Source organism: Salmo trutta, chromosome 38 (assembly GCF_901001165.1).
Source record: "Salmo trutta chromosome 38, fSalTru1.1, whole genome shotgun sequence".
Taxonomy (NCBI): domain Eukaryota; kingdom Metazoa; phylum Chordata; class Actinopteri; order Salmoniformes; family Salmonidae; genus Salmo; species Salmo trutta.
Genome location: NC_042994.1, coordinates 26,499,731 through 26,641,375, shown reverse-complemented (window position 1 = coordinate 26,641,375; position 141,645 = coordinate 26,499,731). Strand labels below are relative to the sequence as shown.

Sequence of the window (141,645 nt, the reverse complement as noted above, 5' to 3'; positions counted from 1 at the left end):
GTTCGATTCCAGGCTGTATCACAGTGGTCTAAGGCACTGCATCAGTGCTAGAGGTGTCAGTACAGACACCCTGGTTCGATTCCAGGCTGTATCACAGCAGTCTAAGGCACTGCATCTCAGTGCTAGAGGCGTCACTACAGACACCCTGGTTCGATTCCAGGCTGTATCACAGCGGTCTAAGGCACTGCATCTCAGTGCTAGAGGCTTCACTACAGTCCCTGGTTCCATTCCAGGCTGTATCACAGTGGTCTAAGTCACTGCATCTCAGTGCTAGAGGCGTCACTACAGACCATGGTTCGATTCCAGTCTGTATCACAACCGGCCGTGATTGGGAATCCCTTAGGGCTGCACACAAATGGCCCAGCGTCGTCCGGGTTTGGTCGGTGTAGGCAGTTGTTGTAAATAAGAATTTGTTCTTCACTGACTTGCCTAGTTAAATAAAGGTTAAATATAAAAAATGATGGTTCAAGTGATTCTTCTTTTCCTCAAAAGGTGAAGACAACAACATGGAAATCTCTGCTGTCGCCCTCTAGTGAGTCTAGAAATGCGTTGACCGGTGTGTTACAGCGTCATTACCAAAAGGTTGTTGGTCTGTTGCTCCAAAAATTCAACTCCAACCAAGCACATGCACTTAGATCTTGGCACGTGAAGCTTGTAGCTTTAGTGACTACCCCGGCTCATACCTGGCTGGAAACATGGGACCCGCTTCGCAAAACACACGTGACCGTCCTCCCTCAAGCGTCTTTACCGGTCGCACCACTCAAAAAGCAATTGCGGCGCAAACATGGACACTTAAGGCTGTGATACATACTCTCTGTAAAGAAATTAGCATTTTCCAACTCTGGCTTTGTGTGTGTGTGTGTGTGTGTGTGTGTGTGTGTGTGTGTGTGTGTGTCATTCCTCGAGCACTACAGATAATCAAGTGCTATCTGTTATTTTCTGCATTGGTGGCTCACTGATTATTTGTATCTTACAGAGTGACTTTAAGGCAATAGTATGTTCACATCTAACAGTGTGACTTTAAAGGGGAAATTTGCTACATCCAACTTCAAACTTTTAAATGAATGATATATTACCCTTTGACTCGTTATGCCTAATGAGCTTAGTTCAGCTGTCGTACCCCATCAGAACCCAACATATAAGCCTGTTTAATGCCAGCTTTTTACCAAAACAGAGGTGGGGTACGCCTTGTTATTGTTTGAACTGCAGATTGCCCCTGTAAAGTAATAGTATGCTCTCATCTAGATAAAAACTCTGGAGGTGAAAAATAACAAAAAACAGAGGATGTTTTAACGCATTACCTTTTATAAAAGGGTTTATTAATAACAGGGTTTATTATAACAGGATTTATTTATAACAGGGTTTACTATAACAAGGTTTATTATAACATGGTTTATTATAACAGGGTTTACTATAACAGGGTTTACTATAACAGGGTTTATTATAACAGGGTTTATTATAACAGGGTTTACTATAACAGGGTTTATTATAACAGGGTTTATTATAACAGGGTTTACTATAACAGGGTTTATTATAACAGGGTTTATCATAATGTACATATTCATATTCAGCTTCTACATCTGCGTGGAGGAAATGATCTGTAAGAAGTAACAGAAAACTGGTTATTTACCAATTACTTGTTTACATTGTTTTGCCAGAATGTTTTGTTCAACTGCGTTACCCACTCCAGTCAGCAGATGGCGATGTGAGGGATTCAGGTGATTCCTCGTGCGTGACGTATAATCTAGTGGACGGGACGTTTCTTCAGCAACAATTTAGTCACCTCGGTAGCCAAAATTAAAAACGAAACATCGAAGCTCTTTATGCCATTTTTGTGTATATTAACCTGTGTTTTAAACACACTGTTTGTGTATTTACTAGTTACTCCATTTACGTTATTAGCTAGCTGGATAAATAACACTAAGCTAGTCGCTAATGCTAACTAGCTAGCTAAGGTCTTCGACCATGAGTTCACGAAGCTACTCTCCTCCTGCTACAGAAGAGGTCTGCTGGACGGAGAAAGAATCTCTCGTGAAAGAGGAGAATGAAGAAGAGGCTGTCACAGTTAAAAAAGAGGTAGAGGTTGAGGCTGTTACAGTGAAAGAGGAGGAAGACGTTACAGTGAAAGAGGAAGAAGCACTCAGAGTGAAACAGGAGGATGTCACGGTGAAAGAAAAAGAAGACGTTTTTGTAGTGAAGGAGGAGGCAGATAATACTGTCACATTAGAAGAAGAGAAGACAGGAGATCTGGTTAATACTAGTAAGTAGTATTTTAAAAACAGCACAAAGTCTGCAGTTGTTGAACTATGTGGTGTTAAAGGGTCATTTTCCTGAAGCTATGTATTTCAATATGTTGTTTTGTGCCATTTTGTCACCAACAAAACGTCACAATGGATCAAATGTATCCTATTATATTAGATTTACTTTTCAGACTTTTCTACACTAGACTTGGTTTCCAGCTGTTGTACAGCTTCTCTTGGTGTCAGGTTATTAAGAGAACTGATCTGGATTAAACCTCATAGGAAGACTATTTTATCATGTGGAGGTTTCGTTCAGGGTGATATTCATTAGTGCACACTGTAGCAAAAGGGTTTTGCATCGGAAATCAAAAACAAGCTTTTCTTATGGGACAAGTTCCACTAAGGGAACGGGGGAGACCTAGTCAGTTGTACAACTGAATGCATTCAACTGCAATGTGTCTTCCGCGGTTTTTTTATTTTTTATTTCACCTTTATTTAACCAGGTAGGCAAGTTGAGAACATGTTTTCATTTACAATTGCGACCTGGCCAAGATAAAGCAAAGCAGTTCGACACATATAACAACACAGAGTTACACATGGAGTAAAACAAACATACAGTCAATAATACAGTAGAAAAATAAGTCTATATACAAAGTGAGCAAATGAGGTGAGATAAGGGAGGTAAAGGCAAAAAAAGGCCATGGTGGCGAAGTAAATACAATATAGCAAGTAAAACACTGGAATGGTAGATTTGGTAGATTTACAGTGGAAGAAAGTGCAAGTAGAAATAGAAATAATGGGGTGCAAAGGTGCAAATAAATAAATAAATACAGTAGGGGAAGAGGTAGTTGTTTGGGCTAAATTATAGATGGGCTATGTACAGGTGCAGTAATCTGTGAGCTGCTCTGACAGCTGGTGCTTAAAGCTAGTGAGGGAGATAAGTGTTTCCACTTTCAGAGATTTTTGTAGTTCGTTCCAGTCATTGGCAGCAGAGAACTGGAAGGAGAGGCGGCCGAAGGAGGAATTGGCTTTGGGGGTGACCAGATAGATATACCTGCTGGAACGCTTGCTGTAGGTGGGTGCTGCTATGGTGACCAGCGAGCTGAGATAAGGGGGGACTTTACCTAGCAGGGTCTTGTAGATGACCTGGAGCCAGTGGGTTTGGCGACAGGTATGAAGCGAGGTCCAGCCAACGAGAGCGTACAGGTTGCAGTGGTGGGTAGTATATGGGGCTTTGGTGACAAAACGGATGGCACTGTGATAGACTGCATCCAATTTATTGAGTAGGGTATTGGAGGCTATTTTGTAAATGACATCGCCAAAGTCGAGGATCGGTAGGATGGTCAGGTTTACAAGGGTATGTTTGGCAGCATGAGTGAAGGATGCTTTGTTGCGAAATAGGAAGCCAATTCTAGATTTAACTTTGGATTTTGATGCGAGTCTGGAAGGAGAGTTTACAGTCTAGCCAGACACCTATGTATTTATAGTTGTCCACATATTCTAAGTCAGAACTGTCCAGAGTAGTGATGCTGGACGGGCGGGCGGGTGCTGGCAGCGATAGTTTGAAGAGCATACATTTCGTTTTACTAGCGTTTAAGAGCAGTTGGAGGCCACGGAAGGAGTGTTGTATGGCATTGAAGCTTGTTTGGAGGTTTGTTAACACAATGTCCAAAGAAGGGCCAGATGTATACAGAATGGTGTCGTCTGCGTAGAGGTGGATCAGAGACTCACCAGCAGCAAGAGCGACATCATTGATGTATACAGAGAAGAGAGTCGGCCCAAGAATTGAACCCTGTGGCACCCCCATAGAGACTGCCAGAGGTCCGGACAACAGGCCCTCCGATTTGGGGGGTGCCTTAATTGACATCGGTGCCTGGGGAACAGTGGGTTAACTAGGGCAGAGTGACAGATTTTTACCTTGTCAGCTCGAGGATTTTCAATCAAGCAACTTTTCGGATACTGGCCCAACACTTCTACCCGCCAAGCTACCTGCTAGTCGTCTCTCTTCATGTTGGCCTGTTTTCTCGTGCTAGTGAAGGGAAGTTACATGCAGCTATGTAGGCAAGCCTGTACAGCGTATCAAACAAGCTATATGTAGCCTGTACAGCGTATCAAACAAGCGTGTCCTAGACAGGCAGTTAATAGAGATTTAATGCATTTTCAAGTTCATAACTTTGCATTCTCCTCAAACAATAGCATGGTACTCTTTCACTGTAATAGTTACTGTAAATTGGACAGTGCAGTTAGATTAACAATAATTTAAGCTTTCTGCCAATATCAGATATGTCTATGTCCTGGGAAATGTTCTTGTTACTTAGAACCTCATGCTAATCACATTAGCCTACGTTAGTTCAACCGTCCAGAGGGGGAGGATACTGATCCCGTAGAGGTTAATGTTATTTTTTCATCATCATTGCAAACAGGAGGTAGACTCCTGGCTAAATGGCAGCTAGACTCCTGGCTAAATGGCAGCTAGACTCCTGGCTAAATGGCAGCTAGACTCCTGGCTAAATGGCAGCTAGACTCCTGGCTAAATGGCAGCTAGACTCCTCTGGCTAACTGCTAGCTAGACTCCTGGCTAACTGCTAGCTAGACTCCTGGCTAAAGGGCAGCTAGACTCCTGGCTAAATGGCAGCTAGACTCCTGGCTAAATGGCAGCATAACTATAAAGATTACATCATCACACAACATGCAGATTATTTTTTGACCCAATGCATTATGTACACAGCGTCTTGCTTGTGCTACGTCAACATCAAATCAAATGTATTTATATATCCCTTCTTACATCAGCTGATATCTCAAAGTGCTGTACAGAAACCCAGCCTAAAACCCCAAACAGCAAGCAATGCAGGTGTAGAAGCACGGTGGCTAGGAAAAACTCCCTAGAAAGGCCAAAACCTAGGAAGAAACCTAGAGAGGAACCAGGCTATGAGGGGTGGCCAGTCCTCTTCTGGCTGTGCCGGGTGGAGATTATAACAGAACATGGCCAAGATGTTCAAATGTTCATAAATGACCAGCATGGTCAAATAATAATAATCACAGTAGTTGTCGAGGGTGCAACAAGTCAGCACCTCGAGTAAATGTCAGTTGGCTTTTTATAGCCGATCATTGAGAGTATCTCTACCGCTCCTGCTGTCTCTAGAGAGTTGAAAACAGCAGGTCTGGGACAGGTAGCACGTCCGGTGAACAGGTCAGGGTTCCATAGCCGCAGGCAGAAGAGTTGAAACTGGAGCAGCAGCACGGCCAGGTGGACTGGGGACAGCAAGGAGTCATCATGCCAGGTAGTCCTGAGGCATGGTCCTAGGGCTCAGGTCCTCAGAGAGAGAGAAAGAAAGAGAGAAAGAGAGAATTAGAGCATACTTAAATTCACACAGGACACCGGATAAGACAGGAGAAATACTCCAGATATAACAGACTGACCCTAGCCCCCCGACACATAAACTACTGCAGCATAAATACTTTGCCAAAACACAGCCCCCACACCACTAGAGGGATATCTTCAAACACCAACTTACCATCCTGAGACAAGGCCGAGTATAGCCCACAAAGATCTCCGCCACGGCACAACCCAAGAGAGAGAAAGACAGGCGCCAACCCAGACAGGAAGACCACGTCAGTGACTCAACCCACTCAAGTGACGCACCCCTCCTAGGGACGGCATGGAAGAACACCAATAAGCCAGTGACTCAGCCCCTGTAATAGGGTTAGAGGCAGAGAATCCCAGTAGAGAGAGGGGAACCGGCCAGGCACAGACAGCAAGGGCGGTTCGTTGCTCCAGAGCCTTTCCGTTCACCTTCACACTCCTGGGCCAGACTACACTCAATCATAGGACCTACTGAAGAGATGAGTCTTCAGTAAAGACTTAAAGGTTGAGACCGAGTCTGCATCTCTCACATGGGTAGGCAGACCATTCCATAAAAATTGAGCTCTATAGGAGAAAGCCCTGCCTCCAGCTGTTTGCTTAGAAATTCTAGGGACAATTAGGAGGCCTGCGTCTTGTGACCGTAGCGTACGTGTAGGTATGTACGGCAGCACCAAATCGGAAAGATAGGCAGGAGCAAGCCCATGTAATGTTTTGTAGGTTAGCAGTAAAATCTTGAAATCAGCCCTTGCCTTAACAGGAAGCCAGTGTAGGGAGGCTAGCACTGGAGTAATATGATCAATTTTTTTGGTTCTAGTCAGGATTCTAGCAGCCGTATTTAGCACTAAATGAAGTTTATTTAGTGCTTCATCCGGGTAGCCGGAAAGTAGAGCATTGCAGTAGTCCAACCTAGAAGTAACAAAAGCATGGATACATTTTTCTGCATAATTTTTGGACAGAAAGTTTCTGATTTTTGCAATGTTACGTAGATGGAAAAAAGCTGTCCTTGAAACAGTCTTGATATGTTATTCAAAAGAAAATATCCGTTACAACAGACAGATTAGGTTGTAGCTTCCAAAATATATATATTTTTTTGGAATGTTTGTTCAAATCGCACGATGGTTTTTATTTCAGCTGTTCAGAAAATACAGTATCAGGTAGAAACATAATTAAAAAAAAATATTTAACCTTTATTTAACTAGGCAAGTCAGTTAAGAACACATTTTTATTTACATTGATGGCCTAGGAACAGTTGGTTAACTGCCTTGTTCATGGGCAGAACGACAGATTTTTACCTTGTCAGCTCGGGGATTCGATCTAGCAACCTTTCGGTTACTGGCTCAATGCTCTAACCACCATGCTACCTGCCGATCATCATATTGATCAAATTGGTTGAGAGTTCAGAAGAGGGTAAAGAGAGAAACATTAATGTGTGTTATTTATAACATGGGCAGAACGTGATTTGGATCCTTAGTTTTAACAAGTACATTTTCAGCAGGGCGGAGCGGCGGTGAAAACTCTGTATTTGTAGCCTCTGCCTAAACTAAATACTCTGTTTGTCTTTGGCAGGAGAGAGACCAGACTCAGAGGAAACAGAGCCAGAGACGTCCAAACCAGCAAGACGAAACCCCTGTTCCCACCTCAGGAAGAGTTTTACCAAGTTAGGGAACCTAAAGATACATAAGAGAATACACTCTGGAGAGAAGCCTCACCACTGCTCCCACTGCGGGAAGAGTTTTACCCAGTTAGGGAACCTAAAGATACATAAGAGAATACACTCTGGAGAGAAGCCTCACCACTGCTCCCACTGCGGGAAGAGTTTTACCCAGTTAGGGAGTCTGAAAAGACATAAGAAAACGTACACAGGGGAGAAGCCATATCACTGCTCTCAATGTGTCTTTGGAGTGAAAGAGGAGGGGGAGGTGACTGTCACAGTGAAAGAAGAGGAAGATGTTTTTGGTGTTGAGGAAGGAGAGATTACTGTCGCATTAGAAGAAGAGGAAGAGACTGGAGATCTGATTAACACCAGTGAGTTCTATCTTAAACAGGGGCACAAACTCTGCTGTTGTTGAACCGATGTCTCTGAATATCTCTGTCTGTAGTGCTTTAACCAGTCTAAATACTGGAGAGAGCAAAAAAATAATAATTACATGATTTGAGCTCTACATGATGTGATAAAACATGATTCGTTTTTCAAATCTCAATGGTGTCTTTACGTCCTTAGTTTTTTTAGTTATAAGGTAAGACAGACTGATCTGATTGAAATCTCAATGGTGTTGTTAGCTCCTTCATATTTTAGCTATAAGGTAAGACAGACTGATCTGATTGAAATATCTATGATACCACATCATATAACCTGTTATACCCACCAACTCATGTCTGATTTCAGGACATTTGGGTGAAATCTTGGCTTTCACTTTCTTTTCAAAATGATAAAGGGGAATCAAGACAACGAAGGATCATTTTTATTTAGGACCAGTGCAGTCAGAAACATGATTTGTCTGTGTTTTTATCTTTATTTCCACACGGAGGTGAGAATAATATTGCGAAATGGTGAAAAGGATGATAATGCCATGTGTGTAAGAGCTGTTTGAAAAGACTGCCTGAAATTTCAGCCTGTTTTAGTGGGCTTGAGTTTCAGCCTCCCTGGTGACATCAGGGATGTAATATGTGAGTTTTGTTTGTTTTGATTCATCTTGTTGGTCTCCATTGGACAGTTTAGATTGAGTTGAAGGGAGGTGATATGTGAGAGTTGTTAGCTTTGATTCATCTTGTTGTGTTAGCTTTGATTCATTTTGTTGTGTTAGTTTTGATTCATCTTATTCTGTTAGCTTTGATTCACCTTGTTCTGTTAGCTTTGATTCACCTTGTTCTGTTAGCTTTGATTCATCTTGTTGTGTTGGCTTTGATTCATCTTGTTGTGTTGGCTTTGATTCATCTTGTTGTGTTAGCTTTGATTCATCTTGTTGTGTTGGCTTTGATTCATCTTGTTGTGTTAGCTTTGATTCATCTTGTTGTGTTGGCTTTGATTCATCTTGTTGTGTTTGCTTTGATTCATCTTGTTGTGTTGGCTTTGATTCATCTTGTTGTTAGCTTTGACTCATCTTGTTGTGTTGGCTTTGATTCATCTTGTTGTGTTGGCTTTGATTCATCTTGTTGTGTTAGCTTTGACTCATCTTGTTGTGTGCATTGTATTAATATTATTATCTTACATTGTTGTATTAAATTGTGTTCATGTTCAACAGGGCTCCCTTGTAAATGAGATGACCCCTGGTCTTAATGGTGACCCACCCTTTTATGAATAAAAGTTCAATAAAAACAAATGAGTTAATAGACCAATAAGAAAGAGTTCTAAACCTCTCTGCCAATAACAGCTAGTTTTCCGTTTTCCCCTCCCCGCTCAGACCACTCCCAAATTCTTGTTTGAGAAATTGCTCTTTTGCTAAGAAGCTAATTTTTGTTTCTTTTTTTTTACATTTTAATTTAAAACAATCACAGTAAGGTACTTCACTGTTACCCAGAAATGATTTGATATTGAGATAAAACAGCTGCATTGGACCTTTAAACAATCTAAAAAACTAACATCAGGTTATTGAGTGATCTAGTCTGGATTAAACCAGAGAGATGGCCAGTTTTATCATGTGGAGGTTTCATTTAGGGTCGTATTTCTCAAAATATTTCGCAGCAATCCTGTTCTCTGTTTAACGAGAGACTCTGTTTGTCTTTGGCAGGAGAGAGACCAGACTCTCCCTCTGACAACGGGAAGAGTCCTTCAGGGGCACCAGACCAGGAGACCCCAAAACCAGTGAGACCACACCAGTGTTCCCACTGTGGAAAGAGTTTTAAGTGGGTATATTACCTGAAAGAACATGAAAGAATACACACAGGAGAAAAGCCGTTCCAATATTCCCAGTGTGGAAAGAAATCTACCCAGTTAAGGAGACAGAAAATACATGAGAGAATACACTCTGGAGAGGAGCCTCACAAATGCACTCAATGTGGAAAGACATTTAACCGGTTAGGTAACCTGAAGTCACACGAGCGAACACACACTAGAGAGAAGCCTTACAACTGTTCCCAGTGTGAAAATGTATTTTTCTCATCAGGAGACCTGATAAAGCATGAAAGAACACACTCAAAAAAGAGGCCCAACCAATGTTCCCAGTGTGGAAAAAGATTTACTCAGCTAGGGAACCTGAAATCACACGAGAGAGCACATTCTTTAGAGAGGGCTTACCAATGCTCTCAGTGTGGAAAGAGGTTTATCAAATCATCACATCTGAAAGATCATAAGAGAATACACACAGGAGAGAAACCATTCCAATGCTTCCAGTGTGTAAAGAGTTTTAGCCAGGTAGGGAACCTGAACATTCATGAGAGGACACACACTGGAGAAAAACCTTTCCAATGCTGTCAGTGTGGGAAAAGCTTTACCCACTTAGGTCACCTGAAAACACATGAGAGGACACACACAGGAAAGAAGCCTTTCCAATGCTCGCAGTGTGAAAAGAGTTTTAGCCAGTTAGGGAACCTGAAAAGGCATGAGATGTCGCACACTGGAGAAAAACCATTCCAATGCTTCCAGTGTTGCAAGAGTTTTACTCGTTTAGGGACCCTGAAAATTCATAAGAGAATACACTCTGGAGAGAAGCTTTACCATTGCTCCCACTGCGGATTTAAATTTACCTGGTTAAGGCAACTAAAAGTGCATGAAAGAATCCACACCTGAGAGAAATGTTATAAAATCACATTTTATTTGTCACGTTCTACAGGTGTAGTATATCTTCCCATGAAATACTGACTTACCAGCCCTTAACCAACAATGCACAGTTTTTAAAAAGTAAGAAAATGTTGCTAAATAAACTTAAGGAAAAATAATAACACAAAATAACAAGGCTATATACAAGAGTACCAGTACTGAGTCAATATGCAGGGGTACAAGGAAGTTGAGGTAATTGTGGTAATATGTACATATAGGTAGAGGTAAAGTTACTATGGATAGATAGATAAACAGAGTAGCAGCAGCATATGTGAAGAGTGTGAAGGAATGTGTGTGTGTGGCATCAATATACACGTGTTTTGTTTGTGTCCATGTGTGTTGGAGCGTCAGTGCAGTACAGTGGGGGAAAAAAGTATTTGATCCCCTGCAGATTTTGTACGTTTGCCCACTGACAAAGAAAGGATCAGTCTATAATTTTAATGGTAGGTTTATTTGAACAGTGAGAGACAGAATAACAACAAAAATATCCAGAAAAATGCATGTCAGAAATGTTATAAATTGATTTGCATTTTAATGAGGGAAATAAGTATTTGACCCCCTCTCAATCAGAAAGATTTCTGGCTCCCAGGTGTCTTTTATACAGGTAACGAGCTGAGATTAGGAGCACACTCTTAAAGGGAGTGCTCCTAACCGCAGCTTGTTACCTGTAAAAAAAGACACCTGTCCACAGAAGCAATCAATCAATCAGATTCCAAACTCTCCACCATGGCCAAGACCAAGGAGCTCTCCAAGGATGTCAGGGACAAGATTGTAGACCTACACAAGGCTGGAATGGGCTACAAGACCATCGCCAAGCAGCTTGGTGAGAAGGTGACAACAGTTGGTGCGATTATTCGCAAATGGAAGAAACACAAAAGAACTGTCAATATCCCTCGGCCTGGGGCTCCATGCAAGATCTCACCTCGTGGAGTTGCAATGATCATGAGAATGGTGAGGAATCAGCCCAGAACTACACGGGAGGATCTTGTCAATGATCTCAAGGCAGCTGGGACCATAGTCACCAAGAAAACAATTGGTAACACACTACGCCGTGAAGGGCTGAAATTCTGCAGCGCCTGCAAGGTCCCCCTGCTCAAGAAAGCACATATACATGCCCGTCTGAAGTTTGCCAATGAACATCTGAATGACTCAGAGGACAACTGGTGAAAGTGTTGTGGTCAGATGAGACCAAAATGGAGCTCTTTGACATCAACTCAACTCGCCGTGTTTGGAGGAGGAGGAATGCTGCCTATGACTCCAAGAACACCATCCCCACCGTCAAACATGGAGGTGGAAACATTATGCTTTGGGGGTGTTTTTCTGCTAAGGGGACAGGACAACTTCACCACATCAAAGGGACGATGGACGGGGCCATGTAGCGTCAAATCTTGGGTGAGAACCTCCTTCCCTCAGCCAGGGCATTGAAAATGGGTCGTGGATGGGTATTCCAGCATGACAATGACCCCAAACACACGGCCAAGGCAACAAAGAAGTGGCTCAAGAAGAAGCACATTAAGGTCCTGGAGTGGCCTAGCCAGTCTCCAGACCTTAATCCCATGGAAAATCTGTGGAGGGAGCTGAAGGTTCGAGTTGCCAAACATCAGCCTCGAAAACCTTAATGACTTGGAGAGGATCTGCAAAGAGGAGTGGGACAAAATCCCTCCTGAGATGTGTGGAAACCTGATAGCCAACTACAAGAAACGTCTGATCTCTGTGATTGCCAACAAGGGTTTTGCCACCAAGTAATAAGTCATGTTTTGCAGAGGGGTCAAATACTTATTTCCCTCATTAAAATGCAAATCATTTTATAACATTTTTGACATGTGTTTTTCTGGATTTTGTTGTTGTTATTCTGTCTCTCACTGTTCAAATAAACCTGCTATTAAAATTGTAATAATTTCTTTGTAAGCGGGCAAACGTACAAAATCAGCAGGTGATCATATACTTTTTTTCCTCACTGTATGTGTGAGTGTGTGGTTATAGTCCAGTGTGTGGGTAGAGTCCAGTGTGTGGTTAGAGTCCAGTGTGTGGGTAGAGTCCAGTGTGTGGGTAGAGTCCAGTGTGTGGTTTAGAGTCCAGTGTGTGGTTATAGTCCAGTGTGTGGTTATAGTCCAGTGTATGGGTAGAGTCCAGTGTGTGGGTAGAGTCCAGTGTGTGGTTATAGTCCAGTGTGTGGGTAGAGTCCAGTGTGTGGTTAGAGTCCAGTGTATGGGTAGAGTCCAGTGTGTGGGTAGAGTCCAGTGTGTGGTTATAGTCCAGTGTGTGGTTTAGAGTCCAGTGTGTGGTTAGAGTCCAGTGTGTGGTTAGAGTCCAGTGTATGGGTAGAGTCCAGTGTGTGGTTATAGTCCAGTGTATGGGTAGAGTCCAGTGTGTGGTTATAGTCCAGTGTGTGGGTAGAGTCCAGTGTGTGGTTATAGTCCAGTGTGTGGTTATAGTCCAGTGTGTGGTTTAGAGTCCAGTGTGTGGTTTAGAGTCCAGTGTGTGGTTTAGAGTCCAGTGTGTGGTTTAGAGTCCAGTGTGTGGTTATAGTCCAGTGTATGGGTAGAGTCCAGTGTGTGGTTTAGAGTCCAGTGTGTGGTTAGATTCCAGTGTGTGGTTTAGAGTCCAGTGTGTGGGTAGAGTCCAGTGTGTGGTTATAGTCCAGTGTGTGGTTATAGTCCAGTGTATGGGTAGAGTCCAGTGTGTGGTTATAGTCCAGTGTGTGGTTATAGTCCAGTGTATGGGTAGAGTCCAGTGTGTGGTTAGAGTCCAGTGTATGGGTAGAGTCCAGTGTGTGGTTTAGAGTCCAGTGTGTGGTTATAGTCCAGTGTGTGGTTATAGTCCAGTGTATGGGTAGAGTCCAGTGTGTGGTTAGAGTCCAGTGTATGGGTAGAGTCCAGTGTGTGGTTTAGAGTCCAGTGTGTGGTTATAGTCCAGTGTGTGGTTAAAGTCCAGTGTGTGGTTAGAGTCCAGTGTGTGGTTTAGAGTCCAGTGTGTGGGTAGAGTCCAGTGTGTGGTTTAGAGTCCAGTGTGTGGTTAGAGTCCAGTGTGTGGTTTAGAGTCCAGTGTGTGGTTAGAGTCCAGTGTGTGGTTAGAGTCCAGTGTGTGGGTAGAGTCCAGTGTGTGGTTATAGTCCAGTGTGTGGTTATAGTCCAGTGTGTGGGTAGAGTCCAGTGTGTGGTTATAGTCCAGTGTGTGGTTAGATTCCAGTGTGTGGTTAGAGTCCAGTGTGTGGGTAGAGTCCAGTGTGTGGTTATAGTCCAGTGTGTGGTTCTATTCCAGTGTGTGGTTAGAGTCCAGTGTGTGGTTAGAGTCCAGTGTGTGGTTAGAGTCCAGTGTGTGGTTAGAGTCCAGTGTGTGGTTAGAGTCCAGTGTGTGGTTTAGAGTCCAGTGTGTGGGTAGAGTCCAGTGTGTGGTTTAGAGTCCAGTGTGTGGTTTAGAGTCCAGTGTGTGGTTTAGAGTCCAGTGTGTGGTTTAGAGTCCAGTGTGTGGTTTAGAGTCCAGTGTGTGGTTTAGAGTCCAGTGTATGGGTAGAGTCCAGTGTGTGGTTATAGTCCAGTGTATGGGTAGAGTCCAGTGTGTGGTTTAGAGTCCAGTGTATGGGTAGAGTCCAGTGTGTGGTTATAGTCCAGTGTGTGGGTATAGTCCAGTGTGTGGTTAGAGTCCAGTGTGTGGGTAGAGTCCAGTGTGTGGTTTAGAGTCCAGTGTGTGGTTATAGTCCAGTGTATGGGTAGAGTCCAGTGTGTGGTTATAGTCCAGTGTGTGGTTTAGAGTCCAGTGTGTGGTTTAGAGTCCAGTGTGTGGTTTAGAGTCCAGTGTGTGGTTTAGAGTCCAGTGTGTGGTTTAGAGTCCAGTGTGTGGTTATAGTCCAGTGTATGGGTAGTGTCCAGTGTGTGGTTATAGTCCAGTGTGTGGTTATAGTCCAGTGTGTGGTTAGATTCCAGTGTGTGGTTAGAGTCCAGTGTGTGGGTAGAGTCCAGTGTGTGGGTAGAGTCCAGTGTGTGGTTAGAGTCCAGTGTGTGGTTAGATTCCAGTGTGTGGTTAGAGTCCAGTGTGTGGGTAGAGTCCAGTGTGTGGTTAGAGTCCAGTGTGTGGTTAGAGTCCAGTGTGTGGGTAGAGTCCAGTGTGTGGTTATAGTCCAGTGTATGGGTAGAGTCCAGTGTGTGGGTAGAGTCCAGTGTGTGGTTATAGTCCAGTGTGTGGGTAGAGTCCAGTGTGTGGTTAGAGTCCAGTGTATGGGTAGAGTCCAGTGTGTGGGTAGAGTCCAGTGTGTGGTTATAGTCCAGTGTGTGGTTTAGAGTCCAGTGTGTGGTTAGAGTCCAGTGTGTGGTTAGAGTCCAGTGTATGGGTAGAGTCCAGTGTGTGGTTATAGTCCAGTGTATGGGTAGAGTCCAGTGTGTGGTTATAGTCCAGTGTGTGGGTAGAGTCCAGTGTGTGGTTATAGTCCAGTGTGTGGTTATAGTCCAGTGTGTGGTTATAGTCCAGTGTATGGGTAGAGTCCAGTGTGTGGTTTAGAGTCCAGTGTGTGGTTTAGAGTCCAGTGTGTGGTTATAGTCCAGTGTATGGGTAGAGTCCAGTGTGTGGTTTAGAGTCCAGTGTGTGGTTAGATTCCAGTGTGTGGTTTAGAGTCCAGTGTGTGGGTAGAGTCCAGTGTGTGGTTATAGTCCAGTGTGTGGTTATAGTCCAGTGTATGGGTAGAGTCCAGTGTGTGGTTATAGTCCAGTGTGTGGTTATAGTCCAGTGTATGGGTAGAGTCCAGTGTGTGGTTAGAGTCCAGTGTATGGGTAGAGTCCAGTGTGTGGTTTAGAGTCCAGTGTGTGGTTATAGTCCAGTGTGTGGTTATAGTCCAGTGTGTGGTTATAGTCCAGTGTATGGGTAGAGTCCAGTGTGTGGTTAGAGTCCAGTGTATGGGTAGAGTCCAGTGTGTGGTTTAGAGTCCAGTGTGTGGTTATAGTCCAGTGTGTGGTTAAAGTCCAGTGTGTGGTTAGAGTCCAGTGTGTGGTTTAGAGTCCAGTGTGTGGGTAGAGTCCAGTGTGTGGTTTAGAGTCCAGTGTGTGGTTAGAGTCCAGTGTGTGGTTTAGAGTCCAGTGTGTGGTTAGAGTCCAGTGTGTGGTTAGATGCCAGTGTGTGGGTAGAGTCCAGTGTGTGGTTATAGTCCAGTGTGTGGTTATAGTCCAGTGTGTGGGTAGAGTCCAGTGTGTGGTTATAGTCCAGTGTGTGGTTAGATTCCAGTGTGTGGTTAGAGTCCAGTATGTGGGTAGAGTCCAGTGTGTGGTTATAGTCCAGTGTGTGGTTCTATTCCAGTGTGTGGTTAGAGTCCAGTGTGTGGTTAGAGTCCAGTGTGTGGTTAGAGTCCAGTGTGTGGTTAGAGTCCAGTGTGTGGTTAGAGTCCAGTGTGTGGTTTAGAGTCCAGTGTGTGGGTAGAGTCCAGTGTGTGGTTTAGAGTCCAGTGTGTGGTTTAGAGTCCAGTGTGTGGTTTAGAGTCCAGTGTGTGGTTATAGTCCAGTGTGTGGTTTAGAGTCCAGTGTGTGGTTTAGAGTCCAGTGTATGGGTAGAGTCCAGTGTGTGGTTATAGTCCAGTGTATGGGTAGAGTCCAGTGTGTGGTTTAGAGTCCAGTGTATGGGTAGAGTCCAGTGTGTGGTTATAGTCCAGTGTGTGGGTATAGTCCAGTGTGTGGTTAGAGTCCAGTGTGTGGGTAGAGTCCAGTGTGTGGTTTAGAGTCCAGTGTGTGGTTATAGTCCAGTGTATGGGTAGAGTCCAGTGTGTGGTTATAGTCCAGTGTGTGGTTTAGAGTCCAGTGTGTGGTTTAGAGTCCAGTGTGTGGTTTAGAGTCCAGTGTGTGGTTTAGAGTCCAGTGTGTGGTTATAGTCCAGTGTATGGGTAGTGTCCAGTGTGTGGTTATAGTCCAGTGTGTGGTTATAGTCCAGTGTGTGGGTAGAGTCCAGTGTGTGGGTAGAGTCCAGTGTGTGGTTAGAGTCCAGTGTGTGGTTAGATTCCAGTGTGTGGTTAGAGTCCAGTGTGTGGGTAGAGTCCAGTGTGTGGGTAGAGTCCAGTGTGTGGTTAGAGTCCAGTGTGTGGTTAGATTCCAGTGTGTGGTTAGAGTCCAGTGTGTGGGTAGAGTCCAGTGTGTGGTTAGAGTCCAGTGTGTGGTTAGAGTCCAGTGTGTGGGTAGAGTCCAGTGTGTGGTTTAGAGTCCAGTGTGTGGTTTAGAGTCCAGTGTGTGGTTTAGAGTCCAGTGTGTGGTTATAGTCCAGTGTGTGGTTTAGAGTCCAGTGTGTGGTTTAGAGTCCAGTGTATGGGTAGAGTCCAGTGTGTGGTTATAGTCCAGTGTATGGGTAGAGTCCAGTGTGTGGTTTAGAGTCCAGTGTATGGGTAGAGTCCAGTGTGTGGTTATAGTCCAGTGTGTGGTTATAGTCCAGTGTGTGGTTATAGTCCAGTGTGTGGTTTAGAGTCCAGTGTGTGGTTATAGTCCAGTGTGTGGTTAGAGTCCAGTGTGTGGGTAGAGTCCAGTGTGTGGGTAGAGTCCAGTGTGTGGTTTAGAGTCCAGTGTGTGGTTATAGTCCAGTGTGTGGTTATAGTCCAGTGTGTGGTTATAGTCCAGTGTGTGGGTAGAGTCCAGTGTGTGGTTTAGAGTCCAGTGTGTGGTTTAGAGTCCAGTGTGTGGTTTAGAGTCCAGTGTGTGGTTTAGAGTCCAGTGTGTGGTTTAGAGTCCAGTGTGTGGTTTAGAGTCCAGTGTGTGGGTGGAGTCCAGTGTGTGGGTGGAGTCCAGTGTGTGGGTAGAGTCCAGTGTGTGGGTAGAGTCCAGTGTGTGGGTAGAGTCCAGTGTGTTGTTATAGTCCAGTGTGTGGGTAGAGTCCAGTGTGTGGTTATAGTCCAGTGTGTGGTTATAGTCCAGTGTGTGGTTATAGTCCAGTGTGTGGGTAGAGTCCAGTGTGTGGTTTAGAGTCCAGTGTGTGGTTATAGTCCAGTGTATGGGTAGAGTCCAGTGTGTGGTTTAGAGTTCAGTGTGTGGTTTAGAGTCCAGTGTATGGGTAGAGTCCAGTGTGTGGTTATAGTCCAGTGTGTGGGTAGAGTCCAGTGTGTGGTTATAGTCCAGTGTGTGGGTAGAGTCCAGTGTGTGGTTTATAGTCCAGTGTGTGGTTTATAGTCCAGTGTGTGGTTTATAGTCCAGTGTGTGGTTTAGAGTCCAGTGTGTGGTTTAGAGTCCAGTGTGTGGTTTAGAGTCCAGTGTGTGGTTTAGAGTCCAGTGTGTGGGTAGAGTCCAGTGTGTGGTTATAGTCCAGTGTGTGGGTAGAGTCCAGTGTGGGTAGAGTCCAGTGTGTGGTTAGAGTCCAGTGTGTGGTTTAGAGTCCATTGTGTGGTTTAGAGTCCAGTGTGTGGTTTAGAGTCCAGTGTGTGGGTAGAGTCCAGTGTGTGGGTAGAGTCCAGTGTGTGGGTAGAGTCCAGTGTGTGGGTAGAGTCCAGTGTGTGGGTAGAGTCCAGTGTGTGGGTAGAGTCCAGTGAGTGGTTTAGAGTCCAGTGTGTGGGTAGAGTCCAGTGTGTGGTTTAGAGTCCAGTGTGTGGTTTAGAGTCCAGTGTGTGGTTTAGAGTCCAGTGTGTGGTTTAGAGTCCAGTGTGTGGGTAGAGTCCAGTGTGTGGGTAGAGTCCAGTGTGTGGGTAGAGTCCAGTGTGTGGGTAGAGTCCAGTGTGTGGGTAGAGTCCAGTGTGTGGGTAGAGTCCAGTGTGTGGGTATAGTCCAGTGTATGGGTAGAGTCCAGTGTATGGGTAGAGTCCAGTGTGTGGTTATAGTCCAGTGTGTGGGTAGAGTCCAGTGTGTGGGTAGAGTCCAGTGTGTGGTTTAGAGTCCAGTGTGTGGGTAGAGTCCAGTGTGTGGGTAGAGTCCAGTGTGTGGTTTAGAGTCCAGTGTGTGGGTAGAGTCCAGTGTGTGGTTTAGAGTCCAATGTGTGGGTAGAGTCCAGTGTGTGGGTAGAGTCCAGTGTGTGGTTATAGTCCAGTGTGTGGGTAGAGTCCAGTGTATGGTTAGAGTCCAGTGTGTGGGTAGAGTCCAGTGTGTGGGTAGAGTCCAGTGTGTGGGTAGAGTCCAGTGTGTGGTTTAGAGTCCAATGTGTGGGTAGAGTCCAGTGTGTGGGTAGAGTCCAGTGTGTGGTTATAGTCCAGTGTGTGGGTAGAGTCCAGTGTGTGGGTAGAGTCCAGTGTGTGGGTAGAGTCCAGTGTGTGGGTAGAGTCCAGTGTGTGGGTAGAGTCCAGTGTGTGGGTAGAGTCCAGTGTGTGGGTAGAGTCCAGTGTATGGGTAGAGTCCAGTGTGTGGGTAGAGTCCAGTGTGTGGTTATAGTCCAGTGTGTGGGTAGAGTCCAGTGTGTGGGTAGAGTCCAGTGTGTGGGTAGAGTCCAGTGTGTGGGTAGAGTCCAGTGTGTGGGTAGAGTCCAGTGTGTGGTTTAGAGTCCAGTGTGTGGTTATAGTCCAGTGTATGGGTAGAGTCCAGTGTGTGGGTAGAGTCCAGTGTGTGGGTAGAGTCCAGTGTGTGGGTAGAGTCCAGTGTGTGGGTAGAGTCCAGTGTGTGGGTAGAGTCCAGTGTGTGGGTAGAGTCCAGTGTATGGGTAGAGTCCAGTGTGTGGGTAGAGTCCAGTGTGTGGGTAGAGTACATCCAGCCTGTGGAAGAGAGTCAGTGTAGAGTAATATGACTAAAATAGGAGGGTCAATGCCAATAGTAATTTGATTAAACTCCAAGACTCAAAATTCAATGTGCATGTTTTTATTTTATTTCAACACATGGACTGAATATAGAGTGTGACAGGTTTAATGTATACGCTCTGTGATTAAATGGTCCTTTTTTAAACTCTGGCTGTGTCTGTACATGTGTATCAGTGTGTATGTCATAGGAGGTTGGTGGCACCTTAATTGAGGAGGAGGGGCTTATAGTAATGACTGGAGTGGAATCGGTGGAATGGTATCAAATACATCCAACACATGGTTTCCATGGTTTCCAGGTGTTTGATGCCGTTCCATTTGCTCCGTTCCAGACATTATTATGAGCCGTCCTCCCATCAGCAGCCTCCTGTGCTTTGTGTGTCATTCCTGGAGCACTACAGATGGGTGATGGAACACATAGAGGAGTGATGGAGCACATAGAGGAGTTTGGAACCTCCTGGAACACTACAGAGGGGTGATGGAACACAGAGGAGTTTAGAAGTTCCTGGAGCACTACAGAGGGGTGATGGAGCACTACAGAGGGGTGATGGAACACAGAGGAGTTTGGAATCTCCTGGAACACTACAGAGGGGTGATGGAACACTACAGAGGGGTGATGGAGCACATGGAGGTGTTTAGAATCTCCTGGAACACTACAGAGTGGTGATGGAGCACATAGGGGAGTTTAGAAGCTCCTGGAACACTACAGAGGGGTTTGGAACCTCCTGGAACACTACAGAGGGATGATGGAACACAGAGGAGTTTGGAAGCTCACTCTGGTCAACTCTGAGTTGAAGTCGCAGTAACCATTAACACAAAGGTGGCTCAACTTTAAACTATTGCGTGCACTGGTCAGTTAAGCAAGAGGTGGGGAGTATGGGATATAGGAGAGAGGAAGATGTTTAGAGTAGATACGGTTTGGTCATACGGGTCTGAACGCAGTAGATATGGTTTGGTTATACGGGTCTGAACGCAGTAGATATGGTTTGGTTATACGGGTCTGAACGCAGTAGATATGGTTTGGTTATACAGGTCTGAACACAGTAGATATGGTTTTGTTATACAGGTCTGAACGCATTAGATATGGTTTGGTTATACGGGTCTGAACGCAGTAGATATGGTTTTGTTATACGGGTCTGAACGCAGTAGATATGGTTTGGTTATACGGGTCTGAACGCAGTAGATATGGTTTGGTTATACGGGTCTGAACGCAGTAGATATGGTTTGGTTATACGGGTCTGAACGCAGTAGATATGGTTTTGTTATACAGGTCTGACCGCAGTAGATATGGTTTTGTTATACAGGTCTGAACGCAGTAGATATGGTTTGGTTATACGGGTCTGAACGCAGTAGATATGGTTTGGTTATACGGGTCTGAACGCAGTAGATATGGTTTGGTTATACGGGTCTGAACGCAGTAGATATGGTTTGGTTATACGGGTCTGAACGCAGTAGATATGGTTTGGTTATACGGGTCTGAACGAAGTAGATATGGTTTGGTTATACGGGTCTGAACGCAGTAGATATGGTTTGGTTATACGGGTCTGAACGCAGTAGATATGGTTTGGTTATACGGGTCTGAACGCAGTAGATATGGTTTTGTTATACGGGTCTGAACGCAGTAGATATGGTTTGGTTATACGGGTCTGAACGCAGTAGATATGGTTTGGTTATACGGGTCTGAACGCAGTAGATATGGTTTGGTTATACGGGTCTGAACGCAGTAGATATGGTTTGGTTATACGGGTCTGAACGCAGTAGATATGGTTTGGTTATACGGGTCTGAACGCAGTAGATATGGTTTGGTTATACGGGTCTGAACGCAGTAGATATGGTTTGGTTATACGGGTCTGAACGCAGTAGATATGGTTTGGTTATACGGGTCTGAACGCAGTAGATATGGTTTGGTTATACGGGTCTGAACGCCACGTTGTGGATGATAGGGAGACAGGAAACAGGTCTGTGGGGATGAGAGTTTAGTGGAGGAAAACGGTGGCGTGTGTGGTGATATTTTGTGAACTGTCATGTAGATAGGAAGAGACTGGACGGGGTTTGGGTGGTGTAGTGGAGGGAGGGAAGTGGTGTCTAGGGCTTTAGAGGGTTAGAGAGGCTAGTTGGGGTTTGGGTGGTGTAGTGGAGGGAAGAAAGTGGTGTCTAGGGCTTTAGAGGGTTAGAGAGGCTAGTTGGGGTTTGGGTGGTGTAGTGGAGGGAGGGAAGTGGTGTCTATCCCTCATTAACATTGAGGAATATACAGTATATATATTCTACAAACCCTACTGAGTATTCTCTACAATACTTTTGCTGCGGCACCCGCAATATGTTTTGCTTTATAAAGACAGTACGAAATATGGCCATTTATGTGTGGCCATTTATTTGACCTTGGAACATGGTTTAAAACCCATATTTAATGCAAATGTTACAAATGTTGCAAATATAAATAATTGTTAATGTTAAGACAATTACGTATCATATATAATTAATAAATACAGGTCATTGACACCTTTCCACTATTACGTGAAGGACATTTATTTAGAAAATCTTCCAAAATTCCGTGACCCGGAAGTACTTTTTTGTGTTGCTGACGGGACGCTGATCTTGTTATCAACCACGGTAGCTTGCTAGCCAATATAACTAAAACGTTCAAGCACAGACACTTTCGGTGTGTATTAGCCACTGTTTTAAACACACTTGTGTCGTATAGCTAGCTAATTGTCGCATTTAATTTTACGTTGCTAGTAGTCAGCTAGCTGGCTGGTTAAATTAGCAGTAGCACTTGACTTGTCATTAATGCTAACTAGCTAGCTAACATCCCCGACCATGAGCTCACTAAGCTACTCTCCCCCTGCTGAAGAAGAGGTCTGCTGGACGGTGAAAGAGGAGATGGAAGAGGAGGCTGTCACCGTCAAAAAAGAAGTAGCGGGTGAGGCTGTTACAGTGAAAGAAGAGGAAGAAGCTTTCCGAGTGAAACAGGAGGAAGCGAAAGAGCAGGATGCAGATGTTGGAGTGGAGGGGGAGATCACTGTCACATTGGATGAGGAAGACGTTTTTGGAGTGAAGGAAGAGAAGACTGGAAATCTGATTAACACCAGTGAGTACCATCTTAAAAACAATTCTGCAGTTGTTGAACTAATGTCTGGTTTTTAAAAGAGCGTTCTACACTTGAATGTGTTGCTCTGTACTTTAGGAATTGTTAAAGCTACAAAAAGAATGGGGTCAACCAACAAAACGTTAATGGATTAAATTACATTACATTGTTCCAAATCTCTTTCTGTAGTGCTTTGCTCTGTCTTTACTCTATACTCGACAACCCATGAGTAAATTATATATTTTTTAAAACTTGTTTTGAAGCGCTACAATCATTAGTGTTTTTATAATCTCAATGGGGTCATTAGGTTCTTCATTGTTTTAATATAAGGTAAGATTTAAAATATCTATGATACCACATCATATAACCTGTTATTACCACCAACTCATGTCTGATTTGCAAATGATGAAGACAACCGAATCAAGACGAGGATTATTTTGATCTGGATGAAATGTTGTAAAAGGAACTGGCCACCAGTTATTTAATTGAAGCAACAAGGCACGACAACCTGTGGATTATCGTGAGTAACACTAAGGGCTGTTCTTAGGCATGTTGCGAAGCGGAGTGCTGGGAAACAGCCCTAAACACTGTGTTATTCATGATCATTTACAGGTTTGAGTAAAATGGTTATTATCTTGCATGGGATAAGAATGTCTATTTTTTTCTTCCAGTGGAGATACAGTTGATGCATTACCTGGCTGAGCTGTGGGACAGTGGAGATACAAATTGATGCATTACCTGGCTGGTAGGGTTGCACATTTTGGGGAAAATTCAGAGGGGAAAACTTTCCGTGGGAATACATGGGAATTAATATTAATACCATTTAAATGTAATGTCTTTTTGCATTTGATATAGTTACCATATCATATGGAGACAGAAACATAAACCTTATCATAAGTAGACATAATTGCAACTGATTAAATCCTTCCAAAATAAATTTTAAAAACAACTTAGTTACGAATTGAACTTTAATTAAATGAGTTGACTCTTCACATGGGATGATTTCACTGAACAACAAAAGAAAGGGAATATTGAACGATCCCCAATGATCCATCGCATCTCCCAAAAACGTTTTCAACAATCATCTGTAAAATGATAGTCTACAAACTAAAGCTTTGGTTGTCTTCCTCTCAGGCTTCCGTGTCTTCTCCCTGTCACTTTCCAACCTTGTTGAGGATGAGTCGTTGTCAGGCTCAAAAAGCCTCAAATTTGCCCGGATGGCCACCAATTTTTCAACCCTTGTATTGGTCGGCCTGTTGCGCGCTTTGGTGTGTGTTCCCAAACAAGGACCAGTTGCGCTCTGAGGCGGCTGATGTTGGTGGGTTTTGGAGGATGATGGAGGCAACAGGGGAAAGAGTCTCAGATCCACAAAGTCCCTTCCACCAGGTGGCTGATGAGATATGTTGGCACGACTGCCATATTGCATCTCCATCCCAAAGCCCTTGCTTGGAAGTGTACTTCGCCAGACTGCCCAGAACCTTGCCCTCTCCCAGGTCAAGGTGGCGAGACACGGTAGTGATGACACCATAGGCCTTGTTGATCTCTGCACCAGACAGGATGCTCTTGCCAGCATACTTGGGGTCCAACATGTACGCTGCGGCGTGTATGGGCTTCAGGCAGAAGTCTTCACGTTTTTTAATGTATTTCAGAACTGCAGTTTCCTCTGCTTGGAGCAACAGTGAAGTGGGCAGGACAGTACGGATTTCTTGTCTTACATCAGCAAGCAGTCTGAACATCAGACAGGATGGCATTGTCTCCCTCAATCTGTGCAATGGCTACTGCTATAGGTTTCAGGAGTTTCAGGCTGCTTACCACTCTCCCAAAATACATAATCCAGGAGGATCCTCTTGATGGGGCTGTCCATATCGGCAGACTGTGATATGGCCATTTCTTGGAGAGACTCCTTCCCCTCCAGGAGACTGTCAAACATGATGACAACACCAACCCAATGGGTGTTGCTGGACAGCTTCAATGTGGTGCTCTTATTCTTCCCACTTTGCTTGTTGAGGTAGATTGCTGCTATAACTTGATGACCCTTCACATACCTAACCATTTCATTGGCTCTCTTGTAGAGTGTATCCATTGTTTTCAGTGCCATGATGTCTTTGAGGAGCAGATTCAATGCATGAGTAGCACAGTCAATGGGTGTGATGTGAGGGTAGGACTCCTCCACTTTAGACCAAGCAGCCTTTGTGTTCACAGCATTGTCTGTCACCAGTGCAAACACCTTCTGTGGTCAATGACTGCCTTCAGCTCATCTGCAATGTAGAGACCGGTGTGTCTGTTGTCCCTTGTGTCTGTGCTCTTGTAGAATACTGGTTGCGTGGTGGAGATGATGTAGTTAATTATTACTTGCCCACAAACATTCAACCACCCATCAGAGATGATTGCAATACAGTCTGCTTTCTCTATGATTTGCTTGACCTTCACTTGAACTCTGCATCCAGTAAATGAGTAGAAAAAGCATGGCTGGTTGGAGGGGTGTATGCTGGGTGAAGAACATTCAGAAATCTCTTCCAATACACATTGCCTGTGTGCATCAGAGAACCAGTTGCATACACAGCTTGAGCAAGACATTCATCGGCATTTCTCTGACTACATTCCTACATTGAGTCAAAAAACGTCTGATTCCAGGAGGACCATGAGCTGTTGCTACCGATAAGGTGTCTGATTAATCATTTTCACCTCGAATAGAAGTAGAGGGACTTTTGTCAGAGGTTGCTTGTTGTGAGCGCTGAGGGAACTTTATGCACTTGGCCAGATGATTTTGCATCGTTGTTGCATTCTTCACATATGATTTGGCGCAGTATTTGCAAATGTACACGGCTTTTCCTTCTACATTAGCTGCAGTGAATTGTCTGCACACATCAGATGGTGCCCGTGACATTTTCCTGTATAGATTAGAAAAAAGAGTAAAAAAATAATATATATATATATATATACAATTCCATGTACAGATAAATAGTTAAGCAGTTAGATTAAACAACTCCTTTGTAAGATAAGTTTTAAAATGAAACATGTATGGAAACAGGTGAGTTAACACTCCTCAGTTAGCTCAAGCAAGCTAAAACCCACATGGTAGCAAAAACTAACTAGCAGAAATTAACAAGTTATAAATTATTTAAACACACTTTGCTGTAGGCTACTATTTACTAATTAACAAAAAATAATGTATGTCATATACAATATATTCACCCCACCCAGTATTGTAATCAATACTTACCAGAAAGCATGTAGTCCTGGGCTCAGACAGTGTAGTAGTGTTGGTTCAATAGCATCTCATTAGTGTGCAAGATCTTGAGAATCAGCTGTACATGTGATGGAAGAATGCTGTGCATGCAGAGGGTTGCAATTCCATTGAATTGGGGATAGTTTAACCAAAATATGCCACAAGACCTAGAATTGCCTTATGTGTATCCCACAAAAAAGGTTCACTGTTATAAGCTAACTTTTTTGATGAATTTAAGCAAAACTCCCAGGCTTAACTACCCATGGAAAATTTCCGGAAAGTTTCCGACCCTTTGCAACCCTACTGGCTGGGCTGTGGGACAATGGAGATACAGTTGATGCATTACCTGGCTGAGCTGTGGGACAGTGGATGTACATGGATAATTCAAATGGAACTGTTATTTATTATCGTAAATAACTAACACCTGTCAACCAATCAGCCCCCAGGATCCAAACTATTGATTTTGTTGAAGGATCTAGTCTGGATTAAACCTCATAGGAAGACAGTTTAATCATGAGGAGATTTTATTCAGGTCTCGCTGTTTAACCAAATACTCCGTTTTTTCTTTGACAGGAGCGATATCAGACTGTCACTCTGACAGAGGAAAGAGTCCTTCAGGAGAACCAGATCCAGAGACGTCCAAACCAGTGAGGCGACACCACTGCTCACAGTGTGGAAAGATATTTTTCAGGTTAAAGCACCTGAAAGAACATAAGAGAACGCACACAGGGGAGAAGCCTTATCATTGCTCCCAGTGTGGAATGGGTTTTGGACACTTAGGGTATCTAAAAGTGCATGAAAGAACACATTCTGTAGAGAGGCCTTTTCAATGCTCTCAGTGTGGCCAGAGATTTGTCCAGTCATCACATCTGAAAGAGCATGAGAGAACACACACCGGAGATAAGCCTTTCCAATGTTCTCAGTGTAAAAAGAGTTATAACAAGTTAGGCAACCTGAAAATGCATGCGAGGATACACACAGGAGAGAAGCCTTTCCACTGCTCCCTGTGTGAAAAGAGTTTTACCTATTTAGGGATACTGAAAAAGCATGAAATGACACACACACGAGAGAAGCCTTTCCAATGCTCCCAATGTGGAAAGAGTTTGACAGAACACACACAGGAGGGGAGAAGACCTAACGTTGTTAAGACCATTTAAGTCCCCGGAATAACCACCTCCAAAATTATTAACACCCTTGATAAAGATGTGTTTAAGATCAACAATACAAGTACTGAGCTGAATATTGTATGCTGACATTTTTGGGGGGAAATTGTGTTTTATACATATATAATTGCTCAGAGAAAAATATTTTGTTTAAAAAAAAAAAAACTTTAGCTTTCATTTATTGGCACCCATAAAGATTCTTGTTTATTAAATAAAATAAAAAATGAAATCTACATTAACATTGTGATGGGACATTTTTCTCTCTGTGTATCAGATTGTTTAGATTAATGCTGCTCTGTAATTACATGTCTTGGTTTGGTTCATGCGAGTGACTGACTGTTGATGGGAGTAAACCATAAGAAATTTAGCAGTACGGCCCAGAACATTGTTCTGTGGGACAAAAGGAGTATATCAGCCTCATGAGGTATCAGTAAGTCACATGCAGGAACCAACGTTAATAATGAATAATGTAAATCATGCTGATATGACTTGATTGTGTAGCAGTATATAAGGACTGAAAGGGAACGCCCTTTTCATCAAGCTTGGATTGAGTTTGTGAACCTCTCCGGGCCGTGATAATAAAGAGTGATTCGTTTAAAATTGACTTCAGGCGTCCCTGGTGTTGAATTTCCACCACAACATGAAACTTTTTTTTTTTTATAGTTCATGTCTTCCTGTGTCACTGGGGTATAAAAGTTATGTAACACATGTAAAAATTCATCTGCCATCACATTGACGTGAGTAGTTTAGCAGACTCTTATCCAGAGCCTCTACAGTAGTGAGTCATTTAGCAGATGCTTTTATCCAGAGCCACTTACAGTAGTGAGTGCATGGGGAAGGGCAAATAGCTCAAACGAAAAGAGACAAACGTTTGTTGACCTTCATAAATCAGGCAATGTGCAAAAAACAATAGCTAGGGCAATAATGAAGAAGTTTAAAACCACTGGAACAGTGGTAAACTTGCCTGGTAGAGGACACAAGTGTATCTTATCTCCACACACACTGAGGAGTATGGTTCAGGAAGGGCCACAGTTGAAGAATTCCAGAACTTGGTCATCTCGGGGTCACCAAGTCTCTGAATCTCCCATTAGAATTAGAATTCCAGAATTTGGTCATCTTGGGGTCACAAAGTCTCTGAATCTCCCATTAGAATTAGAATTCCAGAACTTGGTCATTTTGGGGTCACCAAGTCTCAATCTCCAATTAGAATTAGAATACCAGAACTTGGTCATCTTGGGGTCACCAAGTATCAATCTCCAATTAGAATTAGAATTCCAGAACTTGGTCATCTTGTGGTCACCAAGTTTCAATCTCCAATTAGAATTAGAATTCCAGAACTTGGTCATCTTGTGGTCACCAAGTCTCAATCTCCAATTACAATTAGAATTCCAGAACTTGGTCATCTTGGGGTCACCAAGTCTCTGAATCTCCAATTAGAATTACAGAACTTGGTCATCTTGGGGTCACCAAGTCTCAATCTCCAATTAGAATTAGAATTCCAGAATTTGGTCATCTTGGGGTCACCAAGTCTCTGAATCTCCCATTAGAATTAGAATTCCAGAACTTGGTCATCTTGGGGTCTCTGAATCTCCAATTAGATGCCACCTACATGCCAGTAGGCTCTTGAGGAGTTGCCAGAAAAAAACAGCCTTTAGTGAGAGTAACCAACACATGTAAACACCTGGAGCTAAACAGCGTTGGGTTTGGCCCTTGGATTGGAAAAAGGTAATATGGTGATATGAAACAAAGATGGAGGTCTTTGGCTAGACAGACTAGCGGTAGGTTTGCATCGAAAGATAGATGAACGAGCAGTAAAGAACCTCATATCTACTGTAAAATATGGTAGGGGATATTTGATGTTACGGGGCTGTTCCGCTTCCACTGGTCCTAAGGCCTTTGTTACGGTCAACAGCATCATGAATTCTACCAAGTACCAGGAAATGTTTGGCCAAAATCTGGTTTCCTCTGACAGGAGGCTGAAACTTGGCTTCATATGGATCATCCAGATAGACCATTTTTATTTTATTTAACTAGGCAAGTCAGTTAAGAACAAATTCTTATTTATAATGACGGCTTAGGAACAGTGGGTTAACTGCCTTGTTCAGGGGCAGAACGACTGATTTTTATCTTGTCAGCTCTGGGATTCGATCTAGCAACGCTCTAACCGCTAGGCTGCCTGCCGCTCCAAGCACACATCAAAATCCATATAGATAGAAATGGTTAATTGACTACAAACCAACATTTTGCAATGGCCATCTCAGTCTCCGGAACGAACCCCATTGAGAACCTGTGGTTTGAATTGAAGAGGGCAGTCCATAGGCGCAGACCGACGGATATCAAGGATCTGGGTGACGTCTGTATGGAGGCATGGTCTAAGATCCATCTACAATCTCATGAAACATTTATTATAATTCAAAGAAAATGGCTTAGTGCCGTTATTCTCGCAAGGGGAGGTGCCCATAATATTGATGATGATGGTTGTCATTAGCATCATCGCTAACAGCTACACATAGTGGTAGACAAGCGCACTCATCATGGTTGTCATTAGCATCATCGCTAACAGCTACACATAGTGGTAGACAAGCGCACTCATCATGGTTGTCAACAGCATCATCGCTAACAGCTACACATAGTGGTAGAAAAACGCACACACTCATGATGGGCATTTCCGTGGCATTTCCTCTTCAGAAAGTTGAAGGAAAATACAAAATAATTTAGGTAAATTTAACAACGACTTGCGGGAAGTGGGTTCAGCACAAATGTTGAACAAAACATTTATAGAAATTATACCACCACCCAAAAGGGCACTTTAGAGACTAGAAGGGTAAAGGGGCATGTGCTCTACACAGGGAGAGCCGTATCTGTCCATGTTGCCTTATGCAAAGTGGACACTGCTTCATGTGGCAACACCAACACTCACATAAATAGTCCATATGCCACTGGGTGAGAGAAGTTTTCATTGTTTTTGGGCAGCATTATGTGAGGGTTTATTATTATAAGGCAAATACTTTTTCACGCCACTGTCCAAATAGTTTAATATCATTGCAGTGTTAGGAGAGCAGGGCACTGTCCATATAAACTCAGCAAAAAAATAAATAAATGTCCTCTCACTGTCAACTGCATTTATTTTCAGCAAACTTAACATGTGTAAATATTTGTATAAACATAACAAGATTCAACAACTGAGACATAAACTGAACAGAAATGGAATAATGTGTCCCTGAACAAAGGGGGGGTCAAAATCAAAAGTAGCAGTCAGTATCTGGTGTGGCCACCAGCTGCATTACGTACTGGAGTGCATCTCCTCCTCATGGACTGCACCAGATTTGCCAGTTCTTGCTGTGAGATGCTACCCCACATTTGCACCAAGGCACCTGGAAGTTCCTGGACATTTCTGGTGGGAATGGCCCTAGCCCTCACCCTCCGATGCAACAGGTCCCAGACCTGCTCAATGGGATTGAGATCCGGGCTCTTCGCTGGCCATGGCAGAACACTAACATTCCTGTCTTGCAGGAAATCACGCACAGAATGAGTAGTATGGCTGGTGGCATTGTCATGCTGGAGGGTCATGTCAGGATGAGCCTGCAGGAAGGGTACCACATGAGGGAGGAGGATGTCTTCCCTGTAACGCACAGCGTTGCGATTGCCTGCAATGACAACAAGCTCAGTCCGATGATGCTGTGACACACCGCCCCAGACCATGACGGACCCTCCACCTCCAAATTGATCCCGCTCCAGAGTACAGGCCTCGGTGTAACACTCATTCCTTCGACGATAAACGCGAATCCGACCATCACCCCTGGTGAGACAAAACCGCGACTTGTCAGTGAAGAGCACTTTTTGCCAGTCCTGTCTGGTCCAGCGACGGTGGGTTTGTGCTCATAGGCGACGTTGTTGCCGGTGATATCTGGTGAGGACCTGCCTTACAACAGGCCTACAAGCCCTCAGTCCAACCTCTCTCAGCCTATTGCGGACAGTCTGAGCACTGATGGAGGGATTGTAAGTTCCTGGTGTAACTCGGGCAGTTGTTGTTGCCATCCTGTACCTGTCCCGCACGTGTAATGTTTGGATGTACCGATCTTGTGCAGGTGTTGTTACACATGGTCTGCCACTGCGAGGATGATCAGCTGTCCATCCTGTCTCCCTGTAGCGCTGTCTTAGGCGTCTCACAGTACGGACATTGCAATTTATTGCCCTGGCCACATCTGCAGTCCTCATGCCTCCTTGCAGCATGCCTAACTAAGGCATGTTCACGCAGATGAGCAGGGACCCTGGGCATCTTTCTTTTGGTTTTTTCAGAGTCAGAAGAAAGGCCTATTTAGTGTCCTAAGTTTTCATAACTGTGACCTTAATTGTCTACCGTCTGTAAGCTGTTAGTGTCTTAACGACCGTTCCACAGGTGCATGTTCATTAATTGTTTGTTTATGGTTTATTGTACAAGCATGGGAAACAGTGTTTAAACCCTTTACAATGAAGATCTGTGAAGTTATTTGGATTTTTACGAATTATCTTTTAAAGACTGGGTCCTTAAAAAGGGACGTTTCTTTTTTTGCTGAGTTTAGATATATATAATGAACAGACTAGGTCTATACTGCTCCTACATGGTGTAACAATACATCATGTACACTACCAGTCAAAAGTTTGGACACACCTACTCATTCCAAGGTTTTTCTTTACAGGATTTTTCAAATCTATGAAATCACACATATGGAATCATGTATTAACCAAAAATGTGCTAAACAAATCCAAATATATTTTATATTTGAGATTCTTCAAAGTAGCCACCCTTCACCTTGATGACAGCTTTGCACACTCTTATATAGAGCAAATGTGTAAAAACTCACTCCTCAGCCTGAACTGGTCCCCTCTTGAGCCAAGGAATTGCTATCTTTGCGGTGGCGTCGACTGGTAAGATGATTCAGGAGGGTGGTCACGTGTGCTATCAAAGCAGAGAAGTCCTGGGTTTGATCCTCGGTGTGAGCCAAATCGGGACGAAGTGGTGCGCTACTCGCTAAGCAAGCAGCGTGGCGACCATTACATTTACACATTTCACATCCACAAATTTACTCAATGAAAGAAAACAACTAAATTCAACTATAGAATCAACAAATGCAAGTTATACTAATCTATTGAATACTTTACATTACATATCCAAATCATATAACGAGCAGGTTTATACCTGTATCAGATCAAAGGTAATAATTAAAACAAAAAACATTCTGATTTGAGGTAAAATAAAAATAGGACAATTTTTTGGGCATGCATATATACACTGAGAATACAAAACATTAAGAACACCTGCTCTTTCCATGACATAGACTGACCAGGTGAATCCAGGTGAAAGCTTTGATCCCTTATTGAGCTCACTTGTTAAATCCACTTCAATCAGTTTAGATTAAATGGAGGAGACAGGTTAACGAAAACATTTTAAACCTGGTTTGTGTGTGTGTGCCATTCAGAGGGTGAATGGGCAAGACAAAATATTGAATTGCCTTTGAACTGGGTATAGTAGTAGGTGCCAGGCTGGGTTTTTCAAGCTCAACAGTATCCCATGTGTATCAAATAATGGTCCACTACCCAAAGGATATCCAGCCAACTTGACACAACTATGGGAAGCATTGGAGTCAACATAGGCCAGCATCCCTGTAGAAGGCTTTCAACATCTTGTAGTCCATGCCCCGATGAATGGAGGCTGTTCTGAGGGCAAAATGGGGGGGTGGAGCGGGGGGGGGGGGGTGCAACTCAATATTAGGAAGGTGATCATAATGTTTGGTGTACTCAGTGTACAATATGATTTCATGTGGCTTGAAGAAAAAAGACATTCTAAGTCAAAAACACAAGTCGGAACACAGCCTCTCTATTCTCTCATGTGATTTAAGGTCCTCTGACCGGGAAAATGTCTTTCCGCAATGAGAGCAGTGGTATGTCTTCTCCTCCTCCTCCTTCCCCTCCTGTGTATTTGTATGTTTATCTTGATGTATTCTCACATGCAATTTCAGGTTCTTTGAACCAGTAAATCTCTTTCCACACTGGGAGCACTGGAAGGGCTTTTCTCCAGTGTGTATTCTCTCATGTGATTTCAGGTTCCCTAACTGGTTATAAGTCATTCCACATTGGGAGCATTGGTAAGGCTTCTCTCCGGAGTGTATTCTCTTGTGTGTTTTCAGGTACCCTAACGTAGTAAATCTCTTTCCACACTGAGAGCATTGGCAGGTCTTCCTCCCTACTAGGTGTATTTCCTCATGCTTATTCAGGTACCTTAACCATGTAAAACTCTTTCCACACTTGGAACATTTGAAAGGCCTTTCTGCAGTGTGTGTCCTCTCATGCTGTTTCAGGTTCCCTAACATGGTAAATCTCTTTCCACACTGGGAGCATTGGTAGGGCTTCTCCCCTGTGTGTGTTCTCTTATGGTGTCTAAGGTGCCCTAACCACCAAAAACTCTTTCCACAGTGGGAGCAGTGATGTTGTCTTGCTGGTTTGGGCGTCTCTGAGTCTGGTGCCACTGAAGAACTCTTCCCGCTGTCAGAGTTGGAACCTGGTCTCTCTCCTGCCAAAGACAAACAGAGTATTTAGCTAAATACTAAACAGAGACCTGAATAAGACCTCCACATGGTAAAACGGTCTTCCTATAAGGTTTAATCTAGACTAGATCCCTCAATAAAATAATGAGTATTTAGTTAAACAGAGACCTGAATGAAATCACATGATAAAACTGTCTTCCTATGAGGTTTAATCCAGACTGGTAATAACCTGAGGCCAGTTTTCATTTATTTATTTTTTACTTGGTGGCCAATATAATACAAATAATAATAACACTCTAGAACCTTACTTTCATAGAGGCAGGTTTTTTAGCTGATTGACCTTTGACCTTGTGATCTCTGTTCTAGGACCACAATCCATGTTTTAGTACTTAGAAATGAAATTATTGTGAACCGAAAACATTATTATATTGAAATTGTTACATGATTTGTCATTTAGAAGACACTCTTATCCAGATCAATTAGGGGTAAGTACCTTGCTCAAGGGCACATTGACATATTTTTCACCTAGTTGGCTCGGGGATTCAAACCAGCAACCTTTCGGTTACTAGCCCAACGCTCCTAACCTGAAGCGAATGATTGACAAGACTCTATCCAGGACGCTATATGTAATGTTCCACTCCATCCACAGCGACTGATGGTCAAGACTCTGTCCAGGACTCTATATTTAATGTTCCATCTACATCTACTGATGTAGCAGACTCTGTCCAGGACTCTATATTTAATGTTCCACTCCATCCACAGCGACTGATGGACAAGACTCTATCCAGGACTCTATATATAGGCCATATATCATTCATTTAAAAGTCAAAAGACGCATGTATCAAACCCATTTTGTTGGTGGCCTCCACTCTTTGCATCTTTAACAATCTCTACAGTACCATCAATACTTTAAACTATTTATTTGATGTTTTTCTATACATTTTAATATTTGTAGCTACTTTTTAAGTAAATACCTGCAGTCAACTTGCGCAATGTGTTAGGAGATAAAGCAGATCGCGTACCTCATGTCACCTGTCACATTTTTTTACATTATGAAGCTTAGCGTAGTTCCTCAGAACAGTTGAGCCAGTCAGGTGTTTGTTTGTAAATACCAAGGGAGAAACCTGGGACTGGTGTGTCCAGCTGTGTATTGACAGGGGTCCCGTTTTATATATAGAATGATCAGGGACGTGCAACTATAGTGCAACACATTTGGCGGAAAATAGCTTAATTTCCATCAGATGACAACAGTCCGTACTATTTGGCTGGCAGCCACACAAGTAAATGAGCTTACAATGAAAAAGCAAGGTAGTTTTAGCAAAACGATACATGGCCATCATATTTCTAATGTTTAGCATAGAGAGAATGTAGCCAGCTACATTTCCTAATGTTTTTCTTGAAGTTAATCTGGCATTTTACCTGAGAAAAGTCACTCCACATCAGTCAGCCGTCTGCTGATAGATGAGAATTCAGGAACTGGTGTTCTGAGTGGAGAAGTGCAACTGAAGCACCAAATGTGTCTGATGCCAAAATGACAATAACAAGCATTTTAGATCTGTGTTCACAAAAAGCAGCAAGATAATAATTCTTATGCTTTCTATTTTTCTGTGTGGAAAATGAAGAATTCTGCGTTAACGCAAAACCCCTAAGTTTAACTTGCTAGTTATCTAAGTACGTTACTTAATTAATAAGGTGATGGGGCATCATATTGTGTAAGCTTTCTGCCGTGTTTGAGAAGTCAAAGCCATTTGAATGAGTTATCTGTATAGCTGCCACTAGTATCTTTTGATTTCCTTGCATTTTTCCCCTCCTCTCCGTTCTAAGCCCGTCTGCTCCTCCCCCATCTTCTCAGAGCAGGCGGGCCCGTTGCCCTAGCAACTCCAGACTCCACACAGACACTGTGTGTACACATGCTGCTTCAGAGCCAGTAATGTTCTTCCTTCAGACAAGCATGCATCAAAACATTGTTCATTTGGACAATGCATCTCGTTCACGTTCACTTGTAAATGTCCAAACTCACCGGAAAAAAAAAAAATTCTGTAGCTCCTATCTATATAAAGTATAACTTCATGAGCTAGATTGCCTGTGTAACAGTATCGCTTCCGTCCCTCTCCTCGCCCCTACCTGGGCTCGAACCAGGGACCCTCTACACACATCGACAACAGACACCCTCGAAGCATCGTTACCCATCGCTCCACAAAAGCCACGGCCCTTGCAGAGCAAGGGGAACAACTACTTCAAGGTCTCAGAGCGAGTGACGTCACTGATTGAAATGCTATTAGCGCGCACCCCGCTAACTAGCTAGGCATTTCACATCGGTTACACTTGTCTTTGCAATTTGTTTATTTCTGTTTGCACTCGTTAGCATATTTAGCTAGCAGCCTCCATGGAAATTCGCTATTACTTGTGCTAAATTTGTTAGCATTCTGGTAGAAGACATTCAATGGTATTTTTTGCGTTTTTTGGCACCCCCTTGCGTACTATGCCAGTAATACTGTAAATGAGAGAAGGACGGTTTGACGGGATGAGAATCAGGATACTAACCCTAAAGAATGTATTACTATTTATTTAACTTTTATTTAACTAGGCAAGTCAGTTAAGAACAGTTAAGAACAAATTCTTATTTACAATGACGACCTACCCTGACCAAACCCGAACGACGCTGGGCCAATTGTGCGCCACCCTATTAGGACCCCCAATCACGGCCAGTTGTGATACAGCCTGGAATCGAACCATGGTATCTGTAGTGACACCTCTACCACTGAGATGCAGTGCCTTAGACCGCTGTGCCCCCAAATGAATAGCCAAGTGAGTACAGCAAACAGTTTAATAGATTAAACAACAGGGTCGTTCCATATGACTGAAGTGATTTTTTAAGTGCACCCCTTTAGATTTGAATGGAACCTTCCAACCGTTTGTCCCCCATGGTAGAAGAGGTCAGGAAGTTATTTTTTTGACCTGAATGCCAAAATATTCAGGAGATCGAGGTGCTCAAAGTTGACCCATTTTGCATACACAACCCCACCCGTGAGACATCCATGTCTTCATCACTGAAAAATATAAAAGGTTGAGTTTGATATCATGGTATGTGTAGTACCTCAGTAAAATGCATGCCCCTTTAAAACTACACTTTGGTTCAATAACTGCAGACAGAGCTTGTGCCCCTGTTTTTAAGATCGTACTTACTTGTGTCAATCAGATCTTCAGTCTCAATCTCCTCCTCCACTCCCAAGACATCTTCCTCTTTTATTGAGATATCCTCCTCTTCCTCATCCACTCTAAAAGGTTCTTCCTCTCCTTTCACTATAACTTCTTCTTTCAATGTAATAGCCTCCTCTTCCTCCTTTATTATTTTGAAATCTTCCTCCTCTTCTTTCACTGTGACAGCCTCCTTCTTCACTCCAAACACTGCATCTTCTTCTTCACCTTCCTGTCCTTTCACTGTAAAATCCTCCTCTTCTTCTTCTTCTTTTACGATAATGTTCAACCCCAGAGCTTCTTTATCCGGCCAGCTGACCTCTTCTTCTTTAGAAGTGAGGGAGTAGCTTAGTGAGGTCATGGTCGGGGATGTTAGCTAGGTAGATAGAATTAACCTTAGGTTAGTTGCTAATGCTAACTTAGCAAGCCACCTACCCGACAAACAACGTAACAGCTTCCTCTTCCTTCTCTTTCACGGGAGCTTCTTTCTCCGTCCAACAGGCCTCCTCTTCTTTAGAAGGTGGGGGAGTAGCTTAGTGAGCTCATGGTCGGGGATGTTAGCTAGCTAGATAGCATTAGCTGTTTAGCATTAGCTAAGATAGCTAGCTAACTATGTGGAATAAAACAGGTTAACACGTAGACATGCGCGTGTGTTAAAAAAAACTGTGTCTAATATACACAGAACGTTTCTCGAATTCGACAATGTTTAGGAAGTTGCCCAAGTTCACCCTTACCAGGCTTGTTTTGAACAAAAAAGCGTACCGTCCGTCCACTGGTTTATACGTCACACAGCATCCCCCGACATAAAATACACACGTTGCCATCTGCTGACTGGAGTGGGTAATGCAGCTGAGGTAAAAAATATTCACTATTCAACCAAACCAAATAATACATACATTCGACCCATTTAAAATAAGCAAATATGCTTTCCAAACATGCCAGAAGGCATCTAAAACGATGTAGTTAGAAGCTCTGGTTGGGCGCTATCAACTACTATCTGTGATGAACTGGTACCCTCTTTTCTTCAAATCACAAGCAGTTTCCTTTACACACTTTAATTAATACTTTGCCATCCACTGGGAATATATTACATATTGTTGTATTAGGTTTTCACCCAAATAATTTTAATTAAATTCAAAGCTGAGTCATGGCAAGGCATAAATGTTGGGTCCAGTGTACATTTATATTACCTAGGTCTACCTTTATAAATATTTAGTCCAGTGTACCTGTAACATATCATATTACCTAGGTCTACCTTTATAAACGTTTAGTCCAGTGTAACTGTAACATGTCGTAAAATATTACCTAGGTCAAGCGTCACATCTGGAGGAAACCTGGCACCATCCCTACGGGGAAGCATGGTGGTGGCAGCATCATGCTGTGGGGGTGTTTTTCAGCAGCAGGGACTGGGAGACTAGTCAGGATCGAGGCAAAGCTGAACGGAGCAAAGTACAGAGAGATCCTTCATGAAAACCTGCTCCAGAGCGCTCAGGGCCTCAGTCTGCGCTACACCAGCAATAACATCTGATAAACACGTGTATGTGACCAATTAAATTTGATTTGATTTGAAAGTACTGAGTAAAGGGTCTGAATACTTATGTAAATGTGATATGTTTTTTATTTTTTATAAATTCGCTAAAATTACTAAAATCCTGCTTTTGCTTTGTCATTATGGTATGGAGTGTAGATTGATGAGGGGGAAAAACAACTTAATACATTTTTGAAAAAGGCTGTAACCTAACAAAATGTGGAAAAAGTCAAAGGGTCTGAATACTTTCCGAAGGCCCTGTATTTAACATTATTAATATGACCAGTGATTCCATGTCTATGTATATAGATAGGGCAGCAGCCTCTAAGGTGCAGGGTTGAGTAACCGGGTGGTTGCCGGCTAGTAAATGTATGTATATAACATGTCTCCGATCCATTGGCCTAAATGGCGCCCTATCAAATAAATATGTGCTTTGATATATGACACTACATACCAAAAACAGGACACGTCAAAGTAAAATGGACAATATGGAATGAAGGCTACCTACTGTTCGGTAGTTTCACTCCGTGGACAAAATTGTCATGATAATCAGTGTTTTCAAGTTTGTATTCGTACATTTTGGACGAGCGGATCCTAGCGAGGTAGAAGGAAATACTTCTGTATTTCCCGCTATGTTGTTGTTGTTGTTGTTGTTGTTGCAAATAGGCACAAGATAACTACTTATGAACTTGGGGAATGGATCTTCAGAGCTTAAATAACCCCCAAAACCATCTTAAGCTTTTGTCAGGATCTGAGGGGTATACTATGAAGCAAGCTAGATCTACTCAGGCTTACTGTATAAAGCTAGCCAGCTTCAGTTAGCTTCACATTCTAGCTCAGGCTATATCCGTATTATGAAGGTGGATATTGATAGTGCACCAGCTGCTTACTCAAGCCTGTTGTAGCTTGTAAGTGATAGTGCACTCGCTGCTTACTTACTCAAGCCTGTCATGTCCTGATCTGTTTCACCTGTCCTTGTGCTTGTCTCCACCCCCCTCCAGATATCACCCATCTTCCCATTTATCCCCTGTGTATTTATACCTGTGTTCTCTGTCTGTTTGTTGCCAGTTTGTCTTGTTCGTTCAAGCTTACCAGCATTTTTCCGGTCACCTCCTATCAATTTCCAGCCTCTCTTTCTCATCCTCTTGGTTTTTGACCTTTGCCTGTCCTGACCCTGTACCCGCCCGCCTGACCATGAGCCTGCCTGCTGTCCTGTACCTTTGCTCCACCTCTGGATTACTGAACTCTGCCTGTCCCTGAGCCTGCCTGCCATCCTGTACATTTGCCTTACCCTGGATTATTGACCCCTGCCTGCCTTGACCTGTCTTTGCCTGCCCCTGTTGTTACAATAAACATTGTTACGTCGACAGTCTGCATCTGGGTCTTACCTTGATTCCTGATAAAGCCTGTTGTAGCTTATAAGTGATAGTGCACCCGCTGCTTATTCAAGCCTGTTCTAGCTAGGCTTGAATCATCCAGCGATCATACACTGTTTACCAGGGGGCAGGGCTACCGACGTTAAGGCTAATCTAAAGACGGTGCTGGCTAAAGCTAAAACTGGCGAGTGTAGAGAGTATAGAGATATTGTTATCCACGTCGGCACCAACGATGTTAGGATGAAACAGTCAGAAGTCACCAAGCGCAACATAGCTTCAGCGTGTAAATCAGCTAGAAAGATGTGTCGGCATCGATTAATTGTCTCTGGCCCCCTCCCAGTTAGGGGGAGTGATGAGCTCTACAGCAGAGTCTCACAACTCAATCGCTGGTTGAAAACTGTGTTCTGCCCCTCCCAAAAGATAGAATTTGTAGATAATTGGCCCTCTTTCTGGGACTCACCCACAAACAGGACCAAGCCTGGCCTGTTGAGGAGTGACGGACTCCATCCTAGCTGGAGGGGTGCTCTCATCTTATCTACGAACATAGACAGGGCTCTAACTCCTCTAGCTCCACAATGAAATAGGGTGCAGGCCAGGCAGCAGACTGTTAGCCAGCCTGCCAGCTTAGTGGAGTCTGCCATTAGCACAGTCAGTGTAGTCTGCTCAGCTTTCCCCATTGAGACCGTGTCTGTGCCTCGATCTAGGTTGGGCAAAATTAAAAATGGCGGTGTTCGCTTTAGTAATCTCACTAGTATAAAGACCTCCTCCATTCCTGCCATTATTGAAAGAGATTGTGATACTTCACATCTCAAAATTGGGTTACTTAATGTTAGATCCCTCACTTCCAAGGCAGTTATAGTCAATGAACTAATCACTGATCATAATCTGGATGTGATTGACCTGACTGAAACATGGCTTAAGCCTGATGAATTTACTGTGTTAAATGAGGCCTCACCCCCTGGTTACACTAGTGACCATACCCCCCGTGCATCCGGTAAAGGCGGAGGTGTTGCTAATATCTACGATAGCAAATTTAAATTTACAACAAAAAAAAACAATGACGTTTTTGTCTTTTGAGCTTCTAGTCATGAAATCTATGCAGCCTACTCACTCACTTTTTATAGCCACTGTTTACAGGCCTCCTGGGCCGTATGCAGTGTTCCTCACTGAGTTCCCTGAATTCCTATCGGATCTTGTAGTCATAGCAGATAATATTCTAATTTTTGGTGACTTTAACATTCACATGGAAAAGTCCACAGACCCACTCCAAAAGGCTTTTGGAGCCATCATCGACTCAGTGGGTTTTGTCCAACATGTCTCTGGGCCTACTCACTGCCACAGTCATACTCTGGACCTAGTTTTGTCCCGTGGAATAAATGTTGTGGATCTTAATGTTTTTCCTCATAATCCTGGATTATCGGACCACCATTTTATTGCGTTTACAATTGCAACAAATAATCTGCTCAGACCCCAACCAAGGAGCATTAAAAGTCGTGCTATAAATTCTCAGACAACCCAAAGATTCCTTGATGCCCTTCCAGACTCCCTCTGCCTACCCAAGGACGTCAGAGGACAAAAATCAGTTAACCACCTAACCGAGGAACTCAATTTAACCTTGCGCAATACCCTAGATGCAGTTGCACCCCTAAAAATTAAAAACATCTGTCATAAGAAACTAGCTCCCTGGTATACAGCAAGCTTCCAGAAAATTGGAACGGAAATGGCGCCACACCAAACTGGAAGTCTTCCGACTAGCTTGGAAAGACAGTACCGTGCAGTATCGAAGAGCCCTCACTGCTGCTCGATCATCCTATTTTTCCAACTTAATTGAGGAAAATAAGAACAATCCGAAATTTATTTTTGATACTGTCGCAAAGCTAACTAAAAAGCAGCATTCGCAAATGGAGGATGGCTTTCACTTCAGCAGTAATAAATTTATGAACTTCTTTGAGGAAAAGATCATGATCATTAGAAAGCAAATTACGGACTCCTCTTTAAATATGGGTATTCCTCCAAAGCTCCATTGTCCTGAGTCTGCACAACTCTGCCAGGACCTTGGCTCAAGGGAGATATTAAAGTGTTTTAGTACTGTACTATATCTCTTGACACAATGATGAAAATAATCATGGCCTCCAAACCCTCAAGCTGCATACTGGACCCTATTCCAACTAAACTACTGAAAGAGCTGCTTCCTGTGCTTGGCCCTCCTATGTTGAACATAATAAACGGCTCTCTATCCACCGGATGTGTACCAAGCTCACTAAAAGTGGCAGTAATAAAGCCTCTCTTGAAAAAGCCGAATCTTGACCCAGAAATTATAAAAAACTATCGGCCTATATCGAATCTTCCATTCCTCTCAAAAATTTTAGAAAAAGCTGTTGCACAGCAACTGACTGCCTTCCTGAAGACAAACAATGTATACGAAACGCTTCAGTCTGGTTTTAGACCCCATCATAGCACTGAGACTGCACTTGTGAAGGTGGTAAATTACCTTTTAATGACGTCAGATCGAGGCTCTGCATCTGTCCTCGTGCTCCTAGATCTTAGTGCCGCTTTTGATACCATCGATCACCACATTCTTTTGGAGAGATTGGAAACCCAAATTGGTCTACATGGACAAGTTCTGGCCTGGTTTAGATCTTATCTGTCGGAAAGATATCAGTTTGTCTCTGTGAATGGTTTGTCCTCTGACAAATCAATTGTAAATTTCGGTGTTCCTCAAGGTTCCGTTTTAGGACCACTATTGTTTTCACTATATATTTTACCTCTTGGGGATGTCATTCGAAAACATAATGTTAAATTTCACTGCTATGCGGACGACACACAGCTGTACATTTCAATGAAACATGGTGAAGCCCCAAAATTGCCCTCGCTAGAAGCCTGTGTTTCAGACATAAGGAAGTGGATGGCTGCAAACGTTCTACTTTTAAACTCGGACAAAACAGAGATGCTTGTTCTAGGTCCCAAGAAACAAAGAGATCTTCTGTTCAATCTGACAATTAATCTGGATGGTTGTACAGTCGTCTCAAATAAAACTGTGAACGACCTCGGTGTTACTCTGGACCCTGATCTCTCTTTTGAAGAACATATCAAGACTGTTTCAAGGACAGCTTTTTTCCATCTACGTAATATTGCAAAAATCAGAAACTTTCTGTCCAAAAATGACGCAGAAAAATTAATCTATGCTTTTGTTACTTCTAGGCTGGACTACTGCAATGCTCTACTTTCCGGCTACCCGGATAAAGCACTAAACAAACTTCAGTTAGTGCTAAATACGGCTGCTAGAATCCTGACTAGAACCAAAAATGTGATCATATTACTCCAGTGCTAGCCTCCCTACACTGGCTTCCTGTTAAGGCAAGGGCTGATTTCAAGGTTTTACTGCTAACCTACAAAGCATTACATGGGCTTGCTCCTACCTATCTTTCCGATTTCCGTACATACCTACACATACGCTACGGTCACAAGACGCAGGCCTCCTAATTGTCCCTAGAATTTCTAAGCAAACAGCTGGAGGTAGGGCTTTCTCCTATAGAGGTCCATTTTTATGGAATGGTCTGCCTACCCATGTGAGAGACGCAGACTCAGTCTCAACCTTTAAGTCTTTACTGAAGACTTATCTCTTCAGTAGGTCCTATGATTAAGTATAGTCTGGCCCAGGAGTGTGAAGGTGAACAGAAAGGCTGGAGCAACGAACCGCCCTTGCTGTATCTGCCTTGCCGGTTCCCTGCCTCTAACAGGGGCTGAGTCACTGACTTACTGGTGTTCTTCCATGCTGTCCATGGGAGGGGTGCGTCACTTGAGTGGGTTGAGTCACTGACGTGGTCTTCCTGTCTGGGTTGGCGCCCCCCCTTGGGTTGTGCCATGGCAGAGATTTTTGTGGGCTATACTCGGCCTTGTCTTCGGACGGTAAGTTGGTGGTTGTAGTCATCCCTCTAGTGGTGTGGGGGCTGCGCTTTGGCAAAGTGGGTGGGGTTATATCCTGCCTGTTTGGCCCTGTCCGGGGGTATCATCGGATGGGGCCACAATGTCTTCTGATCCCTCCTGTCTCAGCCTCCAGTATTTATGCTGCAGTAGTTTATGTGCCAGGGGGCTAGGGTCAGTCTGTTACATCTGGAGTATTCTCTTGTCTTATCCGGTGTCCTGTGTGAATTTAAATATGCTCTCTCTAATTCTCTCTTTCTTTCTCTCGGAGGACCTGAGCCCTAGGACCATGCCTCGGGACTACCTGGCATGATGACTCCTTGCTGTCCCCAGTCCACCTGGCCATGCTGCTGTTCCAGTTTCAACTGTTCTGCCTGCGGCTACGGAACCCTGACATGTTCACCGGACGTGCTTGTTGCACCCTCGACAACTACATTTACATTTACATTTTAGTCATTTAGCAGACGCTCTTATCCAGAGCAACTTACAGTAGTGAATGCATACATTTCATACAATTTCATACATTTATTTTATTTTTTTGTGCTGGCCCCCCGTGGGAATCGAACCCACAACCCTGGTGTTGCAAACACCATGCTCTACCAACTGAGCTACAGGGAAGGCTGTACAATGATTATTATTATTTGACCATGCTGGTCATTTATGAACATTTTAACATCTTGACCATGTTCTGTTATAATATCCACCCGGCACAGCCAGAAGAAGACTGGCCACCCCTCATAGCCTGGTTCCTCTCTAGGTTTCTTCCTAGGTTTTTGGCCTTTATAGGGAGTTTTTCCTAGGGAGTTTTTCCTAGCCACCGTGCTTCTTTCACATGCATTGCTTGCTGTTTGGGGTTTTAGGCTGGGTTTCTGTACAGCACTTTGAGATTTCAGCTGATATACGAAGGGCTATATAAATAAATTTGATTTGATTTTGATTTGCTTGTAAGTGTTTATGTCGCACATGGCTAGTGGAACACCGACAGACAATGCCGAACCATCAATCCATGGAGGAGTCCCCCTTATGAAAAAATATTGCAGTAAGAGTACATTATAATTGCAGTATGCAGCAAATAATGCATCCAAAATAACACAGTGGACTGCCAATTACTGCAGTTTCCAAACTGCAACCTTTGTTTGTCAGGGCAGTACCACATATTAATTTGTGCTGAAATCCAAATGAAGGAAAAGTTAACTTGCAAACTCAGCAGGCTGCTGTGAAGTAGGCATCTTTATTTTATTACATTGTTACTTGTCATTAATGTGATCTTTGGTGTGCTTATCAATGCACAAGCACCTTTTCCACCACTCCTATCGATAAAATAGTTATTTATTCATACTAAAGTTTTACTGTGTGTGAAAGCATGTAATGTGATCAGTAATTTAAAATGTAAAAAATTAACACAAAAATTAGATTTATTAAATATTTATATCAGTCTTCCTCAAATTAAATGGGACAAGGACGCAATCTTTTCGAGAGGGAGGAAAACCGATTTTCATTGGTCCTCAACTCGCAGCTCAGACATTTGATTCAGCATAAGTGGAGTTAGTCCAGAGGTAGCCTGCCCCAGACCAGGTAAGTTCTGAAGGATTCCTTACAATAGAAATCTACCTGGTTTAAAGGTGAGCCACATTCGTGTGGCTTGTTATCTCGAGTTGAACTCAGAGTTAACCACTAAGTTACCTCGCTAACTCCTCAAACCTAATTCATAGTATAGGTTTCAGGAGTAAAAACTCCAATATAATTGCATGTTTTACAGAATAATAAGAATTATTTTTTTAATCGATTGAGATATAGCTTATATGAAGTCTAGCTACTTCTGAAGCACATGCTGTGCCCTAGAAACTAGTTTATTAGAAATACAAAAAATATTGAGACAAATAAGCAATTTGTGTAATATTAGGTTTAAACATGATGTAAAAGCACTATTTTCCTATTGAGATGCATGGAACATTGTACACGGTCTCTTTAAGAACGTTTGTGACGACCACATGCAAGAGAAATCATTCACTGCTATGATCTCCTGAAGAAGTTATCCCGTTTCCAATCTTTCTGTGCCCCCAAATGTTTGAATGTACTAATACAGTTAACAGGTTGTTATCTACCTGGCTAGCAAGATGAGGAAACAAACATGACTAAACAACATGTAAAAGAAAATGGTTAACAGCCCGCAAGTAGTTTTAGAACAGCAAGCGACATGGTTTATGAATGGAAAATGCGCCCCCCAATACGTGACAGGAAGGAAAAAAATCCTGTTTGGTTTAGAAATGAGCAGTTTTCGCTGTAGTAATGGTGCAAGCATGACGCTAATGAATCTGTACTCAGTAAACAACAGTACAGCGAAGCCTTATCATTACAAAAAGTATTTATCTGGGTGATATTTTTTTCTAGGCGCACTGGTGCTCCCGTATTAAAATTCCAGGTCTCACAGGAAAATATTATGGATAAATACTGTTGGAATAGAATTGTACATTTATTTATTTTTCACATACATATACAATGCAAACACAAGAGGAAATATATCACATTTAAATAGCACTTGATTAACACACAGAGAATATACACAAAGCCAGAGTTCAAAAAAATAATAATTTAATTAAAAAGCATTACAACTGACATACTCTATATTGAAACAGATATACTCAATTCATGTTAAAAAACATTGAGTTCACTTTGTACAATTTTATTTCATGTGGCATACACAAATAAACAGTCAGTCAAAAATATGAGACAAGTGTTGGAGCACTGTATGTGTTAACTCATTAATTAACTGATGTATTTATGTTAAATATCTCTTTCCACACTGGGAGCAGTGGTAAGGCATTTCCCCTGTGTCTGTTACCTCGTGGTCTTTCAGGTTCCCTAACTGGATAAATATCTTTCCAAGATATATTTCTCTGCAATGTGGATTCTTTCAAGGCTTCTCTGCGGAGTGTGTCAGCTCATGTTTTTTCAGGTATCTTGACTGTGTGAAACTCTTTCCACACTGGGAACAGGGGTGAGGCTTCTCTTTTATGTGCGTCCACTCATGTGTTTTCAGGCCCCATAACTGGATAAAACTCTTTCCACACAGGGAGCAGTGGAAATGCTTCTCTCCTTTGTGTAATATCTTATGTTTTGTCAGGCCCCCTAACTGAGTAAAACTCTTTCCACACAGGGAGCAGTGGAAGGGCTTTTCTCCTGTGTGAATTCTCTCGTGTGTTTTCAGGTGCCCCAACCGGGTAAAACTCTTTCCACAATGTGAGCAGTGGAAGGGCTTTTCTCCTCTATGCATGCTCTCATGTCCTTTCAGGCTCCCTAAATGGGTAAAACGCTTTCCACAAAGTGAACAGTTGAAGGGCTTTTCTCCTGTGTGCATTCTCTCATGTTCTTTCAGGCTCCCTAATTGGGTAAAACTCTTTCCACAATCGGAGCAGCAGAAAGGCTTCTCTCCTCTGTGCCTTCTCTCATCCATTTGCAGGTGCCATAACCGGGTAAAACTCTTTCCACACTGGGAGCAGTGGAAAGGCTTTTCTCCTGTGTGTATCATCTCATGTCTTTTCAGGCTAAATAACCTGGTAAAACTCTTTCCACACTGGGAGCAGTGGTAAGTCTCCTCTCCTGCGTGTATTCCTTCATGCCTTTTCAAGGACCCTAACCGGGTAAAACTCTTTCCACACTGGGAGCAGTGGTGTTGTCTTCCTGGTTTGGACATCTCTGGCCCCTCTGAGTCTGGTCTTTCACCTGCCAAAGAAAAATAGAATGTGTATTTAAAAGAGAGACCTGAATGAAACCTCCATATGATACAACTGTCTTCCTATAAGGTTGAATCCTAATCACATCCCTCAATAACCTGTGGCCAGTTTTCAAACAATTCATAATTTTAAAAAAGTCTTATAGCAGAGCACTATAATCATAGATATTGAGGACTACTGTATTTAAATCAATGTCATAAGCTGCATTTGATCCACTGGTAATACTGTTTTGTTGGTGACCCACTCTTTGATGGTAAACACATCTTACATTGTAGCTTTAAAGGGACACTGCGAGATTCTGGCAACGTGTTAGCGCAATGGCTGGAAGTCTACAGGTATGCTAGCGGATGCTAGTTAGCATTGGCTAGTGAAACTGCCTCTAACTTTCTTCATACTGCACGGCAGAGACATACAAATTATATCCACGAGTTCATCTGACGCTGGGTATGTACAGTGCCTTCAGAGAGTATTCATACACCTTGACTTATTCCACATTTTGTTGTGTTACAGCCTGAATACAAAATTGATTAAATAAAACATTCTAATTCATCTACACACGATACCCCATAATGCCCCACAATACCCCATAATGACAAAGTGAAAACATGTTTTTTGACATTTTTGCATATTGATTGATAATGAAATACAGAAATATCTCATTTACATAATTTTTCCTACCCCTGAGTCATTACATGAATCACCTTTGGCAGCGATTACAGCTATGAGTCTTTCAGGGTCCGTCTGTCAAGTTGGTTGGTGATCATTGCTAGACAGCCATTTTAAAGTCTTACCACAGATTTTCAATCCGATTTAAGTCAAAACTGTAACTAGGCCACTCAGGAAGATACAATGTCGTCTTGGTAAGCAACTCCAGAGTATATTTTCTGAATGCATGAAAGTTGACATGAAACTAGAAAATGTGCCATAAACAATTCCCACCATGTATGCCCACTGAGGAGAGCCAAACAAAAAGACAAGCCCCCACCAACTTAAGATAGGGAGTAAACAGAAAGCAGATCTATACGAAACAGGGAAGACACCGGATAAAAGGCTTGGTTTCAGAACTTAAACAGGGAGAGCCAACAAAAGTCATTACTCTCTCAACATCTCTCATGCCAACTGATGAACAGGCCAGCAGGTCTTAAGTATCACCTGGACCAGCACAGGCCAGCAGGTCTTAAGTATCACCTGGACCAGCACAGGCCAGCAGGTCTTAAGTATCACCTGGACCAGCACAGGCCAGCAGGTCTTAAGTATCACCTGTACCAGCACAGGCCAGCAGGTCTTAAGTATCACCTGGACCAGCACAGGCCAGCAGGTCTTAAGTATCACCTGGACCAGCACAGGCCAGCAGGTCTTAAGTATCACCTGTACCAGCACAGGCCAGCAGGTCTTAAGTATCACCTGGACCAGCACAGGCCAGCAGGTCTTAAGTATCACCTGGACCAGCACAGGCCAGCAGGTCTTAAGTATCACCTGGACCATCACGGGTGAAACACCTTCTGACTAATGAGATGACAAGCCAGTACGGGTGAAACGCCTTCTGACTAATGAGATGACAAGCCAGTACGGGTGAAACACCTTCTGACTAATGAGATGACAAGCCAGTACGGGTGAAACACCTTCTGACTAATGAGATGACAAGCCAGCACGGGTGAAATGCCTTCTGACTAACGAGATGACAAGCCAGCACGGGTGAAATGCCTTCTGACTAACGAGATGCCACCAATCAGTGCACAATTACTTTTGCAAAAATAAGTTTGTGAGTGGTTTCAAAACTAATGAGCTGCTATACAACAGTGAATACACTGACCACAGAACTGTAACAGAAGCAGATTGTAGTCTAATCCACACACCACTGTTCTTACTTGAATCTGAATCTCCCTCTTCTTTTCCTCTCACAGTCCCACTCAGACCCGGTGTTTTCCTGCAGTCGACCAGCCGCACAGACACCCTCTTCAGACCCCACAGTAAGGCAGCAGTGGGAGAGGCACGACCTGGGGACCCTGGGAGAGGGAAAGACATGTCCTGGAACCCACAAAAATAAACAATCAATTTAGGGTGGGAAACACTCTCCTACCTTGATTCCTCTCCTTCTCTGGACTATAAATGCATTGAAGGAGAAAGTCCATGAGGAACCTCAGATCAGAAACTCTCCTACCTTGATTCCTTGGTTCCTCATTCTCTGGACCTCCTGCTATAAATGCATTAGAGGAGAAAGTCCAATCAGAATCACCTGTATTTGCCAAAAAACATTCACATATCAGTATTTCAATATATCAATATTCTCCTCCAATGCATTAATAGGAGGAGGTCGAGGAACCAAGGAAGGACTGTTGAGAACCAGAAACACTTTGTGACTGGGATGTACTCACACCACACCCCCTCTGCTCTGGGGTGTGGCTCTCTGGAGCCGACTCCGCTTTCAGCCTGTTGCTAGGAAACCAATCCTTGTCTTTCACGTCCCATTCTTTGTTGCAGTGAATAGAATCGTCATCACCACCAAACTGTCTGGGATTCACGGGTACCACATTAGATACCACAGTAGATACGTCCTGTACCTTTCTGATGTCCTCCTTCACTGTAGAGCCCTGGGAGGGACAGAAAACTGCATATTGCCTCGTTTTTGGATCTGTAAAGGGAAGAGTTTGACTACCGGTAAAAACAAAGGGTGTAGCTTGCTCTCTACCATCATGATTTCAGACATATCACTCATCCTAGGATCTTCCCTCTGAGAGCAATAGACAAGCGAACTCTAAATACAAACTAAAGGAAAATAAGTAAATAAGCTTTTAAAAAAGTACTATTTTTTTATGAGGTCATTAGAATAAGCCCAATAATAACAACAACAACAAAAAACAAAAACATGTCTTAATACGCTGTGATCAAAATAAAAAAATAATAAAAATAGGTTTGTTTTTGAAAGCTTATTGAAGACTGCACCCCAGACATGTATGTGGGGTGTATTGAATGTTATAATGGCAGGATGAAATTGGAGTTGATGCTTTAAGTCAATGTTTTCTACTGGTTATGCTCTTTTCAGTCTACCGACACATGTATATATATTTTTTTACAATTTAAAACCAACAACTGCATAGTTGTCCCCCTGTTTTTTTTAAGACAATACTCACCAGTGTTAATCGGATCTTCTGTCTCCTCCTCTTCTTTCACCCCAAAAGGTTCTTCTTTCAATGTTATGGACTCCTCCTTCCCTCCAAAAGGCTCTTCTTTCAATGTGATAGAGGAAGCCATCTCCTTTTTTATTCTGAAAGCTTCTACCTCTTCCACTGTGACAGCCTGTATTCCCTCTTCCTCTTTCACAACAAACGGTATTTCCCCTCCTTTCAACGTGATAGCCTCCTCTTCCTCCTTTTTCATTCGACAAGCTTCTTCCATTCCTATCACTGTAATATCCTCCTCCTCTTCTTCTTTTACGACAATGTTCATCCCCAGAGCTGCTTTCTCCGTCCAGCAGACCTCTTCACTAGCAGGAGGAGAGTAGCTTTGTGAGCTCATTGTCAGGGATGTTAGCTAGCTAGCTTTCATTAGCGACTAGCCTAGTGCTAGGCTCGGTAACACATTTGCAAATTTAGCAAGCAAATCACGTTTAATTGAACTAGTAGATATGTTAACAGAACGGTGTTTAAATCACTGATATTCGTGTAGCTACACAAACATGGTGTACAGAGCTTCAATGTTTCTATTTCATGTTGGTTAGAAAGCTACGGAGGTGGTTGAGTGGTTTTGTTGAAGAAGCGTCCAAAGCAGTCGGTCGTCACTAGTTACCACAACCACAAAGTCATAAACCCCAAACATTTCTACAATTTATCTTCTTAAAATTTGATTTCAACCTTAACCCTAACCACATTGCTAACCTTATGCCGAAATCTAAATTAACACCAAAAATCAAATGTTTGATTTCATTAATTTTTCGATAGAGCCATTACATTGTGGCTGTGGTAACTAGTGGAAACCCGTGTGTCCACTACATTGTACGTCACGCGAGAAGCATCACCTGAAAAACTCACTTCGCCATCTGCTGACTGGAGTGGGTAACGCAAATTATAAAAAAAAATCACTACATCGTTTTTTTCTGGCAAACATTATCATTACAAATAACTCCAAATATGGAAATGTGTCTTCCTCTTTTTGAATCTGTTGGACTGTATATGTTGAGGGTTTCCTTCATGTGTTCATCTCCCAGTAATCGAAAGGTTGCAAGTTCAAGTCCCTGAGCTGACAAGGTACAAATCTGTTGTTCTGCCCCTGAACAAGGCAGTTAACCCACTGTTCCTAGGCCGTCATTGAAAATAAGAATTTGTTCTTAACTGACTTGCCTAGTTAAATAAAGATTTTTTAAAAAGGACACAGATGACAGACAGGTAGGATCCAGTTGAGGTGGTTTAATGCTGATTCACACAGAGCAGGAACAGCACAGTGATGGGCTAAGGTGGTTTAATGCTGATTCACACAGAGCAGGAACAGCACAGTGATGGGCTAAGGTGGTTTAATGCTGATTCCTACAGAGCAGGAACAGCACAGTGATGGGCTAAGGTAGTTTAATGCTGATTCACATGGAACAGCACAGTGATGGGCTAAGGTGGTTTAATGCTGATTCACAGAGAGCATGAACAGCACAGTGATGGGCTAAGGTGGTTTAATGCTGATTCACACAGAGCAGGACCAGCACAGTGCTGTACTAATGGCTTGTGTGTGGTTCTGAAAGTAAAATGGTGGTTCTGTGTGTGGTTCTGAAAGTAATACTGCATAACAACGTGGCTGTGACTTCACTAGTTTGGACAATACAGCCTGACAACGTGGCTGTGACTTCACTAGTTTGGACAATACAGCATAACAACGTGGCTGTGACTTCACTAATGAAAGATTAACGAGATGCTGCCACACAGCAGTAGAAGCAGCAGTCATCTTCACCCAACTGAATAAACGTCAAGGGTTTTTCTTTATTTTTTATATTGTAGAATAATAGTGAAGACATCAAAACTATGAGATAACACATATGGAATCATAAAGTAACCAAAAAAGTATCATCATAGCGCTTGATGGTTTTTGCAACTACACTTGAAACTTTCAAAGTTCTTGACATTTCCCAGATTGACTGACCTTTATGTCTTAAAGTAATGATGGACTGTCATTTCTCTTTGCTAATTTGAGCTGTTCTTGCCATAATATGGACTTAGTCTTTTACCAAATAGGGCTATCTTCTGTATACCACCCCTACCTTGTCACAACACAACTGATTGGCTCAAATGCATTAAGAAGGAAAGAAATTCCACAAATTAACTTTTAACAATGCACACCTGTTATTTGAAATGCATTCCAGGTGACTAGCTCATGAAGCTGGTTGAGAGAATGCCAAAAGTGTGCAAAGCTGTCAATCAAGGCAAAGGATGGCTACTTTGAAGAATCTCAAATATATTTTGATTTGTTGAACACTTCTTTGGTTACTACATGATTCCATGTGTGTTATTTCATAGTTTTGAAGTCTTCACTATTATTCTACAATGTAGAAAAAATTAAAATTAAAATAAAGAAAAACCCTGGAATGACTGGTACTGTACATATTAAAATATTTGGGGGATTGGAAATGATGCAGACAATTACAGTGATGGAAGCTTCAATCTATCTGCAATATTAAAGCTGATCTACCACCCCCCCAAAAAAATTATGAAAAAATAAACATAAATCATCAGTGGGTCACCAACTTAAATGTAAGCAATGGAGCCAATGCATCACACGTAAATATCACTTGATTATCAGAGGGGTGTATTATGACATCAGATAGAACTACTCAGACATTCCAAATATCACTTGATTATCAGAGGGATGTATTATTACATTTTACATTTACATTTAAGTCATTTAGCAGACGCTCTTATCCAGAGCGACTTACAAATTGGTGCATTCACCTTATGATATCCAGTGGAACAACCACTTTACAATAGTGCATCTAAATCTTTTAAGGGGGGGGGGGGTTAGAAGGATTACTTTATCCTATCCCAGGTATTCCTTAAAGAGGTGGGGTTTCAGGTGTCTCCGGAAGGTGGTGATTGACTCCGCTGTCCTGGCGTCGTGAGGGAGCTTGTTCCACCATTGGGGTGCCAGAGCAGCGAACAGTTTTGACTGGGCTGAGCGGGAACCGTGCTTCCTCAGAGGTAGGGGGGCCAGCAGGCCAGAGGTGGATGAACGCAGTGCCCTTGTTTGGGTGTAGGGCCTGATCAGAGCCTGAAGGTATGACTAGGTATGGTTAGGGTTAGGGTTAGGGTTAGGGGTTAGGGTTAGGGGTTAGGGTTAGGGTTAGGGTTATGACATCATATAGAACTACTCAGACATTCCAAATATCACTTGATTATCAGAGGGGTGTATTATGACATCAGATAGAACTACTCAGACATTCCATATCAGGCTTCATCCATATCATGAAGGTGGATATTGATCCAACACCTGCTGCTAATTCAAACCAGCCCACTGGGCACAGACGTCAGTCGAACATCTAGTTTCTATTTACATTTGTTTGAGTTGTCAACTAAAGTGAATTCAACATGAAAACAACAAAAACCGTCACCCATCATAGGATTTTGTTTGCAAAGTAGATGAAAAAAAGATCTTATGTTGATGGCTTTTTGGAAATTCAGTTCTCCACATTGAGCTAACGTCATCACATGGATTTTTGTTGTTGTTGTTGAAATGTGGAAACAACGTTTATTTAACCAGTTTTTGCCCAGTGGGAGGCTTGTAAATACCCCAGGGAAGTCTAATGATGAACTCTTCATTGAGACAATGATGTTTGCTGCTTGCCTATGGAATAAACAAAAAACATTCTCAATCAAAAATGTAAGAGGCGCACACAATGCATGTTTTGTCAGATTCTCACGACTTGCTCATGAGCTTTCAGGTTTCCTATCAAGGCAAAACTCTTTCCACACTGGGAGCAGTAATGAAGCTCATGTCCTATGTGTGTCCTCTCATGTGTTTTCATGTTCTCTAACTGGGTAAAACTCTATCCACACTAGGAGCAGTGGTAAGGCTTCTATGCTGTGTGTCTCCTCTCATGTCTGTTCAGGGCCCCTAACCGGTTAAAACTATTTCCACACTGAGAGCAGTGATGAGGTTTCACCCCTGTGTGTGTCCTCTCATGACTTTTCAGGTTAGATAACCTGGTAAAACTCTTTCCACACTGCGAGCAGTGGTACGGCTTTTCTCCGGTATGTATTCTCTCATGTTCTTTTTGGGATTCTAACCGGGTAAAACTCTTTCCACACTGAGAGCAGTGGTAAGGCTCCTCTCCTGTGTGTGTCCTCTCATTTCTTTTCAGGCTCCCCAACGGTTAAAACTCTTTCCACACTGGGAGCAGTGGTATGGCTTCTCTCCTGTGTGTGTCATCTCATGTATATTCAGGCTACTTAAATGGTTAAAACTCATTCCACACTGGGAGCAGTGGAGTCTTCTTGGTGGTTTGGACGTTTCTGGCTTTGGTTTCTCCGAATCTGGTCTTTTGTCCTGCCAAAGAAAATTGTATTTATTTAAAGAGAGACCTCAACAAAAACTCCACATGGTACAACTTTCTTGCTATGAGGTTGAATCCTAATCAGTTCCCTCAATAACCTGAGGCTAGTTTCAAACATTTCATCATTAAAAAAAAAAGATTTAAAAAACAAGTGATGTTGTAGAGCTCCAACTCTAATCTTGCTGTTTTTAGGCTGAGCAGAGCTCTATAACAATAGATAATGAGGACTACAGTATTTCAATCAATGACATTGGCTGCATTTGATACATTGTTAATAATGTTTTGGTGGCCCACTGATGGTAAACATCTTACAGTGTGGCTTTAAAACATCAAGACTACAGTGCCCAAATTCAGGCACTAGATTTCATGGTAATTAGTGATATGTTTACATGACTTATTTTATTAATTTCCCATGAATTAATTTTACATTAATACTTATGTAAATGTATCAGTACTTTTATTTTGTATACATTTGCAACAATGTCTAAATACCTGTTTTTGCGGTCATTATGGGGTATTGTGTGTAGATTGCTGAGGGGGAAAAAATGATTAAATCCATTTTAGAATAAGGCTGTAACGTAACAAAATGTGGAAAAAGTGAAGGGGTTTGAATACTTTCCGAAGCCACAGTATAGGTGCTCTACAGTAGGGTTGGGCAATATGGCTAAAATATCATATCACTGTATTTTTTAGAATTTTTGACGTATGACGGTATTTTATGTTTTTGAATAATACAAATTCTAAATGTTCTTTATGATTAGTATTGTGACCCTGGGGTGACAACACATACATTCTAAATGTTCTTTATGAGTAGTGTGTGACCCTGGGGTGACAACACATACATTCTAAATGTTCTTTATGAGTAGTGTGTGACCCTGGGGTGACAACACATGCATTCTACATGTTCTTTATGAGTAGTGTGTGACCCTGGGGTGACAACACATACATTCTAAATGTTCTTTATGAGTAGTGCGTGACCCTGGGGTGATAACACATACATTCTACATTCTAAATGTTCTTTATGAGTAGTATTGTGACCCTGGGGTGACAACACATACATTCTACATTCTAAATGTTCTTTATGAGTAGTATTGTGACCCTGGGGTGACAACACATACATTCTACATTCTAAATGTTCTTTATGAGTAGTATTGTGACCCTGGGGTGACAACACATACATTCTAAATGTTCTTTATGATTAGTATTGTGACCCTGGGGTGACAACACATACATTCTAAATGGTCTTTATGAGTAGTGTGTGACCCTGAGGTGACAACACATACATTTTAAATGTTCTTTATGATTAGGATTGTGACCCTGGGGTGACAACACATACATTCTAAATGTTCTTTATGATTAGTGTGTGACCCTGGGGTGACAACACATACATTCTAAATGTTCTTTATGAGTAGTGTGTGACCCTGAGGTGACAACACATACATTCTAAATGTTCTTTATGAGTGGTGTGTGACCCTGGGGTGACAACACATACATTCTAAGTGATTTCAAATGGGTCTTTATCCATTCTGATAGTTTTATACTGTTCAATTAGAACATCAATTTCTGCATTTCCTACACTCATTTGAGATCATGCCATGTAGGGCTGCACATTGCTGGCAAACAATCTAGGACTTATTTTTAACTAAATGTTGCAATTGCGATTTAACTTGCTATTTAGATCAAAACACTTGGGTGAACTGTTGGAATTATGGAAATAGAATGATTATATTTAGAATACAATAGTGGGCAATACAGTGATGGTAAAATAATGATTATTCCAATTCTGCACTTTGAATACAATTCTGTTTGTCATGACAATGAATGAACATGCCAGGGAGGAGCTTTTGTGACAGGGTAGGAACCTAAGTGTTGGTCAGTGTTTTCTAGGGGACCCTATAATCTACATTAAATGTTTTCTCTTAGCTACTTCATGTAGCTAACATATTAATCGTTGCCTATTCTTCTTTGATTTAGAAGCTACTGTTGCACAAACATGATGATTTAGGTCTACACCGTCACTGGTATCAAGCTGTATAGCTAGCTACGTTTACTCTGACTCAGTACATTCATTAGCTAGCTGGCTAACTAGCGAATAGCAGCTAACACGATTTACTGACTACTTGCCAAGACAAGACAAACTAGCTGTTTGCAGATGTAACACAAAGTAATAGTGTAATTATAGAACGCTAGTGGATTTGTATTAAGAAGCAAAGTGGAAACAGCATCGTTGTCATCAATGTTGTTGCATGTGCTGCATTGACCAGGCAGACTGAACTCAAGCGTCTCGTGGTCGAGGAACAACAAATGTGCTACTTGAGTGACGGGGGTGGGGCTAGGTCTGTGTGGAAAGTGGCATGGAGAGAGAGATTTTTGTAGATGACTCAAGTAGCGGAAGTAAATTATAGAAATGGACGCTTCTACTCAGCCACAAGAGCTTTAGTGAGGTCGGCCACTGATGTTGGGCGATTAGGCCTGCCTTTGCAGTAGGGGTTGAGAGCAGGGCTCTGTGCAGGCCAGTCAAGTTCTTCCACACTGATTTTGACAAACCATTTCTGTATGGACCTCGCTTTGTGCATAGGGAATTGTCATGCTGAAACCAGAAAGGGCTGTTGCCACAAAACTGAAATCACAAAATCATCTAGAATGTCATTGTATGCTGTAGCGTTAAGATTTCCCTTCCCTGGAACTAAGGGGCCCAGCCCGAACCATGAAAAACAGCCCCAGACCATTATTCCTCCTCCACCTAACTTTACAGTTGGCATTATGCCTTCGAGCAGGTAGCATTCTCCTGGTATCCGCCAAACCAAGATTTTCCCATCGTACTCCCAGATGGTGAAGCGTGATTCATCACTCCAGAGAATGAGTCTCCACCGCTCTGGAGTCCAAAGGAGGCGAGCTTTCCACCAATCCAGCCGACGCTTGGCATTGCGCATAGTGATCTTAGGCTTGGCTGCGGCTGCTCGACCATGGAAACCCATTTCACAAAGCTCCCAGACAAACAGTTATTGTGCTGACGTTGCTTCTAGAGGCAGTTTGGAACTCAGTAGTGAGTGTTGCAACCGAGGACAGAGTATTTTTACGCGTTATGCACTTCAGCACTGTTGTTGCTCCTAGATGTTTCCACTTCACAATAACAGCACTTACAGTCGACATTTTACGAACTGAAAGGTGACATCCTATGACGTTGAAAGTCACTGAACTCTTCAGTAAGGCCATTCTACTGCCATTGTTTGTCTATGGAGATTGCATAGCTGTGTACTCGATTTTATAAAACTGTCAGCAACGAGTGTGGCTGAAATAGCCGAATCCACAAATTTGAAGGGGCGTCCACATACTTTTGTTGAGAGAGGACTAATGACTTTTAAAGGGCATTTAAAGGGCTAGACCCAACCCTTTCAGGTTGATGAGGTGAAAAAATCCAAATCCACTAATTTGAAGGGGCGTCCACATACTTTTGTATATCTACTGTACTTGTAGGTTGCTTACTTTGTATAACTAATGTGTAATATAAAAATATATACAGTTGAAGTCGGAAGTTTACATACACTTATGTTGGAGTCATTAAAACTTGTTTTTCAACCACTCCACACATTTCTTGTTAACAAACTATAGTTTTGGCAAGTCAGTTAGGACATCTACTTTGTGCATGACACAAGTAATTTTTCAAACAATTGTTTACAGAGAGATTACTTCACTTATAATTCACTGTATCACAATTCCAGTGGGTCAGAAGTTTACATACACTAAGTTGACTGTGCCTTTAAAGAGCTCGGAAAATTCCAGAAAATGATGTCATGGCTTTAGAAGCTTCTGAAAGGCTAATTGACAACATTTGAGTCAATTGGAGGTGTACCTGTGAATGTATTTGAGGCCTACCTTCAAACTCAGTGCCTATTTGCTTGACATCATGGGAAAATCAAAGGAAATCAGCCAAGATCTCAGAAAAATTATTGTAGACCTCCACAAGTCTGGTTCATCCTTGGGAGCAATTTCCAAACGACTGAAGGTACCACGTTCATCTGTACAAATAATAGTACGCAAGTATAAACACCATGGGACCATGCAGCCGTCATACTGCTCAGGAAGGAGACACATTCTGTCTCCTAGAGATGAACGCACTTTGGTGCGAAAAGTGCAAATCAATCCCAGAACAACAGCAAAGGACCTTGTGAAGATGCTGGAGGAAACAGGTACAAAAGTATCTATATCCACAGTAACACGAGTCCCCTATATCGACATAACCTAAAAGGCCGCTCAGCAAGGAAGAAGCCACTGCTCCAAAACCACCATAAAAAAGCCAGACTACGGTTTGCAACTGCACATGGGGACAAAGACCGTGCTTTTTGGAGAAATGTCCTCTGGTCTGATGAAACAAAAATATAACTGTTTGGCCATAATGACCATTGTTATGTTTGGAGGAAAAAGGGGGAGGCTTGCAAGCCGAAGAACACCATCCCAACCATGAAGCACGGGGGTGGCAGAATCATGTCGTGGGGGTGCTTTGCTGCTGGAGGGACTGGTGCACTTCACAAAATAGATGGCATCATGAGGATGGAAAATTATGTGGATATATTGAAGCAACATCTCAAGACATCAGTAAGGAAGTTAAAGCTTGGTCGCAAATGAGTCTTCCAAATGGACAATGATCCCAAGCATACTTCCAAAGTTGTGGCAAAATGGCTTAAGGACAACAAAGTCAAGGTATTGGAGTGGCCATCACAAAGTCCTGACCTCAATCCTACTGAAAATTTGTGGGCAGAACTGAAAAAGCGTGTGCTAGCAAGGAGGCCTACAAACCTGACTCAGTTACACCAGCTCTGTCAGGAGGAACGGGCCAAAATTCACCCAATTTATTGTGGGAAGCTTGTGGAAGGCTACCCAAAACGTTTGACCCAAGTTAAACAATTTAAAGGCAATGCTAGCAAATACTAATTGAGTGTATGTAAACTTCTGACCCACTGGGAATGTGATGAAAGAAATAAAAGCTGTTAGGGCTGCGTCAATTCAATTCTGGTATCAGAACAAAATGTAACACTAGGCTACTGAATATATTTTCAGCTGTTTATTAATAGAATTAGTCAAGCAGAATAAATGGTAAATGCAATCTTCGTATATACGGGTTCACTGTAACACCTCGCAGGGCAAACAGAGAACTGAAAATGACATCATAAGTTCTTCATTAAATACTCTGACAGAGATAGTTCCCGCTCACTGCTGGCCTGTCAAAGGGAGGATGAGCGTGGTTTAAACTTACTCATCCTATCGTTGGCGTGCAGGCTGGTCCCAGCCTCTAGACGCATCTTTGTTGCCAAGCATAGTTGTCTTCTAGCTTATCTTCATGTGTGTACCCGAGAGTCAGACACCCAAGGACAGTGCCTGTTCTTGTGCCACAGCCATTCTCCCCTCTATCAGTTCCTCACATACACCTGTCCATGAGCGGCCCCACAACCAGGCATTGTGTGTGTGTGTCACGAGTCTACTCAGCCTACACTCCTACTAGCCAGCAACCCTCCAGTTAGTCATGTCTATTATATGTTGCTCAATCTATGTTAATACAATATAAACCTATTAGTGCATTACAGTCCGTTCATACTTAGGCCTACATCTACTGTAAATAGTAATGCATCACATCTAATAAGTGAAATAATACAGTTGTTGTTGCCATCCTGTACCTGTCCCGCACGTGTGATGTTCGGATGTACCGATCCTGTGCAGGTGTTGTTACATGTGGCCAGCCACTACGAGGACGATCAGCTGTCCGTCCTGTCTCCCTGTAGCGTTGTCTTAGGCGTCTCACAGTACGGACATTACAATTTATTGCCCTGGCCACATCTGCAGTCCTCATGCCTCCTTGCAGCATGCCTAAGGCACGTTCACGCAGATGAGCAGGGACCCTGGGCATCTTTCTTTTGGTGTTTTTCAGTGTCAGTAGAAAGGCCTCTTAAGTGTCCTAAGTTTTCTTAACTGTGACCTTAATTGCCTACCGTCTGTAAGCTGTTAGTGTCTTAACGACCGCTCCACAGGTGCATGTTCATTAATTGTTTGTGGTTCATTGAACAAGCATGGGAAACAGTGTTTAAACCCTTTACAATGAAGATCTGTGAAGTTATTTGGATTTTTACAAATTATCTTTGAAAGACAGGGTCCTGAAAAAGGGACGTTTCTTTTTTTTGCTGAGTTTAGTAACCAAAAAAGTGTTAAACAAATCAAAATATATTTTATATTTGAGATTCTTCAAAGTAGCCACCCTTTGCACACTCTTGGATTGTGGATGAATACCCAGTAGCTTGTGGAGGATTCCCCAGTAGCTTGTGGAGGATTCCCCAGTAGCTTGTGGATGATTCCCCAGTAGCTTGTGGATGATTCCCCAGTAGCTTGTGAAAGATTCCCCGGTAGCTTGTGTATGATTCCTCAGTAGCTTGTGGAGGATTCCCCAGTAGCTTGTGGATGATTCCCCAGTAGCTTGTGTTGGATTCCCCAGTAGCTTGTGAAGGATTCCCCAGTAGCTTGTGAAGGATTCCCCAGTAGCTTGTGGAGGATTCCCCAGTAGCTTGTGGAGGATTCCCCAGTAGCTTCTCTTCTCTTCTCTCCCTCTCTATTTCTCTCTCCTCTCTTTTCTTCTCTCACTCTCTCTCTCTATTGTCGAGAACTTTTCTGTAATTCAATATGATTTTTGTTTGTCTATCTTGTGTCTTTGTCTACATGTTTACAACAAGCAATGAGAAGATATCAGAACAGAAACGTTGGGGAATAATAACAATGTACGGGGTACATTGGTATTGTAGTGAAGCCGTCTCTATAGTAATGCAAGGTCTCTTTCATAATCATGTGAAACGTCAATTACTGTGGAAATGCTGGGATGTGTTTTTCTATGAAAATGAAGTTTAATGTAACTATGATGTTGATACGATACGGATTACAATCATCATCCTGAATATTAAGGCTACACTCCATGTTACACACACAGACACTCAACCATGCAAACGGGCTGGGTTATTCTTTATTTAGACATCACACATTATAGTCTTACTCTAATCCAGACATCGTACACACTCTCACTAAATCACATCCAGTATCATACACATCAACCTACACAGATCTACTACACACATAATATCTTGACTCAATTTTCTAACATCTGTGGCACAGGCAAACAAAACCAAACAAATGTTGCTCGAAACTGTTTCTTGAATTCTAAACATCAGACATTTGAAATCTCTATTTTTGATCGTCATAATACCTCTTACGGCGGTAACTTTACAAGCACTAATTATGGTCCATTTAGACTGAGAATAGTATATAGTTACAGTAAGGGCTACAATAAGTATAGCCAGTTATAACTGTAACGGCTTAAGAGATTATAGGAAAAGATCAGTCTTTACATGGCTGAAAGAAAAGGAATATAACATATACTATTTACAGGAAACTCAATCTACATCCTGAGATGAAGTTGCGTGGCAAAAGAAACGGGGTGGTGAAAAAATGTTCTGTCATGGACAAAGGAACTCAAAAGGTGTGATGATATTATCAAAAATGTCGATCCAAACCTACAAACAGTCAGGGATGATTCGCAAGCAAGGTGGATCCTTTTGAATATAAAAGTGGATGAAAAAAGAGATTTGGCTCATTAATCTATATGGTCCAAATCAGGATGATCCATACTTCTTCAAAAATATTTATACCAATTTATTGAACTTACAGGCAACAAACGATCCAATCATTATGGTGGGACACTATAACACAGTGTTAAGTACCTCAATTGACCGTAAAGGAAATCACTCTACAAACTATCATCCCCATGCCGTTACGAAGATCACAAATATTATGAACTCATTAGAAATAGTGGATATTTAGAGACTATAAATCACTGACCTATTGCGATATACATGGAGACTTAAACAATCGTCATATAGAATGCTGCAGCAATTTCGAATCACACATTAGGAATGTGACAAACATAGCTTTTTACCACCTGAGGAACATTGCCAAGGTGCGGCCGTTTCTTTCTTAGGCTGATACAGAGAGATTCATCCATGCTTTTATTACAAGCAGACTTGACTACTGTAATGCTCTCCTGTCTGATCTACCCAAGAAAGCCATTGGTCAACTGCAAAACATACAGAATGTTGCAGCACGGGTACTGACCAAGACCAGTCAATCTTTTGTTTTTTATCCTCTTATGTTTGTTGTCTAGTAAATATTTCAGTTTTTGTTTTCATTGTTTTTTTCCTGTGAAGCCCATTGTGTTGCATTCCATTACTGAAATGTATAAAATGTATAAATATAGCTTGGTTTGATTATGTGAATTTAGGTAATGTGATCGGGAAAATATAGTTCCACAATGGGAAGAGGTTCTCTAACTGCGTAAAAAAAATTCCCCACTGGGACCAATTGTGTGGTTTATCCCCTGTGTATGTAATTGCATGTTTTCTTCTCCTGCGTGTTTCCTTTTATGTAATTTTAGGTCATGCGATCGTGAATATCTCTTTCCACACAGGGCACAATGGTAAAGCTTCTCCCCTGTGTGTGTCCTCTCATGCTCCTTCATGTTATCTAACGACCTAAAGAATTTCCCACAATTGGAACAGGGGTAAGGCTTCTCTCCAGTGTGTATTTTCTTATGTTTGTTCAGGTTACCTAAATACAAAAAACACTTTCCACACTGGGAGCAACTATGTGGTTTTTCTCCTGTGTGTGTCAGCTCGTGCGATTTTAGGTCATGTGATCGTAAAAAACTATTTCCACATTGAGAGCAATGGTAAGATTTCTCCCTTGTGTGTGTCCTCTGGTGCTTTTTTAGGTCGGATGATGTTGCAAATCTCTTTCCACAATTGGAGCAGTGGTAAGGCTTTTCTCCTGCGTGTGTCCTCTCGTGTGTTTTAAGGTTTGGTGATCTTGAAAATCTCTCTCCACACTGGGAGCAGTGGTAAGGCTTTTCTCCTGTGTGTTTCCTCTCATGCTCTTTTAGGTTCCCTAACTTGGTAAAATCCTTTCCACACAGGGCACAATGGTAAGGTTTCTCCCCTGTGTGTGTCCTTTCATGCGCTTTCAGGTTATCTGAAGACCTAAAATTCTTTCCACAATGGGAACAGGGGTAAGGCTTCTCTCCAGAGTGTATTCTTTTATGTTTGTTCAGGTTCCCTATATGGGAAAAACTCTTTCCACACTGGGAGCATTCGTAAGGCTTTTCTCCTGTGTGTTTCCTCTCATGCTCTTTTAGGTTCCTTAACTTGGTAAAATCCTTTCCACAAAGAGAGCAATGGTAAGGTTTCTCCCCTGTGTGTGTCCTTTCATGCGCTTTCAGGTTATCTGAAGACCTAAAATTCTTTCCACAATGGGAACAGGGGTAAGGCTTCTCTCCAGAGTGTATTCTCTTATGTTTGTTCAGGTTCCCTAAATGGGAAAAAAGCTTTCCACACTGGGAACAATTGTGTGGTTTTTCCCCTGTGTGTGTCCTCTCATGTGATTTTAGGTCATGTGCTCGTGAGAATCTATTTCCACACTGGGAGCATTGGAAGGGCTTTTCTCCTGTGTGTTTCCTTTCATGCTCTTTCAGCTTCCATAACCACTTAAAACTCATATTACACTGGAAGCAGTGGTGGCGCATCGCTGGCTTGGGCGTCTCAGTGTCTGGTTCCCCTGAAGGACTCTTTCTGCTGTCAGATTGAGAGTCTGGTCTCTCTCCTGCCAAAGACAAACAAAGTATTTAGTTAAACAGAGAGACCTGAATGAAACCTCCATAATAAAACTGTTTTCCTATGAGGTTTAATCCAGACTAGTGCCCTCATTATGAAACAACATTTGGATCCTGAATGCTGATTGGTTGATAGCGGTTAGTTATTCACGTTAATCCCGGGTAATGCCTGTTAGCAGTTCCATTTGAATTATTCCTACACATCCACTGTCCCACAGCCCTGCCAGGCAATTCATCAACTATTCTCCACTGTCCCACAGCCCTGCCAGGCCATTTATAAACTAATCTCCACTGTCCCACAGCCCAGCCAGGCCATTTATAAACTAATCCCCACTGTCCCACAGCCCAGCCAGGCCATTTATAAATTAATCTCCACTGTCCCACAGCCCTGCCAGGCCATTAATAAACTAATCTCCACTGTCCCACAGCCCAGCCAGGCCATTTATAAACTAATCCCCACTGTCCCACAGCCCAGCCAGGCCATTTATAAACTAATCTCCACTGTCCCACAGCCCTGCCAGGCCATTTATAAACTATTCTCCACTGTCCCACAGCCCTGCCAGGCCATTTATAAACTAATCTCCACTGTCCCACAGCCCTGCCAGGCAATTCATCAACTATTCTCCACTGTCCCACAGCCCAGCCAGGCAATTCATCAACTAATGTCCACTACAAAGACTCATTTAGACATTATTACCCCATGCTTATAGCCTAGCATTTGGTTTACAAAAAAGGGGATTTGTACAAATCGTGCTATTTGCCTCTCCAACCTCGGCAATTGTTACACATTTTGTATGTAAAAGAAAATATGTATAGAACTTATTTTGGTGGCTCATTATTAAACAGCAATGTATGGAACATGTTTATATATTTATGTGTAATCTCTTTAATTACTATAATGACACCTAGTGGCTAATTGTTGGTTTGCTACTAGAATGGTACATAAGGGGTTATGTACCATTCTAACCCCATCTTAACCCCTTATGTACCATTCTAGCCCCATCTTAACCCCTTATGTACCATTCTAGCCCCATCTTAACCCCTTATGTACCGTTCTAGCCCCATCTTAACCCCTTATGTACCATTCTAGCCCCATCTTAACCCCTTATGTACCATTCTAGCCCCATCTTAACCCCTTATGTACCATTCTAGCCCCATCTTAACCCCTTATGTACCGTTCTAGCCCCATCTTAACCCCTTATGTACCATTCTTGCCCCATCTTAACTTCTTTGGGATAGGTGGCAGTATTTTCACGGCCGGATAAAAAACGTACCCGATTTAATCTGGTTACTACTCCTGTCCAGAAACTAGAATATGCATATAATTAGTAGATTTGGATAGAAAACACTCTAAAGTTTCTAAAACTGTTTGAATGGTGTCTGTGAGTATAACAGAACTCATATGGCAGGCCAAAACCTGAGAAGATTCCATACAGGAAGTGCCCTGTCTGACAATTTGTTGTCCTTCTGTTGCATCTTTATCGAAAATACAGCATCTGTGCTGTAACGTGACATTTTCTAAGGCTTCCATTGGCTCTCTAAAGCCGCCAGAAAGTGGAATGGGGTGTCTGCTGTCTCTGGGCGAAGAACAGCAGGAGAATGTGTAAGTGGCCTGCCTGGGGACAGTGACACTGGAGATGCGCGGTCACGAGACTACTCCATTTTTTTCTTTCAGCCTTTGAATGAATACAACGTTGCCCGGTTGGAATATTATCGCTATTTTATGAGAAAAATAGCATAAAAATTGATTTTAAACAGCGTTTGACATGCTTCTAAGTACGGTAATGGAATATTTTGAATTTTTTTGGATAGTGACCTGAATGCAAGAACAAAACGGAGCTATTTGAATATAACTATGGATTATTTGGAACCAAAACAACATTTGTTGTTGAAGTAGAAGTCCTGGGAGTGCATTCTGACGAAGAACAGCAAAGGTAATCCAATTTTTCTAATAGTAATTCTGAGTTTAGGTTGTCCCAAACTTGGTGGGTGTCAAAATAGTTAGCCGTGAGGGCCGAGCTATATACTCAGAATATTGCAAAATGTCCTTTCGCCGAAAAGCTATTTTAAAATCTGACACCGCGATTGCATAAAGGAGTTCTGTATCTATAATTCTTAAAATTATTTATGTATTTTGTGAACGTTTATCATGAGTAATTTAGTAAATTCACCGGAAGTTTGCGGGGGGTATGCTAGTTCTGAACATCACATGCTAATGTAAAAAGCTGTTTTTTGATATAAATATGAACTTCATTGAACAAAATGTATGTATTGTATAACATAATGTCCTAGGAGTGTCATCTGATGAAGATCATCAAAGGTTAGTGCTGCATTTAGCTGTGGTTTGGGTTTATGTGACATATATGCTTGCTTGGAAAATGGCTGTGTGATTATTTTTGGCAGGGTACTCTCCTAACATAATCTAATGTTTTGCTTTCGCTGTAAAGCCTTTTTGAAATCAGACAATGTGGTTAGATTAACGAGAGTCTTATCTTTAAAATGGTGTAAAATAGTTGATTGTTTGAGAAAATTGAATTGTGGTATTTTAGTTGGTTTTGTATTTCGCGCCGTGCGATGCCATTGGCTGTTGGCTAGGGGTTCCGCTAGCGGAACGTCTGTCCTCAACAGGTTAACTTAGCCCGTTATGTACCATTCTTGCCCCATCTTAACTTAACCACCCTAGCCCCTTATGTACCAATCTAGCCCCTTCTTACCATCAATATAAATTGGAACCTGTTTCACTATCAATAACAACTGGGACCTGTTTTACCATCAATATCAATTACAACCTGTTTTACCATCAATATCAATTACAACCTGTTTTACCATCAATATCAATTACAACATGTTTTACCATCAATATCAATTACAACCTGTTTTACCATCAACATCAATTACAACCTGTTTTACCATCAATTACAACCTGTTTTACCATCAATTACAACCTGTTTTACCATCAATATCAATTACAACCTGTTTTACCATCAATATCAACTGGGACCGGTCTGTTTACTATCAATATATATTTTTTTATTTAATCTTTTTTTTAAAGTCAGTTAAGAACAAATTCTGATTTACAATGACGGCCTAGGAACAGTGGGTTAACCACCTTGCTCAGGAGCAGAAGGATTTTTACCTTGTCAGCTCGGGGATTCGATCTAGCAACCTTTCGGTTACTGGCCCAACACTCTAACCACTAGGCTAACTGTCGCTCCTACAATATCAACTGGGACTGGTCTGTGTTTACCATCATTACCAATTGGGACCGGTCTGTGTTTACCATCATTATCAACTGGGACCGGTCTGTGTTTAGCATCATTATCAACTGGGATCGGTCTGTGTTTACCATCATTATCAACTGGGACCGGTCTGTGTTTACCATCATTATCATCTGGGACCAGTCTGTGTTTACCAGGATACATTGCTTTCTTTACCATTCAACAACAAAATAACTGCGAGATCTCTGCCCTGCCATAGGGACTCTGCCCTGCCATAGGGAATGAACATGACCAGATGAGACAAACTTTTTTAAACCAGCCTGGTGAAATCAAGCATCAGCACTATTAGGAATATATTATTATCTTATACAAAGAAATATCAATACAAAAACAGTCTAAAACAATACATCTAGTTTGTTTAGTTTCATTCCAGCTGCAGAGGTTGATGTGACTATTAGCTTTAGTTGGCTAGCTAGCAAGGGAGAAGAATGTTCGTCAGCCTGCATAGCAACCATTTCTGTTTAGAATGAACAACCAGTGTGATTGGCTAGAAACTATAGAATGAACAACCTGTGTGATTGGCTAGAAACTATAGAATGAACAACCAGTGTGATTGGCTAGAAACTATAGAATGAACAACCAGTGTGATTGGCTAGAAACTATAGAATGAACAACCAGTGTGATTGGCTAGAAACTATAGAATGAACAACCAGTGTGATTGGCTAGAAACTATAGAATGAACAACCAGTGTGATTGGCTAGAAACTATAGAATGAACAACCAGTGTGATTGTCTCTTAAACTCAGAAATAGAACTAACAACTGGCTAGAGCCATTTTCATATCAGAAAGAACATTTATTAGTAGATCTTTGGTTGTTGTTATTGAATAGAATGTTGAATAGAATGTATTTAAAGTATATAGAATTAATATATAACTGCTTATTGTGTATAACATTGAATGGAAACAGAATATCCCTTTATTTGTCATGACTGACTTCAAGCTTTTTATTATTGTCATATAGCAATAACCCCCACCTGTGAGGTCTATGTCCATAAAATGGACTGCTCTCAACAGCCTCTTTCCACATGCTACCAACCCAACAGATGGGTTTTGGACAGCCTCTTTCCACATGCTACCAACCCAACAGATGTGTTTTGGACAGCCTCTTTCCACATGTTACCAACCCAACAGATGGGTTTTGGACAGCCTCTTTCCACATTCTACCAACTAGAGGTCGACCGATTATGATTTTTCAACGCCGATACCGATTATTGGAGAACCAAAAAAAAGCCGATACCGATTATTGGAGAACCAAAAAAAAGCCGATACCGATTAATCAGCAGATTTGTATTTATTGATTTATTTATTTGTAATAATGACAATCACAACAATACTGAATGAACACTTATTTTAACTTAATATATACATCAATAAAATCAATTTTGCCTCAAATAAATAATGAAACATGTTCAATTTGGTTTAAATAATGCAAAAACAAAGTGTTGGAGAAGAAAGTAAAAGTGCAATATGTGCCATGTAAAAAAGCTAACGTTTAAGTTCCTTGCTCAGAACATGAGAATATATGAAAGCTGGTGGTTCCTTTTAACATGAGTCTTCAATATTCCCAGGTAAGAAGTTTTAGGTTGTAGTTATAGGAATTATAGGACTATTTCTCTCTATACCATTTGTATTTCATATACCTTTGACTATTGGATGTTCTTATAGGCACTTTAGCATTGCCAGTGTAACAGTATAGCTTCTGTCCCTCTCCTCGCCCCTACCTTCCTGCTTGAACCAGGAACACATCGACAACAGCCACCCTCGAAGCATTGTTACCCATCGCTCCACAAAAGCCGCGGCCCTTGCAGAGCAAGGGGAACAACTACTTCAAGGTCTCAGAGCGAGTGACGTCACCGATTGAAAAGCTATTAGCGCGCACCCAGCTAACTAGCTAGCCATTTCACATAAGTTACATCAGACTAATCTCAGGAGTTGATAGGCTTGAAGTCATAAACAGCTCAATGCTTGAAGCACAGCGAAGAGCTGCTGGCAAATGCACAAAAGTGCTGTTTGAATGAAGGCTTACGAGCCTGCTGCTGCCTACCACCTCTCAGTCAGACTGCTCTATCAAATCATAAACTTAATTTTAACATAATAACACACAGAAATACGAGCCTTAGGTCATTAATATGGTCAAATCCGGAAACTATCATTTCGAAAACAAAACGTTTATTCTTTCAGTGAAATACGGAACCGTTCCGTATTTTATCTAACGGGTGGCATCCCTAAGTCTAAATATTGCTGTTACATTGCACAACCTTCAATGTTATGTCATAATTATGTACAATTCTGGCAAATTAATTACGGTCTTTGTTAGGAATAAATGGACTTCACACAGTTCGCAACGAGGCAGGTGGCCCAAACTGCTGCATATACCCTGACTGCTTGCACGAAACACAAGAGAAGTGACACAATTTCCCTAGTTAAAAGAAATTCATGTTAGCAGGCAATATTAACTAAATATGCATGTTTAAAAATATATACTTGTGTATTGATTTTAAAGAAAGGCATTGATGTTTATGGTTAGGTACATTGGTGCAACGACAGTGCTTTTTTCGCGAATGCGCTTGTTAAATCATCACCCGTTTGGCGAAGTAGGCTGTGATTCGATGAGAAATGAACAGGCACCGCATCCATTATATGCAACGCAGGACACGCTAGATAAACTAGTAATATCATCAACCATGTGTAGTTAACTAGTGATTGTTAAGATTGATTGTTTTTTATAAATGTAATGCTAGCTAGCAACTAACCTTGGCTTCTTGCTGCACTCGCGTAACAGGTAGTCAGCCTGCCACGCAGGCTCCTCGTGGAGTGCAATGTAAGGCAGGTGGTTAGAGCTTTGGACTAGTAACCGGAAGGTTGAAAGATCGAATCCCCGAGCTGACAAGGTAAAAATCTGTCATTCTGCCCCTGAACAAGGCAGTTAACCCACCGTTCCTAGGCCGTCATTGAAAATAAGAATGTGTTCTTAACTGACTTGCCTAGTTAAATAAAGGTAACAAAATGTAATAAAAAAAAATTGGCCACAATCGGTGTCCAAAAATGCCAATTACCGATTGTTATGAAAACTTGAAATCGGCCATTACGATTAATCGGTCGACCTCTACTACCAACCCAACATATAGGTTTTGGACAGCCTCTTTCCACATGCTACCAACCCAAAAGATGGGTCTTTCAGGGGTCAATAGGGGACTAAAACTAGTCCTTGTGCATAGAGTTGTATGTGTTGCTAAGCTTTGAAATCAATGGTTTCTGTAAGATTGATGCACGAGTGCGTCAAAATACTATTAAGGATTTAAAAAAACCTGTGGTAATGATTTTTTTTATACATTTCATCCAGATCAAAATGATCCTTCCTTGTCTTGAGTCTGTCCTCTTCATCATTTGAAGTCACACATGAGTTGATTTTTGCTTTTATGTGATGCCAAGCAAAGCACTACAGAAAGAAATATTCAGATGTTTACAAATGTTAACGTTTTGTTGGCCGCCCCCGTCTCTACTATTAAAGTGCAGAACTTAAGTATAATGCCCCTTTAAAACCACACATCGGTTCAACAATTACAGAGTTTGTACCCCTGTTTAAGATATTACTCACTGTTGTTAATCAGATCTCCTGTCTCCTCCTCCTCTTCTTCCAATGTGACAGTGATCTCCCCCACTTCCTTCATTCCAAAAATGTCTTCCTCTTCTTTCACTGTGACAGTCACCTCCTCTTTCTCTTCCTCCTCTTTTACTGTAACCTCCTCCTCTTTCACTCTGAACGCGTCTTCCTCTTCTTTCAATGAAACGTCTTTCTCTTCTTCTTTCACTGTAACAGCCTCAATCTCTGCTTCTTGTTTTACTGTGACATCCTCCTCTTCCTTCTCCTCTTTCACGACAATGTTGAGCCCCAGAGCTTCTTTCTCCGTCCAGCAGATCCCCTCTTCAGAAGGGGAGTCGTTTAGTGAGCTCATGGTCGGGATGTTAGCTAGATAGCTAGTTAGCATTAGTGACTAGACTAGCACTACTGCTAATTTACTCAGCCAGTTAGCTAACAACAACGTAAATATTAAATTGGGTAACTAGCAAGGAGATACGACAAGTGTGTTTAAAACACTGTGGCTAATATACACCGAAAGCGTTTAAAGAGCTTGAATGTTTTCGGCTATGTTGGCTAGAAGCTACCAAGGTGGATAACTCGCCGTTGTTGTTGAAGCGTCCCGTCCATTAGATTATACGTCACACTGGCAGCATTGCCTGAAAAAGGCACGTCGCCATCTGCTGGGCGAGGAGGGTAACGGGAAATGTTTATTTTATTTTGAGACAAAAAGTAGATTTTTCATTTATTTCATTATATAATAGAGAAGCATGTGTTGATTAGTGAATATATTTAATGAGTGAGAATTTAAAACACCCTAACATACTACTGTACATCTGCATTTAGGAAATCAATCAAACAAACAGATAATATCCCAATAAGGTAGCTAGGGCCAAACTGCTCCTACACAGTGTAACAGTACTGAGTAGGTCCAAACTGCTCCTACATGGTGTAACAGTACTGAGTAGGTCCAAACTGCCTCTACACAGTGTAACAGTACTGAGTAGGTCCAAACTGCTCCTACACAGTGTAACAGTACTGTGTAGGTCCAAACTGCCTCTACACAGTGTAACAGTACTGAGTAGGTCCAAACTGCTCCTACACGGTGTAACAGTACTGAGTAGGTCCAAACTGCTCCTACACAGTGTAACAGTACTGAGTAGGTCCAAACTGCTCCTACATGGTGTAACAGTACTGAGTAGGTCCAAACTGCTCCTACACGGTGTAACAGTGCTGAGTAGGTCCAAACTGCTCCTACACGGTGTAACAGTACTGAGTAGGTCCAAACTGCTCCTACACGGTGTAACAGTACTGAGTAGGTCCAAACTGCTCCTACACGGTGTAACAGTACTGAGTAGGTCCAAACTGCTCCTACACGGTGTAACAGTACTGAGTAGGTCCAAACTGCTCCTACACGGTGTAACAGTACTGAGTAGGTCCAAACTGCTCCTACACGGTGTAACAGTACTGAGTAGGTCCAAACTGCTCCTACACGGTGTAACAGTACTGAGTAGGTCCAAACTGCTCCTACACGGTGTAACAGTACTGAGTAGGTCCAAACTGCTCCTACATGGTGTAACAGTACTGAGTAGGTCCAAACTGCTCCTACATGGTGTAACAGTACTGAGTAGGTCCAAACTGCTCCTACACGGTGTAACAGTACTGAGTAGGTCCAAACTGCTCCTACACGGTGTAACAGTACTGAGTAGGTCCAAACTGTTCCTACATGGTGTAACAGTACTGAGTAGGTCCAAACTGCTCCTACATGGTGTAACAGTACTGAGTGGGTCCAAACTGCTCCTACACGGTGTAACAGTACTGAGTAGGTCCAAACTGCTCCTACACGGTGTAACAGTACTGAGTAGGTCCAAACTGCTCCTACACGGTGTAACAGTACTGAGTAGGTCCAAACTGCTCCTACACGGTGTAACAGTACTGAGTAGGTCCAAACTGCTCCTACACGGTGTAACAGTACTGAGTAGGTCCAAACTGCTCCTTACACGGTGTAACAGAACTGAGTAGGTCCAAACTGCTCCTACATGGTGTAACAATACATCATGTAAACTCAGCAAAAAAAGAAATGTCCCTTTTTCAGGACCCTGTCTTTCAAAGATAATTCATAAAAATCCAAATAACTTCACAGATCTTCATTGTAAAGGGTTTAAACATTGTTTCCAATGCTTGTTCATTGAACCATAAACAATTAATGAACATGCACCTGTGGAACAGTCGTTAAGACACTAACAGCTTACAATTACAAGGCAATTAAGGTCACAGTTATGAAAACTTAGGACACAAAAGAGGCCTTTCTACGGACTCTGAAAACACCAAAATAAAGATGCCCAAGGTCCCTGATCATCTGGGTGAATGTGCCTTAGGAATGCTGCAAGGAGGGCAATACATTGCAATGTCCGTACTGTGAGACGCCTAAGACAGCGCTACAGGGAGACAGGATGGACAGCTGATCGTCCTCGCAGTGGCAGACCACGTGTAACAACACCTGCACAGGATCGGTACATCCGAACATCACACCTGCGGGACAGGTATAGGATGGAAACAACAAGTGCCCGAGTTACACAAGGAAGGCACAATCCCCCCATCAGTGCTCCGACTATCCGCAATAGGCTGAGAGAGGCTGGACTGAGGGCTTGTAGGCCTGTTGTAAGGCAGGTCCTCACCAGACATCACCAGCAACAACGTCGCCTATGGGTACAAACCCATTGTCGCTGGACCAGACAGGACTGGCAAAAAGTGCTCTTCACTGATGAGTCACGGTTTTGTCTCACCAGGGGTGATGGTCGGATTCGCGTTTATCGTCGAAGGAATGAGTGTTACACCGAGGCCTGTACTCTGGAGCGGGATTGATTTGGAGGTGGAGGATCTGTCATGGTCTGGGGCGGTTTGTCACAGCGTCATCGGACTGAGCTTGTTGTAATTGCAGGCAATCCCAACGCTGTGCGTTACAGGGAAGACATCCTCCTCCCTCATGTGGTACTCTTCCTGCAGTCTCATCCTGACATGACCCTCATGACAATGCCACCAGCCATACTGCTCGTTCTGTGCTTGATTTCCCGCATGGCCAGTGAAGAGCCCGGATCTCAATCCCATTGAGCATGTCTGGGACCTGTTGGATCGGAGGGTGAGGGCTAGGACCATCCCCCCCAGAAATGCCCGGGAACTTCCAGGTGCCTTGGTGGAAGAGTGGGGTAACATCTCACAGCAAGAACTGGCAAATCTGGTGCAGTCCATGAGGAGGAGATGCACTGCAGTACTTATTGCAGCTGGTGGTCACACCAGATACTGACTGTTACTTTTGATTTTGACCCCCCCTTTGTTCAGGGACACATTATTCCATTTCTGTTAGTCACATGTCTGTGGAACTTGTTCAGCTTATGTCTCAGTTGTTGAATCTTGTCATGATCATAGAAACACATTGAATAACACATTCATAAAATGGCTGAACAAACAGTCCAAAAATAAACCATAATTCCATTTGTTTTTGAAACCGTTTCCTGGTTACCTTCAGACTCTAGAGACCGAAGTTGGCACATTGGTGGTATCATCTTCGGTAGAGCAAGACGGGGAACACCATCGTGTTTGTGAGAGTCTCATCCTTCCATAGAGTGGTCATATTAGTGTGTAGGCCTAACCGTTCGCTAAAGATGTTTTCTATGAGAAGACCGATTTTTCTATCTTATACAGATGGATTTTGATGTCAATCAACTCTTAAAAATCAAGAAATGCTAAAGTAATTCAGTACTATGAAACTAGTCCAGTGGAGTTTAGCCTCTCTCCCTCTCTCTCCCTGTAGTTCTGTACTGAAACAGCTGCAAAAACGTGACTCGCGACGTTGTTGGATGCAGGCCTAGCTCTGCTACTTCGCCAGCTAATTCATGATTCAGAAATCCGCGAAGTGTGGACAAATTCGTTGTTTTATTGAAAGCGTGTGGCAGACTGAGTTATTTTTTTGTCCAAAGTACTATTGGTTTTGAGTCAGGAAATGTGAACTTTTCCACCTAAAAGATTTGCGATTATTTTATATCGTTATTTTATGTAGCCGACTGCTACAGCAGTGGAGATGGGGATCAACTGTGCACTCTTAAGGGGAATCCCTGCTACGTAGAAAACATTACCTCCTTATTCATAGAGAAGGGAAGCCAGCATTACCCTGGGCTCTCGAGTGGCACAGTAGTCTGAGGCACTGCATTTCAGTGCAAGAGGGGTCACTACAGTACCTGGTTTTGAATCCAGGCTGTATTACATCCGGCCGTGATTGGGAGTCCAATAGGGCGGACGCACAATTGGCCCAGCATCGTCCGGGTTTTGCCGGGGTAGGCCTTCATTGTAAATAAGAATCTGTTCTTAAAGGTTAAATATATATATATATATATATATATATTTTAAAATACACATTAGTTATACAGAGTAAACAACCTATAAGTTCAGTAGATATACAAAAGTATGTGAACGCCCCTTCAAATGAGTGGATTTTGATTTTTTCACCTCATCAACCTGAAAGGGTTGGGTCTAGCCCTTTAAATACCATTTAAAAGTCATTAGTCCTCTCTCAACAAAAGTATGTTGACGCCCCTTCAAATTAGTCGATTCGGCTATTTCAGCCACACCCGCTGCTGACAGTTATATAACCATCTCCATAGACAAGCAATGACAGTAGAATGGCCTTACTGAAAAGCTCAGTGACTTTCAACGTCATTGGATACCACCTTTCCAACAAGTCAGTTCGTAAAATGTCTGCCCTGCTAGAGCTGCCCCGGTCAACTGTAAGTGCTGTTATTGTGAAGTGGCAAAATCTCACAGAACAGGACCGCCAAGTGCGTAAAAATCCTCTGTCCTCGGCTGCAACACTCACTACTGAGTTCCAAACTGCCTCTAGAAGCAACGTCAGCACAATAACTATTTGTCTGAGAGCTTTGTAAAATGGGTTTCAATGGTCGAGCAGCCGCAGCCAAGCCTAAGATCCCATGCGCAATGCCAAGCGTCGGCTGGAATGATGGAAAGCTCGCCTCCTTTGGACTACAGAGCAGTGGAAACGCATTCTCTGGAGTGATGAATCACGCTTCACCATCTGGCAGCACAATGAACAAATCTGGGTTTGGCAGATGCCAGGAGAATGCTACCTGCTCGAAGGCATAATGCCAACTGTAAAGTTTGGTGGAGGAGGAATAATGGTCTGGGGCTGTTTTTTATGGTTCGGGCTGGGCCCCTTAGTTCCAGTGAAGGGAAATCTTAACGCTACAGCATACAATGACATTCTAGATGATTTTGTGATTTCAATTTTGTAGCAACAGTTTGGGGAATGCCCTTTCCTGTTTCAGCATGACAATGTCCCTGTGCACAAAGCGAGGTCCATAGAGAAATGGTTTGTCGAGATCGGTGTGGAAAAACTTGACTGACCTGCACAGAGCCCTGCCCTCAACCCCATCGAACACATTTGGGATGAATTGGAACGCCTGCTGTGAGCCAGGCCTAATCGCCCAACATCAGTGGCCGACCTCACTAAAGCTCTTGTGGCTGAATAGAAGCAAGCCCCCACCCCCCCAGCAATGTTCCAACATCTAGTGGAAAGTCTTCCCAGAAGGGTGGAGGTTGTTACAGCAGCAATTCCATATTAATGCCATTGATTTTGGAATGAGATGTTGGACAAGCAGGTGTCCACATACAACCTCTATGAGTGGGACCGTTAGGGGGTTTGTTTTCACATTTGCCCAAAACAGTTGATTACTGCTGCTTCTACTGCTGTGTGGCAGCATCTCGTTGATCTTTCATTGGTGACGTCACAGCCATGTTGTCAGGCTGTATCTTCCAAACTAGTGAAGTCCCATTTTACTTTCAGAACCATACATACTCTTGGTTAAAACAATTGTCAAGCCATTAGTGCCTTAGCCCATCACTGTGCTGTTCCTGCTCTGTGTGAATCAGCATTAAACCACCTTAGCCCATCACTGAGCTGTTCCTGCTCTGTGTGAATCAGCATTAAACCACCTTAGCCCATCACTGTGCTGTTCCTGCTCTGTGTGAATCAGCATTAAACCACCTTAGCCCATCACTGTGCTGTTCCATGTGAATCAGCATTAAACCACCTTAGCCCATCACTGAGCTGTTCCATGTGAATCAGCATTAAACCACCCTAACTGGATCCTACCTGTCTGTCTGTCATCTGTGTCCTTACAAGCACCTGGGAGATGAACACATGAAGGAAACCCTCAACATATACAGTACAACAGGTTCAAAAAGAGGAAGACACATTTACTTATTTGGAGTTATTTGTAATGATAATGTTTGCCAGAAAAAAACGATGTAGTGAATCTTTTTATAAACTGTGTTACCCACTCCAGTCAGCAGATGGCGAAGTGAGTTTTTCAGGTGATGCTTCTCGCGTGACGTACGATGTAGTGGACACACTGGTTTCCACTAGTTACCACAGCCACAAAGTCAAAATTGGCTATATCGAAAAATTAATGACATCAAACATTTGATTTTTGGTGTTAATTTAGATTTCGGCATAAGGTTAGCAATGTGTTTAGGGTTAAGGTTGAAATCAAATTTGAAGAAGATAAATTGTAGAAATGGGTGGGGTTTATGACTTTGTGGCTGTGGTAACTAGTGACGACCGACTGCTTTGGACGCTTCTGGAACGACACGGTTCATCCACCTCGGTATCTTGCTAACCGACAAGAAGCAGAAACATTGAAGCTCTGTACACCATGTTTGTGTAGCTACGCAAATCCATCCCAGTGATTTAAACACAGTTCTGTTAACGTATCTACTGGTCCATTTAAACGTAATTTGCGTGTTAAATTTGCAAATGTGTTACCGAGCCTAGCACTAGGCTAGTCGCTAATGAAAGCTAGCTAGCTAACATCCCTGACAATGAGCTCACTAAGCTACTCTCCTCCTGCTAGTGAAGAGGTCTGCTGGACGGAGAAAGCAGCTCTGGGGATGAACATTGTCGTTAAAGAAGAAGAGGAGGAGGATATTACAGTGATAGGAATGGAAGAAGCTTGTCGAATTAAAAAGGAGGAAGAGGAGGAGGGGATAGAGGCTGTCACAGTGAAAGAGGAAGAGGGGATAGAGGTTGTCATAGTGGAAGAAGGGGAGGTAGAAGCTTTCAGAATCAAAAATGAGATAGAGGAGGATATCACATTGAAAGAAGAAGAACCTTTTGTAGTGAAAGAGGAGGAGACTGAAGATCCGATTAACACCAGTGAGTATTGTCTTAACGGGACACGCTATGCAGTTGAACCCGGGTGTGGGTTTATGTTTTTGGTTTAGTTTGTATTCAGAGTTTGCTCGTCTATTGCTCTCCAACTGAAGGTCCTAGGATGATAAGTGAAATGTTTGGAATCATGATGAGAGAGAGCAAGCTATAACCTTTGTTTTTACCGGTAGTCAAACTCTTCCCTTTTACAGATCCAAAAACGAGGCAATATGCAGTTTTCTGTCCCTCCCAGGGCTCTACAGTGAAGGAGGACATCAGAAAGGTACAGGACGTATCTACTGTGGTATCTAATGTGGTACCCGTGAATCCCAGACAGTTTGGTGGTGATGACGATTCTATTCACTGCAACAAAGAATGGGACGTGAAAGACAAGGATTGGTTTCCTAGCAACAGGCTGAAAGCGGAGTCGGCTCCAGAGAGCCACACCCCAGAGCAGAGGGGGTGTGGTGTGAGTACATCCCAGTCACAAAGTGTTTCTGGTTCTCAACAGTCCTTCCTTGGTTCCTGGACCTCCTTCTATTAATGCATTGGAGGAGAATACTGAAATACTGATATATGTGAATGTTTTTGGCAAATACAGGTGATTCTGATTGGACTTTCTCCTCTAATGCATTTATAGCAGGAGGTCCAGAGAATGAGGAACCAAGGAATCAAGGTAGGAGAGTTTCTGATCTGAGGTTCCTCATGGACTTTCTCCTTCAATGCATTTATAGTCCAGAGAAGGAGAGGAATCAAGGTAGGAGAGTGTTTCCCACCCTAAATTGATTGTTTATTTTTGTGGGTTCCAGGACATGTCTTTCCCTCTCCCAGGGTCCCCAGGTCGTGCCTCTCCCACTGCTGCCTTACTGTGGGGTCTGAAGAGGGTGTCTGTGCGGCTGGTCGACTGCAGGAAAACACCGGGTCTGAGTGGGACTGTGAGAGGAGAAGAAGAGGGAGATTCAGATTCAAGTAAGAACAGTGGTGTGTGGATTAGACTACAATCTGCTTCTGTTACAGTTCTGTGGTCAGTGTATTCACTGTTGTATAGCAGCTCATTCGTTTTGAAACTACTCACAAACTGCTTTTTGCTAAAGTAATTGTGCACTGATTGGTGGCATCTCGTTAGTCAGAAGGCGTTCCACCCGTACTGGCTTGTCATCTCGCTAGTCAGGTGTTTGAATGAATGCTTACGAGCCTGCTGCTGCCTACCACCGCTCAGTCAGACTGCTCTATCAAATCATAGACTTAATTATAATATAATAAACACACAGATATACGAGCCTTAGGTCATTAATATGGTAAAATCCGGAAACTATCATCTCGAAAACAAAACTTTTTTTCTTTCAGTGAAATACGGAACCGTTCCGTATTTTATCTAACGGGTGGCATCCCTAAGTCTAAATATTCCTGTTACATTGCACAACCTTCAATGTTATGTCATAATTACGTAAAATTCAGGGAAATTAGTTCGCAACGAGCCAGGCAGCCCAAACTGTTGCATATACCCTGACTCTGCGTGCAATGAACGCAAGAGAAGTCACACAATTTCACCTGGTAACCTGGATTTCTTTTAGCTAAATATGCAGGTTTAAAAATATATACTTCTGTGTATTGATTTTAAGAAAGGCATTGATGTTTATGGTTAGGTACAGTCGTGCAACGATTGTGCTTTTTTCGCAAATGCACTTTTGTTAAATCATCCCCCGTTTGGCGAAGTTGGCTGTCTTTGTTAGGAAGAAATAGTCTAAACACAGTTCGCAACGAGCCAGCCGGCCCAAACTGCTGCATATACCCTGACTCTGTTTGCAAGAGAAGTGACACATTTTCCCTAGTTAAATAAAGGTGTAAAAAAAAAAAATATGGCAAATTGGTGTCCAAAAATACTGATTACCGATTGTTATGAACACTTGAAATCAACCTAATTAATCGGCCATTCCGAGTAATCGGTCGACCTCTAGTTTCAACAGTGCTGGCGTGTCATCTCATTAGTCAGAAGGCGTTTCACCCGTACTGGCTTGTCATCTCATTAGTCAGAAGGTGTTTCAGCCGTACTGGCTTGTCATCTCGCTAGTCAGAAGGTGTTTCACCCGTACTGGCTTGTCATCTCATTAGTCAGAAGGTGTTTCACCCGTATTGGCTTGTCATCTCGCTAGTCAGAAGGTGTTTCACCCGTACTGGCTTGTCATCTCATTAGTCAGAAGGTGTTTCACCCGTACTGGCTTGTCATCTCATTAGTCAGAAGGTGTTTCACCCGTACTGGCTTGTCATCTCATTAGTCAGAAGGTGTTTCACCCGTATTGGCTTGTCATCTCGCTAGTCAGAAGGTGTTTCACCCGTACTGGCTTGTCATCTCATTAGTCAGAAGGTGTTTCACCCGTACTGGCTTGTCATCTCGCTAGTCAGAAGGTGTTTCAGCAGTGCTGGTCCAGGTGATACTTAAGACCTGCTGGCCTGTTCATCAGTTGGCATGAGAGATGTTGAGAGAGTAATGACTTTTGTTGGCTCTCCCAGTTTAAGTTCTGAAACCAAGCCTTTTATCCGTCTTCCCTGTTTCGTATAGCTCTGCTTTCTGTTTACTCCCTATCTTAAGTTGGTGGGGGCTTGTCTTTTCGTTTGGCTCTCCTCAGTGGGCATCCATGGTGGGAATTGTTTATGGCACATTTTCTAGTTGAATGTCAACTTTCATGGATGTCTTTCAGAACCCCTTCTACAACCCCACCTCTGGTTTTGGTTGTCCCAGTGAGTTTCTTTGTTAGTTCCCTTGTTTGTGAGAGACATTTTCAGTTTGTCTTGTGGGAAGGTAACAATGTCTATACCACATGTGGATAAGAATCAATTACATTTTTTAATTATTAACAGGAATACTGATTTTTAAAATCAGGAAACTTTAAAATGGGAATTCTAATGTCTGTTTCATGTATTAGTGACATCGGTAACCTTACTCCAAGTGATTCTAGGTCAGCGGTGCCCAAACTTCTGTTTCCTGTTACTATTTTATAATAAGAAGGATATAATTTAACTTGGCTGAATAGAAAGGATATTTTTCCCATTCCGGAGCGAGAGTGTGCATATGAAGTGACTATGTTGAGTGTAAAGGTGATCATTTGAAACAGGTCATAGATGCTAGATTTCCAGTCATTTCTCAACTATTTGTGAATGACACAAACCTTAGAAAGTCTTAGAAATCAGAAGATGTATGGGCTGCATGATGCGACTAGAGGTTATTGATGATTTGAGAAAGGCGCAAAAAAAGCCTGCGCTCTGTTCCTTGCATGTGAAGTAGCTAGCTGCTGTAAAATTGACTAAACAAACTGCACTATCAATTTAGGAGTATCTCACCGAGTTCAATTTGCAGTGTCTCTGCCACTGAGCTATAAACGGGGTCTCTGCCTAGAGCGCTGTGGCGCATTAGTGGAAACCAAGACTGTTCTTAGGGCACGTCTGCCGGTTTTGACTAGCATAAGTGACCTTCGTAGCAGGTTAGGATAATTAACATGGTAGGTTTGCGCAAATAACGTGGCACGTTAGTAGAATTAGAGAGCAACCGTCTTGTAGATTTTGACTCCAACAGCTGGGCTTGATTAGGGTTGGATTGAGAACCTACAGGACAGTAGATCTCTAGGTACAATGTTTGAGAACTGTGGGGTTTATGTAAAACGCAGGGAAGATCCCAATTGCATAGTCTTTGTGTCCTCTCTCCTTCTCAAAACCCATTGGATGAGAAATCCAGAGGACCTCTGTCTCTCATCCAATGTGTGTTTTGAGAAGGAGATGAGCAGAGGCGACGTGAGGAGTATGCAATTGAGATCTTCCCACAGAATCCTCCTCATTACTCCATGTGCTGGCTCAGACCTGGGAGGCAGCCCGGTTCCAGAACTTCACCAGGTTGTAAAACAAGCCTCACTGGGCGCCAGATGAATCAAATCCCCTCATTTAACAGAACGGGTGTTCCCATTCAAGACGATGATGTCATAATGGGAGGACTGTCGGTCATTGCGACTGTTCCCATTGGAGCAAAGCAGGAAGTAAAAACAGGAAGTGTTCCCATCAGTCTGTGCTGTGATTTGTTGAATCAACTCAACTGACATTACAAAAAATACATTCCATTGCAAGAGCCACATCCGTTAGCATCATTTGAATGAACATTCTACGTTACCATGGAAATGATTGTATCACGTACGGCAAGAGGTACCGATGTGTGAAGTCTGGAACCAACAGGACCCTGAACAGCCATAAGACTGCTAAATAATTAACCAGATGGCTACCTGGACTATCTGCATTAACTTTGACTCACATCACACACACTGCTGCTATTGTTTATTATCTGTCACTTTATTCCTAGTTATATGTACATCTCTACCTCCATTACCTAGTACCCCTACGCATCAACTCAGTACTGGTACTCTGTATACAGCCATGTTATTACCTAGTACCCCTACACATCAACTCAGTACTGTTACCCCTGTGTTTACAGCCATGTTATTACATAGTACCCCTACACATCAACTCACTACTGTTACCCCTGTGTTTACAGCCATGTTATTACCTAGTACCCCTACACATCAACTCAGTACTGGTACTCTGTGTTTACAGCCATGTTATTACCTAGTACCCTACACATCAACTCGGTACTGGTACTCTGTGTTTACAGCCATGTTATTACCTAGTACCCCTACACATCAACTCAGTACTGGTACTCTGTGTATACAGCCATGTTATTACCTAGTACCCCTACACATCAACTCAGTACTGGTACTCTGTGTATACAGCCATGTTATTACCTAGTACCCTACACATCAACTCAGTACTGGTACTCTGTGTATACAGCCATGTTATTACCTAGTACCCCTACACATCAACTCAGTACTGTTACCCCTGTGTTTACAGCCATGTTATTACCTAGTACCCTACACATCAACTCAGTACTGGTACTCTGTGTATACAGCCATGTTATTACCTAGTACCCCTACACATCAACTCAGTACTGGTACTCTGTGTATACAGCCATGTTATTACCTAGTACCCCTACACATCAACTCAGTACTGGTACTCTGTGTATACAGCCATGTTATTACCTAGTACCCTACACATCAACTCAGTACTGGTACTCTGTGTATACAGCCATGTTATTACCTAGTACCCCTACACATCAACTCAGTACTGTTACCCCTGTGTTTACAGCCATGTTATTACCTAGTACCCTACACATCAACTCAGTACTGGTACTCTGTGTATACAGCCATGTTATTACCTAGTACCCTACACATTAACTCAGTACTGGTACTCTGTGTTTACAGCCATGTTATTACCTAGTACCCCTACACATCAACTCAGTACTGGTACTGTGTTTACAGCCATGTTATTACCTAGTATCCCTACACATCAACTCAGTACTGTTACCCCTGTGTTTACAGCCATGTTATTACCTAGTACCCCTACACATCAACTCAGTACTGGTACTCTGTGTATACAGCCATGTTATTACCTAGTACCCCTACACATCAACTCAGTACTGTTACCCCTGTGTTTACAGCCATGTTATTACATAGTACCCCTACACATCAACTCAGTACTGTTACCCCTGTGTTTACAGCCATGTTATTACCTAGTACCCCTACACATCAACTCAGTACTGTTACCCCTGTGTTTACAGCCATGTTATTACCTAGTATCCCTACACATCAACTCAGTACTGTTACCCCTGTGTATACAGCCATGTTATTACCTAGTACCCCTACACATCAACTCAGTACTGTTACCCCTGTGTTTACAGCCATGTTATTACCTAGTACCCCTACACATCAACTCAGTACTGTTACCCCTGTGTTTACAGCCATGTTATTACCTAGTATCCCTACACATCAACTCAGTACTGGTACTCTGTGTATACAGCCATGTTATTACCTAGTACCCTACACATCAACTCAGTACTGGTACTCTGTGTATACAGCCATGTTATTACCTAGTACCCCTACACATCAACTCAGTACTGGTACTCTGTGTATACAGCCATGTTATTACCTAGTACCCTACACATCAACTCAGTACTGGTACTCTGTGTATACAGCCATGTTATTACCTAGTACCCTACACATCAACTCAGTACTGGTACTCTGTGTATACAGCCATGTTATTACCTAGTACCCCTACACATCAACTCAGTACTGGTACTCTGTATACAGCCATGTTATTACCTAGTACCCCTACACATCAACTCAGTACTGTTACCCCTGTGTTTACAGCCATGTTATTACCTAGTACCCTACACATCAACTCAGTACTGGTACTCTGTGTATACAGCCATGTTATTACCTAGTACCCTACACATCAACTCAGTACTGTTACCCCTGTGTATACAGCCATGTTATTACCTAGTACCCCTACACATCAACTCAGTACTGGTACTCTGTGTTTACAGCCATGTTATTACCTAGTACCCCTACACATCAACTCAGTACTGGTACTCTGTGTATACAGCCATGTTATTACCTAGTACCCTACACATCAACTCAGTACTGTTACCCCTGTGTATACAGCCATGTTATTACCTAGTACCCCTACACATCAACTCAGTACTGGTACTCTGTGTTTACAGCCATGTTATTACCTAGTACCCTACACATCAACTCAGTACTGGTACTCTGTGTATACAGCCATGTTATTACCTAGTACCCCTACACATCAACTCAGTACTGGTACTCTGTGTATACAGCCATGTTATTACCTAGTACCCCTACACATCAACTCAGTACTGGTACTCTGTGTATACAGCCATGTTATTACCTAGTACCCCTACACATCAACTCAGTACTGGTACTCTGTGTTTACAGCCATGTTATCGTTACTCGTTGTGTGTTTATTATTACGTGTTTTACTTCTCTATTTTCTTTCTCTTCTCATTGTTGGGAAGGGCCTGAAAGGAAGCATTTCACTGTTAATCTACACCTGTTGTTTATGAAGCATGTGACAAATACACTTTGATTTGATGACAACACCAGGCAGCCATTGCAAGTGTACCCATGAGTTTACCAGGGTTAGAGGTTCTTCTATTCATTCTGATTTCTATGGCCATGTGTTTCGGTATGAATACACCCCTGAGGTCGAGAATTGTGCTGTTCCAGGTGGTCTACATATCATTCACACCGCACACAACCACCAATGATTGGACCACCAATGATTGAAACACCAATGATTGCATGACATGTTTTTGATGGCGTTCCACAACATCACACCACCGTTATTTGTCTAGCTAAAGGTAGTTGCAAAGTTAGGTTTAAAGTTTGGTAGGTAGGTAGGTCTGGTGTCCCCCGGGGCGATGTTGGGTGGTAGGTCTGGTGTCCCCCGGGGTGATGTTGGGAGGTAGGTCTGGTGTCCCCCGGGGCGATGTTGGGTGGTAGGTCTGGTGTCCCCCGGGGTGATGTTGGGAGGTAGGTCTGGTGTCCCCCGGGGCGATGTTGGGTGGTAGGTCTGGTGTCCCCCGGGGCGATGTTGGGAGGTAGGTCTGGTGTCCCCCGGGGTGATGTTGGGAGGTAGGTCTGGTGTCCCCCGGGGCGATGTTGGGAGGTAGGTCTGGTGGGTCAACTTAGAACCCCAACGGGGTTCTAGACAGCCTGCTGGACCAACGGGGTCCTAGATCAGCCTGCTGGACCAACGGGGTCCTAGATCAGCCTGCTGGACCCACGGGGTCCTAGATCAGCCTGCTGGGCCCACGGTGTCCTAGATCAGCCTGCTGGACCCACGGGGTCCTAGATCAGCCTGCTGGACCCACGGGGTCCTTGATCAGCCTGCTGGACCCACGGGGTCCTTGATCAGCCTGCTGGACCCACGGGGTTCTAAAGTTGAATGTCTTCTGTTCAGACACTCTGCTATACCCAGTCCTTGGCCTGTTGGGAATACTCCACACAGCTTCTGGATTTCCTGAAAGATTTAACAAATCATACAGACATTAGTCCTCATTTGTCTTACTTTGCATCCTGCTGAACAATTATTTTAGGAGGCATGAGTGGAGGAACTTTGGGTCCCCTCTTTGAAAAGAGTGAAATGGATACAAAGATGGAAGATAAAATCAGGGTTCATCAAATCAAATGTTATTGGTTGCAGACACATATTTAGCAGATGTTTCGAGTGTAGTGAAATGCTTGTGTTTCTAGCTTCAACAGTGCAGTTCCTAGCTCTCCTCCCCCTTAACATGTATTTTTAACCTCACACTTGATGTTAAGGAAATCCCCAAGTTATGCTTTTGTGCTGCTTCTCCTGAAAGGTGGAGATCCTTCGCTACTTGACAACTATCGACTCATATCAAAATTGTCTGTACTGTCAAAGGTACTGGAGTCCTTAGTTAGTAGGTAGCTGAAGGCCTACCTCCAAGAAAACAACATCTTAAATAGATTGCAATCAGGTTTTAGGTCTGGCCACAGCATTGTTTCAGTAACATTGAAGGTTTTAAACGTCATCCATTGTGCTCTTGACAAGAAGTTACATTGTGTGTCTGTCTTTATTGATTTGTCGAAGGCATTTGACACCGTGGACCGTGCTGTGCTAGTGCAAAGGTTAAAATGATATGGAATTACTCTAGATATGCTCTAGATTGGTTAATAAATTACCTATCAAATCCTACAGTGTGTAATGGCGGATGGTTGTAAGTCTGAGTCCATAGAGTTGTGCTCAGGTGTTCCGCAAGGTTCTATTTTGGGCTACTGTTAATTTTGTATATCAACAACATTGGGGATCTTATTGAAACAGCGGATCTTCATTTTTATGCACTTTATTCAAGTGGTAGTAGTTTATCTTTAGCTTTTGAAAATGCCCAAAGAGCGTTTAACACCATACAACAGAATCTGTATGATTTTAAAGCTGGTTCTGAATTCGGGTAAAACAAAATCCATGGTATTTTCAAATGCCAGGCATGTTACTAATCATGTCATCGCTACATTGGATGGACAAACTATAGAGCAAGTCAAATCAAATCAAATCAAATCAAATTTATTTATATAGCCCTTCGTACATCAGCTGAAATCTCAAAGTGCTGTACAGAAACCCAGCCTAAAACCCCAAACAGCAAGCAATGCATGTGAAAGAAGCACGGTGGCTGGGAAAAACTCCCTAGGAAAAACTCCTGAGAAAGGCCAAAAACCTAGGAAGAAACCTAGAGAGGAACCAGACTATGAGGGGTGGCCAGTCCTCTTCTGGCTGTGCCGGGTGGATATTATAACAGAACATGGTCAAGATGTTAAAATGTTCGTAAATGACCAGCATGGTCAAATAATAATAATCATAGTAATTGTCGAGGGTGCAACAAGCACGTCCGGTGAACAGGTCAGGGTTCCGTAGCCGCAGGCAGAACAGTTGAAACTGGAGCAGCAGCATGGCCAGGTGGACTGGGGACAGCAAGGAGTCATCATGCCAGGTAGTCCTAGGGCTCAGGTCCTCCGAGAGAAAGAAAGAAAGAAAGAGAGAATTAGAGAGAGCATATTTACATTCACACAGGACACTGGATAAGACAAGAGAATACTCCAGATGTAACAGACTGACCCTAGCCCCCCGACACATAAACTACCGCAGCATAAATACTGGAGGCTGAGACAGGAGGGATCAGAAGACACTGTGGCCCCATCCGATGATACCCCCGGACAGGGCCAAACAGGCAGGATATAACCCCACCCACTTTGCCAAAGCACAGCCCCCACACCACTAGAGGGATATCTACAACCACCAACTTACCGTCCGAAGACAAGGCCGAGTATAGCCCACAAGGATGTCCGCCACGGCACAACCCAAGGGGGGGGCGCCAACCCAGACAGGAAGACCACGTCAGTGGCTCAACCTACTCAAAGTGTACAAATATTTGGGTGTGTGGGTTAACTGCCTTGTACACGGGCAGAACGACAGATTTTTACCTTGTCAGCTTGGGGATTCGATCTAGCAACCTTTCAGTTACTGGCCCAACGCTCTAACCACTAGGCTACCTGCCGCCCCAAAATGTTCTGTTCATGTGGAGAACTTGATAAGGAAGCTCAAGCTGAGAATAGGTTTTTATTACCGGCATAAGGCTTGTTTTTCCCTGGAGGCCAGGAAGGAGTTGGTACGATGTACATTACTGCCGGTTTTAGATTTTAGCGATGTTATATATATGCAGACCTCAACCACTACCCTGAGAGCACTTGATTCAGTGTATCATGTGGCCCTCAGGTTCATTACAAATCAAAAACGTCTAACACATCATTGTGATCTCTACAGCGCTGTTAACTGGTCGTCATTGACCCTGCGTAGACTTTAACACTGGTATACACTTATTTATAAGGCCATACGGGGTAAAATGTCATTTTAACGCTGTTCTTTTTTAAATCAGGCTGGTAATTAAATATCAATTACGGTCCCATTCTCATTTGCTTTTAACAGTACCAAGAATTAGGACAGGTCATGGGAGAAATAGTTTGTTGCTCAGCTCCGTGGTCCTGGAATTCTCTCCTGAACATTTTAACATTTGATGATCTAGTCTCGTTGGTGGAGTTTAAACACTTGATCGATGTCAATATCATAGAAGAGGATAACTGTCTTTAGGACCGCTGTTTTTTTAGTCAAGACATTTGTGTTTTTTTACATAATATGTAATTGTTGTACTGTATGTGTGCCTATAGTTTTGTTTAATGTTGTGTTAGTGTATGTAAGTTGTTTTGTCTGAAACTTTGTTCCCCTTGCTGCTATTGGACCGGGTGTCTCTTGAAAAAGAGATGTTATCTCAATGAGGAAAAACCTGTATAAATAAAGGTTAAATTATTATTTTTTTAAACAATTCAAAACAATAAGTTAGAGGTAGTTTCACTAGCCAATGCTAGCTAGCATACCTGTAGACTTCCAGTCATTGTGCTAACACATTGCCAGAATCTCACAGTATCCCTTTAAAGCTACAATGGAAGATGTGTTTACCGTCAAAGAGTGGGTCATCAACAAAACAGTATTACCAGTGGATCAAATGCAGCTTATGACATTGATTTAAATACAGTAGGCCTCAATATCTATGATTATAGTGCTCTGCTATAAGACTTTTTTTAAATTATGAATTTTTTGAAAACTGGCCTCAGGTTATTGAGGGATGTGATTAGGATTCAACCTCATAGGAAGAGTTGTTTCATTCAGGTCTCTCTTTTAAATAAACACAATTTTTCTTTGGCAGGTGAAAGACTAGACTCAGAGGAGCCAGAGACGTCCAACCCAGCAGGGCAACACCACTGCTCCCAGTGTGGAAAGAGTTTTTCCCGGTTAGGGTCCCTGAAAAGGCATGAGATGATACACACAGGAGAAAAGCCTTTCCACTGCTCTCAGTGTGGAAAGAGTTTTGCCATGTTATTTTGCCTGAAAAGACATGAGATGATACACACAGGAGAAAAGCCTTTCCACTGCTCCCAGTGCGGAAAGAGTTTTGCCCGGTTATGGCAGCTGAAAATGGATGAGAGAAGGCACAGAGGAGAGAAGCCTTTCTGCTGCTCCGATTGTGGAAAGAGTTTTACCCAGTTAGGGGGCCTGAAGGAACATGAGAGAATGCACACAGGAGAAAAGCCCTTCAACTGTTCCTTTTGTGGAAAGTGTTTTTCCCGGTTGAGGCACCTGAAAACACATGAAAGAATTCACACAGGAGAAAAGCCCTACCACTGCCCACATTGTGGAAAGAGTTTTACCCGGTTGGGGCACCTGAAAACACATGAGAGAATTCACACAGGAGAAAAGCCCTTCCACTGCTCCCTGTGTGGAAAGAGTTTTACTCAGTTAGGGGGCCTGTCAAAACATAAGATATTACACAAAGGAGAGAAGCATTTCCACTGCTCCCTGTGTGGAAAGAGTTTTATCCAGTTATGGGGCCTGAAAACACATGAGTGGACACACATAAAAGAGAAGCCTCACCCCTGTTCCCAGTGTGGAAAGAGTTTTACCCGGTTGGGGCACCTGAAAACACATGAGAGAATTCACACAGAAGAAAAGCCCTTACACTGCTCCTTGTGTGGAAAGACATTTATTCAGTTACTGGGCCTGAAAAGACATGAGTGGACGCACATAAAAGAGAAGCCTCACCCCTGTTCCCAGTGTGAAAAGAGTTTCACACAGTCAAGATACCTGAAAAAACATGAGCTTACACACTCCGCAGGGAAGCCTTGAAAGAATCCACATTGAAGAGAAATATATATTGGAAAGATATTTACCTAATTAGGGAACCTGAAAGACCATGAGGTCACAGACAGTGGAAGTACCTTACCACTGTTCTCAGTGTGGAACGAGAGATTTAACATAACTCATTAATTAACTGATGTATTTAACACATACAGTGCACACACTTGTCTCATATTTTTGACTGACTGTATATTTGTTTATGCCACATGAAATCAAATTGTACAAAGTTAACTCAATGTTTTTAACATGAATTGAACATGGAGTGAGTATGTCTGTTTCAATATAGAGTAGGTCAGTTGTAATGCTTTTTAATTAAATTATAACTTTTTAGAACTCTGGCTTTGTGTATATTCTCTGTGTGTTAATCAAGTGCTATTTAAATGTGATATATTTCCTCTTGTGTTTGCATTGTATATGTATGTGAAAAATAAACAAATGTACAGACTGAGAAAAATGTACAATTCTTATTCCAACAGTATTTATCCATAATGTACATATTAATATTGAGAGGGGTGTACTGCAAGGCAGGATCAATAAGGTAGCCATCTAACTTTTATAAAGAACCAGAAATAACTATGGATTTTCTGGTTCATTCAAAAATATCAACTTAGATATGCGTTTTTCTGACCATGCCCATTTCAAGCGTCTCTTTTCAACAAAATAAAAGATAGCTGGCTAACTCATTGATCCTGCTGTTGTTGTATACCCCTCAGGTGTAAGTCTACGTAGAGGAAAACAGGCCATGTCCTGGCGTTCCACCACCCTAGAAGAGACAATAACTATCACCCCCACCCCCACCGTTTCAGTCGCACATGCTCCTTAATATTTTCCTGTGCGACCTGGAATTTTAATACGGGAGCACCAGTGCGCCTAGAAAAAAATATCACCCAGATAAATACTTTTTGTAATGATAAGGCTTCGCTGTACTCTTGTTTACTGAGTACAGATTCATTAGCGTCATGCTTGCACCATTACTACAGCGAAAACTGCTCATTTCTAAACCAAACAGGATTTGTTTTCTTCCTGTCACGTATTGGGGGGCGCATTTTCCGTTCATAAACCATGTCGCTTGCTGTTCTAAAACTACTTGCGGGCTGTTAACAATTTTCTTTTACATGTTGTTTAGTCATGTTTGTTTCCTCATTATCTAGCTAGCCAGGTAGATAACAACCTGTTAACTGTATTAGTACATTCAAACATTTGGGGGCACAGAAAGATTGGAAACGGGATAACTTCTTCAGGAGATCATAGCAGTGAATGATTTCTCTTGCATGTGGTCGTCACAAACGTTCTTAAAGAGACCGTGTACAATGTTCCATGCATCTCAATAGGAAAATAGTGCTTTTACATCATGTTTAAACCTAATATTACACAAATTGCTTATTTGTCTCAATATTTTTTTGTATTTCTAATAAACTAGTTTATAGGGCACAGAATGTGCTTCAGAAGTAGCTAGTCTTCATATAAGCTATATCTCAATCGATTAAAAAAATAATTCTTATTATTCTGTAAAACATGCAGTTATATTGGAGTTTTTACTCCTGAAACCTATACTATGAATTAGGTTTGAGGAGTTAGTGAGGTAACTTAGTGGTTAACTCTGAGTTCAACTCGAGATAACAAGCCACACGAATGTGTCTCACCTTTAAACCAGGTAGATTTCTATTGTAAGGAATCCTTCAGAACTTACCTGGTCTGGGGCAGGCTACCTCAGGACTAACTCCACTTATCCTGAATCAAGTGTCTGAGCTGCGAGTTGAGGACCAATGAAAATCGGTTTTCCTCCCTCTCGAAAAGATTGCGTCCTTGTCCCATTTAATTTGAGGAAGACTGATTTAAATATTTTATAGATCAAATTGTTTATTTTTTAAATATTCAAATACTGATCACATTACATGTTTTCACACACAGTAAAACTTTAGTATGAATAAATAACTATTTTATCGATAGGAGTGGTGAAAAATGTGCTTGTGCATTGATAAGCACACCAAAGATCACATTAATGGCAAGTAACAATGTAATAAAATAAAGATGCCTACTTCACAGCAGCCTGCTGAGTTTGCAAGTTAACTTTTCCTTCATTTGGATTTCAGCACAAATTAATATGTGGTACTGCCCTGACAAACAAAGGTTGCAGTTTGGAAACTGCAGTAGTTGCAGTCCACTGTGTTATTTTGGATGCACTATGTGCTGCATACTGCAATTATAATGTACTCTTACTGCAATATTTTTTCATAAGGGGGACTCCTCCATGGATTGATGGTTCGGCATTGTCTGTCGGTGTTCCACTAGCCATGTGCGACATAAACACTTACAAGCCTAGCTAGAACAGGCTTGAATAAGCAGTGGGTGCACTATCACTTATAAGCTACAACAGGCTTTATCAGGAATCAAGGTAAGACCCAGATGCAGACTGTCAACGTAACAATGTTTATTGTAACAACAGGGGCAGGCAAAGACAGGTCAAGGCAGGCAGGGGTCAATAATCCAGGGTAAGGCAAATGTACAGGACGGCAGGCAGGGTCAGGGACAGGCAGAGTTCAGTAATCCAGAGGTGGAGCAAAGGTACAGGACAGCAGGCAGGCTCAGGGTCTGGCAGAGAGGTCAGGCAGAGAGGTCAGGCAGAGAGGTCAGGCGGGCGGGTACAGGATCAAAAACCAGGAGGATGAGGAAAGGCACAGAGGACAGGAAAACCGCTGGTAAGCTTGAACGAACAAGACAAACTGGCAACACAGGTATAAATACACAGGGGATAATTGGGAAGATGGGCGACACTTGGAGGGGGTGGAGACAAGCACACAGACAGGTTTAACAGATCAGGGCGTGACAGGCTTGAGTAAGCAGCTGGTGCACTATCAATATCCACCTTCATAATACGGATATAGCCTGAGCTAGAATGTGAAGCTAACTGAAGCTGGCTAGCTTTATACAGTAAGCCTGAGTAGATCTAGCTTGCTTCATATTATACCCCTCAGATCCTGACAAAAGCTTAAGATGGTTTTGGGGGTTATTTAAGCTCTGAAGATCCATTCCCCAAGTTCATAAGTAGTTATCTTGTGCCTATTTGCAACAACAACAACAACAAAAAAACGTAGCGGGAAATACAGAAGTATTTCCTTCTACCTCGCTAGGATCAGCTCGTCCAAAATGTACGAATACAAACTTGAAAACACTGATTATCATGACAATTTTGTCCACGGAGTGAAACTATCATACAGCAGGAAGCCTTCATTCCATATTGTCCATTTTACTTTGACCTGTCCTGTTTTTGGTATGTAGTGTCATATATCAAAGCACATATTTATTTGATAGGGCGCTATTTAGGCCAATGGATCGGAGACATGTTATATACATACATTTACTAGCCGGCAACCACCCGGTTACTCAACCCTGCACCTTAGAGGCTGCTGCCCTATCTATATACATAGACATGGAATCACTGGTCATATTAATAATGTTAAATACAGGGCCTTCGGAAAGTATTCAGACCCTTTGACTTTTTCCACATTTTGTTAGGTTACAGCCTTATTCAAAAATGTATTAATTATTTTTCTCCTCCTCATTAATCTACACTCCATATCATAATGACATAGCAAAAACAGGTTTTTGGAAATGTTTGCTAATTTATTACATGTACATAAGTATTCAGACCCTTTACTCAGTACTTTCAAATCAAATCAAATGTAATTGGTCACATACACGTGTTTAGCAGATGTTATTGCTGGTGTAGCGCAGTCTGAGGTCCTGAGCTCTCTGGAGCAGGTTTTCATCAAGGATCTCTCTGTACTTTGCGCCGTTCATCTTTGCCTCGATCCTGACTAGTCTCCCAGTCCCTGCTGCTGAAAAACACCCCACAGCATGATGCTGCCACCACCATGCTTCCCCGTAGGGATGGTGCCAGGGTTTCCTCCAGATCTGAAGCTTGACCTAGGTAATATTATCTGACATGTTACAGCTACACTGGACTAAACGTTTATAAAGGTAGACCTAGGTAATATGATATGTTACAGGTACACTGGACTAAATATTTATAAAGGTAGACCTAGGTAATATTATACGACATACTGTATGTCGCAGATACATTCATAAATGTATACTGGACCAAAGGTGTATGCCTTGCCATCACTCAGCTTTGAATTGAATTGAAATTTATTTATTTGGGTGAAAACCTATACAACAATATGTATTCCTAGAGGATGGCAAAGTATTAATTAAAGTGTGTAAAGGAATCTGCTTGTGATTTTAAGAAAAGAGCGTACCAGTTCATCACAGATAGTAGTTGATAGTGCCCAACCAGAGCGTCTAACTACGTCATTTTAGATGCCTTCTGGCATGTTTGAAAAGCATATCTGCTTATTTTAAATGGGTTGAATCTACAGCTGAAGTCGGAAGTTTACATACACTTAGGTTGGAGTCATTAAAACTTGTTTTTCAACCACTCCACAAATTTCTTGTTTTAACAAACTATAGTTTTGTCAAGTCGGTTAGGACATCTACTTTGTGCATGACACAAGTAATTTTTCCAACAATTGTTTACAGACAGATTATTTCACTTATAATTCACTGTATCACAATTCCAGTGGGTCAGAAGTTTACATACACTAAGTTGCCTGTGCATTTAAACAGCTTGGAAATTGCCAGAAAATGATGTCATGGCTTTAGAAGCTTCTGATAGGCTAACTGACATAATTTGAGTCAATTGGAGGTGTACCTGTCGATGTATTTCAAGGCCTACCTTCAAACTCAGTGCCTCTTTGCTTGACATCATGGGAAAATCAAAAGAAATCAGCCAAGACCTCAGAAAAAAATTGTAGACCTCCACAAGTCTGGTTCATCCTTGGGAGCAATTTCCAAACACCCAAAGGTACCACGTTCATCTGTACAAACAATAGTATCCAAGTATAAACACCATGGGACCATGCAGCCGTCATTCCGCGCAGGAAGGAGACGCGTTTTGTCTCCTAGAGATGAATGTACTTTGTTGCGAAAAGTGCAAATCAACCCCAGAACAACAGCAAAGGACCTTGTGAAGATGCTGGAGGAAACAGGTGCAAAAGTATCTATATCCACAGTAAAACGAGTCCTATATTGAGTCCTATATCAACATTTTACTCTGTTCTTCGTCTTGCAAGCCAAAGAACACCATCCCAACCATGAAGCACGGGGGTGGCAGTATCATGTTGTGGGGTGCTTTGCTGCAGGAGGGACTGGTGCACTTCACAAAATAGATGGCATCATGAGGATGGAAAATTACGTGGATATATTGAAGCAACATCTCAAGACGTCAGTAAGGAAGTTAAAGCTTGATTGCAAATGGGTCTTCCACAAATGGACAATGACCCCAAGCATACTTCCAAAGTTGGGGCAAAATGGCTTTAGGACAACAAAGTCAAGGTACTGGAGTGGCCATCACAATGTCCTGACCTCAGAATAATTACTTAATCCTATCCCAGGTATTCCTTAAAGAGGTGGGGTTTCAGGTGTCTCCGGAAGGTGGTGATTGACTCCGCTGTCCTGGCGTCTACATGATGCATTGTTACACCATGTTGCAGCAGTATAGACCTAGTCTGTTCATTATATACATCTACATGATGTATTGTTACACCATGTTGCAGCAGTATAGACCTAGTCTGTTCATTATATACACCTACATGATGTATTGTTACACCATGTAGGAGCAGTATAGACCTAGTCTGTTCATTATATACATCTACATGATGTATTGTTACACCATGTAGGAGCAGTATAGACCTAGTCTGTTCATTATATACACACATACATGATGTACTATTACACCGTGTAGGAGCAGTTTGGACCTACTCAGTACTGTTACACCGTCTAGGAGCAGTTTGGACCTACTCAGTACTGTTACACCGTCTAGGAGCAGTTTGAACCTACTCAGTACTGTTACACCGTGTAGGAGCAGTTTGGACCTACTCAGTACTGTTACACCGTGTAGGAGCAGTTTGGACCTACTCAGTAGTGTTACACCGTGTAGGAGCAGTTTGGACCTACTCAGTACTGTTACACCGTGTAGGAGCAGTATGGACCTACTCAGTACTGTTACACCATGTAGGAGCAGTTCGGACCTACTCAGTACTGTTATACCATTTGGACCTAGCTACCTTATTGGGATATTATCTGTTTGTTTCATTGATGTCCTAAAGGCAGATGTATGGTAGGGTGTTTTAAATTCTCACTCATTAAAGATATTCACTAATCAACACATGCTTCTCTTTGTACGTAACAATATAATGATATTATATCATTGTTACGAATCCCTTTGGCCCTGCAGTCTAGGGGGGATGGCAACGAGACCGTAACATAAATCATGCAAATTATAATAGTGATAAGAAACAGTGAGAACCAATAACCACAGACAACTACAATCTACCATCAAACTCTAATGGTTTATTTATAAACACACGGTAATGGGGTGTGAGAAAAGGGGCTGAGCTGGACCCAAGCAAAGAAACAATAATCCAAAACACCCCTAAGCTAGACTAGCCTATTTCCACAACAGCTAGCTAACTAACCAAAAATACAGAGGGTGGTCCGCCCAGTTCTAACTAGGGTACTTAGACACAGTATTCCTACGGGTAATGTATGCCCATGGGCGACTTGTCTTGGTACCCCCTTTTCCCACCAAACAAACAAACAACAAAACAATACTCACAGGATTACCGGACAAATGTGACATGCAGTTGCAAAAACAAAAGAGATCAATACAGAGAGAGGGACACACAGCGAGGGAGCGATTGCGAGAATGAACACAAAGATTGATCTCAGAGTGAGAATGAGCTGGGGAGAAAACAACTGACTGGGTTTTTAAACCAAGGGAAAGGGACTGTGATAGGTTGAGGGAAAAGGAACAGGTGTCTTCTGATTGGGGACTGATTGATGACTGATTGGGGAGTGATGATTGTCACCTGTGAGGGGAGAAGGAGAGACAAGAAACACACATACAGGATACACACACACACACACACAGGATACCTGTATCCGTAACAATCATGAAATAAATGAAAACCTACTTTTTGTCTAAAAATAAAATAAACATTTCCCTTGACTGTTACCCTCCCACCCAGCAGATGGCGATGTGCCTGTTTCAGGCAATGCTGCCGGTGTGACGTATAATCTAATGGACGGGACGCTTCAACAACAACGGCGAGTTATCCACCTCGGTAGCTTTTAGCCAACATAGCCGAAAACATTGCAGCTCTTTAAATGCTTTCGGTGTATATTAGCCACAGTGTTTTAAACACACTAGTCGTATCTACTAGTTAGTTACCCAATTTAATATTTACGTTGTTGTTAGTCAGCTAGCTGGCTGAGTAAATTAGCAGTAGTGCTAGTCTAGTCACTAATGCTAACTAGTTATCTAGCTAACATCCCAACCATGAGCTCACTGAACGACTCCCCTTCTGAAGAGGGGATCTGCTGGACGGAGAAAGAAGCTCTGGGGCTGAACGTTGTCGTGAAAGAGGAGAAGGAAGAAGAGGATGTCACAGTAAAAAAAGAAGCAGAGGGTGAGGCTGTTACAGTGAAAGAAGAAGAGAAAGACGTTAAATTGACAGAAGGTGAAGAAGCGTTCAGAGTGAAAGAGGAGGAGGATGTTACAGTAAAAGAAGAGGAGAAAGAGGAGGATGCAGTATTTGGATTGGGGGAGATGACTGTCACAGTGAAAGAAGAGGCAGATATTTTTGGAATGAAGGAAGTGGGGGAGATTACTGTCACATTGGAAGAAGAAGAAGAGGAGGAGGAGACAGGAGATCTGATTAACAACAGTGAGTAATATCTTAAAAACAGGGGTACAAACTCTGCAGTTGTTGAACTACTGTGTGGTTTTAAAGGGGCATTCTACTGAAGTTCTACACTAATAGTCCTGTACTGTAGGAATTGTGAAAGCTACAAAGAGTGGGGGGGCGGCCAACAAAACGTTTGTGGATCAAATGCTTCCCGTTATATTTTTCACAACATTTGTTAACATCTGTATATCTCTTTCTGTAGTGCTTTGCTCAGTGTCTATGCTTGACATCACAAAAAAAAGCGAAAATCTTCTCATGTGTGATTTCAAATGATGAAGAGGACATGGGTTACCTTCATCTGAAGGTAACCCATACAAATATATAGATATTAAACCCATACAAATATATAGATATTAAACCTTCATCTGAAGGTAACCCATACAAATGAATGGATGTATGGAGGTAGTTTTGTGTTCTGCTAGATCTAGGACAGACACTTCAAAACCTTATTCCTTATTAATAAACATTTTGACCGTCTTTTTTTTGCCATTTATGAATGTGTTATTCAATGCGTTTCTATGGGCTATAGTAATAAAGGCCAAATTCAATATTTAATCAAATAATGTTTAAATATTTTGGGGGGATACCTAAAGGGGCCCTATAATTATAAATCAAATTGCTAAATGATCAACGGCATAACCATCTTAAAACAATTCCATATGTTAGCTCAGTCTAAAAGCACCAACATTCCCAATGTTGGAAATTATGGAAAAATGACAATTTCTGTGAAACAGTAACACTGTTTCTTTTCATAACCTTTTGTAACACAAGTTGATGTTTTAAATTCCCATTTTCTGCCAAATTTTATGTTTACAAATATGATTTTGTATGTTTTTCATCTTTTGAATAGTTATTTTGATACATTTCATCCATTCCATGTTATTCATTCAACGTTTTGAGTTTCTGTGATACTCAGACTGAGAAATTGGCCATTTTCGCTTTCAAAATCACCCTTTTACAAAAAAAAAATATATATTTTATGTCTGGGAAAATGTTTTAAATAACATTTTGGGCTGTAGTTACCCTTTAATTAATGCACCTGGCAAGAGGCTATTCATTTAGCTGTGTTTTTGTAGCTCACATGTGATGGTAGAGTTAGTGAAACAAATACCCACTGGATTGATGACAATAATCATGATACCATTCTGCCGTGTAAGCAGAGGCTACTTTTGGAGTAAACATTTAATTAAGAAGGTTTTTGGGAAAGCCTTTCCATCTACCAGAAGACGTTAGCATCATCGCTAACGGCTATACAAAGTGGTAGACGTGCGGACCACACACACACAGACATTCTACCAGAAGACTGTTTTCATTAACGTTAGCATCATCGCTAACGGCTATACAAAGTGGTAGACGTGCGGACCACACACACACGTTGCCTCTTCAGAAAGTTACAGGAAATACGAATCACTGATGCATTCTGTTCATGTCTTGTGATCAACTTGGGCAAATTAATACATTTTATATACATTTAGTTGATTCCCTACTGGATTTCAAATCATCATTACCACTTCTATGACATGGGACGTTGAAGCTCTCTCCCTCCTCTGTCTACAGAGCACACAGATTGTACCGGGAGGGGTACAGACTACGATTCCCTGTCGACATTCACTTTGTGAGGTGCCTCTCCTCTCAATAGATGGCTAGAATATGCATATTGTTCATTCTAGCAGGAGAGGGCTCGACAGACTAGCCAGTTAAAACTGTTAGATGAAAAGTATACCTAGTAATATGAAGTGGGTAAAATAGTGGGCTGAAAATGAGTGTAACTGGCTGATTAGCCGACGGCCAGCGATGATGGAAAACAGAGTTTAGTACAATAGAGCTCAGTACGGTACAATAACACACATTATAGTGTGTTCAACTCTAGTGTGTAATGAACTCTACTCAACTCTACTATACTGAGCTATACTCCACTTTTCTGTACTGTACTCTACTGTACTCTGCTCTACTGTACTGTACTCTACTGTACTCTACTGTACTCTGCTCTACTGTACTGTGCTCTACTGCACTCTACTGTACTCTACTGTACTCTTCTGTACTGTGCTCTACTGTACTCTACTCTACTGTACTGTACTCTACTGTACTCTACTGTACTCTGCTCTACTGTACTGTGCTCTACTGTACTGTACTCTACTGTACTGTACTCTACTGTACTGTGCTCTACTGCACTCTACTGTACTGTACTCTACTGTACTGTACTCTACTGTACTGTACTCTACTGCACTCTACTGTACTGTACTCTACTCTACTGTACTGTACTCTACTGTACTGTGCTGTACTCTACTCTACTGTACTCTACTGTGCTGTACTCTACTGTACTCTACTGTACTGTGCTGTACTCTACTCTACTGTACTCTACTCTACTGTACTCTACTGTACTCTACTGTGCTGTACTCTACTGTACTGTGCTGTACTCTACTCTACTGTACTGTACTCTACTGTACTGTACTCTACTCTACTGTCCAAACTTGTGAACCCAACTGTGGTTTGTGAATACTATGATTTCCCATTGTAGGCAATTCAATTGCAGAAATTCCGTTACTGATTTTTCAGAAATGTTGATTTGTGCATCTTATCAAAGACTGAACAAAATATACTGCTCAAAAAAATAAAGGGAACACATAAACAACACATACTAGATCTGAATGAAAGAAATAATCTTATTAAATACTTTTTTCTTTACATAGTTGAATGTGCTGACAACAAAATCACACAAAAATAATCAATGGAAATCCAATTTATCAACCCATGGAGGTCTGGATTTGGAGTCACACTCAAAATTAAAGTGGAAAACCACACTACAGGCTGATCCAACTTTGATGTAATGTCCTTAAAACAAGTCAAAATGAGGCTCAGTAGTGTGTGTGGCCTCCACGTGCCTGTATGACCTCCCTACAACGCCTGGGCATGCTCCTGATGAGGTGGCGGATGGTCTCCTGAGGGATCTCCTCCCAGGCCTGGACTAAAGCATCCGCCAACTCCTGGACAATCTGTGGTGCAACGTGGCGTTGGTGGATGGAGCGAGGCATGATGTCCCAGATGTGCTCAATTGGATTCAGGTCTGGGGAACGGGCAGGCCAGTCCATAGCATCAATGCCTTCCACTTGCAGGAACTACTGACACACTCCAGCCACATGAGGTCTAGCATTGTCTTGCATTAGGAGGAACCCAGGGCCAACGGCACCAGCATATGGTCTCACAAGGGGTCTGAGGATCTCATCTCGGTACCTAATGGCAGTCAGGCTACCTCTGGCGAGCACATGGAGGGCTGTGCGGCCCCCCAAAGAAATGCCACCCCACACCAAGACTGACCCACCGCCAAACCGGTCATGCTGGAGGATGTTGCAGGCAGCAGAACGTTCTCCACGGCGTCTCCAGACTCTGTCACGTCTGTCTCGTGCTCAGTGTGAACCTGCTTTCATCTGTGAAGAGCACAGGGCGCCGGTGGCGAATGTGCCAATCTTGGTGTTCTCTGGCAAATGCCAAACGTCCTGCACGGTGTTGGGCTGTAAGCACAACCCCCACCTGTGGACGTCGGGCCCTCATACCACCCTCATGGAGTCTGTTTCTGACCGTTTGAGCAGACACATGCACATTTGTGGCCTGCTGGAGGTCATTTTGCAGGGCTCTGGCAGTGCTTCTCCTGCTCCTCCTTGCACAAAGGCGGAGGTAGCGGTCCAGCTGCTGGGTTGTTGCCCTCCTACGGCCTCCTCCACGTCTCCTGATGTACTGGCCTGTCTCCTGGGAGCGCCTCCATGCTCTGGACACTACGCTGACAGACACAGCAAACCTTCTTGCCACAGCTGGCATTGATGTGCCATCCTGGATGAGCTGCACTACCTGAGCCACTTGTGTGGGTTGTAGACTCCGTCTCATGCTACCACTAGAGTGAAAGCACCGCCAGCATTCAAAAGTGACCAAAACATCAGCCAGGAAGCATAGGAACTGAGAAGTGGTCTGTGGTCCCCAACTGCAGAACCACTCCTTTATTGGGGGTGTCTTGCTAATTGCCTATAATTTCCACCTGTTGTCTATTCCATTTGCACAACAGCATGTGAAATTTATTGTCAATCAGTGTTGCTTCCTAAGTGGACAGTTTGATTTCACAGAAGTGTGATTGACTTGGAGTTACATTGTGTTGTTTAAGTGTTCCCTTTATTTTTTTGAGCAGTGTATAAACGCAACATGTAAAGTGTTGGTCCCATGTTTCATGAACTAATATAAAAGATCCCAGAAATGTTATTTCTCTATAATGTTGTGCACAAATTTGTTTACATCCCTGTTAGTGAGCATTTCTCCTTTCCCAAGATAATCCATCCACCTGACAAGTGTGTCATTTGTTAAACAGCCTGATCATTACACAAGCGCACCTTGTGCTGGGGAAAATAACAGACCATTCTAAAGTGTGCAGTTTTGTCACACAACACTCAAGTTTTGAGTTTTGAGTGAGCGTGCAACTGGCTTGTTGACTGCAGGAATATCCACCAGAGCTGTTGCCAGAAAATTGAATGTTAATTTCTCTACCATAAGCCGCCTCCAACTTTGCTTTAGAGAATATGGCAGTACTTCCAACCGGCCTCACACCCGCGGACTACGTGTAACCATGCCAGCCCAGGACCTCCACGTCCAGCTTCTTCACCTGTGGGATCGTATGAGACCAGCCACCCGGAAAGCTGATGAAACTGTGGGAAACTGTGCACAACCAAAGAATTTCTGCACAAACTGTCAGAAAGCGTCTCAGGGAAGCTCATCTGCATGCTCATCATCCTCACCAGGGTCTTGACCTGACTGCGGTTCGGCATCGTAACCGACTCCAGTGGAATAATGCTCACCTTCATTGGCGTCTGGCACGCTGGAGAAGTGTGCTCTACACTGATAAATTCCAGTTTCAACTGTATCGGGCAGACAGCGTAGCGTTTATGGCGTCGTTTGTGGGCGAGCGGTTTGCTGATGTCAAGGAATTGCATTTTATCGATAGCAATTTGAATGCACAGAGATACCATGACAAGACCCTGAGGCCCATTGTCTCAGGCACTTCCATCGTTAAGACGGTGGATGAATCAAATGACCCTCCATCATTAAGAAGGTGGTGGTTGAATCAAATGACCCTCCATCCTTAAGTTGGTGGATGAATCAAATGACCCTCCATCATTAAGAAGGTGGTGGTTGAATCAAATGACCCTCCATCATTAAGAAGGTGGTGGTTGAATCAAATGACCCTCCATCGTTAAGACGGTGGATGAATCAAATGACCCTCCATCGTTAAGACGGTGGATGAATCAAATGACCCTCCATCGTTAAGACGGTGGATGAATCAAACGGCCCTCCATTGTTAAGACATCGTCATATATACACTACCGGTCAAAGTTTTAGAACACCTACTCATTCAAGGGTTTTTCTTTATTTTTACTATTTTCTACATTGTAGAATAATAGTGAAAACATCAAAACTATGAAATAACATATATGGAATCATGTAGTAACCATGCATTCCAGGTGACTACCTCATGAAGCTGGTTGAGAGAATGCCAAGAGTGTGCAAAGTTGTCAAGGCAAAGGGTGGCTATTTGAAGAATCTCAAATATAAAATATATTTTGATTTAACAATTTTTTGGGGGTTACTACATGATGATGATTGAAATGAATCATTGTTTATTAACAGCAAGCTGGAGAGGTCACAGTCAACCTGAAATGAATCATTATTTATTAACAGCAAGATGGAGAGGTCACAGTCAACCTGAAATGAATCATTGTTTATTAACAGCAAGCTGGAAAGGTCACAGTCAAACTGAAATGCATAAAGTACCGGTCTGCAGGGAGCTCCTCCGGGGCAGTCCTGTTAGATCTCTTATATACTGCTAACACAGACAAGTTATATTTGCATGATTTAGCTTATTCGTCATTCACAGTTAATTCATCATTAACGTTTGGTTCATGCATGTGACAGACCAATACCTCACGAGGCTTCTTCTCTCCAAGCTGAGACCTTGAAACTGAGATATCCCTTTCGTTCTCAAAACAAGGGTCTGGGCGTATTGCCAAATTGCAGATACTGATAGTGAGGATTCGTTCAATCAGTCACTTACATGAACACAGACATTGGTTATTAGAAAAGCACAAACATAACATTTTCCATCTCAATAGCATCAGAGAGGAAGAAGTGAAGCGAGAGGTTTCACTCTTGTCAAAAGAAATGCATTGGGCATATATCGGCTTATTTTGGACCAGAACTGGTCGCCTGCCTTCACGCCATTGGGACAACTCCCATTGTTAGAGCGGAGACTTGAGAATCTTGTCATAATATACAGATCTCTGATAGTATTTTCTTGTTGTCACATCATTTTACTGTTTGGGGAAAAAAATGTAACAGTTTGTTGACCGCTTAATGAGGGTGGGTTAGCCGACATCAAAATTAATCGAAATTTGTATCCCTAGACAAAATACCTTTCTGAAACAAAAATGGCTGTAATAATCTTGTTTACATGGACACATCTGAACTCAGTTTACCTGATGGCACTGATAAATGCAGAAATATCGCCTTTTCAATATATATCTTCTGCCACAGCTATTATGGTATTTTTGTGAAGCATATTTGATTCTGAGTTCAGACATATACTGTGTAACGTTATGTGAAAACGACTTCTGAGACGCAAACATTTAGTTGTTTCAGGACTCACTTCACTCGTGCTAAAGGCTGGCTCGGCTGGTGCTAGCACATGCACAGCTGGAACGCAGAATAAGGTGTTTACATGATAATTAACTTAACCCCTTATGTACCATTCTAGCCCCATCTAACCTTAACCCCTAATGTACCATTCTAGCCCCATCTAACCTTAACCCCCTTATGTACCGTTCTAGCCCCATCTAACCTTAACCCCTAATGTACCATTCTAGCCCCATCTAACCTTAACCCCCTTATGTACCATTCTAGCCCCATCTAACCTTAACCCCTTATGTACCATTCTAGCCCCATCTTAACCCCCTTATGTACCATTCTAGCCCCATCTTAACTTAACCCCCTTATGTACCATTCTAGCCCCATCTAACCTTAACCCCTAATGTACCATTCTAGCCCCATCTAACCTTAACCCCCTTATGTACCATTCTAGCCCCATCTAACCTTAACCCCTTATGTACCGTTCTAGCCCCATCTTAATCCCTTATGTACCATTCTAGCCCCATCTTAACCCCTTATGTACCGTTCTAGTAACAACCCAACAATTGGCCACTATCTGTCATTATAGCAAGTAAAGGGAGATTACATTTGCATAAATACATATTTTCATACATTTCTATTGAATAATAAATCCCCACAATAAGTTCTATACATATTTTCTGTACAAACAAAATGCAGAGGTCAGAGAGGCGGATAGCAAAGGGTTTGAACAAGTCCCTTCTGTTACAAACCAAATATTTGACTAGAAGCATGGGGTAATAATGTCTAGATGTTTTTTTTCCAGTGGAGATTAGTTGAGGAATTTCCTGGCAGGGCTGTGGGACAGTGGATGTGTAGGAATAATTCAAATGGAACTGTTAACAGCCATTACCCGGGCAGTATTGTGAATAACTAACGGCAATTAACCAATCGGCATCAAGGATCCAAATGTACGGTTTATAATGAGTCTAGATTAAACCTCATAGGAAGAGAGTTTTATCATGTGGAGGTTTCATTCAGGTCTCTCTGTTTAACTAAATACTCTGTCTTTGGCAGGAGAGAGACCAGACTCTCACTCTGACAGCAGTAAGAGTGCTTCAGGGGAACCAGACCCAGAGACTCCCAAACCAGTGAGACGACTCGACTGCTCCCAGTGTAATAAGAGTTTTAAGTTGTCACGGTACCTAAAAATACATCAGAGGACACACACAAGGGAGAAACCTTTTCTCTGCTCCCAGTGTGGAAAGAGTTTTACCCAGTTATGGAGCCTGAACAAACATAATAGAATACACACAGGAGAAAAGCCTTACTGTTGTTCCCATTGTGGAAATAATTTTAGGTCGTTAGATAAGCTGAAGGAGCATGAGAGGACACACACAGGGGAGAAACCATACCATTGCTCCTTGTGTGGAAAGAGTTTCACCCAGTTAGGAAGCCTGAAAGAGCATGAAAGGAAACACTCAGGAGAAAAGTCTTTCCAATGTTCCCAGTGTGGAAAGAGATTTTCACGATCACAGCAACTAAAATCACATGAGAGGACACACACAGGGGAGAAACCATACCACTGCTCCCAATGTGAAAAGAGTTTTACCCAGTTAGGGAGCCTGAACAAACATAATAGAATACACACAGGAGAAAAGCCTTATCCCTGTGCCTATTGTCCAAAGAGATTTTCAGGATCACAGGATCTAAAATCACACGAGAGGACACACACAGGGGAGAAACCATACCACTGCTCCCAGTGTGAAAAGAGTTTTGCGCAGTCAGGGAGCCTGAACAAACATAATAGAATACACACAGGAGAAAAGCCTTACCCCTGTGCCCATTGTGGAAAGAGATTCTCACGGTCACAGGACCTAAAATCACATGAGAGGACACACACAGGAGAAAAGCCTTACCCCTGTGCCCATTGCAGAAAGAGATTTTCACGATCACATGACCTAAAATCACATGAGAGAACACACACAGGAGAGATACCTTACCATTGCTCCCTGTGTGGAAAAGATTTTTTCCATTTAGGAAGTCTGCGCAAACATAAGAAGAGAAAACACTCTGGAGATGTGTGTACCCATGTTCCCATTGCGTAATGAATATCAGGTTGTTAAATAAAAAATACATTTTCCCAGACAGAAGACCTGAAATCACATCATAGCATAGACAGGGAGTGTTCTGACTTGTTTGACTGTTGTTTTATGCCACATTAGAATAGGCCTGTTTTAGTTTTGAGACAATTTTAAAATGTATTTTATTTTGATTCTACACTGATATATTGGATACATGTAAGAAACCTTACATGTTCATGATATGATTTGGATATTATAAAATGTAAATTATAAAATGGATGAATATTGTGTGTATTTCTTGATTCTAACCTTAAAACCTCAGGACATTTAGTTGTTTGGTTTACAACATGTCAGTCAGAACATCACTAGAGGTCTTCTGAGTGGGTGAATGGATGGCTGGAAGGTAGATAACACAACATGTCAGACAGAACATCACTAGAGGTCTCTTCTGAGTGGGTGAATGGATGGCTGGAAGGTAGACAACACAACATGTCAGTCAGAACATCACTAGAGGTCTTCTGAGTGGGTGAATGGATGGCTGGAAGGTAGATAACACAACACAACATGTCAGTCAGAACATCACTAGAGGTCTTCTGAGTGGGTGAATGGATGGCTGGAAGGTAGATAACACAACATGTCAGTCAGAATACCAATCACTTAGAGCAGGGTTTCCCAAACTCGGTCCTGTGCCCCCCCCCCCCCCCCAACTTCGGTCAATTAGCTCTTTAGAAAAAGGTATTGAACAGACTTTGAGGAATTGTTGGTTCGCTCCGGTTGGTGGGTGTGGCTTGAAGCAATGAGTGACGCATTAAGGGCAGCAGTACATTTTGAACCCAATGATTTTTCAACTGGTTGCTCAGTACAGCACCTATTTATGTTAATTGATCGTTCCACTGCTTTTGTTTGTACTGAACGCAGCTCAGTACTGTTACACCGTGTAGGAGCAGTTTGGACCTACTCAGTACTGTTACACCATGTAGGAGCAGTTTGGACCTACTCAGTACTGTTACACCGTGTAGGAGCAGTTTGGACCTACTCAGTACTGTTACACCGTGTAGGAGCAGTTTGGACCTACTCAGTACTGTTACACCGTGTAGGAGCAGTTTGGACCTACTCAGCACTGTTACACCGTGTAGGAGCAGTTTGGACCTACTCAGTACTGTTACACCGTGTAGGAGCAGTTTGGACCTACTCAGTACTGTTACACCGTGTAGGAGCAGTTTGGACCTACTCAGTACTGTTACACCGTGTAGGAGCAGTTTGGACCTACTCAGTACTGTTACACTGTGTAGGAGCAGTTTGGACCTACTCAGTACTGTTACACCGTGTAGGAGCAGTTTGGACCTACTCAGTACTGTTACACCGTGTAGAAGCAGTTTGGACCTACTCAGTACTGTTACACCGTGTAGGAGCAGTTTGGACCTACTCAGCACTGTTACACCGTGTAGGAGCAGTTTGGACCTACTCAGTACTGTTACACCATGTAGGAGCAGTTTGGACCTAGCTGCTTATTGTGATATTATCTGTTTGTTTGACTGATTTCCTAAATGCAGATGTGCAGTAAGTTTTTTTGCATTCTCAATCATTAAACATTTTTGATTTTATTTACCTAGGCAAGTTAGTTAAGAACAAATTCTTATTTACAATGGCGGCCTACCCCTTGCCAAACCCGGACGACACTGGGCCAATTGTGCGCCGCCCTATGGGACTCCCAATCACGGCCGGATGTGATACAGCCTGGATTCGAACCAGGGACTGTAGTGGCGCCTCTTGCACTGAGATGCAGTGCCTTAGACCCGCTGCGCCACTCGGGAGCCCAAATATCTGCACTGATTAACATATGCGTGTCTTTCTACGTTTCCATATAATATGATCATTTATTGATATGAATAAAAACAGAACTTTTTGTCATCAATGTTCGTGTCCAAAGGATCCTCCGCTGTGTTCCTCTTCTTGCCATGGGAGGAGCTGGGTCCTGGGAGATGTGGTGGAGGTTGATGGAGTTGCAGAGGGCACGGGTACACCTGGATGTGGGCTGGGTGTTGGTGAGAAGGGACGTTGGGGAGAGGGGCCGGAGAGGTGATGAATCAAGGGGCGATGAACCACTTGTGGATGGGCCCTCAAAATCCCACCCTCCAGCACCTACAAGCATAATCCTATGATAACACAGGCACTGAATATTTCACACTCACAATTTCTCCCATCCAGAAAAGAGCTGATTTCACGTGATGAACAAAAATAAACGCAACACACAACAATTTCAAAGATTTTACTGAGTTACATTTCATATTAGGAAATCAGTCAATTGAAATAAATTCATTAGGCCCTAATGTATGGATGTCACATGACTGGGAATACAGATATGCATCTGTTGGTCACAGATACCTTAAATAAAAGGTAGGGGTGTGGGTCAGAAAACCAGTCAGTATCTGGTGTGAGCACCATTTGCCTCATGCAGCGTGACACATCTCCTTCACATAGAGTTGATCAGGCTGTTGATTGTGGAATGTTGTCCCACTCCTCTTCATTGCCTGTGTGAAGTTTCTGGATATTGGTGGGAACTAGAACACACTGTTGTGCACGTCGATCCAGAGCATCCCAAACATGTTCAATGAGTGACATGTCTGGTGAGTATGCAGGCCATGGAGGAACTGGGACATTTTCAGCTTTCAGGAATTACCGATATTTGCGACATGGGACCGTGCATTATCATACTGAAACATGAGGTGATGGCGGCCGATGAATGGCACGACAGTGGGCCTCAGGATCTCATCAGTGTATCTCTGTGCATTCAAATTGCCATTGAAAAAATGCAATTGTTGTCTGTAGCTTATGCCTGCCCATGCATACTGCCAAATTCTCTAAAACAATGTTGAAGGTAGCTTATGGTAGAGAAATGGACATTCAATTATCTGGCAAAAGCTCTGGTGGACATTCCTGCAGTTAGCATGCCAATTGCACCCTCCCCCCAGAAATTTGACATCTGTAGCATTGTGTTGAGGGGCCTTTTATTGTTCCCAGAACAAGGTGCACCTGTGTAATGATCATGCTGTTTAATCAGCTTCTTGATATGCCACACCTGTCAGGTGGATGGATGATCTTGGCAAAGGAAAAATACTCACTAACAACATTCTTCAATAGAACATCAGTTAATTCTTCAATAGAACGTCACAATATTCTTCAATAGAACATCACAACATTCTTCAATAGAACATTACGTGTTGTGTTTATATTTTAGTTTCGTGTAGGTTAGCTAAACATCAGATCACAGTGACTGTACAAAAAGACCCGGCTGCATGATGACTACATACCGTATCTGGCATATTGGTGTCTGTCTGACGATGTTTCACGTGAACCCGAAGCCTGACAGTCAGTGGGACACACACACCACTATTCCTCGTCTCCTTTACCCTTTTCGGATTGCAAACATCACCTTTCTCCATGTTTCTTTGATATCAGTATGGGTGTTCAAATGTCATATCTCCCTCCAGCTGTTGTCTTTTGCTTGTCTGAATACGTCCGCATCAAAGGGTTGTAAAGGTTCTCGTATTGTCTCACCAGCGCACACAGACGCTCCTCCAAAAGTACTTAAGTAAAAATACTTTCAAGTACTACTTAAGTCGTTTTTGTGGCTACCTGTACCTTACTTTACTATTGATTTTTTGACAACTTTTACTCTACCGAATTCCTAAAGAAAACGATGTACTTTTTACGGCATACATTTTCCCTGACATCCAAAATAATGTACTTTTCACTGCATACTTTTTCCCCAAAAGTACTCCTTACATGATGAATGCTTAGCAGCAGGAACATTTTCCAATTCAAGCACATGAAGAGAACATCCCTGGTCATCCCTACTGCCTCTTATCTGGCGGACTCACTAAACACAAATGCTTCGTTTGCAATTTTACCCCTGGCTATCCGTAAATAAAAAAATACAAAATTAAAATCGTGTTGTCCGGTTTGCTAAATATTAGGAATGTGAAATGATTTATACTTTTATTTTTGAAATTACATTTACTTTTGATACTTAAGTATATTTAAAACAATTATTTTACTCAAGTAGTATTTTACTGGGCGACGTTCACTTTTTCTTGAGTAATTTTGTATTAAGTTATCTTTACTTTTACTCAAGTTTGACAATTGGGTACTTTTCCCACCACTGGCACGTAGTAGAAGCAAAGTAGCAGAACGTCCATCTGTGTTTATACCAGAAGGGATACCGGAAAAAATGTGACGTAGACACGGGCGGATCTTCCGTTGCAAAACTCTCTCAATACTGCCCCTCAATCTTCGCAGTGGAACGGTACGTTGCGTATCAATTTCCAGGTAGAAAAAAAAACTGCTTTGAATGAAGGAGCGTATTACAAGGAGCCGCCCCTTTTGTAACGAAAAACGACATCGCCACACTGCGCTAAGCTCCGTCGGCCCTCTGCGTATTGTCTGTAAAGCCTTTTAGTTTACGAACTAGCTCCGTCGGTCGCGGCGCGCATGACCAGAATGATACAACGATGACCCACCAAAGGCATTTCTGTTAGAACATTGAGAAAGAGGCGGAGTTGGACAGTTTTTTTTGTGCCCAAAGCCAACCTTTAAAGCTACACGAGTGGGCGAGCACAAAAAAAACATTACTGGATGAAATACTTCCCATTATATTGTTGTGTAGTGCTTTGTTTAGTCTCTATACTCAACATCCCATGAGAGCAAAATGTGATTTTGAATCTCTGTCATTTGTTTTTAAAATCAAAATGGTGTCTTTACATCCTTCATATTTTAGCTATAAGGTAAGACAGACTGATCTGATTGAAATATCTATGGTGTTATTAGCTCCTTCATATTTAACTATAAGGTAAGACAGACTGATCTGATTGAAATATCTATGGTGTTGTTAGCTCCTTCATATTTAACTATAAGGTAAGACAGACTGATCTGATTGAAATGTCTATGGTGTTATTAGCTCCTTCATATTTAACTATAAGGTAAGACAGACTGATCTGATTGAAATATCTATGGTGTTGTTAGCTCCTTCATATTTAACTATAAGGTAAGACAGACTGATCTGATTGAAATGTCTATGATACCACATCATATATCCTGTTATTACCACCAACTCATGTCTGATTTCGACATGAAGACATGGAAGGATCATTTGGATTAAGTGTTCTATAGACACAGGCCCCACAGGTTATTACAGGTTATATAGACACCGGCCCCACAGGTTATTACAGGTTATATAGACACCGGCCCCACAGGTTATTACAGGTTCTATAGACACCGGCCCCACAGGTTATTACAGGTTCTATAGACACCGGCCCCACAGGTTATTACAGGTTCTATAGACACCGGCCCCACAGGTTATTACAGGTTCTATAGACACCGGCCCCACAGGTTATTACAGGTTCTATAGACACCGGCCCCACAGGTTATTACAGGTTCTATAGACACCGGCCCCACAGGTTATTACAGGTTCTATAGACACCGGCCCCACAGGTTATTACAGGTTCTATAGACACCGGCCCCACAGGTTATTACAGGTTCTATAGACACCGGCCCCACAGGTTATTACAGGTTATATAGACACCGGCCCCACAGGTTATTACAGGTTCTATAGACACCGGCCCCACAGGTTATTACAGGTTATATAGACACCGGCCCCACAGGTTATTACAGGTTCTATAGACACCGGCCCCACAGGTTATTACAGGTTATATAGACACCGGCCCCACAGGTTATTACAGGTTATATAGACACCGGCCCCACAGGTTATTACAGGTTATATAGACACCGGCCCCACAGGTTATTACAGGTTCTATAGACACCGGCCCCACAGGTTATTACAGGTTCTATAGACACCGGCCCCACAGGTTATTACAGGTTCTATAGACACCGGCCCCACAGGTTATTACAGGTTCTATAGACACCGGCCCCACAGGTTATTACAGGTTATATAGACACCGGCCCCACAGGTTATTGAATCAACAAGGCATGAGAACCTGCGGATTATCCTGAAGTGAAAACACAACTAGGTACTGCAAGCATTTCGCTACACTCGCATTAACATCTGCTAACCATGTGTATGTGACCAATTCAAATTTGATTTGATTTGTTCTGGCATGATACAAAGTGGAGGGAAACAATGGTGTGTTATTCATAATAACTTGGGTTTGACTTCCTTATTGCTTTCATGAAATAATGATTATTATATTATAAAGTTGCAGGAGGTCGGAGAGGCAGATAGCAAGGTTTATACAACTCCCCTCTGTTCCAAACCAAATGTTAGGCTAGTAGCCATGGGTTAATGATGTCCCTCTGTTCCAAACCAAATGTTAGGCTAGTAGCCATGGGTTAATGATGTCCCTCTGTTCCAAACCAAATGTTAGGCTAGTAGCCATATGTTAATGATGTCCCTCTGTTCCAAACCAAATGTTAGGCTAGTAGCCATATGTTAATGATGTCCCTCTGTTCCAAACCAAATGTTAGGCTAGTAGCCATGGGTTAATGATGTCCCTCTGTTCCAAACCAAATGTTAGGCTAGTAGCCATATGTTAATGATGTCCCTCTGTTCCAAACCAAATGTTAGGCTAGTAGCCATGGGTTAAGGATGTCCCGCTGTTCCAAACCAAATGTTAGGCTAGTAGCCATATGTTAATTATGTCCCTCTGTTCCAAACCAAATGTTAGGCTAGTAGCCATGGGTTAATGATGTTCTTCTGTTACAAACCAAATGTTAGGCTAGTAGCCATATGTTAATGATGTCCCTCTGTTCCAAACCAAATGTTAGGCTAGTAGCCATGGGTTAATGATGTCCCTCTGTTCCAAACCAAATGTTAGGCTAGTAGCCATATGTTAATGATGTTCTTCTGTTACAAACCAAATGTTAGGCTAGTAGCCATGGGTTAATGATGTCCCTCTGTTCCAAACCAAATGTTAGGCTAGTAGCCATATGTTAATGATGTCCCTCTGTTCCAAACCAAATGTTAGGCTAGTAGCCATGGGTTAATGATGTCCCTCTGTTCCAAACCAAATGTTAGGCTAGTAGCCATGGGTTAATGATGTCCCTCTGTTCCAAACCAAATGTTAGGCTAGTAGCCATATGTTAATGATGTCCCGCTGTTCCAAACCAAATGTTAGGCTAGTAGCCATATGTTAATGATGTCCCTCTGTTCCAAACCAAATGTTAGGCTAGTAGCCATGGGTTAATGATGTTCTTCTGTTACAAACCAAATGTTAGGCTAGTAGCCATATGTTAATGATGTCCCTCTGTTCCAAACCAAATGTTAGGCTAGTAGCCATGGGTTAATGATGTCCCTCTGTTCCAAACCAAATGTTAGGCTAGTAGCCATGGGTTAATGATGTCCCTCTGTTCCAAACCAAATGTTAGGCTAGTAGCCATGGGTTAATGATGTCCCTCTGTTCCAAACCAAATGTTAGGCTAGTAGCCATGGGTTAATGATGTCCCTCTGTTCCAAACCAAATGTTAGGCTAGTAGCCATGGGTTAATGATGTCCCTCTGTTCCAAACCAAATGTTAGGCTAGTAGCCATATGTTAATGATGTCCCTCTGTTCCAAACCAAATGTTAGGCTAGTAGCCATGGGTTAAGGATGTCCCGCTGTTCCAAACCAAATGTTAGGCTAGTAGCCATATGTTAATTATGTCCCTCTGTTCCAAACCAAATGTTAGGCTAGTAGCCATGGGTTAATGATGTTCTTCTGTTACAAACCAAATGTTAGGCTAGTAGCCATATGTTAATGATGTCCCTCTGTTCCAAACCAAATGTTAGGCTAGTAGCCATGGGTTAATGATGTCCCTCTGTTCCAAACCAAATGTTAGGCTAGTAGCCATATGTTAATGATGTTCTTCTGTTACAAACCAAATGTTAGGCTAGTAGCCATGGGTTAATGATGTCCCTCTGTTCCAAACCAAATGTTAGGCTAGTAGCCATATGTTAATGATGTCCCTCTGTTCCAAACCAAATGTTAGGCTAGTAGCCATGGGTTAATGATGTCCCTCTGTTCCAAACCAAATGTTAGGCTAGTAGCCATGGGTTAATGATGTCCCTCTGTTCCAAACCAAATGTTAGGCTAGTAGCCATATGTTAATGATGTCCCGCTGTTCCAAACCAAATGTTAGGCTAGTAGCCATATGTTAATGATGTCCCTCTGTTCCAAACCAAATGTTAGGCTAGTAGCCATGGGTTAATGATGTTCTTCTGTTACAAACCAAATGTTAGGCTAGTAGCCATATGTTAATGATGTCCCTCTGTTCCAAACCAAATGTTAGGCTAGTAGCCATGGGTTAATGATGTCCCTCTGTTCCAAACCAAATGTTAGGCTAGTAGCCATGGGTTAATGATGTCCCTCTGTTCCTAACCAAATGTTAGGCTAGTAGCCATGGGTTAATGATGTCCCTCTGTTCCAAACCAAATGTTAGGCTAGTAGCCATGGGTTAATGATGTCCCTCTGTTCCAAACCAAATGTTAGGCTAGTAGCCATGGGTTAATGATGTCCCTCTGTTCCAAACCAAATGTTAGGCTAGTAGCCATGGGTTAATGATGTCCCTCTGTTCCTAACCAAATGTTAGGCTAGTAGCCATGGGTTAATGATGTCCCTCTGTTCCTAACCAAATGTTAGGCTAGTAGCCATGGGTTATGATGTCCCTCTGTTCCTAACCAAATGTTAGGCTAGTAGCCATGGGTTAATGATGTTCTTCTGTTACAAACCAAATGTTAGGCTAGTAGCCATGGGTTAATGATGTCCCTCTGTTCCAAACCAAATGTTAGGCTAGTAGCCATGGGTTAATGATGTCCGTATGCTGATATGCTTTTTTTCCGGTGGAGATTATTTTATGAATTGCCTGGCAGGGCTGTGGGACAGTGGAGATTAGTTTATAAATGGCCTGGCAGGGCTGTGGGACAGTTGAGATTAGTTTATAAATGGCCTTGCTGGGCTGTGGGACAGCGGATGTTTAGGGATAATTAAAATGGAACTTAACAAGTATTACCAGTGGATTATTGTGAATAACTAACAGCTACCAACCAATCAGCATCCATGATCCAAACTACCCATTTTATAATAAGGGATCTAGACTGGATTAAAGCTCATAGGGAGACAGTTTAAAAATGTGGAGATTTTATTCAGGTCTCTCTGTTTAACAAAATACTATTGTCTTTGACAGGAGAGAGACCAGACTCTCACTCTGACAGCGAGAAGAGTCCTTCAGGGGAACCAGACCCAGAGACGCCCACACCAGCAAAACAACATCACTGCTCTCAGTGTGGAAAGAGATTTTTGCAGTCATCGCATCTGAAAGATCATAAGAGAATACACACAGGAGAAAAACCTTTCCAATGCTCTCAGTGTGGAAAGAGTTTTACCCATTTAGGGTATCTGAAATCACATGCGAGGAGGCACCCAGGTGAAAAGCCTTTCCACTGCTCCCAGTGTGGAAAGAGATTCTCCATGTCAAGTAACCTGAAAAAACACGAGAGAATACACTCAGTAGAGAAGCCTTTCCACTGTTCCCAGTGTGAAAAGAGTTTTACACAGTTAGGGCAACTGGAAAAACATAAAAGAATACACACTGGAGAGAAGCCCTACCTCTGCTCCCATTGTGGTAAGAGTTTTACCCAATCAGGTACCTTGAAATCACATGAGAGAACACACTCTGTAGAGAAGCCTTTCCAATGCTCTCAGTGTGGAAAGGCGTTTGCCCAATCAGGTACCCTGAAATCACATGAGAGAACACACTCTGTAGAAAAGCCTTTCCAATGCGCTCAGTGTGGAAAGGGTTTTACCCAGATGGGGAGCCTGAAAAAGCATGATAGAACACACACAGGGGAGAAGCCTTTCCAATGCTCTCAGTGTGGAAAAGGTTTTACCCAGATAGGGAGCCTGAAAGGTCATGAAAGAACACAACACATACACGGAAGAAGCCTTATCACTGCCCCCAGTGTGAAAATTATTCTAATTTATCCAGTTAGGGCACCTGAAAGAACATAATATAACACACACACGGGAGAAGCCTTTCCAATGCTCCCAGTGTGGGAAGGGTTTTACCCAGAGAGGCTTGCTGAAAAGCCATGAAATACATACAGGGGAGTAGTGACTGGGAAGCGAAGCGTTTCGGTTTTCCAGCCAATCGTGTCAAAAATAGGCACATTACTCAACGCTTTGATCAACACAGTGTACACTATTGGCACCTGCTGGTCAAAATAATTTAGAGCAGGCATATTATTGTAGAGGACGTCCCACGCCCCAAACGTGCGCAGCGTTTTTTGTCTTCTACCAAACCAATCAGGTGGAAACTAAGCTTCAGACTGTTTTTGTTTGTCACATGAAATCAAATTAGTACAAAGCAGGACTCAAATACAAATGTTTTATTTCAAAACATGAGCTGAATATGGAATCAGTTTCAATGTATACACACTGTTAATAAATTGTCATTTTCTAACTCTGGCTCTGTGTTTCCTGTGTGTGTGTCATTCCTCAAAGACTACACAATATTGAGTGCCATTTCAACATGATGCATTTGCTCCAATCGCTGGTCCTCTGATGATTTATATCTAACAGGGTGGCTTTAATAGTCTGGTCACATCTAACAGAGTGGCTTTAATAGTCTGGTCACATCTAACAGAGTGGCTTTAATAGTCTGGTCACATCTAACAGAGTGGCTTTAATAGTCTGGTCACATCTAACAGAGTGGCTTTAATAGTCTGGTCACATCTAACAGAGTGGCTTTAATAGTCTGGTCACATCTAACAGAGTGGCTTTAATAGTCTGGTCACATCTAACAGAGTGGCTTTAATAGTCTGGTCACATCTAACAGAGTGGCTTTAATAGTCTGGTCACATCTAACAGAGTGGCTTTAATAGTCTGGTCGTTTGATTCAGAAATACACCGGTTCCAACTCGCCCAACATGACTACAAAGTATCTAATAAGTTACCTTGGTCCAAACATTTCAAACAATGTTCCTAATCCAACCTCAGGTATCCTAAAATGTAAATAATCAATAAAATTTAAGACGGGATAATCTGTTTCCAATACCGAAGAAAAATAACACGGGGCGTGCTCCTGTTCACGCGCAACAAAAGATGGGGGACATTCAGAGTGACACGTACAAAGAACAGCACTACTTCTTCATTCCTCAAAAGAAAAACATCGACCAATTTCCAAGACTGTTGACATCTAGTGGAAGCCATAGGAACTGCAACCAGGTTCCTAATAATTAGGGCATCCCATAGAAAACCATTGGAAAATCCTATGACCTCAATTTCTTTTCCCCTCGATGGTTTGTCCTCATGGGTTCGCCTGCCAAATCAGTTCTGTTATATTCAGCCGGTCTTCCCTGTGGCTCAGTTGGTAGAGCATGGTGTTTGCAACGCCAGCATGGTGTGTGCAACGACAGGGTTGTGGGTTCGATTCCCACAGGGGGCCAGTACAAAAAAAAAATGCATGAAATGTATGTATTCACTACTGTAAGTTGCTCTGGATAAGAGCGTCTGCTAAATGACTAAAATGTAAATTCACAGACAATATTTTAACAGTTTTAGAAACTTTAGAGTGTTTTCTATTCAAGTCCTAGCTTCTGGGCCTGAGTAACAGGCAGTTTACTTTGGGCCCGCTTTTCATCCAGACATCAAAATACTGACATCTAGCCTTAAGAAGTTTTTAAACCTTAGTCACTGTTCTAACCGGCAATCAGCATTACTGTTGGAGCTAGGAACATCAGCATTGGGTTTTGCAGTTTAAAATAAATCTCAAAGTGCCATGGTAAAGAGTGTCAATCGATCTCAAACACTGAGCGGAAGCATTCATATATAAAATATCCCCATAGTCTAGTAAAGGCATAAATGTAGCTGATACTAGCCTCATTCTGGCTTCAAAAGAAAACAAGCCTTATTCCTAAAATAAAATCCCAATTTCAGCTTCAATTTTTTTGTAAGTTGTTGAATATGCAATTTAAAAGAGAGGCCGTCATCAATTAAAATTACAAGATATTTATATGAGGTTGTAACCTCAATCTCCTTGCCCTGACAGGTAGTAATAGGTGAAAGGTTCAGAGGTCTATTTCTTGCTTTAGAAAACACCATTAGTTTAGTTTTGTCAGTATTGAGGATAAGCTTCAATTGACACAAGGTATGTTGAACAGTATAAAAAGCAGTTTGCAAGTTCTGGAAAGCTTTTGTAAGAAATGAAGCACAACAGTAAATAACAGTATCATCAGCATAAAAATGAAGTTGTGCATTTTGGACATTTTTGTCTAAATCATTTATATAAATAGTGAATAAGAGAGGACCAAGTACAGAGCCTTGGGGCACACCATTAAAGACAGACAATTTAACAGACATAAGCCCATCAAATTGAGTGCACTGAGTTCTATCAGACAGATAGTTAGCAAACCATGCAACTGCATGCTCTGAAAAACCTACACTCGACAATCTCTGCCTTAGTATAACATGATCAACTGTATCCAAAGCCTTAGAGAGATCAATAAAAAGTGAGACACAGTGCTGTTTTTTGTCAAGCGCTTCAGTGATATCATTTAAAACCTTCATGGCTGCTTTAATTGTGCTATGCTTCTTCCTGAAGCCTGATTGGTACATTGATAAAATAGAGTTAGTAAATAAAAACTATTTTAGCTGTACACTCACAAGGGTTTCAAGTATTTTCACCAGGGGTGGCAGCTTTGAGATTGGCCTCTAATTATTTAAAAGAGTTGGATCTCCCCCTTTTAAAAGTGTTAGGACAAATGCTGATTTCCAGATCTTTGGAATTTCATTACATTCCAGGGTTAGATTGAACAGATATGTAAGTGGTTCAGCTATGAAATCAGCTGCCAGATTTAAAAAGCAGGGATCCAAAAGATCAGGACCTGCAGGCTTTCTCTTTTCAAAAGAGCAGGACCTGCACTGAGAATGGCAAAAAGCTAAAAGTTTGACCAGCTCTCACTGGTTCATCCACACAGGGTTGTACAGAGACAGAGGACACTGAATCAAACAGCCTACCAGATGATACAAAATGCTCATTGAAACAATTCAGCATTTCAGTTTTGTCATATACAGCAAGAGTAATAACATACAACACAAGTCAAGGCCAAATCTTCACTGGAGTTGCTTACCAAGAAGCCAGTGAATGTTCCTGAGTAGTCGAGTTACAGTTTTGACTTAAAGGGATACCTGGGGATTTTGACAATGAGGCCCTTTATGTACTTCCCCAGAGTCAGATGAACTTGTGGATACCATTTTTTTGTCCAGTATGAAGGAAGTTAAAGGTAGATTCTCAAGCCAATGCTAACTACCATTAGCGGAATGACTGGAAGTCTATTGGTATCTACTAGCATGCTATCGAGAAAATTGAAATACTGCCAGTTTTAAATTATACTGCCTTTTCTGTCAGCATTCTAGGCTATCTAATGCTAAAGCAGCACATTGTATTCAATGAAAATGTGATGCCTAGCATTGGGGTAGCTTACCGGAAAGGTTGTGGAATCCAATGTGTTGCTTTAGCATTAGCTAGCCTAGCATGCTAATGAAAAAGCAATGGCTAGACTAGCATGCTGACGGAAAAAGGGATCTGATTCTGATTAAACCTCATAAAAATATAGTTTTATCATGTGGATTCTTGATAACTAAATACTCTGTCTTTGTCAGGAGAGAGACCAGACTTAGGAACCACAGCCAGAGACATCCAAACCAGTGAGACCAGAACAGCGTTCCCACTGTGGAATGAGTTTGTCGGTTATATGACCTGAAAATACACGAGAGAACGCACATTGGAGAGACCCCTTACCACTGCTCCCAATGTGGGAAGACTTTTACCCCATTTAGGAAACCAGAAAAAGCACGAGAATACACACAGAAAGGAGGAAGATCTTCCACTGCTCTCAGAGTGGAAAGACATTTACTATGTTATGGTCCCTGAAAATGCATGAGAGAATAAACACAGGAGAGAAGCCTTACCACTGTTCTTGTTGTGACAAGAGTTTTATGTGGTTAGGGAGCCTGAAAAAGCATGAGAGGACACACAGAGGACAAAAGACCTACCAATGCTCCCTGTGTTAAAATAGTTTTACACAGTTGGGAAACCTTAACCAGCATGAGAGGACACTAAATGGGTTAGGGTTAAGGGAAGGGTTTAGCTAACCCCTTTAGCTAACCCCTTTAGCTAACCCTTCCCTTAACCCCTTTAGCTAACCCTTCCCCTAACCCGTTTAGCTAACCCTTCCCCTAACCCCTTTAGCTAACCCTTCCCCTAACCCCTTTAGCTAACCCTCCCCTAACCCCTTTAGCTAACCCTTCCCCTAACCCCTTAGCTAACCCTCCCCTAACCCCTTTAGCTAACCCTTCCCCTAACCCCTTTAGCTAACCCTTCCCCTAACCCCTTTAGCTAACCCTTCCCTAACCCCTTTAGCTAAACCTTTCCCCTAACCCCTTTAGCTAACCCTCCCCTAACCCCTTTAGCTAACCCTTCCCCTAACCCTTTAGCTAACCCTTCCCCTAACCCCTTTAGCTAACCCTTCCCGTTAACCCTAACCCCTTTAAGCTAACCTTCCCTAACCCCTTTAGCTAACCCTTCCCCTAACCCCTTTAGCTAACCCTTCCCTTAACCCTAACCCCTTTAGCTAACCCTTCCCCTAACCCCTTTAGCTAACCCTTCCCCTAACCCCTTTAGCTAACCCTTCCCCTAACCCCTTTAGCTAACCCTTCCCCTAACCCCTTTAGCTAACCCTTCCCTAACCCCTTTAGCTAACCCTTCCCCTAACCCCTTTAGCTAACCCTTCCCCTAACCCCTTTAGCTAACCCTTCCCCTAACCCCTTTAGCTAACCCTTCCCTAACCCCTTTAGCTAACCCTTCCCCTAACCCCTTTAGCTAACCCTTCCCCTAACCCCTTTAGCTAACCCTTCCCCTAACCCCTTTAGCTAACCCTTCCCCTAACCCCTTTAGCTAACCCTTCCCCTAACCCCTTTAGCTAACCCTTCCCCTAACCCCTTTAGCTAACCCTTCCCCTAACCCCTTTAGCTAACCCTTCCCCTAACCCCTTTAGCTAACCCTTCCCCTAACCCCTTTAGCTAACCCTTCCCCTAACCCCTTTAGCTAACCCTTCCCCTAACCCCTTTAGCTAACCCTTCCCCTAACCCCTTTAGCTAACCCTTCCCCTAACCCCTTTAGCTAACCCTTCCCTTAACCCCTTTAGCTAACCCTTCCCTTAACCCCTTTAGCTAACCCTTCCCCTAACCCCTTTAGCTAACCCTTCCCCTAACCCCTTTAGCTAACCCTTCCCCTAACCCCTTTAGCTAACCCTTCCCCTAACCCCTTTAGCTAACCCTTCCCCTAACCCCTTTAGCTAACCCTTCCCCTAACCCCTTTAAGCTAACCCTTCGCTACCCTAACCCCTTTAGCTAACCCCTTTAGCTAACCCTTCCCCTAACCCCTTTAGCTAACCCTTCCCCTAACCCCTTTAGCTAACCCTTCCCCTAACCCCTTTAGCTAACCCTTCCCCTAACCCCTTTAGCTAACCCTTCCCCTAACCCCTTTAGCTAACCCCTTTAGCTAACCCTTCCCTTAACCCCTTTAGCTAACCCTTCCCCTAACCCCTTTAGCTAACCCTTCCCCTAACCCCTTTAGCTAACCCTTCCCCTAACCCTAACTGTGTATATGTATTTATTATGGATGTATTTATTATGGATCCCCATTAGCCAAAGCTACTCTTCCTGGGGTCCAGCAAAATTAATTAAGGCAGATTAATACAATTTTAGAAACGTTACAATACATTCACAGATTTCGTAACACATTGTGTGCCCTCAGGCCCCTACTCCACCACTACCACATATCTACAGTACTAAATCCATGTGTATGTATGGTGTGTATGTTATCGTGTGTGTGTGTGTGTGTGTGTGTGTATGTTATCGTGTGTGTGTGTGTGTGTGTGTGTGTGTGTGTGTGTATGTATGGTGTGTATGTTATCGTGTGTGTGTGTGTGTGTGTGTGTGTGTGTGTGTGTGTGTGTGTGTGCCAATGTTTGTGTTGCTTCACAGTCCCCGCTGTTCCATAAGGTGTTTTTTAATCAGTTTTTAAAATCTAATTTTACTGCCTGCATCAGTTACCTGATGTGGAATAGAGTTCCATGTAGTCATGGCTCTATGTAGTACTGTGCACCTCCCATAGTCTGTTCTGGACTTGGGGACTGTGAAGAGACCTCTGGTGGCATGTCTTGTGGGGTATGTATGGGTGTCTGAGCTGTGTGCCAGTAGTTTAGACAGACAGCTCGGTGCATTCAACATGTCAATACCTTTCATAAATAAAAGTAGTGATGAAGTCAATCTCTCCTCCACTTTGAGCCAGGAGAGATTAACATGCATATTATTAATGTTAGCTCTCTGTGTACATTTAAGGGCCAGCCGTGCTGCCCTGTTCTGAGCCAATTGCAATTTTCCTAAGTCCCTCTTTGTGCCACCTGACCACACGACTGAACAGTAGTTCAGGTGCGACAAAACTAGGGCCTGTAGGATCAGTGCTAGAGGCATCACTACAGATCCGGGTTCGATCCCGGGCTATGTCGCAGCTGGCCGAGACCGGGAGACCCATGAGGTGGTGCACAATTGGCCCAGCATCGTCTGGGTTAGGGGAAGATTTTATAACATGATCTTTCTCGTAATAATGACATATTTCTTGTTATAACATGATCTATCTCGTAATAATGACAATTTCTTGTTGTAACATGATCTTTCTTATAATAACGAGATCATGGATTATTTCATTATAACAAGTTATTGAATTATTTCCTAATAACGTGATCTTATCTCGTCATTATATATTTGTTTTATTGGAGTGGCGGCATACGCCATCGTACTTCTCTTTGTATGTCGCAATATAATAATACTATTTAATAAAAATAAACATTTTCCATTCTCTGAACTGCTTTATCCACTCCAGTCAGCAGATGGCGATGTGTGTATTTCAGGTGAAGCTACCAGCATGACGTATAATCTAGTGGACGCTTCTTCAACAACAACAACAACAGCAAGTCATCCACCTCCGTAGCTTGTTAGCTAACAGCCGAAACAGTAAAATTCTTTAGCCACTGTCGGTGTATATTAGCCAATGTGTTTGAAACACAAGTCTGTCGAATAGCTGGTTGCCGCATTTAATTTCATTTTACGTTGCTAGTAGTCAGCTAGCTGACTGGTTAAATCAGAAGTAGCACTCGGCTAATCATTAATGCTAACCAGCTAACTAACATCCCCGACCATGAGTTCACTAAACTACTCCCTCCCTGCTAAAGAAGAGGAGGTCTGCTGGACAGAGAAAGAATCTCTCGCGAAAGAAGAGAAGGAAGAAGAAGCTGTCACAGTTAAACAAGAAGTAGAGGATGAGGCTGTTACAGTGAAAGAAGAAGAGAAAGACGTTACAGTGAAAGAAGAAGAATCGTTCAGGTTGAAGGAGGAGAAAGAGCAGGATGCAGTGTTTGGAGTGAAAGAGGAGGAGGGGGAGATTACTGTCACATTGGATGAGGAAGAGGGAGAATTAGAGAAGACTGGAAATCTGATTACCACCGGTGAGTACCATCTTAAAAACAGGGCCACAAATTCTGCCGTTGTTGAACTAATGTCTGGTTTTTAAAAGAGCATTCTACACTTGACTATGTTGTTCTGTATTGTAGGAACTGTTTAAAGGTACAAAGAATGGTGGTCAGCCAACCAAACGTTAATGGAATAAAAGGCTTCCCATTATATTACCTATGCATACGCAATTAATTAAATCCATATCAACAATCCTTCCCCATTCCTGTAAAAAATGTGTCTAGACAGGACAACCCCATAGATCTAGTCAAGTATATGGTTTCCAACAGAGGGCATTTGTATAAACCTTGCTACAGTGACTAATGAAAGTCTGCATTTTGCTGCCCTAAAATTAAAACAAAAAAAGAGATTACATTTGATATTTGTCCCTACTTACCTACACAATCGGCTCCCCATTTTCAAAGTGAAAGAAACATTATATATATATAACATTTAATTACAAATTCACCCCAGAGTGAATACTTACAGCTGTGGAATCATTATGAAGACAATTCTACCAACTTTCATAACTCTTAGGTTAATAAACTGTTACAGTGCATTCAGGAAGTACTCTTAGGTCAATATACTGTACAGTGCATTTGGGAAGTACTCTTAGGTCAATATACTGTTACAGTGCATTTGGGAAGTACTCTTAGGTCAATATACTGTTACAGTGCATTTGGGAAGTACTCTTAGGTCAATATACTGTACAGTGCATTTGGGAAGTACTCTTAGGTCAATATACTGTTACAGTGCATTCGGGAAGTACTCTTAGGTCAATATACTGTTACAGTGCATTCAGGAAGTACTCTTAGGTCAATATACTGTTACAGTGCATCCGGGAAGTACTCTTAGGTCAATATACTGTTACAGTGCATTCGGGAAGTACTCTTAGGTCAATATACTGTTACAGTGCATTCGGGAAGTATTCAGACCCCTTGACTATTTCTACATTTTGTTACATTACAGCCATATTCTAAAATGAATTAAATAAATAAAAATTCTCATCAATCTACACGCAATACCCCATAATGACTAAATGAAAACAGGTTTTTAGAAATGTTTGCAAATGTATTAAAAATAAAAAACACATACCTTATTTATATAAGTATTCAGACTCTTTGCTGTGAGACTCAATTGAGCTCAGGTGCATCCTGTTTCCATTGATCATCCTTGAGATGTTTCTACAACTTGATTGGAGTCCACCTGTGGTAAATTCAATTGAATGGACCTGATTTGGAAAGGCACACACCTGTCTATATAAGGTCCCATAGTTGACAGTGCATGTCAGAGTAAAAAACCAAGCCATGAGGTCGAAGGAATTGTCCGTAGAGCTCAGAGACAGGATTGTGTCGAGGCACAGATCTGGAAAAGGGTACCAAAAAATGTCTGCACCCCAAGAACACAGTGGTCTCCATCATTCTTAAATGGAAGAAGTTTGGAACCACCAAGACTCTTCCTAGAGCTGGCTTCCCGGCCAAACTGTGAATCAGGGGAGAAGGGCCTTGGTCAGGGAGGTGACCAAGAACCCGACGTTCACTCTGACAGAAATCCAGAGTTCCTCTTTGGAGATGGGAGAACCTTCCAGAAGGACAACCATCTCTGCAGCACTCCACCAATAAGGCCTTTATGGTAGAGTGGCCAGACGGAAGCCACTCTTTAGTTAAAGTGGCACATGACAGCCCGCTTGGAGTTTGCCAAAAGGCACTGAATGATTCTCAGACCATGAGAATCAAGATTCTCTGGTCTGATGAAACCAAGATTGAACTCTTTGGCCTGAATGCCAAGTGTCACGTCTGGAGGAAACCTGGCACCATCCCTACGGTGAAGCATGGTGGTGGCAGCATCACTACGGTGAAGCATCATGCAGTGACGCTCCCCATCCAACCTGACAGAGCTTGAGAGGATCTGCAGAGAAGAATGGGAGAAACACCCCAAATACAGGTGTGCCAAGCTTGTAGGGTCATTCCCAAGAAGACCAGAGGCTGTAATCGCTGCCAAAGGTGCTTCAACAAAGTACTGTAAAGGGTCTGAATACTCATGTAAATGTAATATTTCAGTTTCTTTGTGCAAAAATGTCTAAAAACCTGTTTTTGCTTTGTCATTATTGGGTATTGTGATGTCATTATGGGTATTGTGATGTCATTATGGGTATTGTGATGTCATTATGGGTATTGTGATGTCATTATGGGATATTGTGATGTCATTATGGGGTATTGTGTGTAGATTGATGAGGGGAAAAAAACCACAATTTAATCCATTTTAGAATAAAGCTGTTACGTAACAAAAAAGTGAAGGGGTCTGAATACATATATCAGACAGACTGATGAAACTTATCCAGTACATGTCCATTTAGATTCGCTCCCTGCTTGAAAGTTTTAAAATGTTTGTTTTTTAGGGGTGAAAGTCGTTTATCCCCCCGCCGGCTTTATTTTCCTTATACAGTCCTGAACATTAATGTCCAAGAATTCAAACTAGCATGATTGACATGTTCCGCTATTGTTGTCTCTTGCTAGGCACACGAGGTGTTGTCATGACAGCCGGGTTGGTTAACACCTTGTTACAATTGCCCCCAACGCAGTGTTAACATTGCCCTAAGCCAAGCAGCCAAATTATGAAAACAATTAGTGATTTAACTTTAGGATAGTATAAATTATACATGAATGATCATATACTCACTTTAACCAGCCTTGGGGTCCTGTAGAAGCCAAACAAGTTCTAAAGAGATATGGGCACCATGATGGCCATCAGACAGATGTTTTGAGAGGAACTGAATGGCAATGCAAAAACAGGGCTGTTACTGCAAATATTGGTTACGTACATAAAAATACTTATATTTCTAGCAAAATCATTACATACGTCTATGATAATTCATAAACATGAATGGTTTTGAAGTTAAGTAAATTTATTTAGTACAATTTTTTGGTGTTACATTTGACCCCCAGCGACTGTTACAATTGGCCCTGGCACGGGGGGGGCAAATGTAAAGTCCAGACTTCTCGGATTCAAGTCAATATTGTGATCTGACCATTTTATGCACAGACCTATAAATGGTATGAATGATTATGAGACAGATGTGCGTTTGTTATATAAAACAATGAATTTGTTCAAGTGTTTCTGAGAAATTGAGTAAAACACCAAAAAAGTACAATTGCCCGTGATCTCTCCTACTCATTAAAATGTTTTTAATGAAAACATGTAGTTAATCTTTTTAAAATGTTTTCTAAATGCAATAAGGCACTCAAACCTGTTGTCACGATTGTCAAAATGAGTAGACCAAGGCACAGCGTGCGTAGAGTTCCACAACAGTTTTAATAAATGAAACTCTCCAAAACAAATACAGAAGCAAACGAAACGTGAAGTAATGGTGTGCTCACAGGCACAACACAAAAACAAGACCCCACAACTAAAGGTGGAAAAAAGGGCTGCCTAAGTATGATTCCTAATCAGAGACAACGATAGACAGCTGCCTCTGATTAGGAACCATACTCGGCTCAACACAAAGAAATATAAACCATAGAATGCCCACCCCACACCCTGACCTCTCAACCTAGAGAAATAAACAGTCTCTCTCAGGTCAGGGCGTAACAGTACCCCCCCCCCCCCCCCCCCCCCCCCCCAAGGTGCGTACTCCCGGCCGCAAACCTGAACCTATAGGGGAGGGTCCGGGTGGGCATCTATACTTGGCGGCGGCTCTGGTTCGGGGCGTAGCCCCCACACCGCCCGCTGATCCCCCCGCTTCTGTGTCGCCGGAGGAACCAGACCGTGGATCATCGCCAGAGGCTCTGAACTGCCGACCGCCACTGAAGACTCCGGGCCGTCTCGGGGAGCGTCGCTGGAGGCTCCGGACCGGGGAGCGTCGCTGGAGGCTCCGAAACCGGGGAGCGTCACTGGAGGCTCCGAAACCGGGGAGCGTCGCTGGAGGCTCCGAAACCGGGGAGCGTCGCTGGAGGCTCCGAAACCGGGGAGCCTCCAGCGATTCTAGACTTTGCTATTGCCTTTGGAGGTTGTTGTTGGGGTGTGACAACATGAGGAAGACAGCAGTGTTCGATGCAAATGAAGCTGGCCGTCATAAGGCTCAGAAATGAAAATCAATCAATCAATCAGGAACATTGCAAAAACACTGGGCACGCCCAAGTCAACAGTTTGGTTCATCATTAACAAGAAAAAAACAACCGTGAACTCAATTATGTCAAAAGACCCGGTAGACTGAGGAAGACCACTGTAGTGGATGACCGGAGAATACTCTCCATGGTGAAGAAAATCCCCCTGACAACAGCCCAACAGATCAAAAATACTCTCCTAGATGCAGGTGTAGATGTGTCAAAGTCTACCTTACGTAGAAGACTACACCAGCAGGATTACAGAGGGTACACTACAAGATGCAAACCACTGATAAGCCTGAAGAACAGAAAGGCGAGATTACAGTTTGCTAAAAAGCACCTAAAAGAGCCCCAAAAGTTTTGGGGAAAAAAGTATTGTGGACAGATGAGACAAAGATTAACATGTACAAGAGTGATGGAAAGAGGAAAGCGTGGAGAAAAAAAAGACATGCCCATGATCCAAAGTATACCAGCTCATCTGTGAAACATGGTGGAGGGGGTGTTATGGCTTGGGGCCTGTATGGCTGCCAGTGGAACATGGTGGAGGAGGTGTTATGGCTTGGGCCTGTATGGCTGACAGTGGAACAGGCTCACTTGTCTTCATCGATGATGTGACTGCAGACGGAAGTAGAACAATGAATTCTGAAGTCTAGAGAAATATTTTATCTGCTCAGATAAAATCAAATGCCTCCAAACTCATTGGACGGAACTTCATCATGCAACAAGACAATGACCCTAAACATACTGCTAGAGCAACGAAAAGGTTTTTGATGGCCAAAAAGTGGAAAATCCTTGACTGGCCGAGTCAAATCACCGGATCTGAATCCAATTGAACATGCATTTAACATGCTGAAGAGGAGACTGAAGGCAATAAGTCCCTGAAACAAGCAGGAACTGAAGATGGCTGCAGTACAGGCCTGGCAGAGCATCACCAGGGAAGATACCCAGCGTCTGGTGATGTCGATGCATCGCAGACTTCAAGCAGTCATTGCATGCAAAGGATATGCGACCAAATATTTACAATGATTACTTCATTCTACATTATGTTAAACTGTTCAATGTTTTTTGATGCCCGAAAATGGGGGGGGCTATGTACAAAAGGTGCTGTCATTTCTAAACGGTTCATCCGATATGTATGAAAATACCCTCAAATTAAAGCTGACAGTCTGCACTTCACCCTCGTTGTCATTGTATCCTTTCAAACTCAAAGTGCTAGAGTACAGAACCAAAATAACAACAAAAATGGTCACTGTCCAATGAATTATGTATATAAGTCATATTTTGTAGAAATCTGGAAACAGTGGACAGTTACTTTAAATAAGATAGGTAACTTTATTATTAGCAATGTTAGCTTATCAAGCTAGCTAAAATCATATTAGTTGAAGAATTGGTCCGACTTAAAAAGCACTTGAACCAGTTCCCCACTTCCAAGGAGTACATGAACGCCCCGTAGTTCCACCATGTCATAGAAACAAACACAGGTGCTGATTGTAAAAAGATTTGATAAATGCAACGTATTTTGTGTGAATATAATTAAAATGTGGAACGGCACTAGTAGATGTTCATTATATACATCTACATGATGTATTGTTACACCATGTAGGAGCAGTATAGACCTAGTCTGTTCATTATATATATCTACATGATGTATTGTTACACCATGTAGGAGCAGTATAGACCTAGTCTGTTCATTATATACATCTACATGATGTATTGTTACACCATGTAGGAGCAGTATAGACCTAGTCTGTTCATTATATACATCTACATGATGTATTGTTACACCGTGTAGGAGCAGTATAGACCTAGTCTGTTCATTATATACATCTACATGATGTATTGTTACACCGTGTAGGAGCAGTATAGACCTAGTCTGTTCATTATATACATCTACATGATGTATTGTTACACCGTGTAGGAGCAGTATAGACCTAGTCTGTTCATTATATACATCTACATGATGTATTGTTACACCGTGTAGGAGCAGTATAGACCTAGTCTGTTCATTATATACATCTACATGATGTATTGTTACACCGTGTAGGAGCAGTATAGACCTAGTCTGTTCATTATATACATCTACATGATGTATTGTTACACCATGTAGGAGCAGTATAGACCTAGTCTGTTCATTATATACATCTACATGATGTATTGTTACACCATGTAGGATCAGCATAGACCTAGTCCGTTTTATTTTTTCTGTAGTGAGGCAGCTTGATGTACAGTACACCCCCTAGACAGGACACTAGCTTTTCTCCTGTTTCTGTAGTGAGGCAGCTTGATGTACCAGTACACCCCCTAAACAGGACACTAGTCCAGGGCCTTATTCCCAATCTATCTCCTAAATGCTGAGTGCCAAACACAGATACATTAGTGTTAAACTAAATAGTCTCCTATTTTTGTCTTTGGCAGGAGAGAGACCAGACTCTTACTCTGACAGCAGCAAGACTCCTTCAGGCGAACCAGAGCCAGAGCTGTCCAAACCAGCGAGACAACACCACTGTTCTCAGTGTGGAAAGAAATATACCAGGTTATGGAACCTGAAAAGGCATGAGAGAACACACACAGGAGAAAATCCTTTCCAATGCTGCCAGTGTGGAATGTGTTTTACCCGGTTAGGGTACCTTAAAGACCATAAGAGAACACACACAGGAGAGAAGCCTTACCACTGCTCTCAGTGTGGGAAGAGTTGCTCCCAGTTAGGGAATTTGAGAACACATGAGAGAATACACATAGGAGAGAAGCTTAACCAATGCACTAAATGTAGAAAGAGATTTTCCTCTTCCGAATACCTGAAAATACATAAGAGAATACACTCAGGCGAGACACCTTATCACTGTTCTCAGTGTGCAAAGAGTTTTACCCGATTAGGGTCCCTGAAACGACATGAGAGAACACACACAGGGAAAAAGTCTTTCCACTGCTCCATGTGTGGAAAGTGTTTTACTGAGTTAGGCAACCTGAAAAAACATGAGAGGACACACTCAGGAGAAATGTCTAGTTTTTCCTCATTGGATTATCTGAAAAAACATAAAATAATTCACTCTGGAGTACCACCTTACCAGTGCTCAGACTGTGGGAAGAGATTTAGCCGATTAAACCACCTGAGACGGCATGAGAGAACACACTCAGGAGAGAAGCCCTACCAATGCTCCCAATGTGGAAAGAGTTTTACCCAAGCTGCACACTTAAAATACCATAAAAGAACACACACAGGAGAAAAACCTTACCATTGCTCCCAGTGTGGAAAGAATTTCACCATGTCATGTAACCTGAAAAAACATGAGAGAATACACTCAGGAGACAAGCCCTATCAATGCGCCCAGTGTGGAAAAATGTTTACCCAGCTAGGGGACATGAAAAAACATAAGAGAATACACACAGGAGAAAAACCCTACCACTGCTCCCACTGTGGGAAAAGATTTACCTCATCAGGGGACCTGAAAAAGCATAAGAGGACACACAGGAGAAAAACCTTATCATTGCTCCCAGTGTGGAAAGAGTTTCTCAGAGTCAAGTAACATGAAACAACACGAGAGAATACACTCAGGAGAGAAGCCCTACCAATGTTCCCACTGTGAAAAGAGTTTTACCTCATCAGGGACCCTGAAATATCATGAGCTAACACACTCTGTAATGAAGCGTTTCCAGGGTTCCCGTTGTGAAAGGAGTTTTAAGAAGTTAGGGAAACTGAAGCAGCATGAGAAAATACACACTAGGGAGAAGCCTTTTGGAACTGCTCCCACTGTGGAATGATATGTGCCTGGTTAAGGCAACTGAAATTGCATGAAAGAATCCACACCAGAGAGAAACCTTTCAGTGTGGAAAGATATTTACCCAGTTAGGGAAAGACCATGAGTTAACACACAAGGGAGATTTCTTACCACTGTTCATATTGTGTAAACAAATTCTTCACATCACATGGACTCAAAGTGCATCAGGGAGCACACATACGGCTCCCACACTCTGCTCACAACAGTGACACAGATACAATGGCACTGCCTGTACACTGACAGACGCCATAATGAGACTGATACAATGTTGCGATCTCTATGCGACAACGAGACAGAGAATGAGGAAGTGGATAGAATCTCCTTATGATTATCAGTAAAATGAACAACTTCTAAAATATTGATGACTATAAAAGACCACCAAGCTTTACAGTAGTTAGAAGGGAGACATTTTGGGTCTTAGAAGGTCTCTCTGCTTCTGAGAGGAGCTGGCTACTGTACCGGGAGACATTTTTTATATTTTTGGCAGAGACATAAAAATGCTTACTGTGAGTTTGTGTGACTCTAGGTAAGTAGAAAAATAACAAATCTCAATCTCGCAGTATCCCTTTTTAAGCCATGTCAGTGACTGGAATAATATTCACCATTCTTTCTGCCATGAGTCATTTATAAGCCATGGTGTACAGTACTTAAGTAAAAATCCTTGAAGTACTACTTAAGTTGTATTTGTACTTTTACTTCACTACATTCCTAAAGAAAATAATGTACTTTTTACTCCATACATGTTCCCTGACACCCAAAAGTACTCGTAACATTTTGAATGCTTAGCAGGACAGGAAAATATTGTAATTCACACACTTATCAAGAGAACATCCTTGGTCATCTCTACCACCTCTGATCTGGTGGACTCACTAAACACATGCTTCGTTTGTAAATGCTGTCTGAGTGTAAATTTAAGAAACAATACAATCGTGCCGTCTGGTTTGCTTAATATAAGGAATTTGAAATGATTTATACTTTAACTTTTGATACTTAAGAATATTTTAGCGATTACATTTACTGTTGACACTTAAGTATATTTTAAAACCAAATACTTTTACTCAAGTAGAATTTTACTGGGTGACTTTTGCTTGAGTCATTTTCTCTTAAAGTATCTTTACTTTTACTCCAGTATAACAATTGGGTACTTTTCCACTACTGTTTCATAATTCATATTATTTTTATAAACAATATCATGATACCCGCACACAGTTAAATACTAATTTGCCATCGATGAACAAACAAAAACCTACTCACCAGTTATTGCGGTCAATTTTTCAGGATCCAATCTGTCTTTTATTCTCTCCCTATTTTCTTCTCCATGTTGATGCTTTGAAACCTATAATTGTTCAAAATGAAATAAGTTCAATGTGTCATAATTCTCCAAAGTCATAATGACACAGCCAGATGTTTAAATGTGAGTTGTGTCTCAAGATGACTCGGGCTTTAGCTGTACAACGCTACAAATAATACATACATATACATACTGTACCACAGCCGTCAACAAACAGAACGGACATTCCCATCTGTAACAGTATACTGTACCACAGCCATCGACAAACAGAACGGACATTCCCATCCTGAAACAGGACTGTACCACAGCCATCGACAAACAGAACGGACATTCCCATCTGAAACAGGACTGTACCACAGCCATCGACAAACAGAACGGACATTCCCATCTGAAACAGGACTGTACCACAGCCATCGACAAACAGAACGGACATTCCCATCTGAAACAGGACTGTACCACAGCCGTCGACAAACAGAACGGACATTCCCATCTGAAACAGGACTGTACCACAGCCATCGACAAACAGAACGGACATTCCCATCTGAAACAGGACTGTACCACAGCCATCGACAAACAGAACGGACATTCCCATCTGAAACAGGACTGTACCACAGCCGTCGACAAACAGAACGGACATTCCCATCTGAAACAGTACTGTACCACAGCCATCGACAAACAGAACGGACATTCCCATCTGAAACAGGACTGTACCACAGCCATCGACAAACAGAACGGACATTCCCATCTGAAACAGGACTGTACCACAGCCATCGACAAACAGAACGGACATTCCCATCTGAAACAGGACTGTACCACAGCCGTCGACAAACAGAACGGACATTCCCATCTGAAACAGGACTGTACCACAGCCATCGACAAACAGAACGGACATTCCCATCTGTAACAGGACTGTACCACAGCCATCGACAAACAGAACGGACATTCCCATCTGAAACAGGACTGTACCACAGCCATCGGCAAACAGAACGGACATTCTCATCTGTAACAGGACTGTACCACAGCCATCGACAAACAGAACGGACATTCCCATCTGAAACAGTATACTGTACCACAGCCATCGGCAAACAGAACGGACATTCCCATCTGTAACAGGACTGTACCACAGCCATCGACAAACAGAACGGACATTCCCATCTGAAACAGTATACTGTACCACAGCCATCGGCAAACAGAACGGACATTCCCATCTGAAACAGGACTGTACCACAGCCATCGACAAACAGAACGGACATTCCCATCTGAAACAGGACTGTACCACAGCCATCGACAAACAGAACGGACATTCCCATCTGTAACAGTATACTGTACCACAGCCATCGACAAACAGAACGGACATTCCCATCTGTAACAGTATACTGTACCACAGCCATCGACAAACAGAACGGACATTCCCATCTGAAACAGGACTGTACCACAGCCATCGACAAACAGAACGGACATTCCCATCTGAAACAGGACTGTACCACAGCCATCGACAAACAGAACGGACATTCCCATCTGAAACAGGACTGTACCACAGCCATCGACAAACAGAACGGACATTCCCATCTGAAACAGGACTGTACCACAGCCATCGACAAACAGAACGGACATTCCCATCTGAAAGTGTTGTTTTGGGTGAACAGCAACTAGCCTCTTTTCACAGGCGATGTACATTGCCTTCAGAAAGTATTCACACCACTTGACTTTTTCCACATTTTGTTGTGTTACAGCCTGAATTTAAAATGGTTTAAATGTACTTTTTTGTGTGTGTCTCTGGCACACAATATCACATAATGTCAAAGTGGAATAATGTTTTTTTTTTTTTTTTTTTACAAATTGATTTAAAAATTAAAAGTTAAAGTCTTGACTCAAGTATTCAATCCCTTTATTATGGCAAGCCTAAATAAGTTCAGGAGTAGAAATGTGCCACAGCCATCGACAAGTCACATAAGTTGCATGGACTCTGTGTGCAATAATAGTGTTTATCATGATTTTTGAATGACTGCCTCATCTCTGTACCCCACACATACAATTATCTGTAAGGTCCCTCAGTCAAACAGATTCAACCACAAAGATCTGGGAGGTTTTCCAATGCATCGCAAAGAAGGGTAGATGGGTAAAAATAAAAAAAGCAGACATTTAATATCCCTTTGAGCATGGTGAAGTTAATTACACTTTGGATGGTGTATCAATACACCCAGTCACTACAAAAATACAGGTATGCTTCCTAATTCGGTTGCCGGGGAGGAAGGAAACCGCTCAGGGATTTCACCATGAGGCCAATTTTATTTTATGTATTTTATTTCACCTTTATTTAAACAGGTAGGCCAGTTGAAAACAAGCTCTCATTTACATGATGGGTTGCCAATGCAGTGGCAACCCATCATTCAGGGCAGGAGGGGCTTGCCTTTAAATAACAAAAAAGTTGGGGGGCATGCCTGTTTTGCATGTTATTTTTGCATTAATACGTGTCACATATCAGTTTGCAAACAATGTAAAAAAAATAAAAAAAATAAAAATAAAAATATATATATATACAGTCGTGGCCAAAAGTTTTCAGAATGACACATTAATTTCCACAAAGTTTGCTGCTTCAGTGTCTTTAGATATTTTTGTCAGATGTTACTATGGAATACTGAAGTATAATTACAAGCATTTCATAAGTGTCAAAGGCTTTTATTGACAATTACATGAAGTTGATGCAAAGAGTCAATATTTGCAGTGTTGACCCTTCTTTTTCAAGACCTCTGCAATCCGCCCTGGCATGCTGTCAATTAACTTCTGGGCCACATCCTGACTGATGACAGCCCATTCTTGCATAATCAGTGCTTGGAGTTTGTCAGAATTTGTGGGTTTTTGTTTGTCCACCCGCCTCTTGAGGATTGACCACAAGTTCTCAATGGGATTAAGGTCTGGGGAGTTTCCTGGCTATGGACCCAAAATATCGATGTTTTGTTCCCCGAGCCACTTAGTTATCACTTTTGCCTTATGGCAAGGTGCTCCATCATGCAGGAAAAGGCATTGTTTGTCACCCAACTGTTCCTGTATGGCTGGGAGAAGTTGCTCTCTGAGGATGTGTTGGTTCCATTCTTTATTCATGGCTGTGTTCTTAGGCAAAATTGTGAGTGAGCCCACTCCCTTGGCTGAGAAGCAACCCCACACATGAATAGTCTCAGGATGGTTTACTGTTGGCATGACACAGGACTGATGGTAGCGCTCACCTTGTCTTTTCTGGACAAGCTTTTTCCAGATGCCCCAAACAATCGGAAAAGGGGATTCATCAGAGAAAATGACTTTACCCCAGTCCTCAGCAGTCCAATCCCTGTACCTTTTGCAGAATATTAGTCTGTCCCTGATGTTTTTCCTGGAGAGAAGTGGCTTCTTTGCTGCCCTTCTTGACACCAGGCCATCCTCTAAAAGTCTTTGCCTCACTGTGCGTGCAGATGCACTCACACCTGCCTGCTGCCATTCCTGAGCAAGCTCTGTACTGGTGGTGCCCCGATCCCGCAGCTGAATCAACTTTAGGAGACAGTCCTGGCGCTTGCTGGACTTTCTTGGGCGCCCTGAAGCCTTCTTCACAACAATTGAACCGCTCTCCTTGAAGTTGTTGATGATCCGGTAAATGGTTGATTTAGGTGCAATCTTACTGGCAGCAATATCCTTGCCTGTGAAGCCCTTTTTGTGCAAAGCAATGATGACGGCATGTGTTTCCTTGCAGGTAACCATGGTTGACAGAGGAAGAATGATGATTCCAAGCACCACCCTCCTTTTGAAGCTTCCAGTCTGTTATTCAAACTCAATCAGCATGACAGGGTGATCTCCAGCCTTGTCCGCGTCAACACTCACAGCTGTGTTAACAAAATAATCACTGATATGATGTCAGCTGGTCCTTTTGTGGCAGGGCTGAAATGCAGTGGAAATGTTTTGGGGGATTCAGTTCATTTGCATGGCAAAGAGGGACGTTGCAATTAATTGCAATTCATTTGATCACTCTTCATAACATTCTGGGGTATATGCCATCATACAAACTGAGGTAGCAAACTTTGTGAAAATTAATATTTGTGTCATTCTCAAAACTTTTGGCCACGACTGTGTGTGTGTATATATATATATATATATATATCTCATTGAGTTAATATGATCTCATTTTTTGTTTTCTTGAGTAAGTTAACTCTAAATTGCAGGTGTTTCAACCTAGCTCAGTGCTTTCTGTGGTGGTGGGGCAAGCCAGCAGAAAATATGTAGCGTTGTGCCGTGATTGGCTCAGTTTTCTGTCACTCATGGGGACACTACGTCACCGCCAAGTCTAAGGATAGACATGGAAAATTCAAGCCCCTTGGTTGCTGCCATAGAGTTACATTAGACGTGCCCATCCAAGAAGGCTCAAGGTCATTGGCCACAGATAAAATGACATCAAATTACGTTATATCTACAGTATATTCACATCATACCTTCAAAATCTTAGCGAGCAGTCATCATCATGAATCATGTCGACAATCTACTGGCAAATTCTTTTTAATCCTTGTCATATGAAGATAAATAATGAAGACAAATTATAGATTAAATGTATTGGTGGCCATTGGACATAAACATTACACAACAAGTCGCAAATTCAACAATGAGTGGTGAGTCCAAAAATGTATTGTATGCTGCTGCATAAATGATTTAGTATGCCTGGGAGATATGGAAACTGTAGCTAAGAAAGTAATACTAACTGTATGTTGTGTAGTAAGCTGTTAGTAGCCCATGTGCCTCACCCTAATAATTTGGTCTATTTTCCCCTCTTAATTTCACCTACTGTTCTGACTTGGTGGTGCACATGTAGCCTATAGCCTGTTTTAGAGAAATGTAATCATTGAATATTGTAAGAGCTTTCATTGTCTGCTCATATGCCCCCTTATCATACAGTTCTGACTTGGTCTACAGGGAGAATACTGTAAGAATGGCCCATGTTCTGAATTCTGTCACTGTACATTTCAAAAGTGCTGAACAAATAGTTATATTGACAAAGTCTGTCCTAGCTCGCTCATGAATGTCTTAATCGAAATTACAGATTGCCTCTTATCCGCTTGTAGTCACCTTATGCCATAGTTTGAACATCTCACTTGTCAGTAGAAACCACATTTGTTTAAGCAAGTCAGCCATATCAGCTATGTTTTTTTTAAAGGCAGTAAATGAGGCTGAATTAACTGTTTTGCTTAGTGTTGTGTAGTGGCTTTGCTACCATGCATCCCACATTTTCTTTATATTTGCCCCACCAAGATTTACATGCTAAAATCGCCACTGGGCCACTGGAGACTTTAAAACAGTTAGAGTTTAATGGCTGGGATAGGCGTAAACTGACGACGGATCAACATTGTAGTTACTCTGCAATACTAACCTAACTGACAGAGTGAAAATGTGACCGAAAGGCTCGATTCGGTCTTATGGTTTTTTTTTACATTAGATAAAAGTAGAGACTCAGAGCTAGAAAATGGTATATAATACACTGCATTTGAGGAACAATGGGAAAGTAATTCTGCTTTGAAAGTTGATAAACTTGTAACCTCACTTTTGAGAAAATGGCCCTTGAATGTTTTGGTACACCTACTGGAGAGCTCTTATTGGTCTGCACCCATTCAGCATCGTTCACACCCTCTTAAGCCTTTAGCCCCACCCATCTCTTTAAGGATTCACATGTGAGGCTATGTACTAAACAACCAAAGATTTCAAGACTAAAGGCTGGCTTATACTACGGGTGTGTTCGTAAATTTAATATGGAGTGCCAGATCTGAGATACGAATAATATTACTACACAGATCATACACGTAACGTTAGCTAGCTAGCCAGCCAGCTAGCGTTAGCTTGTTAGCTAACAGTACACTTTAACTTGAAAACGACTGACAAAATTAGAAACATGTAATATCTGAAAATGTAGCTAGCTAGACTCTCTTACCTGTATACATGGATGGACGCTTCTCCCTCTCTGTCATGGATGCCATGGTTGTCCTTAGTTTGAAGATGTAATCCGGAAACAGGTGTTTTATACAACAGCCTTCTGTGTGTTCTCTTTTCGACTCCGTCTGCATATTTGCAACAAACGGCAGAATTTTCTCCATCTCCTTAGCTATCATACTCTAATTTCACTGATTTCAAAACTCGGTCCTCCAGAAAGTGGAGAGCAACACTTATGCAGTTCTACTACAACCATGCCACTCATTATCTCAGCCAATCATGGCTAGCAGGAAGGTTTGCTTGTCTTTTTCTGTGGCTAAACCAACTAGGTTCACAATTTAACAATTTTATTCGTATTTACAGATGGCATACACGTTTGTTATTAAGGCACATGAAAGTTCACATGTACCAGATGGCATTTATGCCCAAAAAAACACATTTTGATATTTTGTTTTTAAGTTCACGTTCAAATGGCTCTCCTCTGAAGTATTGATGCTTGACATACGCCTAGTTTCCAGAAACGAGTCACAAATAAGGAAGACTGTACAGAATATTCCAAAACATGCATCCTGTTTGCAACAAGGAACAAAAGTAATACTGCAAAAAATGTGGCAAAGCAATTTACTTTTTTTTCTGAATACAAAGTATTATGTTTGGGGCAAATCCAATGCAACACATTACTGAGTACCACTCTCCATATTTTCAAGCATAGTGGTGGCTGCAGCAGGTTATGGGTAAGCTTGTAATCGTTATGGACTGGGGAGTTTTTCAGGATAAAAAATAAACGGAGTAGAGCTAAGCACAGGCAAAATCCTAAAGGAAAACCTGGTTCAGTCTGCTTTCCACCAGATACTGGGAGATGAATTCACCTTTCAGCAGGATAATAACCTAAAACACAAGGCCAAATATATGTTGGAGTTGCTTACCAAGAAGACAGTGAATGTTCCTGAGAGGCCGAGTTACAGTTTTGACTTAAACCTGCTTGAAAATCTATGGCAAGACCTGAAAATAGTTGTCATGAAATGATCAATAACCAATTTGACAGAGCTTGAAGATTTTTTTTAAAGAATAATGGGCACATGTTGTACAATCCAGTTGTGAGACTCACCCAGAAAGACTCACAGCTGTAATCGCTTTTTCTTTTTCTAATATTCTATTTTTTACAAATTCACTTTAATCCCACTTTTTAACAACAAACTGTAGTAGCAGTATAGACCTAGTCTGTTCATTATATACATCTAACAATGATGTATTGTTAGACTGTGTAGGAGCGGTATCGACCTAGTCTGTTCATTATTGACATCTACATTATGTTTTATACATTGAACAAAAATATAAACGCAACATGTAAAATGTTGGTCCCAAGTTTCATGAGCTGAAATATAAGATCCCTGAAATTTTCCATGTGCAAAAAGAGCTTATTTCTCTCAAATGTCTCAATGTTTGAGAGAAAATATTTGGCATGGGTCCTCAGATCCTCAAAAGGTTTTACAGCTGCACCATCGAGAGCATCCTGACGGGTTGCATCACTGCCTGGTATGGCAACTGCTCGGCCTCCGACCGCAGGGCACTGCAGAGTAGTGTGCACGGCCCAGTACATCACCAGGGTCAAGCTTCCTGCCATCTAAGACCTCTATACCAGGCGGTGTCAGAGGAAAGCCCTAAAAAAAGACTCCAGCCACCCTAGTCAAAGACTGTCCTCTCTGCTACCGCACGGCAAGCGGTACCGGAGCGCCAAGTCTAGGAACAATAGACTTCCAAACAGCTTTTACCCCCAATCCATAAGACTCCTGAACATCTAATCGAATGGCTACCCAGACTATTTGCATTGCCCCCCTCTTCTACGCTGCTGCTACTCTGTTATTATCTATGCATAGTCACTTTGATAACTCTGCCTACATGTAAATATTACCTCAATTACTTCGACACCGGTGCCCCCACACATTGACTCTATACCCCCTGGATATCGCCTCGCAATTGTTGTTTTCCTGCTGCTCTTTAATTATTTGTTACTTCTATCTCTTACTTTTCTTTTGTATTTTCTTAAAACTGCATTGTTGGTTAAGGGCTTGTAAGTAAGCATTTCACTGTGAGGTCTACACCTGTTGTATTCAGCATTTCACTGTAAGGTCTACACCTGTTGTATTCAGCATTTCACTGTAAGGTCTACTACACCTGTTGTATTCTGACAAATACAATTTGATT

At 42.3% G+C, this 141,645-nt stretch overlaps 6 protein-coding genes across 7 annotated transcripts; 3 read left to right on the top strand and 3 right to left on the bottom strand.

The window, feature by feature from the left end:
• Positions 1–21,228: 21,228 nt before the first annotated feature.
• On the top strand, positions 21,229–27,109 carry LOC115177817 (gastrula zinc finger protein XlCGF17.1). Its single transcript, XM_029738800.1, has 2 exons — positions 21,229–22,116; positions 25,916–27,109. The coding sequence occupies exons 1-2, from the start codon at positions 21,846–21,848 to the stop codon at positions 26,497–26,499; spliced, it is 855 nt and encodes a 284-aa protein (XP_029594660.1). The 5' UTR covers positions 21,229–21,845; the 3' UTR covers positions 26,500–27,109.
• Positions 27,110–32,240: 5,131 nt separating this feature from the next.
• LOC115177816 (zinc finger protein 239-like) lies at positions 32,241–37,024 on the bottom strand. The gene is made up of 2 exons (XM_029738799.1): positions 36,216–37,024; positions 32,241–33,055 (listed from the first exon to the last, which is right to left on the bottom strand). The coding sequence occupies exons 1-2, from the start codon at positions 36,586–36,588 to the stop codon at positions 32,334–32,336; spliced, it is 1,095 nt and encodes a 364-aa protein (XP_029594659.1). The 5' UTR covers positions 36,589–37,024; the 3' UTR covers positions 32,241–32,333.
• An 8,485-nt stretch (positions 37,025–45,509) lies between these two features.
• On the bottom strand, positions 45,510–50,555 carry LOC115178446 (zinc finger protein OZF-like). 2 transcript variants are annotated; one of them, XM_029739629.1, is made up of 4 exons: positions 49,921–50,555; positions 49,165–49,421; positions 48,658–48,817; positions 45,510–46,778 (listed from the first exon to the last, which is right to left on the bottom strand). In XM_029739629.1, exons 1-4 carry the CDS (start codon positions 50,303–50,305, stop codon positions 45,970–45,972), a joined length of 1,611 nt encoding a protein of 536 aa, XP_029595489.1. In that variant the 5' UTR covers positions 50,306–50,555; the 3' UTR covers positions 45,510–45,969. The 2 variants fall into 2 exon arrangements, with proteins under 2 accessions (XP_029595489.1, XP_029595490.1); XM_029739630.1 differs by having other exon boundaries at positions 49,351–49,421.
• Positions 50,556–62,535: 11,980 nt separating this feature from the next.
• LOC115178491 (zinc finger protein 135-like) lies at positions 62,536–71,041 on the bottom strand. The gene is made up of 2 exons (XM_029739704.1): positions 70,885–71,041; positions 62,536–63,998 (listed from the first exon to the last, which is right to left on the bottom strand). Exons 1-2 carry the CDS (start codon positions 70,955–70,957, stop codon positions 62,671–62,673), a joined length of 1,401 nt encoding a protein of 466 aa, XP_029595564.1. The 5' UTR covers positions 70,958–71,041; the 3' UTR covers positions 62,536–62,670.
• A 6,188-nt stretch (positions 71,042–77,229) lies between these two features.
• Positions 77,230–117,224, top strand: LOC115178568 (zinc finger protein 239). The gene is made up of 6 exons (XM_029739823.1): positions 77,230–77,237; positions 78,419–78,554; positions 78,726–78,761; positions 78,895–79,054; positions 98,017–98,034; positions 115,950–117,224. Exons 1-6 carry the CDS (start codon positions 77,230–77,232, stop codon positions 116,771–116,773), a joined length of 1,182 nt encoding a protein of 393 aa, XP_029595683.1. The 3' UTR covers positions 116,774–117,224.
• A 6,437-nt stretch (positions 117,225–123,661) lies between these two features.
• LOC115178490 (zinc finger protein OZF-like) lies at positions 123,662–132,053 on the top strand. Its single transcript, XM_029739703.1, has 2 exons — positions 123,662–124,329; positions 130,852–132,053. Exons 1-2 carry the CDS (start codon positions 124,023–124,025, stop codon positions 131,958–131,960), a joined length of 1,416 nt encoding a protein of 471 aa, XP_029595563.1. The 5' UTR covers positions 123,662–124,022; the 3' UTR covers positions 131,961–132,053.
• The last annotated feature ends 9,592 nt before the right edge of the window (positions 132,054–141,645 follow it).

Excerpts from the sequence above, each read along its gene's own strand:
- LOC115177816 (XM_029738799.1), bottom strand. The coding sequence starts at position 36,588 with ATGACCTCACTAAGCTACTCCCTCACTTCTAAAGAAGAAGAGGTCAGC. Across the intron at positions 33,056-36,215 it reads TGAAGATCTGATTGACACAA|GAGAGAGACCAGGTTCCAAC; the intron begins GTAAGTACGATC and ends TGTCTTTGGCAG.
- LOC115178491 (XM_029739704.1), bottom strand. The coding sequence starts at position 70,957 with ATGAAGGAAGTGGGGGAGATCACTGTCACATTGGAAGAAGAGGAGGAG. Across the intron at positions 63,999-70,884 it reads AGGAGATCTGATTAACAACA|GAGAGAGACCAGACTCTCAA; the intron begins GTGAGTAATATC and ends TGTCTTTGGCAG.
- LOC115177817 (XM_029738800.1), top strand. The coding sequence starts at position 21,846 with ATGAGCTCACTAAGCTACTCTCCCCCTGCTGAAGAAGAGGTCTGCTGG. Across the intron at positions 22,117-25,915 it reads TGGAAATCTGATTAACACCA|GAGCGATATCAGACTGTCAC; the intron begins GTGAGTACCATC and ends TTTCTTTGACAG.
- LOC115178490 (XM_029739703.1), top strand. The coding sequence starts at position 124,023 with ATGAGTTCACTAAACTACTCCCTCCCTGCTAAAGAAGAGGAGGTCTGC. Across the intron at positions 124,330-130,851 it reads TGGAAATCTGATTACCACCG|GAGAGAGACCAGACTCTTAC; the intron begins GTGAGTACCATC and ends TGTCTTTGGCAG.
- LOC115178446 (XM_029739629.1), bottom strand. The coding sequence starts at position 50,305 with ATGAGCTCACAAAGCTACTCTCCTCCTGCTAGTGAAGAGGTCTGCTGG. Across the intron at positions 48,818-49,164 it reads CAGAGCAGAGGGGGTGTGGT|GACATGTCTTTCCCTCTCCC; the intron begins GTGAGTACATCC and ends TGTGGGTTCCAG. Across the intron at positions 46,779-48,657 it reads AGAGGGAGATTCAGATTCAA|GTGAAAGACCAGACTCAGAG; the intron begins GTAAGAACAGTG and ends TTTCTTTGGCAG.
- LOC115178568 (XM_029739823.1), top strand. Across the intron at positions 78,555-78,725 it reads CAGAGCAGAGGGGGTGTGGT|CAGGAGGTCCAGAGAATGAG; the intron begins GTGAGTACATCC and ends ATGCATTTATAG. Across the intron at positions 78,762-78,894 it reads TGAGGAACCAAGGAATCAAG|GACATGTCTTTCCCTCTCCC; the intron begins GTAGGAGAGTTT and ends TGTGGGTTCCAG.